Raw genomic sequence first — 144,179 nt, forward strand, 5'->3', positions numbered from 1 at the left:
AATTACAGCACAAACAGAGGTATTTAATCAATCATCCTTCTTGCACTTCATAAGTGACTGGAATATGAACTCTTAACTCCCTACCAAGAATTTCCCAGTGGTTTACACATATGTTTTAAACTAATTAATAAGAACAGAAATGTGCTTGCAGAATTTGCAAACCTACGTTTATTGTTAGGACATTTTATTGCAGTTATTAATACTTTCATTAACAACAAATTGGAATACCTGTGGAAAATAGTAATAGGATATGAAGTACTGTTCACAACTAAAATTCTAGCTAAATTACAAAGACAGAATCATCTACTTCAGATACTCCATGTGAAGACCATTTGAGGCCGATTCACACTGGAAATGAATGAAACAGACCAAGACAGAAGGCAATCTCACTTTCGGATGGTGGTGTATTCACACTAGATGGAACACCAACACGTTGTAGCTACACTTAGCACAATATGGAAAAGCTAAAGAGAGACCATTTGTGATGCAAAAAGTAAGAATGTAGTGTCTGAATTAAGGAACTAGCTATGATGAAATTTATTAATTGCAGAAACAAAATTCACACTGTATGTTGTTGACTTAGTTTGTATGGGAAACTCATGAGAAGTGAAACAAAGGGAAAGCGTCATACAAACATTTCCTAAGAACGACATTTATTCGCTCAATAAAATATATACATACAAAGAAACTTATAATTCAATAGATATAATAGCTCTTTTACATTATCCATTACATATTTTTCATTCTAAGTACCAAATAATGACCAAAACTATTGTAATTTTTTTCTTCATTGTAGCTAACTGATTCATTGATAATTTTTTTTCAATGAAATCTGTCACATCGATTTATGTTATTATCTAGAGACAGGTGCAGGTATTATAAAAGCTAAAATCTGATTCACAGTTGATGAAATGGAATGTGATGGGACAGAATCTTAAAACATTACACACTACGTTTCAAATGGTAGATTCTTACAGGCCACCAACAGAATGGAACAAGGACAAATGAAACGTGATGTCACAGTCAAGGTTTCTCAGGATGAAAGATGTGATGTTGGTGAGAGAGTGGTGTCATACTCTGCAAACACCTGATGTTTGTTTTCGCTATGTGAACGAATATTTCGTATTTCTGTGTCTTCGTAGTATGCATCATTTTACTTTAGTTCAATGACACACTGCAATTATTTCATGATTATATGGAGACATTGATTGTTATTCCACGAGAGAGCGAGAGATATCTGAAAGCTAAAAGTGATTTATATGTTACAAGAGCTGGGCGGAGATTAAGAATGGAGTATGTATAAATAAGAACATAGATTGATGTAGTACTTGCCTTACTATATCTCCTTTCATCCTCAAAAGCTTTTCAACTAGATAAACCTCATCATTTTTTGTTTTTTAGTTCTCGTACATAACAATTTCCGTCAATGTCTTTCAATTTATATGTGATTGGATTGGAGAGAATAACATCTACAATTTCTAAAATTTCTGTTGACAAATTGGTGGTATATGGTTTCCAAAAAGTCTTTTCAGTTTGCTTATCTCTCTTTGTAGCTAATTTTTAAATTTGGGCTCAGCATCTAGCAAATTTGTTACATAAACAGTTCTCAATAAGATCCTTTCAGCGTCTTTTGGAGCCATTTTTATAGTTGTATGTCTCGTTTTATTGTATTCATCAACGAATCTGGAGACTAAGTCAACCCATTTGTAATTTTCTTGAAGAGCAAATTCCTTTGACATTTTTTCTTTAAGTGTTCTGTTAAATTGTTCTTCAACAGATGCTTTTAATTTAGTAAGAGTTGAATAATGATTGATGTTAGATTTTTTAATGAGCACAAGAAACTCTTTATTGTAAAATTCTTTACCATTATCTGTCTGCAAATTTTCTAGATTTATCTCTCTAAAATTTTTTTTCAAAAGCCCCTGTTAAATTCTTAACTGTTTTATCTTTAACTGGAATAGCCCAAGCAAATTTTGAGAAGGCATCTATAACAGTTAATAAATATTTATATCCTTTATTTATTCTTGAAATTCCTTTCAAATTACCTAAGCCCATTTCAACTAGATAATCTATATCAAGAGATATAACATTTCTTCTTTTAAAACATTTTTACATTTGTTTATGTAATTCATTAATGATTTGTTCACAAATATTTATACCACCACAAACAAAATTTTTTAACGAATTTACTCTTTTTGCTTTTACATACTGTACAAAGACCTTCAATTCTTTGTCTTCCATTTTTAGTTGTTAATTTATGAGGATTGTGTGTTGCAGTAAACTTTTACACTTCAAACAGTAGATGTGATTATGAGTATCCATTTATACACAATAACAATTTAATATGATTTAAATTATCTCACCAAATATAATTAACTTTACATCAACTAGAACAGTTTTAACAGAATCTTTCAATCTTACCGTCAGAAAATTTGATTTGTGTAGAATTATTGAGGATTAATAGTAGTTATTTTATAAAGATTATCAAATACTCTTACTGTGATATCAAAATAATCAAATTTCAAATTTTTGTTTATATTCTTACCAACAACAATCACTGTTTTAAGTCCAAAATTGTATTCGAAAGTGTGCATTTTTCGTTCCCCTCCGGTCATAAATGTAAATTCAATAATTTATTTATCATATCCTTTAAGATTACTTAACTTACTTAAGTATGGAGTTAAATGTGTTTTTGACAAATAATCTGTAATGCTTTATCTATTACCTTTTTTGTAAAGTAGTTAGTTAGATTAGTTTTACTGATATAATTATTCAACTGTGTTAGAATACTTGTATATTCAGGTTTTGCAACAACATTTGATAACTCTTTCTGTGAATAATGTTCGTTCACTACATCTTTTGCATCACCTGAGTCATTTACATTCGCAATTCGTCTACCTTTAAACCCAATATAACCTGTAGTTACTTTAAAAATAACATTAAACTCTTCCTAAAATTGTTTAATTACATTATTCGTTTTTGTATCTTTCATTTTTGAGTAAAATTTGGAAATTAATTAACTATCAGTTTAAGGCTCTGATGACTGAAAATCCTTAACGAGTTTGTTTCAAAAAAATGTCCATTTATTAAAGTCAAAGTATCATTAAACTCGTAGTTATTTGACAGCAAATAGACATGTGACCACAAATTAGTTCATTAAAATCTTGTATTGTCACAGCATTGTAGTATAAATCATTTTTTCCTGATAGTTAACTAGTTTAATTGGTATATTACCACCAAATGAATCAAAAAGAAATTTTATATCTTTATTCTTATAATAACAAATCCAGTGAGAACCAAGATGATCGGATGTATCTAAATTAACTATACCAGATTCGTATTCTCTAGGATGACTTGGTAATTCATCAATCATATAAACGCCAAGAAATTTTTTAATTTTTATTGTTTAACTAAATTTTCAAAAGCGAAATGACATAATGCAGTAGAATAGAAATCGATTGCTTTTTGAAATTTTTTCTAGGTCCTGCACCTTTCTTTTCCATTGATTATGTCTACTGTGTTTCCAATTGTACATCAGCTTTTTTCTTGTTTATTACTGCATTTGTAATTGCTGCAGATCCACCAGCAAGTGAACCAATAGTTGCTAGATATGTTAACGCAGCTAGTAGTAATGGAAGATATCCACCTTAATGTTTTGTCAGTCCTTTTCCTTGTATCATTTTTGTTAAATATTCAATAATCTTTTTCACAACAGGAATACCTAGAGCAATGAGTAAATTACCACCAGTTTTTTCTCTTTCTTTCTTTTCTGAGCATCAGATAAAAACCGTTCAATACTATTTAATGGATCATTATTTAGTTTAAATGTAATTGAGTTTGGTTTAGTCTTGCCACTTGGTAGCAAAGTATAATCGTTAGATAAGTTATTCATTTATATAGATTTAAAAAATTATAGGTATTAATATTTTTTACACTCTCCAACCATTGTCATCCATGCCTAATCCCACTCCTCAAACTGCAGTTCCTGCTAATTTTTCTCCTAATGAAGCATCGCTTCCTTTCATTCTTTCTTTTATGGCTAATTTTTTTATCAGCTTCATGTTGTTTTTCTAAATCTTTATTATCACGATAGGCAATGTCATGTTGTTTGCAAAGCTTCATCTAATTTATTTATTCAGCATGTGCTACTCTTTCTTCTAGTTTAGTAAAATGCCTGCAGTACGAATAGCGTGGTAGGTGCGTTTCTGGCATTGGTACAATATTGAAATCCCGATTGACTAATCCTTTACCATGTTTTTCACTTTCCCAAAATGTGTGATGAAGATTATTCAAAAATCTAATCAAATATTGAATTCTTTTTGCATTTTTGACGACGAAATCGCTAAATTTATTTGTCAACATTTGGATTATTCCCACTTTTTCATTGTGATAATTTTTATTTCCAGCTAATTCTTGCACATGTATTACAGCTAATCTAACAATTAATTGATGAACATCATTCATTCAGACATATTAGATTGGTTTTTCTGAATACTATTTTACTAAGCCTTCACCAACGTTTTCTCCATCACTTTGCAACGAATCACCTAAGTTATTTGTCTCAATGCTGTAAAAAGTCATCAACAATTTTCTTTATGAAATATTTGTATGTATACTTATTTCCTTTGCTCGATTTTATTTTATTTGGATTATTGTCAGAATATAATGCTCCTGAATGGTATAATATATATGCATAACTTGATGAGTCAGTACCTATAAATAGTTTATTCATGTCTTCCATAGTTACCAGAAGATTTATTAATCCATCTGCACCTTCATATGTCCTATCACGAATAGTTAATTTATCTCCATCAAAATTTACTGGTAATTTACCAAAGAATTTCAATGAACCAACATGTCTTAATTCAAAAGTAGTATCTTCACTGAAATTAATATCTTCTAACATTTCTTCACTTACATTTATTTTTTAACATTTTTGTCCTTTTTTCTCTGTTCTTCATATTTCGTTAATAAATCTTGTATTTCTTATCCACTTAAAGTGTGGTCACACCATGGACTTTCATATTACTTAATTGGTGGTATATCATTAAATTCTTGTAACTGATAATGGGAATAAGGATTCATTTGCTTCTCAACTTCTCTATTTTCTTCAATAGCTTTCAAAACATTAATACCTAATCCTTTGATACCTTGTCTAACTTTTTCAATTGCATTGATACTGGGTTGATATTCTTTCTTAAATTTTTCATATTCTGTTTCTGATTGTTCCTTCCATTTTTTAAAATTCTTCTTTGTATTGTTCTTTTACTCTTCTCTTTCGCCTAGCTTTTTTAACAACTTGTGGATCACATTTTGCAAACATTTGTTAGAGATGAAAAAAACATTAATTAAACGTTTTTTAACGTTTGTGTTGAACGTTTTATGTTTGTGTTATATATTGTATGTTTATGTTGACTGGTTTATGTTCATATTGAATGCTTTATGTTTATCTTGAATGTGTTAAGTGTTTATGTTGAGGAATGATTCGTTACCCTTATGTTGTAAAGAAATCTTTTACTTTGGCTCTATATTTTCCTTCATTCGCTTTTCTTGTCATGTCTATCATACAAAGTCCAAACTCATCATTCCAACATTTACTATACATTTCTTTAAAATCATCGAACTTCAAATTGCCACCAACAAACGCATGATAAATATGACTGAAATTTGTGTCATCTTGTATAAAAGTGTCTGACAACATACAAATAAATTCTATGATCTAATCAATCAGATTCTAGCCACAGTACTTTTTTCACTACAAGTAGCAGCCATGTAGCATTCTCTTTCATTATAATGTATAAAAATCTACTTTGTAAATGTAGTAGATGACCAATAATTTAATGCACATATGTCATAGAATTCAGACTGCTGCCTCACTGCTTCAATTAATCTTTAATCATTATTATAAAATTATAAATTCTTACAAAAGAAATAAAAAATAATGAACAACTGATGTCTACCACAAAAAGCATGTGAATCGAAATATGTATGGCTGTGTATTGGGAGGAAATGAGCTTGGGTGTCACATGATCAACAATGGATGGATGACATCAGCCATCGAAACCTTCTTCCCAAGAAACCTTGACAGTGCTGTGATGTGATGTTACGGGATGGGATGGCCAGTTTGGATGCTGCCATGTGAAATGCATTGCAGAATGTTTTGGTGTGATGGGACTTGAAGTGACAGTTAGTGTGAATTGACCTTTAGATAATATCATGATTTGGGTGATACTATGTTTGAAGGTAATGTTATCTGAATGATACTGTACCTATTTATGGATTATATATGGAGAATGTCCGCAGCTCGTGGTCTCGCGGTAGCATTCTCGCTTCCGAAGTACGAGGTCCTGCATTCAGTTCCCGGCAGGGTCAGGGATTTTCACCTGCCTCGAGATGACTGGGTGTTGTTGTGTACTCTTCATCATCACCATTCATCCCCATTATGATTGGAGGAAGACAATGGTAAACCACCTCTACTAGGACCTTGTGTAGTATGGCAGTACGGGTCTCCCGCATCGTCCCCCTATCCACTCTGTCAAGGAGCATGGGATTTTATCATCATCATATGGAGAATATATAAGAAAAGTGTCCACATAAAGGCTAATTCACACTGTCTGTCACAGCATCATTATGTCACGTCATATCAAGGTGTATTCACACGGCATATCAAGTCAATTCGAGTCGTGATCTCAGTTAGCATTGCTATCCTCAATCGTTCTTTTTTACGGAATTGGATCTTCACAAAATGTTTTTCAACTGTTTTTACACATGATGTGCACATATGCACTGTGGTAGCTTAGGTTGGAATATACATTTGTATGAAAATGATGTTTGTTGGACTCAAATTGTTTGCAGCTTGCAGTGATAGCTTTTATATTACAGAAGGAAGACAGAAGTGCAAAACAGTAAAAGTGTGTGGGCCTGAAAAAATTTCATTACATGGTACAGAAGGAGAATGTCACACACTATACAAGGCGCTTGAGCAAGAGAAAATCTGCTTTTTATATTTTGGAAAGACAAAGCAACGTTTTTTTTAAAAAATTTGTTATGCGCCCAGAAATACTGTAAGAAACTCAGTGTTAGTGGCTACCATTACATGCTGTGAGAATGTGGTTTGTTTTGAGGTTATCTTTAGTTTTAGTTCAGCGCAAAATTTTTGTGAAATAGATCTCCCTCAATACCTTTCCCTTCAAGATAGATTTCGTTTAAATGTTTTATTTGGTTTTGATAGTTAAATTGCCTTATTTGTATTGGGGTTAGCTAATGAAACCACATAAGTATTGGCCACAGATGCTTGCAGACCTGTTTCACACACAATTCAGAGAGCTACTTAATAATAAATGCTCCTGCCACAAATACACATTAAAACAAACAACTTGCAGAGTCTAAAGGTTTCAGTGCGTTTCTTTATGTAACACTATAAATGCTTGACAACATAAAAATAAATTCCACCTACTAATCAGTCTGATTCTATTTTTTTCAGTTCAAGTTGCACCAATGTTGCAATCCATTTCATTGTAAAATGTTAAATACTGTTCCAATATCTATAAAAATCACTCCATATTTCTAGTAAGGAACAAATAATTTAGTACGCTTATGTTGTACAATTCAGACTGCTGTCTCACAGCTTTAGTTAATCTTTCGTCATTTATTATAAATTTTAACGAAAGAAATAACGAAACTAAACAATTTATAGTTGATAATGAGCGACAAATAACTGATATCAACTACTAACACCACGATGGAACGAAATATAGAGATCTTCGATGGCCATGTATTGCGAGGAAATGAGCTAGTGTGTCACGTGATCAGCAACGGACGGATGTCGTCAGCCGTCAAAACTTTCCACCAGAGAAACTTTGACCGTGCCGTGACGTGACCTGACTTGACGGGCCGGTCAGTGTGAATTGACTTGAATTGTCACAGAAAATTTCTAGTTATATTACATTTACTTCCAACAACAATGAATCAGTCAAGAGATGATGCTTTGTATTGGAGCATTCAAGGCAACGGTCCACTAAGAAAACGAAGGAAAAAAAGAGAATAATATTAATTCTCTTCTGAATCTACTAAATAAAAAGTCCAACATGATATACTAACCAAACAGATGTATTCTGGCCGTAAACTGCATTTTAATTACGAGTATTTTCTACTACGATACTTTTGATAATGCGTTACGTAACGAAGTGAGATGGGATAATTCAGGACCAACAATAGAACACGTGAATTCCTGAAAAAGAAAAAGACAAAACGCTTTAATGCACCAAGGATGCCTCAATCCACCATGGAGGTTCTAGCCTCCTCGGTAAACAGGAAGATGATTTCAACATTCCAAGTGGAGCTTCTTTGAAACGAGAGTGTTTGGCAAGAGCAATCGTGATGTACGGAGAAATGACTTTAAGCGGAAATGGATTTAGATAACAAAGTGCAAGTGAGATGTTTTATTATCAGTTGTGTAAACAAGTAGTAGGGATGTGAGACACGTAGCGGTATTTTCAGGTAGGTTTGACTTGCCGAGATGCGCGGAAGCAGGAATACATTTTATAAGTGCTCTGCTTCAATCCATTCCTAGGCTGTAATACTACATGTGGAATTTATTATTTTAGCACATATTTACTTGCACGTACCTTAAAAGTTCCCATCACTTTTTGTAAAATTTAATTTTAAATCGTATGACGTTATGGTGGATTTGAATTTTTAAATCGTCGTTGTATCAGAATAGTCACAAGAAATACAATTATTGCCCATGTTTTCAACTTCGGCGGTGTTTATAACCTACTCGTAACTGTACGTAAGTATGTTAGCGAATGATTTGTGAGATTTCATTGGAGCTGAAAAAATCATTGCCCCTTCGTGATTGTACTGTGTGTGGTGTTTTTAAAATACACCACGAATTGAGCAAGGCATCTCATGTGATCCTCTTATAATAGTTAATAGAGATAACAATGAAGAACGGAATGTGTGATTAATAAGGAAAGCGATTAGGTAATGTTGAACAGGTTGCAACAGTCTAGGGTGTGTAATTATGTTCAGATGATGGATGCAGAAACTTTTCGAAATATGCAGACAGCATACAGGAATATTGATAATTTTTTTTTACTTATGGACCGTCTGACAGCAACTGAATAAAACACAATTTTAGTGCCATACGCGTTTCGCCTTTATTTTCTGCAAGGCATCGTCAGTGGCCTGGAATATGTACATATGTTAGCTATTTTATTTACATTTTTGTTATTGTGCCTATAGGTTATAAACAGTTCTGGTGGTTGTTATTTCCTATTAAGTAGTAATGTTTTGAACTGTACTTACAGGTTGCGTGGACAATTTCTTACATATTACGCTCCTGTTGCATTTTTGGTGTTCTTCTTCTTATGAACGCCAGTTTGCGTTTTTTTCCCACATTCCACAGCGGTATGCACTGAAAGCTTGTTTTAATGCAATGTTTTGGTTTCTGTTGCCGACTGTCAAATGTTTTTGCCAAAGATCGAATGTTACTGCCAAACTATTGAAGTATCTGTGGTCTGTTTGTTTATGAATTTGTGTGTGTGTGTGTGTGTGTGTGTGTGTGTGTGTGTGTGTCCAGATGGTGTGGGGAAGAGTTTTGTTATCATTTCCTTTACTAAGTGTAGTAGGGAGCCTGTGCTGATATGTGTTTGTTTTCTGCTATGGCTTTCTGGATGTGGAAGTTTTCTTGCATTTGTATAAGATGTTTGTCATGGTTGCTTATTCTCATTATTTTCATTTCTTGTTCCATGTTCGTAGGATGATGGTTGTAGTGTTTTAAATGCTCTGCAAATGTGGAATGGTTTGTTTCATACTTCCAACGTCTGATATGTTCTTTGGGGTCAACAGAAACATCCAATCTCACGCGTCGGCTTTGACCGGTGACGTAAGCGTGTTGTGGTGTGTGACGTCATTACGGCGCGGAGTTTGGTGTGTGATTGAAGGGTTTGCCCAGGCTTATATGCTATTTTTGAAGCCCTGTCTCTTTAGGACATTTGCAACTCTGTGTGTTAGTTTATGTGTGTAGGTCATGGTGTACCATCTGATTCTTTTCTGTGTGGTGTTGTCATTGTGAGTGTGTGTTGAGTGTGTTTGTAAGTTTTCAGCTTGTGAGTTCTTTTGTATTGTGGAACTGTTGTGTTTGTTTTTTATTTGTGTTTTTATTTTTTGATTGAGCTTGTGTACCACGCGTGTGTTATACCCGTTGTTCCTAGCTATTTGTATGATTGTACTCATTTCTTGTTCATAGTTTCTCTTGCTGAGTGGAATTCTGTTTAATCTATGTAACCTGTGTCTTAGTGCTGCAAGTTTCTGGCTGTGGGGGTGGTTGGATGTGGAATGTATTATTGTGTGTGTGGCTGTTGGTTTTCTAAAGATGTTAAATGTATGTTTACCATTTTCTTTTTTAATTGTATCTACCAGACAAATAATGAGCCAAGTGAAAAAATAGATGAGCTCCATTCAGAAATAAACAAAGCTCATCAGAACATAAAATTCACACTTGAAAAAGAAAAAGAAAATCAAATAAATTTGCTTGACATTACAATTACAAGAGGGACAAATTCCAACAATCAGGAATATAGAAACCTGAATGTCAAAGTTGTGATGCAGTATACATAGGCATGACATGCAGGGATTTTCAAACAAGATACAAAGAACATATCAGATGTTGGAAGTATGAAACAAACCATTCCACATTTGCAGAGAATTTAAAACACTACAACCATCATCCTACAAACATGGAACAAGAAATGAAAATAATGAGAATAAGCAACCATGACAAACATCTTATACAACTGCAAGAAAACTTCCACATGCAGAAAGCCATAGCAGAAAACAAACATGTGATAAATGAATAAACACACATCAGCACAGGCTCCCTACTACACTTAATAAAGGAAATGATAACATAAAACAACAAAAAAAACTCTTCCCCACACCATCTGGAGACACACACACACACACACACACACACACACACACACACACACAGCACAGAGCACAGAGCACAAAAAATATATATCACACCAAAAACACACACACACAAATGCATACACGAACAGATCACAGATACTTCAGTAGTTACACTCGTAAGTTTGGCAATAACATTCGATCTTTGGCAGAAACATTTGACAGTCGGCAACAGAAACCAAAACATTGCATTAAAACTAACGTTCAGTGCATAGTGCTGTGGAATGTGGAAAAAACCGCAAATTGTCGTTCATAAGAAGAATAAGAACACCAAAAATGCAACAGAAGCGTAATATGTAAGAAATTGTCCACGCAACCTGTAAGTGCAGTTCAAAACATTACTACTTAATAGAAAATACCAACCGCCAGAACTGTTTATAACCTATAGGCACAATGACAAAAATGTAAATAAAATAGCTAACATATGTACATATTCCAGGCCACTGATGATGCCTTGCAGAAAATAAAGGCGAAACGTGTATGGCACTAAAATTGTGTTTTATTCAGTTGCTGTCAGACGGTCCATAAGTAAAAATTATCAATATACCGTAATATTACACGCAACTGAGGAAGACAGAACTATAAAAGTTGAGCATACAGGAAGCTGGCGAAAAACAAAAGAAAAAGAATCGAGGAGCGTTTAGATGGACTGGGGGGGGGGGGGGGGGGTGTAACTATTGAATGTATTGGTGAACTGGTAGTGGGTGAAGGATCCTCCTCACCTCTCCCAATCAGTAGTAGATGAGTCACTACTGATAACTTGCATGTGAAATCCGATTAGGATGTAGTTGGAATTATTAGATTACTTTGATGCCAATGGTGGAGGGGAGAACACATTGTTTAAAGCACAATTTTAATCGGGAGTTTTTGTTATTTTACATTGGAATTACTACAATAAGGAATTGTTGGTTATAGATAATTGTAGTAAAGATTTATGAAAATCTGTGTGACATTTGATTGCGTGAGGATAGGGTAGACAACTTCGACTCTTGAGATAGCCGAGAGCCATATATCTGTGGCTGTGTGTGCGTGTGTGTGTTTCAATCTCTGTGCATTAGGTTTTAACAAACTTTATATAGGCTATGTGTTTTTCTGCCAATCCTGTATAGGAATGATAGTCCAATTCTTGTTTTTTACACTGGATTACCAGTGATGTGAGCCTGTTTCACTATTGAAGATGACAGTTTAAACTCTCAAAACCAGTTCAATGAACCAAATACAGTACTTCTTATGCAGCTGACAACTGACTTCCTATCATTGGTGAAATTTCCTGTAACTGTTGAACTACAGCTATGAATAAAATCGTACAGCGAATATTGATATATACTAGTGGAGAACGAGGTTGAGAGATTGCAATTCTACATTGGATGTAGTCACCCATTGGCAGCTGAAAGAACCTTGTTGGCTTGGATGGTTTGTGGATACCCTGTAATTTAAAAATGGAAAGGTTAGGGTTAATGTCATGTTATCCTGTAATTTAATCCCAGCCAGTATCCCAAGGAGATACAGCAGTCACAGAATGGTGTGTTCCTGTCCGGAGGCATGTGTTAATGCACACAGTACACCACAATCTCTATACAAGCAATTTGGAGTTGATGCATCCATTATGAGCAACAGTACAAATCTCCCCCTACTTCCCCCCCCCCCCACCCCACCCCACCCCCTCCCTCCTCCAATACTACACCTGGACTGGAACACAGGTAATGGTATCGGGTTCTCTTCACTGGCGAATTCTCTCTCTCTCTCTCTCTCTCTCTCTCTCTCTCTCTCCCCCTCCCCCCCCCTCCCCCTCCTCTTCCCCCCTCCCCTCAGATGGCAGTAAACACCGGTTTCCAGATTGATGTCATGTTTCTTGACTTCCAGTAGGCAGTGATACAATTCCACTTCATTGCTTGATGAACAAAATATGAGGGTACAGAGATCAGACCAGCTTTGCAATTGGACTGAAAAGTTCCTGACAAACAGAATACAGCCTGTCATTGTCAGGTGTAAAAGTAACTTTGTATGTACCCCAAGGGAGTGTTACAGGGCCTTCACTTTGAACTGATAGATAACATCAGAAGTTCGATGAGGCTTTTCGTTGATGATACTTGTACATACAGAGCAGTCACAGTGCTAGAATTTTTAGTGAAATACAAGATGACCTGCAGAGGGTTGACACCACATGCTTTGATTGACAGTTGACACTCATTGTAGGCAGTTGTAATGTGTTGTGCATAAATAGGCGGAAAGACTTATTACTATGTGATTACATGTTTGCAGAACAATCACTGGAAGCAGTCACAATAATTGAATTTCTGGGAATCTGCATTAATGTGTAACAAATATACAAAACTACTTTCAAGTAAGGCTGTGAGTCATTGGAAGAATCCTCACAAAATTTAGTCCACCCACAAAGGAGGTAGCTTACAGTACCCTTACGGACCAATACTTGAACATAGCTTTGCAGTCTGGAATTCGTACCACAAGGGGCTGATCAGTGAAATAGTGAAGATCGAAAGAAGACCAGTACATTATGTCATAGGCTTATATACAAAACTTGAAAGAGTCTCAGAGATTCCTAGAAGAGTCAGCTGATAGCCCACTGACCATTTGCAGTGTAAACAGGAAAGGAGGTTGGTGACAGTGGTACACAGTCCTCTGTGCCACACACATCATAAGGTGGTTTATGATACAGATACTTTTCGTTCGAGTATTAAACATATGTTCCGAACAAAGTGATGACAGCTTTTGAATTGTTAGGTGTACGTTTGCATTGCTAGTTTTGGAATGGTTATTATGATAAAGCTTTGAGATATTTCCCCTGTTCAAAGATTGCATCAGCCTTTTGTTACCAAAATCTGCAGGAAGGGTTGCCCAGTCCTAGCACAGAATGTGTTAAAGTGTATTTAATTTAAATGATGCCAGTAGGCACTGCTGAAAATAGGCTTAGGTGTCTAACGCATTACTGGCAGAATATTCCATTTTATCTTTAATGAGCAAATAAAGTACTAGAAGAGAATAGATGCTTTTGGAAGCAGATTCACTGGCATTAGGCCTGTTACATCCTTCCCTGGCAAAAGAGAAGGGAATTTTTTTTAGAGAAAATGGGACTCTTGAGGTATTAGACATGCAAATCATCCACAGCCCCTTCTCAAGGAAGATTGATCAGAATTGGATGACAGGGAAGTCACAGTGTTAGAACATAGGACCTATCTTGGTTTTTAGGGTGGGAACTGTGGTGCTTGATTCTGAGTGATGTCTGCATAATCTGACCATTGTGCTCAAGCCTCTTTTGACGGAACAAATTAGTCACTATCTCTCGTTTTTCTTTGCATGTTTACTTAACGCTGTTTGATGACTGTGCGGTCCTTTAATCTCTTTATAAAGCTATTGTTATTATTGACTTCTTTTGTTTAGGATTGTATTCGTATAATACATATAACTGATAACTGAAGAATATTGTCTAGCACATCTCTTCTTGAGCGTTATGTGACATTACTAATTTTTTATTCACATTACCATAGAGCTATCAATGTGAGAAACATGTAATTTTGTTGATGTTCCAATCACTGCAGTGTTTTTTATTATAATTTTTGTAACTAACAATTTAATTTTTTTTTCTTTTCTAGAATCATATTTCCAATATGCCTTGAGATTTTTTAAAAAAAGAGGAGGAGCAGAAAAAGAAAAAAAGCTATGGATACGGTTGTTGATGAATTATCTCTCTCTCTGTCAAATGTAGTTAAATGGATTGCTATAGGAGCAATAGTGTTTGGTGGCATAGTGCCATATATTCCACAGTACAAGGAAATAAAACGAACAGAAGATACAGAAGGGTTTTCATTATTTGTATGTCTCACATTGCTAATTGCTAATACACTGAGGATATTTTTCTGGTAAGTAATGAACTTTTTTAAGACAACCTGCAATTTATTACTGTACATAAGATACATACCTGTGAATGATTTGTAATCAATTTTGTTCCCAATTGGTTGTTGTATTGTTTCATAAAAGTAGCTTCAGGTAGATAAGCAAGAGACATTGCATGAATAACTTTTCTGTACCTGTAAACGTCATTGGAATGTTGGGTATTGCATCTCCCTATGGGAGGAAAATTAGGTCTAGGTTATGACTCAGTGCATTAGAGGACTTAAAATAGAATTAAATTCTGGAGAAAATAAAATGATTTGTAACTGATATAAATTATTGTTGGATTATTATAGAGAGATACAAAAACTTCTGTTTCTTATTTTTATTGCAGTGTTGAGCAAAATCCGATTTAAAGAGCTCTCAGGAAACGTACTGAAATCCTGGTTATATGTGTGCATTGTCAGTGACACTAAAGATAATGCACAGACAGTCACGGCTGCCAAAGCATCCAAATTGGAGGGTAGGGAATCAGAACCAGAAATGAACTTACTTTCCAATTATTCCTTTGTGAAGCAAGATGCTGGAGTATAACTTCAGTTTAATTCTCACACCACCTCAAAGATGAGTGATTAGTATCGGTGGCATTGAGAAATAACTTTTATTGATAAAAGTTCCAAAGCCTGATGGAACCCTATCAGGTTCTATATAAAATTTTGCAGCTGATTTAGCCCCTCTTTTAATCGCAATGTACTGTAGAAAACAATGTGCACAGCAGTTGGAAGAAAGCAACAGGTTACAAGGAGGATAGCAGAAGTGACCCTGAACTATTGTTCAGTATCTGTTGCATAATCTTAGAAAATATTGTGAGTTCCGATATAAATATGTATCTCAAAAGATTATCATCTCCATGCAAACTACCAGATATTTCAAAGACATCAGTTGTGTGAAACCCAACTCATGCATTGCTCAGGTTTCCTGTAAGCAGGGCTTCGAGGCAGTCAGGTAGACACAGTATTTCTTGACTTCTTAAAAGCTTTTGATTCAATAACGCACCCACACTTGTTATCCAGTGTACTTTTGTATGGGGGTATCAAATGAAATTTATGGTCAAATTGATATTTCAATGGGAGGATTCAACATATTATGTTGTATGGAGAGTCATAGAACTTCATGTATGTTATAGGTACCATTCATGTTCTTGTATATTAATGATCTGCAGGCAATATTAATAGTAACCTTAGATATTTTGCAGAAGATGCATATATTTATAATGAAGTGCTATCTGAAAATAACTGTATGTTGTCAGACCTTGACAACATTTCAAAGTATTGTGGAGCCCAGCAATTTGCTTTAAATGATCAGAAATGTAAAACAGGCTGTGCACAAAATGCAAAAGCATTGCATCCAATGACTGAAAATCAATGAATTACAGTTGGACAACTCTTACAAATATGCAAATGTTTTGTTGATATTAAATAGAATGATCATGTAGGCTGTCATAAGTAAACCAGGGGGCAGACTTTAGTTCATTGGTGGGATACTGGGAAAATGGAATCAACTTTCAGATGAGATTGCCTATGAAATACTAGAATGAGCCTTGTGAGAATATTGGTGGTGTTGTGGGACCTGTACTAAATGGGTCGAACAGACATTAATTTCTTAACTCAATGTTTACCTTCCATCACTAATGTGACAAAGGAAATTGTGACTGAAAGTATGCCACACTACATTGGGATAACAAACATACACAGAGAGGGGCAGCGCAAATAGTGACAGGTTTCTTGACTGATAGGAGAGTTTTTGAAGGGCTGAAAAATCTGAATTTGTAGATAATTGAAGGTAGATGACAATCCTGCAAAAGCCTGCTTAGAAGTTTACAGAAACTGTATTCAACGAGGAATCTACATATATACCACTGCCAGCTATGTTCCCTCTTGGGGCACACTGAGGAGATTAGACTAATTAACATGCGTGCAGATGCATTTAAGCAGTCATTCTGCGTGCACCCCTTTTGCGAATGAAACGGGAAGAAACCCTAATAGAAGTGGCCGAGCAATTCTAGACGCTTCAGTCTGGAACCACGCGACCGCTACGGTCGCAGGTTTGAATCCTGCCTTGGGCATGGATGTGTGTTATGTCCTTAGGTTAGTTAGGTTTAAGTGGTTCTAAGTTCTAGGGGACTGATGACCTCAGATGTTAAGTCCCATAGTGCTCAAAGCCATTTGCACCATTTGAAACCCTAATACACATTATTACTTGGCTGTCAGGAGAGCATTGTGTGATAGCTTCTGTGACTACCGTAGCAGACTATTATCAAATGACATTTCACAAAATCCAAAGAAATTTGGTCATACACTATGTGATCAAAAGAGTCCGGACACCCCCAAAAACATATGTTTTTCATATTAGGTGCGTTGTGCTGCCACCTACTGCCAGGTACTCCATATCAGTGATCTCAGTAGTCATTAGACATTGTGAGAGAGTAGAATGGGGCACTCTGCGGAACTCAGACTTCAGATGTGGTCAGGTGATTGGGTGTCACTTGTCATACATCTGTATGCAAGATTTCCACACTCGTAAACATTCCTAGGTCCACTGTGTCCAATGTGATAGTGAAGTGGAAATGTGAAGGGACACACAAAGCACAAAAGCATACAGGCTGACCTCGTCTGTTGACGGACAGAGACTGCTGACAATTGAAGAGGGTCGTAATGCGTAATAGGCAGACATCTATCTAGACCATCACACCGGAATTCTAAACTGCATCAGGATTCACTGCAAGTACTATGACAGTTAGGAGGGAGGTGAGAAAACTTGGATTTTATATTTGAGAGGCTGCTCATAAGCCACACATCACACTGGTAAATGCCAAACGATGCCTCGCTTGCTGTAAGGAGCGTAAACATTGGATGATTGCACAGTGGAAAAATGTTGTGCGGAGTGACGAATCATGGTACACAATGTGGTGATCTGATGGCAGGGTATGGGTATGGCGAATGCCCTGTGAACATCATCTGCCAGCGTATGTAGTGCCAGCAGTAAAATTCGGAGGTGGTGGTGTTACGGTGTGGTCTGTTTCTCATGGAGGGGGCATGCACTCCTTGTTGTTTAGCTTGGCACTATCACAACACAGGCCTACATTGATGTTTTAAGCACCTTCTTGCTTCCCGCTTTTGGAGAGCAATTCGGAGATGGCGATTGCATCTTCCCACTCAATCAAGCACCTGTTCATAATGCCCGGCCTGTGGCGGACTGGTTACATGACAACAATCTCTCTGTAATGGACTGGCCTGCACAGATTCCTGACCTGTGTCCTATAGAACACCTTTATGATGTTTTGGAACGCCAACTCTATGCCAGGCCTCACCAACCAACATCGATACCTCTCCTCAGTGCAGCACTCTGTGAAAAATGGGCTGCCATTCTCCAAGAGACCTTCAGCATCTGATTGAACGTATGCCTGCCAAAATGGGAGCTGTCATCAAGGTTAAGGGTAGGCCAACACCGTATTGAATTCCAGCATTACCGATGGAGGGCGCCACAAACGTGTAAGTCATTTTCAGCCAGGTGTCCGGATACTTTTAATCATATATTGTATGTAAAGGCTGTTTGTGGCACCAAAGTTAGTGTTCAGTCTCTACCGAATGAGACAGGAACTTGAGGGTAGCAAAGTGAAAAGTGAAATACTTAACGCCATTTTCAAATGTCACGCTACAAAGGAAATCCCAATAGAATTGTCTCAGTTTAATCCTGGTACCTTTGAAAAGATGAATGAAATAAATATTAGTATCAGAGGTGTTCAGAAACAGCTGAAATCGTTAAAATTGAACCAAGCTCAAGGCCCTGATGAAATCCCTGTCAGATTCTATACTAAATTTGTAGCAGAGTTAGCCCCTCTTCTAATTGTAATCTAAACAAAAAAATGGTGCCCAGTTCTTGGAAAAAGGCAAAGGTCACATCTGTCTATAAGAAGGGTAGTGGAAGCAATCCACAAAACTACCGTCCAATATCCTTGACATCAATTTGTTGTAGAACATATTCTGAGTTCTAACATATGAGATATCTTAAAACAGAATGACCTTCTCAGTGCCAACCAGCACGGATATCGAAAACATTGATCGTGGGAAACCCCCAGCTCGCTCTCTTGTCACATGATATACTGAAAGCTTTGGATCCAGGCAGTCAGGTAGATGCAGTGTTTCTTGATTTCGGAAGACAGGGTGTATACAATCCCGGAAAAACCCGGGAATTTTTTGTTGTTTCAGTTTTCAGTTAAATTTTTGTAATTTTGACTGGTAAGTATCGATACTCTAACAAAGGATATTACTGTATCTCGCTACTGCAGAATAATACTGCAGCAATAAAACATGAATGAGAGAGAGAGAGAGAGAGAGAGAAACGAAAATGAAACTTCAATTGAAAAGGAAATGCGCGACATACAACAACAAAATGCAGTGCTCATACAAGTGTTTGCCAACAGCAAAATGTGTCAAAGGCTTTAGAAAGACTATGCAATGCTTCATAACAACAAATTGCCTCCGATGAGTGTGACGTCACAACTGTTTGGATTCATTTTAGCAGATACGAGCGGGCTCTGTGCAAGCGTAGTTCAGTGGCGTATGAGTGGTACCTTCTCCCATTTCTGGCTACATAAATATGGCTGTTGGCTGTGTAAGCAGTCACAGCAAGCAGCTAGATGCAACCGGGAAAAATTTTGCTACCGCGCCCAAGCTGCCAGATTCATGCATGCGCAATGAACCCAGATCGATGAGTGGGGGGGGGGGGGGGGGAGGGTGCCAAATTCATATTCCTGAGGAGAAAAAAAAAACCTTGTTTCACAAAGTGCGTAGCATCCAGCACACGTTGGTCTAGCGATTACTCATATAATTTTGATGCGCATCCCTGTTGGTTTTTGAACACACTCCGTAAGTTGATTTCTGAATGAATCATAAGCCTTGCGGGATAGCCGTGCTGTCCGAGTCGACTTGTCACGGTTCCCACAGCTCCCCCCGTCGGATGTTCGAATCCTCCCTTGGGCATGGGTGTATGTGTTGTCCTTAGCGTAAGTTAGTTTATGTTAGATTAAGTAGTGTGTAATCCTAGGGACCGATGACATCAGCAGTTTGGTCCCACAGTAAAAAAAGATTCATAAGTTGATTTTTGAATGCGTGCATAGTGTACGTGATGTCTGTGTCAGGGGAGTCCTTGTTGCATCTAGAAATAAACTTTCCTGCAGGTGAAAGGGGACAGGGCTATACAAGCTGAACAGAGTAAAGCCGTACGAGTAAATGCCAATTACTCTCCGATTATGTTATTGTTTGGGTTTGCGAATGATCAGCGTTGTTATAATTACTAGGGAAATCCATAGATTCAGACTACCAGAGTGGAAATAAATGACTAACAGGAATAACAGGTAAGAAAGATTACCTGTTTTGTCAATTTTTTGGCCAGATCACTACACTAGTAAGGGCCAGTTGTACAGTCCCCGTCTAGCAGCTGCTTAAGTTTTATTATGGAAGTAGTGCGGAATATTGTTTGTAAGAACATACCAACGCGTAACCAGATAATAATAAGGGATAACTAAACCGGTGATTCTGGCAGGGTAGTGAAGTTGACCGGCGGATAAGTTTTAACAAAGGCAGGAATAGTTCCAGAATTAGTCATGACAAGACTGTTTGTTAGAACGAGGAAGGAGAAGATACGGGGACATCACACAAATTAGGGAAGAATATGACAATTCCAAATTTATGTAAATATCTCCTACTACTACTATTCGATCTCATGCTTGCGAAACTGGAGCATATAAATGAAATATGGAACTATTTTCTAACATAAACCTTTTTGCTTGTAGTAGGCCTAATAGGCATTTTATGTTGGTCGTCGTGAATTATATTCTGTCGTGTTATAAAAATGACCATTTCTGCCAAAACAGTCTCGTTTATTTGGTGTGTGTTGCAATTTCTGCTGTGTTGGAAAGACCTATTTGTTTTATCTAGAAGACAGTGACAAAATAGACGTAATCAGATCGAGAAACTACACCATCCTTGGGTGCTATTTGTATTAACAGCTTACGCAGTATTAGACAATAATATTTCGATTTTTCATGTAGCAAAACATTCAACGAGGTAATAGATTCTTTCGCAGAAAGGAAAGCATGCCATGTAAAGCTGTAGCAAGATTAGAGAGAAAACAATGCTAGGAGCTAAGGATTGAAGAAATGTGTACTGTATTGCTTGTCTCTTGCCTTTACTGGTTTTATGTATCCTATATTTCATTTTATGTCACCCAAAACAAAGTTATTAGCTAACAGGCAATAAAGAGTGCAAATTTTCTGAAGAGTTCTTGTTCTCCCGATTACAAATAATCCCATCCAGTATTAATTGCGAGGTGGTGGTTTTTTTTTTTTTTTTTTTAAAAAAAGAGGGGCAGGATGTCAAACCGGACAGCTGAGAGCAAGCAGGAGAGGCACCGCAGGACATTTTAATTTCCACTGTCCTGAATATAGTTTGATGGCATAGAAGGATGCTGTGTGAAGAGGGGTGGCACTGCACTCTGGCACACTGGAGACCAAATAATATTTCTTACATTTCCTCGAACGTATATGTTTTATGTAGCAGACTCTTCAGAAAGCTGTGCACTACAAATGAACATATTGAAAATTTGACGTTTATAAATTTTTGGCGTTGTATCTCAAATGCTCGAAGGAGGGGCTGGGGGGGGGGGGGGGGGGGCACTATCTTAGTATTGAGGCTGAGCAGTCTGAGTTATAGTGGGGAAGTGTGTAGTCTCCACGTGACCTGTGTTTACATTTAGTGATTTTGCTGTTTCCTCTTCATTTACTGCTCTCACATTAAATGAAAACAAAATGGATTTACGGGTCTGGGAGCTATCAAATGAATTAAAATACATTCACATAGTTACGGAAGGCTAATATACGTTATTAGTTTCAGTTTTTAGTTCATTTCCATTTTTCTGACAACCATGCATTAATTGCCTTGTAGAACAATGAAGTTATTTTTGTCGGTTTATGAAAGCAATTTGGTTTTTATTAATCTTTTACGCTGAGGCAGTCAATGTGTTTGAAACAAAGTGCTTAGTTCCACACTATTGGTTAATTTCAACTGCTCGCTGCATTTTAAGTGCACATTTCCATCATGTACCATGTATGGCATTATGCCATAATAAAGAATCAAAAATGAGTTAATACAGTACTGGTACTCCAAGAAAATTTACATCCCGAAACCCACACTTAAAAGCTTAATATCAGGTCAAGGCGTACTTCATTGGGAATCTGGACATACGAATGTGCTCATTAAGTGTGAACTTTAAATGTGCTATTTTAGTATGGTTCACAAAATTCCGATGTTCTTGGAGTATCCTCTGATGCCTTTTTTCTTTTATGACATAATGTAAGATATTTTAATGTTTTACACGTACGAACATACGGGCTTCCTGTGTCATAGCAGCTGCCAAAGGGCGGTGGCACCTGTCATCTGGCACTCTCTGACGACTACTGAAACAAACCTGTTTCTAACAGGTCATGGGAAAATATTGCGAATGATGGTTTGAAAAGTGTTAATTTCAGAGTGAATTTCCTATTATGCAAGTTGAACTATGTGCGACAATGTACAATGAATTTCGTAAATCAGAGCGTTTGACGATGAGCCATTTAGAAGTATTTAGAGCGCTGATCATCAGACATTCATGTCGTTATTATGAGCAAATGGATGTAGTGCTCCGGGAAGCTCTCTCTCTCCTCTGCGGTAGCTAATTTATTTGTGGAAAACTTTGAGGACAAGTCACTGGACTCTGCTAAAAATTTTACTGGCACATTTGTGTGATATATCCTAAAGTGTAACACACGCAAAAAATATCAACATTGTGTGTGAAAGCTTAGCTTCTCTTGCAGCTTATTAACCTTAGAGACCAGTATTATATGTGAAACCTTTGCTTTTCTTGTAGCAACACTATGTATATTAATTTAAAACATTAACTTTTCCTGTTTGTGTATCTGCGCTACTTAACAGTGATGTTGCTATTAGCTGATTACATCACGTGTCATGTCGCCTGAATATCCTCTGTCATCGGCGTGTAGGATCGCGTGACATGAGCTGTAACTGACTTACAAAAGAGCATTGCAATCTCGATTACAATGGTTCAGAAAGTAACATGCGGTATTTGGTGGAATTCGAATTTATACTTTCGCAATATGAAAATATACAGCGTGTATGTTGCTACACATCAAAAATTTTTCCAAAAGGAGTTTTCTTCCCTGAGTTTAGTTTTCTAAAGTGCCGGGAAATTCTACGCCCGTTTATGAAAACATAACCATTCAGAGGATTGATAAGTTTTACAGTTCTGATGGAAAATATACTGCCACTTAATAACACGGAAAAAGTGTATTTTCATCTTGGAGAAGATATATTTTTAACTGGAAAATCTGTGAGAAACCCGGGAATTTTTTTCCTTGTCCGTGTATACGCCCTGGAAGAGCATTTGACTCAGTACTGCTCCTATGCTTGTTGACAAAAGTACAATAATATGAGTATCAAGTGAAATTTGTGACTGGATTGAGGGCTTTTTATTAGGGAGGACACAGCATGTTATCTTGGATGGAGAATCATCGTCAGATGTAGAAGTAACTTTGGGTGTGCCCCAGGGAAGTGTGTTGGGACGGTTTTTGTTCATGTTGCATATTAATGATGTTACAGACAATATTAATAGTGAAGTCAGGCTTTTTGCAGATGATACAGTTTTCTGTAATGAAGTACTGTCTGAGAAAAGCTGCATATTCAGTCAGATCTGATTAGATTTCAACGTGATGCAGAGATTGGAAACTTGCTGTAAATGTTCAGAAATGTAAAATTTTTCACTTCACAAAATTAGAAAACGTAGTAAAATATTGCTATATTATCAGCGACTCACTGTTGGAATTGGCTAATTCATACAAATACCTAGGTGTAACACAATGTAGGGATATGAAATGGAATGATCACATAGGTTCAGTCATGGATAAAGGAGGCGGTAGACTACTTTATTGTTAGAATAGTGAGGAACTGCAATCAGTCTAAAATAAAGATTGCTTACAAATTAGTGTGACCGTTTCTAGAACATTGCTAAAGTGTGTGGGACCTGTACCAGAGAGCCGCACGGTCTGAGGTGCTTTGTCACGGTCCGTACAGCTTCCCCCATCAAGTTCAAGTCCTCCCTCGGGCATGGGTGTGTGTGTTATCCATAGCAGAAGTTAGTTTAAGTTAGATTAAGTAGTGTGTAGGCTTAGGGACTGATGACCTCAGCAGTTTGGTCCCATAAAACCTTACCACCACCTGTACCAGATATGACAAGCAGGGGATATTGAACATATTCAGAGGAGGGCAGCATGAATGATAACAGGTTTATTTAATCCATGGAAGAGCGTCACAGAAGTACTGAAGGAACTGAACTGGCAGACTTTTGAAGACAGACGTAAACTATCCCAAGAAGATCAACTAACAAGTTTCAAGAACCGGCTTTAAATGATTACTCTAGGGGTATACTACAGCCCCCTACGTATCACTCATATAGAGATCATGAGGATAAGATTAGAATAATTACTGAATACACAGAGGCATTCAATCAATCATGCTTCCTGTGCTCCATATGTGAATAGAACAAGGAGAAACCCTAATATTTGATACAGTGGGACGTACCCTCTGCCGTGCACCTCATGATGGTTTGCAGAGTATAGATGTAGATACATGCAGCTGTCTGGTGTGCAAATTATGGCTGTAGATCTAGATATTCTCCAAACACTACTTGCTTACTGCATTTTATTTGTTTCTGATATGTCGTTCTTTAATGTGTCTCAATGTACCAAACCATTTTGAACTGCTGACAGATGCTGTGTGACAAATGTTAGTTTCATTCAGTGGTGACATGGGAAGAACTGTATAGACAGTGATTACTGTTTCTCCGTAAATAGTTATTAGGACAGTGAATACTGTGATTATCTGGAATGATTACAGCATATGTTATAAGGAGTCCTTTGAGAATGTATAGGCAATTTGTTTTTGTATATATCCAGTATTACACTGTAATTGTTTACATTTTTTAAAATACTAGTGTATGTTACTTTATGTGCTAGGTAATTAATGTATTTTATACTTTGTAGATATCATGGATTTTATGTAAATTGCTTATTACAAAAAGTGAGTGAGAATGTAGAGAAAAATCTGATTGGACAACTGCTCTTTCAGGTTTGGAAAGCAATATGAACTACCACTACTTATTCAAAGTATAATAATGAACATAACCATGCTCGCAATGGTTCATCTTTGTGTCAATATCAGGAACAAGAATCAGATAATCCGCAGTAAGGACAAGGTGTTTTCAGGTATGGTCATACAATTTTACTCTTGACACAGTTCTTTCTGCCTGTGCAATATGCATTTTTTTAAAGACTAATAATATTGATGTATGTAAAAGGTATTGCAGGTTCTTTGGAATTTCAGTCGGTAATATTTTTTCCTGGAACACACTGCTGTTACTGAGGAAAAATGTTCTGTGATCAGTTTTTCCCCCTGCAGTAGACTTCTCTTCATATTGAATATAATACTTGTACAGAATTTCATCGATAAAACGTAGGTTGGTTCTAAAAGGTGGACACAATGTCGTGTGACTATACTTTAAGGTGTAAATTGTTCATTGAGATTTATGAATGAGATGCATCTAAATGTGAAAGAAGGTAACTTTTTGCCACTTTTAGTGAATGGGTGATGTTCCACAGAAATAGATGCAATGAATGTATTTGGGGAGTGCAAAATTCTGTATTATGAAAGACACTCCCCAGAAGTGAATGTGTTTTCTGTCATATCACCAACAGTTCCCTGAATCTTTTTTGCGAGAAAATGATAGCTACAAAATGTATTTTGCGATGCTACAGATTATGCTCCTTTCTTAAAATGATGATGATGATTCGCGATATTTCATTTGTCAACAGGATGTGTATCCAGCCATTTGGCACAGAGATATTTGACAGTTCCTGATAAACCTGTCTGTCAACATTAAACCGGTCACATCTGGGAAACAGGCTTGCAGTTATTCTTCTTGGGTTTGCTGCTGGATCATATTGTGTAAATACAATATTTCATTGGTGCAACTGCTAGTCATCTTCAGGTGGTGGTAGTTGCTGCTGTCACTACTCCAAGACGTGACTGATAATATCGCGCAGTGGCATCGAAATTTAGTGCCCTTTGCTGGGAGCTGCAGAAAGGTCTTCTATATGTTTGCTGTGGATACTGACTGTGCCGCTAGATGCTTTTGTGGTTAAAAGCTGAACTAAATCTCAGCAGTGCATTGCATTGACTCATGAATTGGAAGTTCTTGTTTTGATTTAATGGCTGCCAGTGCTGGATTCCAGGGAGCGCTTAATTGAAAACCTGCATCCTTGTTGATAAGATTGTCCACCATATAGATATGAATGGCTCCCTTAGTAACAAAATCCCAGAAAGATGTTGCTGGGAAATAAAATTTCAGTATTTTCGTAAAATGTGTGAATCCACAGGTCCAGGCAATGCTCCGCTGATGTTCGATGCAATGGTCTTGTACAGTTGGGAGTGTCTGCTCAATATAAGATTTTCCATATCAGTATGGGATCATATACATGCCACATTTCCTAAAGCCAAAGTTGTCTTTGACTGAGCACAATAAATTCCTCAGTTTTGTTGGTGGCCAAAAAACACACTTGATGTCATGCCTTTTGAGGATTCTTTCTATTCTTGAAGACATGCCACCAAAGTAGGATAAGAACAGCATTGCAGTGGGTACCTGTGCATCTGACTTTACATCCCTGCTTTGAAATTGCTTGGAACAGAATGTGTGGCATATCTATCGGAATAGCTGTTCTGTTGGAATGCCATTCTTAAGTGTTGTAGCTCACCAGGTAGACTATCGACATCTGAGACCATGTGTGCTCAATGCATCAAAGAACGTAAGATACTACTGCATTTTGCAGGGTGATGACAACTTGTGGTCTGCAACCAAAACTCTGTGTGAGTTGGTTTGCAATAGACACTATTTCCCAGTGTACCATTGGCTTATTTTCTGATCATGACATCCAGGTATCGTAGAATGCTATGTTTTTCCACTTACGTTGTGAACTGTGTATTCAAATTGAATGAGTTCAGATGCTGGAGAAACACAGGTAATGTTTCTATTCAATGGGGCCACCCTACAAATGTATCATCTACATATCACGAGTATCAGGAAGGTTTGAGACTTTATTCAAGGTATTTGAATGTGAGTTACATCATTTGCACACTGTTTATAGTTCATGAAATCTTAAAGTATGACATTACCATGAATTTCCCTGTGTAATATAATTTCAGTCCTAAGTGCAGAATAAGTCGTTGAGTCCACTTGTGCAACTACCCAACTAAAGTTGTAAGTTAAGAGTATCAGTTGTTGTCTCCACCAAGACTGCCTTATTTTTGTACTCTAAAGACAGTTTCTCAGTTGTTGAACAGTGGAGGAATTATGTTATTGTCAGAAAGTACAGCAGATGGCTTTATAACACATTTCGTTTTAGTTATTCTTTCATGAAAGATCTTTGGATGATTTTGCACTGTCATTGTTGGGTAAAGTTCATTAGTTAGAACAAAGAATTGACATCTACAATGACTAATGAGAGCAGACAATGGTTTTGGTGTTCGTGGTAGAAAGCAACTTGATCTTACAATTTCTACATCGAATATTTCAGCAAGGATACCTGGAAAAAAGTGAGTTTTACACAGTGGGATCTTTTTAACTTTTTGATTAGTGACTTTCCTTATTCATTTGACCTTAAATACATTTCAGTAGCAAAGTTAATATATAAGATCCATATTGTTGTGTTTATATTTTGCACAGTAGTTTGGCAGCAGTCAAGGTGAAATACCGTTTGCATTAAACTGACTACATGGCAACTGGTTCTGAGTGGAGATAAGCAGACAGACATATAGTCTTTTATGTTGCAGCACAATATTGGGGTGTGCTTTGTTTAAGAAAAATTTGAGTTGGAAATCTTTCACAGCTACTGCAGAACTGAAACTCCATAGCTCGTAACTTAGTCACAAAAAATTCTTCTGGTTTCTTACCTCTCATTGCCTGCCCAAATCCAGTCTTAAAAAGTGCTGCCAAGAAGCACTGCTGACCCATATGAAATATGAAACAACAGACCGTGCTTTTAAGGGAAGTTTAACCCACAAAAATCTGAAGACAACCTGCCTTGGAACCTAGTGGTAGCATAAGTAAAACTTCATGGCCTAAGAAATAACATACGTCATTGTTACTGAATAATGGTTCACCATTAGCAGAATATTTTTCATCTTAACTTGACATTGTTTCAAGCAGTTGAAATATCAGCATGCACAAATGGTTTTATGAGTAAGAAATTAAGACCAAGATTCTACAGAATAACAAGACACTTGGGTTCTTATGATACTTTGTTTCTTAAGATTTAATGACGCTGTCCTCCAAAATACTATTCCAACTCCTATGGCCCAAAATAATTACTTTCTTGCGTATGTCGAATCGTAGAACACTTAGATATTTGAGTAACTTATTGATTATTGTCATGATTTGTAACAAGTAAAGATTAAAGATATTCGTTGATAGTGGGTAAGCCATTAAAATTTGTTTCTAATTTTCTTAGATGGCTGAAGTTAACAATTTTGAAAGTGGACATCAAAAAATGTTACGGCTCTAAATCATCTTTGCTTCTAGGTAAAGTAAGAGGGAATGGTTGTTGATTAAAAATGATTATTCAGTAGATCCTTCGATTAATGATGGATATGGTTGGGATCTGCACTAAATAGCTTTTTGTTCGGGGTTGTGGTCTATACATACCTTTACTGCATTTAACATATTACAGGACAATGTTTTTTTCCCAAATCTGTCATTCGGAAAATACAGGCTTGTCTTATATTCGCAGGTTAAACTGTTGCTGCCGAGATTAATATTTTTATGTTGTTTAATAGTGTTAGAGTGTACAGGGATTGTCCCGATGAAACTTTGGATATTGAGGTCACATGCAGATTTCTTTTGAAGAATTCAGAAAGGCAGCCCTGGGCAAGCTATAATCGAACAGGTTTGAAATTTCCCTATAGGCTGAAGCGCATGATACAGTGTTGACATTTCTTGAACAATCACGTGACATTTGACTCATTTCATGCTGGTGAAAGGGATACATGAGAAACTATGAATTAGCCACTACAACAGTCTATTGCTCTGCTTAAAATTTGACAATTTTGTGAAACACAGGAGCAAAAAGTACTAAATTCTATCATCTTAGGAATTGTTCTTGTATTTGATCAGGTTTGCAATAAAAGTTCTCGTACATGTGTGGATACTGTGTACAAACATTAATGTTGCTTTTTAGGTAAAGGTAACATACAAAATTGGAAATGTCGTCCTTCAAAAACATTACTTGATTCTGAACCCAGAGTAATATCCTACTTGATTATGAGAGACTGTAATGATTTACTAAGTGGTTTGCAAATGAGAAATTTGGTTGATATTCGAATATAAGAGTACCGGGTAAAAACATTACCAGCTTTTAATCAGCTTTTGAACATGATGGTGACATTCAGATAAAACAGGAAGAAAAATTTATCAACAATGAAATGCCAACAAATGAAACCACTAAAATTAAACTGACTGTAATTGTTTTGAGAATAAGTTAAAGCAGCAATATCCAGTTGTGGAGATAGTACCAACAGTTGTCGTCGTCACATATGACTTCCACCCTAGAAGGTATTGCAGTCCGTTTCACAGTTGTTCAAACACAGCACTATGGAAGGGTTGGAGGGGAACAGTGATACCAACTTCGCAGAGAACTAGATAAGCGCGGGGAGGGGTGTAGTGAGCAGGCAGCAAAGTACGTCATGTTGTCAACTATAGGACCACATTTAAACTGCAGTTTGTAGTCAGAATTGAATTGACTTTAAAACTGGACAAAAACAGTACTCATTTCCCCCCATGAACCATAAACCATGGACCTGGTGGGGAGGCTTGGGTGCCTCAGTGATACAGATAGCCATACTGTAGGTGCAACCACAATGGAGGGATATCTGTTGAGAGGCCAGACAAACATGTGGCTCCTGAAGAGGGGCAGCAACCTCTTCAGTAGTTGCAGGGCAACAGTCTGGATGACTTACCGACCTGGCCTTGTAACATTAACCAAAATGGTCTTGCTGTGCTGGTACTGCGAAAGGTTTAAAGCAAGGGGAAACTACAGCCGTAATTTTTCCCCAGAGCATGCAGCTTCACTGTGTGATTAAATGATGATGGCGCCATCTTGGGTAAAACATTCTGGAGGTAAAATAGTCCCCCATTCGAGCAGGGACTCCTCAGGAGGGCATTGTTACCAGGAGAAATAAAACTGGTGTTCTATGGATCGAAGTGTGGAATGTCAGATCCCTTAATCAGGTAGGTAGGTAGGTTACAAAATTTAAAAAGGGAAATGGATAGGTTAAAGTTAGATATAGTGGGAATTAGTAAAGTTGGCTGGCAGGAGGAACAAGACTTTTGATCAGGTGAATACAGGGTTATAAATACGAAATCAAATAGGGGTAATGCAGGAGTAGGTTTAGTAATGAATAATAAACTAGGGGCATGGGTAAGCTACTGTGAACAGCATAGCGAATCCATTATTGTAGCCAAGATAGACACAAAACCCACTCCTACCACAGTAGTACAAATTTATATGCCAACTAGCTCTGCAGACAATGACGAGATTGAAGAAATGTATGATGAGATAAAAGAAATTATTCATATAGTGAAGGGAGACGAAAATTTAATAGTCATGGGGGACTGGAATTCAATAGTAGGAAAAGGAAGAGAAGGAAAAGTTGTAGGTGAATATGGAAAGGGGTAAGGTATGAAAGAGGAAGCTGCGTGGTAGAATTTTGCACAGAGCATAACTTAATCATAGCTAACACTTGGTTTAAGAATCGTGAGAGAAGGTTGTATACGTTAAAGAGGCCTGGAGACACTGGAATGTTTCAGATGATGGTAAGACAGAGATTTAGGAACTGGGTTTTAAATTGTAAGACATGTCCAGTGGTAGATGTGGACTCGGACCACAATCTATTGGTTATGAACTGTCGATTAAAACTGAAGAAACTGCAAAAAGGCAGGAATTTAAGGAGATGGGACCTGGATAAACCGAAAGAACTAGAGGCTGTAGAGAGTTTCAGAGGGAGCATTAGGGAATGATTGGCAAGAACAGGGGAAAGGATTACAGAAGATGAAGAATGGATAGATTGAAGGCAGCAGAGGATCAAGTAGGTAAAAAGACAAAGGCTAGTAGAAACCATTGGGTAACACAAGACATCTAAAGTTTAATTGATGAAAGGAGAAAATATAAAAATGCAGTAAATGAAGCAGTTGAAAGTGAATACAAACGTCTAAAATTGAGACTGACAGGAAATGAAAAATGACTAAGCAGGAATGGCCAGAGGACAGATGTAAGGATTTAGAAGCATATATCATTAGGGGAAAGATAGATGCCACCTACAGGAAAATTAAACAGACCTTTCGAGAAAAGAGAAGCAGTAGTGTGAATATCAAGAGCTCAGATGGAAAACCAGTCATAAACAAAGATAGAAAAGCAGAAAGGGGAAGGAGTAAAAGGAAGATGTACTAAACAGCAATATTATGGAAATGGAATGGAACTTAGATGAAGGTGACATGAGAGAGATGATACTGCATGAAGAATTTGACAGAGCAGTGAAAGACCTAACTTGAAACAAGGGTCTAGGAGTAGACATTCCGTTAGAACTACCAATAGCCTTGGCAGAGCCAGCCATGACAGGAAGATGTATGAGACAGGTGAAATGTGAAATACCCTCAAAATTCAAGAAGAGTGTAATAATTCCTATCCCATAGAAAACAGGTGTGAAAATTAACGAACTGTCAGTTTACTAAGTCATGACTTGTAATTTGTACAGAAACCAGATGACAGTTATACGAATTGAGGGTCATGAAAGAGTGGTGGTGGTGGTTTTGTAGGGTGTTCAACTGCCTGGTCATCAGCGCCCGTACAAAGTCCCAATTTTTACAAAGTCCCAATTTTTACAAAGTCCCAATTTTTACACAGTCCCAATTTTTACACAGTCCCATCAAGCCACTGTCACAAATGACGACAACGACGATGACGACCTCGCTGATGTTATTCAATCTGTATATTGAGCAAACAGTGAAGGAAACAAAAGGAAAATTCGGAGTATGAATTAAAATCCATGGAGAAGAAATAAAAAGTTTGAGGTTTGCCGATGATAGTGTAATGTCAGAGACAGCGAAGGACCTGGAAGAGCAGTTGAACAGAATGGACAGAGTATTGAAAGGAGGATATAAGATGAACATCAACCAAAGTAAAATTAGGACAATGGAATGTAGTTGAATTAAATCAGGTGCTGAGGGAATTAGATTAGAAAGTGAGACACTTAAAGTATTAGGTGAGTTTTGCTATTTGAGGAGCAAAATAACTGATGATGGTCGAAGTAGAGAGGATAGAAAATATAGACTGGCTCAGTCAAAGAAAGCATTTCTGAAGAAGAGAAATTTGTTTACGTTGAGTATGGATTTAAGTGTCAGAAAGTCTTTTGTGAAGGTAATTGCATGGATTGTAGCCATGTATGAAAGTGGAACATGGATGATAAATAGTTAAAACTAGAAGAGAGTAGAAGCTTTCAAAATGTGGTGCTGCAGAAGAATACTGAAGTTAAGATTGGTCAATCACGTAACTATTAAGGAGGTACTGAATAGAATTGGGGAGAAGAGGAATCTGTGGCACAACTTGACTAGAAGAAGGGATCAGTTGGTAGGACACATTCCGAGGCATCAAGGGATCACCAATTTAGTACTGGAGGGCAATGTGGAGGGTCAAAATCGTAGAGGAAGACCAAGAGATGAATACGCTAAGCAGATTCAGAAGGATGTGGGTTGCAGTAGTTACTTGGAGATGAAGAATCTTGCACAGGATAGAGTAGTATAAAGGGCTGCATTAAACCAGTCTCCAGACTGAAGACCACAACAACAACACTATTCATTTCTGCATGGGACGGTAAAAATCAAGGTAGGACTCAGTGACATGTTTCGTGCTGCAGCGTTTTGACCCTCACCGTGACTATGATGGGAAAGAAAGAGGGTGCGTTAGCTGCTAATTCTGCGCTGCCAATGAGAGAGCGTCGGGCAGAAGATATGTTTTCGAAGCAAGTGATGACATTGTAACATTCTCACATCAGTATTGAAGCGAAAACCGTTATGTATTCAGATAAAAACAGCTGTGTTCTGTGGTCCCATGGTAACCACAATCTCAGAAATCACAACATATTTGTAAGAAACAGCCAAATATTTGTTCTGATGGAGATAAGAATTTCCCAGCTGTACCATTAAGATGACGATGACGATGACAAACAGGAGAAGAATTAAAAATAGTGACAAGATAGACAAGAGGGTCAGTAAGCAAAAAATGTAAAAAAGAAAAAGTCTGCTAATTAATGTAAACCATTTATCAAAATGAAGGCAACCAATAAATGGCATAGATTTAGTATAGTTATAATGCTAACTTGTAGGTGGATACTTTGTGAGTAAAACAGTTTGTAATTTTTTTAGTTTGAATATGTTAAAAATTTTTTTTTCTAAAGGAGCCTCATGAAAAAAATGGGGGTCATCTTACAATGAGGGTCGTCTCATACTCGCATAAATGTGGTGCACTGAAACATTAAAAACCAGAAAGAGGGGGGGAGAGAGGGTGGCAAGGGGGTTCTAGTGAGAGAGAGAGTCTTTGCGACAGAACTTTCTCAATTTGACAAAGGGGTAAGGAATTGTTCATTGTTTTTTGGAGGAACTACCTTCAAGTTCACGTTTTGTGATTATTTAGGAGACCTGTATCATGATGAACGTGATTATCTTGTTAATAACAAATCATATATCAGTTGCAGCGTGGAAATGTATTGGAGGAAAAGATGAAATTTTGAGCTTTTGGTTTATGATTGTTCAAACAGAGAGAAAAGTTTTGTTACAAAATATGCTTTCTGTCTTAAAAGTGTACTATGACTAAATTAAGTTAAGATGTGTGGGTATCTGCTGGTGGGTTGGAAAAGGAAGTTTAATGCATCACGACAACATTCCCTTTGAAGGTATTACAGTGGTGAGGGAAAGCATATTGAAGTTACATTGGATTGTGAAGGAGATCGTATGCAGTGGTGGTCCAATATTTTTTTGCAATATGTTGCTGTCTAACATCTGGATGTCTCTTATGAAGCGTTGCCACCAGTTGGATGCGATCTCAAAAATAGAACAAAGCCTTATAATCTTCAAGGACAATGTAGTTCCCCTTGAATTATTGCAGTGATAGTGATCGATGTGTGGTTATTATTACATATTAAAATCAGTTTCTTTCTGTAGGATATGGTATGGAAAAAAGGATATTTTTAGTTTTTTTGTTGTTAAGCAGTTCTAAGATTGAAATCCATGGTATAGGAACATGTATGGAGGAGACCAACAAGTACAGGTGTTGTTCATAACCTAAACTGTCTCCAACAATGACAAGTTAGTGATTGAACTATTCCTGTTTGCATTCATTTGAAGTATTTTTAATACGATCAGTGTGAGTGTAACCTTTCCATTGCTAAGCAAGTCACTTACTTTTCACATTGCTCTTATTGATGCGCACATTTCTAAACACACTGCAAAGTTTTGTAGTTTAGGACAAAAGTTAATGGGTAAGGCTGAAAAGAAACCGTCAAGTATATACATTATTCAACTACTTGTGAATTCTTAGACTTACCCTTCATTGTTCATTTATTTCTTATTAAGGCATAAAAGTTTACTAATATTAGAAGACATCTCAGTTTGTATTTAGTGTGACTGCATGTGTGATGCAGAGAAGCTATTCTGTCTCTGAAAGTGTATGAACATGTAATTATCCTTGATTTGTGAATCTGTAGTATTCCATCAAATGCTTAGCCATCCCTCCCTCATAGGGAGTACAGGATGGACCACAGTAACTTAAAATGCATTGCTGGCAGTGCTGTAAAAGGCACATGTGAAGATATTGGGAAACTGCACTTGCCAACATGACTAAAATACTTTGTGTGAGTGTGTGACATTCCCGGAATGTATCTACCTCTGTTAAGGCTGCAGCATGTGGAAGCAATATAAATGGTCGAATCAAAACACCTTCAGCTGTCTAAATTTCCAGTATTTTATTTGTGCAACTGGTTTCAGCACTACAGTACGCCATCTTCAGACCCCATGACCAACATGTAGGAAGGATCACAACTCTGGTCCAGTCAAAATACGGTCCAGCATTCATTGACTGGTTTCCGCAGATTTCTTCTTAACACCGTGATCCCTTTGGTCATCGGCAAGTGATGATTAAAGGGATCACTTTGTGAGGAACAAACCGCGGGCACCAGGCTTTGAACGCTGTTCCCTATCATGACTGGTCCAGAGGTGGATTCCTTCCTACACGTCGGTCAGGGGGCCTGAAGATGGCGTAATGTAGCACTGAAACTGGTTGCACAAATAAAATAACTGGAAATTTAGACAGCTGAAGGTGTTTTGATTTGACACTTTGTATTGAACAACCAAGGTCCCTCAACCATATGTATAGAAATGGACTTAGGGACAGGAAGCAATTTGTCAGAATTTATTGGACCATTATAGAATAGCAAATGTGGAGTAATCAGATAGTAGTTTCGGGTTTATGGGAAATGTGCATTTATTGGATGATAGTTTTGAACTTATCAAACATTGGAAAATCTAGGATGGAATGTAGGCAGTGTGGTTTCAGTTGCCTGAGACTGCAATCGCGCGCGTGTGTTTTGAACTTATCAAAAATTGGAAAATCTAGGATGGAATGTAGGCAGTGTGGTTTCAGTTGCCTGAGACTGCAATTGCGCGCGCGCGCGCGCGCGCGTGTGTGTGTGTGTGTGTGTGTGTGTGTGTGTGTGTGTGTGTGTGTTGTTGACTAAGGCCTTAATGGCTGAAAGCTTTTAACTTGTTGTGCCTATCTGCGATTCAGCATCTCTGCTATATGGTGAGTTTTGAACTTGTCAGCAGAACATTATGTCCACCGATCTGTATAGACCCATCCAGGCGACAGCAGTGTCACCTGGTAAGGAATGACTACTAGTCAGATACACGCATGGTGCATGTAGTATGAGTGAGTGTGCTATCCATGTGTGGAATGGGGAAGGCATATTTGACCGAGAGCCGATTGTGAGGGCCCAGAGGCTCGCCATGAGCATTTCGGAAACTGCACGATTTGTCAGGTGTTAGAGGAGTGCTGTGCTGAGCATCTTAAAAACATAGTGAAACCACGTCCAGACATCATGGGATTAGGTGGTAAAACAGGACAGGCAGCGAACTGTGGCGGAACTAACATCAGACTTTTATGCCGGACAGAGAAAAAGTGTGCGTGAACACACATTGCACCGAACACTCCAAACGATGGCCGTCCACTGCCTACGAACCTTGCAAGTGCCAACGTTAACACCACGACATCGGCAAGTACAACTGAAATGGGTATGTGACCATCAGCATTGGACATTGGCACAGTGGCAGAATGTTGCAGGGTCTGATGAATCCTGTTACCGTCTTCATCATGCTGGCAGGGTGCAAAACCATTGTCTTCTAGGGGAACAGCTCCTTGACACCTGTACTGTGGAACAGAGACAAGCTGATGGTGGCTCCATTATGCACTGGGGAACATTCACGTGGGCATCCATGGGTCCAGTGGAGCTCATGGAAGGAATCATGATGGCCAAGGGGTATTGTAAACTGGTTGCAGACTACATGTATCCCCTCTTGATGATTGTTTTCCGATGGGAGTGGCATTTTTTAACAAGATAATGCACCATGTTCCAATGCCAGGAGCGTAATGGATGGGTTCGAATAACTAAGTGGCAAGTTCAATTCAGCTGCTGGTCCCCCAGCTGACCAGATCTGAATCTGATCGAACACATGTGGGGCGTTATTGGATGTGGTGTCAGAGCTCATCAGCCCCCTCCCCAGAATTTATGGGAGTTGGTGACTTGTGAGTGCAGATGCAGTGTCAGCTCCCTCCAGTGATCTACCAAGGCTCATTGCTTCCGTGCCATGATGTCTCACCACAGTTATCTGTGCCAAAGGTGGACGTATTGGCTGTGAGGTAGGTGGTCATAATGTTCTGGCTGCAGTGTGTGTGTGTGTGTGTGTGTGTGTGTGTGTGTGTGTGTGTGTGAAGAATTACAGGGAACATGAAGTCTGGTATTTGCAGTAGGAATTATAATGCTTTCTATTAAAGTTAAACAAAGGACCCAAAGAATTATAAACTGAGTTAGTGGCAGCATGTAGATGGCACAGTAGTTCTTTACTAAGATTTTTTCACTTCTTTCTTGTTTTATCCTGTTAAGTATTGAAGAAATTTATACTTCCGAATGATTACAGATCAGAACCTTCATGTTAACAATTGTTTTTTTTTTTACCATGCAGTATTATCACATTGCACAACTGTTTTTGCTACTTCTTACTGATACAATGTGTTAGTGATGTATGTTTTTCTCCCCTTTTGTCTGGTTTTGTGTGTGTGTGTGTGTGTGTGTGTGTGTGTGTGTGTGTGTGTGTGTGTGTGTGTGTGTGTGTGTGTGAGAGAGAGAGAGAGAGAGAGATTATTTCCTCTGACCTCCTATACTTCACTCTTATTTCTTTGAGATTACAATTTACATATGATACTTTTCTTATGCTCGTGCATGAATGTTTGTGTGCAAAGCAAATTGTTATGTGCAGTTGTAAAGAAAATTGTTACACATGTCAGTGTTAAGGAATGCACAGAATATTTTTATTTCTGTCTCCAGTCTTCTGGTATTATCTTCAGCTAAATGATACACTAAACTGTCACAGTTTCTAGGTTCCTTTGATCCTGCTGTCCACTGGAACTTCTGTGTGAACAGTCCCAAGCTTACATTCTGTAAAAATACTATGAGAACTAATCCCATGCTCTGTTTCATGACAGAAGTGAGCAGCAAGGATGACACAAGTGGAAGGTCTCACAAGAGTAATAAGCAGCGGTTTCCAGTGCACACCTTCCGTGGTATGTGGTGGATAAGCCTCAGCCACCTTTTCTTCTTGTGCTCTATGCTTATAGATTGGTGAAATTGTGTTTCTGGGTTTCTCAGTCTGCACCTTATTTTCCTTCTCTTTGTGATTAGCTTGGACTGGTGAATGACCTGGCTTGTTTCCAGTTTCTTATCTGCAATTGCTTGCCTGTCCCCTTTGCCATGTGCCTTGTAAAATTGCTAACGTCTTAATGCAACGTAAGTATAATGTGTATTTCTAACTTAAATATCAGTTACAGTAATTTAGTACATCTCAGGTTTTAGAATGCTGAAAGTAGCAGGGAATAAATAGTTTTTTGCTCAACTCGCCCTATCCCAGAAAAGGGATTATATACTCCTAGCTGCATGTGAAAAGCAAGGAGGGCAGATCTGTCTATTGTAAATTTTTTCATGTTTCTGAGCACTTCCCATTAACAATAATCACCTTTTTATTACTATCAACCATATAATATATACCCTAAATTATCTCTGAAAGGCGATTTGGGAACTTTCTGACAAGACAGATAATGTAAAATATCTAATTATCACTTTTTGAAACAGGAATTACTGAACAAAATGACATAATAGAAGAAAATAGGAGTTTGTTCCAACTTTTGGAATTTTTAAATGTGTTCACTCACTAATAGAATAGGAAAGGTACCAGATATATTTCAAAATGCAGTGTTGACAAAGCTAGCAAAAAACAAATTCTGCAGAACCAAAACTTAAGGTACAGAGAGTTTGAATTAATAGAGACATCAAAAGTAAGCATTTTTTAAATATTTCTAGACTTCTCTTACCTCCGGCCTTAAACTTCTGATGGCTAGAAATTCAGCAGTGGATTCAGTTTTGTTTTGTGTCGAGCCATCCCTGTTGTAATTGTTTTATGTCTAGTCTGGTATTCAAAGTCTCCTCGTGTATCCTAAGTATTACTAATATTAAATTTTGTACCTCCATTTTCCCAAAAAACCCTTATTTAACATATCACACATCAATGTGGAGCATATTTCATTACTTGCATATTTGCAAATTGCAGAAATTAGTGATAAATACAGTACATCAGTATGAAATAACATTCATTAGCAGCAAAGTTTGAGGTGTTACTTAAAGTTGTTTACAAATATACTGCAAGATAGAATGGGAAATAGTCTGAAGTGGAAAGAAAAGCTGTGAGATTAAACACAAACTGAAAATTAAAAACAAAGCATTACAAAAGCATCAAGCTTTACATAGGATGGAATAACCAGAAACAGTATGAATGGCAGAATGATTTGTTTTTTTCCACATTTGAATGCTAAATGTATTTTTGTAAGTTCTTGTCTCCTCAGATAAATTACTCACTTTGTGACCTGCATTTGGGTCTCTAAATATGTGGATAGAAGGATTTTATCATGACTTATTTAGTTAATTTTTCAGTGTTGACAAGGGCAAATACATACATAAGTATTTTGTATGGTATTTGCACGTGTGTTGGTATGCATTTCTTGCACTGTAGTAATTGTTTTGAGATTACCAGGTACTGTGTGTTCTCAGTTATGTAGAAAATTACACAAACAAGCTAACACATTGTTAGTTTGTGTAACATCATAAAAAATATATTCGTAAATACTGCACTTGACAATGAGAATAAAATCTTGAAACACTGTTGCTCAGTAAAAAAAAAAAAGTAACTGGCACTGTATTTAAACTACAAACATTTGCATAACCAGGGTTGCCATAAGGTGTGGAAATCGGGGAATTTCAGACTTGTCAGGGGAATCAGGGAAATTAAAAAAAAAAATGCTGGAAAAATCTCATTTATGTCTCAGTAGATGAAATGATTTATTTACGGAGATGTCATGCATCGTTGCTATCTGGGCGCAGCTGAGTACTTGCACTGCTTCCCAACTCCTTCATTCTTACTGCTTCTCCATTTCCTACCATTCCCCTCAGCTAGCAGTCAGTGCTGCCATCACTTCTTGCCACTAGCCTAATATCAGGCAATGAGAGGCAGGGAGGCATGAAGAGTGGTTTGTTTGGATCTGATTCTCAGAGACTGTTGACGCAGCGGCCGGAGACAGCCGTCGTGTGTGCATGAGTTGTCTGAGTGAGTGTGTGAATATGTGGGTGCTCTCATTTTCTGACAAAGACTATGGCCAAAAATTTAGTTGTGAGAGTGCGAATGTCTTTCCTATGTTGCCTGTCTGCAGCTCAGTGATCATCTTTATGGTGAATCGGTACCTATATTCATTAGTATTGATTCTGAGTATTCGTGGTGCAAGTTACTTGTTGCATGGATTGATCACTGCAGTCTCATTTCATCAACATGGTGTCTGTGACACGTGAATAACTGGCCACATGAGTGGACTTCAACGATGGACCAAAGCCGCGGGCCATTTCTGCATGTATCTCGAAAGGATCGGGCCTGCCGATCTGAAGCCCTTTTGTTTCCCACTAATGTGCAGGTCCTGCCAGTTGGATCCAGTCTCACCAATCTGCCTGCAAGCTGGGTCTATTTGTGTATGGTGTAATGCACCAGATTTTTGTGGTTTATCCATGAACCCAGGACTGTGGAGTTCCTTGGAAGCCCAGAGGCCACGAGCATGGACGTAAGGAATTGTGACTTGTCACCACAAGCACATTGTACAATGCAGCATTTTATTTATGGACATTGTATTTATTCTAGAACATTGTGGCTATTTGAAAGCAGTTCCTGTATTAGAAAGTATAGATGATACAAAGAAAATTGTTGCAGTCACTGGTGGTTTATATGCTATGTACTCATAAAATGATATTTGTTCAGGTGATGCCACACTGGGGTACTTGCATGTCTGAGATCATGAAATGATGATGATGATGATGATGATGATGATGATGATGATGATGACGATAACACTTGGTCCATAAGTGGAGAAAATCTCCAACCTAGCCAAGAATTGATCACCTGCCCATTGCTCTGTAGGCAAACACATTACCACTCAGCTAAGCAGGCGGACACACGATACCTGTAAAATAATAGATATGACAATGTGGGTAATAACTGGAAATAACATTATGGGCATAGGAAATCGAACAGGAGCGATAAAGAAGTCATGAACAGCAGGAAAACTGTAATTCTGGGAACGTGAAAGTGGGGTTATACTGTACTACTGAAAACTGCAATTAGGTTGGGATTTTATAGTATAAAAACTTAGTCTGCCTCCATATCCAAGAGGTAGCACATCTGAGTTGCATGTCAAGGACCCAGATTCAATTCCTTTGCTGTTGTGGACTTTCCTTCCTTGGTGGGAGTACTGGAACAGGGTGAATTCAACTTCATGATGCAAATTGAAGAGTTACTTGGATAAGAAGTAATGGCTCCAAGATCTGAAAAGCCAATAACGGCCGGGAGAGTGGTGTGCTAATCCCATGCCCCTACATACTGCATCTACAGTGCCACTTGGTGGAGGTTGACATGGTGGCAGTTCAAGGTTGCATGGCATTCAGGGCCTGATCTTGTAGTTTAGTTTAGTTTTTCTATGACAAACTCTCACAGAGCAGTGGACTTCCTGACACATCATGAAAGATTGAGTAATGGAAGAGAAACACAAAATTCTAACTTGACTTTAAAACATACAATAATATTTGAGAAAAGATCTATTTTGGCAATTGTGTCCACCTGAAGAAGCTTGTGTGTATCATCAGGGACCATTTCTTGCAGAAAACAGTAAGTTTGTACCAGCAAGTTCTACACCATTTTGTTGCTGTCTTCTCTCTGTGCACTTTCACTGCTATCTTCTGTGCACTTTTGCTGCTGTCTTCATACATTTCCTGCCACCATTATCTTCTTTTGTTGTTTTTCTTCATATTTATGCCACACAAATTTTGATAATATTTCACGAACTAGGCAGGTATTACACCGTTATCACTGCCACAACAACCACCTCCACCTCCTTCACTTGCTATTACCATCATATACCCATGTGTAATAGAGCTGCTGTGAATTCTGATCATGTTTACATTCTTTTGTGTGAGATGCACAGCGAAAGGGTAAAATTATAAATTTAAAAGAAATTTCTTAAGTCCTGATATTTTAACTCTGTTCATTCTCAACAATTGTTTTGTGCTACTGGAAGAATTTACATATTTCATGCTAAATATCTCAGGAGCTGCTGGAGACTGGTTGGGAGCTGTCCCACTTCTGTGATCGAGTTTCATAATGTTAAGATCAACTCCTTAGCTATAATTTTGCTGGTATTGAAACTACCTTAGTACGCATGCAATAGCCTTAAACTAGAAACAGTGCCAGAAATTTCCCCAAAATGCACCTAAATGTTGAATGTACAAATTTTCAATCCATCTTGTATTTACTGACATTACGGAAAGATGTAAAACTGAAGTGTTTAAATTATGCCAGTGATAAATAATCCATGTAAGGTAGCAACCTTATCAAATAAGTTTGTGTAGTTCTCCAAATGTATTTTCTTTCCTTGCAGTTGTTAATTTTTGTGTGTTAAAACTTCATTTCAGGATAATAGAAAAAGGTTTGTGCAGTCACTGAGAAGGAAATGACTGACTTTTTTTTTTTTTTTTTATAGTTCATTCACCGAGTAGAAAATGATTGATTTTTCTTCAATCGTGTTATAGTTTCTTCTTCAGTTCACAGCATAGGCAAAATTCCTACTCCGGTTTCACTCTTGAGTGCTGTTTCCACCTTTCAGAGGTTTTCCAACATCTCTTTATTCTCTAGGTCTGTACTCCTGTAGTAGTTAGGTTTTATTCTCATATCAGTTTTGGTTCTTTCAATTTCTTCCTATGTTATCATATTTTTGTAACAGTTTCAATAAGTATAATTCTGTTTGTACCTCAAGGGTACTGATCATTTGACTTTTTCCAGGAGTCTGCTTTCTGGCCTTTGGATTTTATTTAAATCCTTCTTATAAGGGACACACATCACTTTCCCATATGTCAGTGTTAGTACCACCGTTATTTTATAAATTTTTGTTCTTGTTCCTTTTTTTCATCTTAGTCACCATTCTGCTGGTGGTGCCACCTATATGATCGGAATGTTCTTTTGTTTTTACATCTGTTTCATTGTCATAAATTATGTCAACTTGCTGAACAAAATAAATATGACATTTGTGCAATTGGTGTGTCTTCGATCACTTTAATATTTACCTTAAGAAACCATCATTTCGAGTTTTGAATTTGATATTGCTAGTATTGCTAGGATGTACTCTTTTTTCAGTTTAATCTAATTTGTCCATAGTGAGTTGGGAGTGATGATTAAATAATGATAATTATATACATAGTTGCTTTACGTTATAGTTGATTTTCACATTTTGTAAAATATTTTTTTTATAGATATTAGTGCTGTAGATCTGAAGTTAGTTTCACATCATGTGTTAAACTGGTGTCCTTTCTAGGAAATTGTTTCTCAAGTCTGTGTAGTGGGTAGGTGGAACTATTTATCTTTATAAACTTTGATGACAGTATTTTTATGTATCTTCAAAGTGTCTGCAGTTCTTTTGACTACCTTTGTTAGGGGTAATAGTGTTACACGATTCTCTCTCTCTCTCTCTCTCTCTCTCTCTCCTTTTCGAAATACTCCCTCATGGAGTACATAAGCTCACTGTCTGACAACGTAAAACATGAGCAGATTGTTGAACTTTCTGAAACATTCTGTTGTGCAAAATAAGCTGGCTGCACAGCAAAACAAAGCCCACAACAAGACGGACCACAGCTGTTTGCTTTACTGGTTGTGAGCATTGTCTGCAATTGGCTGCAGTAGCCACTACCTGCAATAGCAGAGAAATTTTACAATGGTGAACAGAACAGGAGGAGTGGCAATTACATTCTGTGATTCGGCGTTGCTATAGTAGCAGCACTGTGAACAGTTAGACATCAATCGCTTCATTATTCTGATTTGGGTGTAGAACGTGAACTTTCACAAGTAGCCAACAAGTGAAAGTATAGGATTTTCACATATTACTGTCCTGCTGTATGTTACCATTACTGCACATTCTCCATTATTGGCATCCTATGTGAAAAATTTATTTTACTGTGGGTCATCTGTATTGATTAGAAACCCAATTTGAAAGTGCTGCTGGATAGTGTTGATCTCATAGTCTGTGTATGCTACCTTCATACATTGTCACTATTTTGTCACACGTTTGTTTCACAAATGTATCCAGTAAGCCAAAAAAAGTCACCATGTCTCATTTATGTTTTTTCATCAGTTGTGTTATCAAGAATTAAATATCCTTGATTAGCTGTGACATGAAGACCTTTGGGAGATTTGTGACTATTTTAATCACCCAAAGTAATCTTGTATTTGTATTGTAATATATATTATTACCACCTTATAATGCATTTTGATGTGCACTATCTTCAGATCACTGACACATAACTAAGAGTATCTTGTCTACATGCACTTGCTACAAAACATAAATTCTGACACCTATAGACAACATTGTGCATGTTAAATGGGTTATGCTACAATGATTGTAGAATAAAAACGATTTCGGAAGTTTTGTGGGTTGTACCTCTGAGAACAATTGCATAATTTATTTATACCTCATTATGTTTCATGTTACAACTAGTTAGCAATGAAAACTGTAAGGAAAGTGATACTTTTATTGTATAATAGTAGTGCACATTACTTTTGCTAAGCATAAAATGGCTGAGTTTGTTATTAATTATTCCTGAAGTTTTTTTGGTGAGTAAGAATGCTTTGCCCTTGTATAAAGAGGTGCACTGTGTGGTACTCTACCCTCCACCTTACACATTTTTCAGGGGGAGGATACCTGTCTGTTTTCAAGTGTTTGAGATATCAGGGAGAAGATGTCTACATTCTAGCACATGTTTTACACACCAGGAAGAAAATAGATGACTTATATGTAACATAATAATGAAATGGCATGTTTGCTCAGGTACAGATCAGATATATATTATTTGGTTTTATGTTTAAATGGCAGTAAATTTTATTTTTATGTTTTTGTAGTTAACTTTTTTAATACCAAAAGGTAAGTTGTACTATCGTTTTTTTGTTTTAAGAAGTTCGATGTTAAAAGATGCTACACGTATTCTGTTCTTGTTCTGAAATGCTTGGTCTTTCTTTGCCATTGTAATACATGTAATAAAATGTTCCCCTTATCATTTTTGTTGGGCTCGTGTAACAGGATGTGATGTCCGTATTTGTTTAGTAACTGAAGAATTTGTTTTTATTTCTTTTTTAAATATTTGTGCTTGCTTTTATGTTGTGGTATGTGTGTTATAGCTTAATGTTGGTGCAGTATAGAAGTAAGATATTTTCTTGGATATCTTTACAGCGAATTCCTTATGATGGATATAAAAGCTGAGTCGGAGATACATTGTTTTCGGGCATTTTTATAAACATGGTGGAGATAATAGCTGATCTGATGATGGGGTAGCCTTTATTTCATGTATAATGCTCAGTCTGTACTCATATTCTTAATTGCCTAGACTAATACTCATATTCTTAATTGCCTAGACTAAAATGTCAAATATGGACATCATATAATGAATGCAAATCATCTTATCACTATAAGATGCTTTATGAGAGGTCATTTAAAAACTGATTGCGCTTACAAGAGGTCTATTTGATCTGCTGTTTCCAGTGTGTGTTATGTTGGTAATATTCAGGTGTCATGCCAGGTTATTATAGATCTATAGAGAATTTCTGTGGCATAATATGGCCACTTTCATGTGATGTGTCATAACTGACAAGAAGAGTTTCCGAGCAACGGGATCGACTTTTTGAAATGAAGTGTATGGTGATGTATGTTAAGGTCCCAGGTATGACACCATGCAACCATTCACCCTGCTGGGCCACTGCTTGTGTGTAATTTACGAGAAAATTTTGAAATTTTGCATGATATCTCCGTAGCATTAAAAAAGTGGTGTTTTAGATTGATTATGTGGTGTAGTGAAGAGGATAATTATTTCATATGCAGGGGTGGTTAGGGGTTTGATTCCCGTCAGGTGCAGTACGTATTTTTATTTTTAAATAACTATTGAAATGCTTTTCATCATTATTTTTATTCAATTAATTGGTTTAAATGTGATTTTTTGTTTCAATTTCTTTGTCACATCATTTTAATCACCATATGAACTTTTTAATTTGTTTCATTTTTCCTTTACATAATTCTTTTCCAATGGGAATTTTTGTGAATATGAATTTGATTACATTTATCTATTATTATATTCAATTGTTTGAAAATTCCAATCTATCAGTTAAAAAACAAAAGATGAAATAATCTATTTACATTGACTGGAGTGATGTGAAAAATGTAGTTTTTGTTACCTGATGGGCAATTTTTTTCTGCGCGGTAATCGTCAGACGTTTTAAGCATAACCTAAATACCTACTGCACTTTGGACAAAATATCTGTGAACTGTGGACAGAATAACGCAAATAGAAAGATTTAAATGAAAGAAGGGTTTATGAGTAAAATTAAATACAAGCAAAATGAGGAATAATATTATGAACACAACAATGTGGATGAAAAAACAGGATGACCAAAGAAATTAAATCAAAATAAATACATAATCTTAAATAAAAACAGTGTACAAAGACGTGAATTGGAAAAAGACTGATACAAATAAAATAAAGAGCAAATGAAGTTGATATTATGATTAAAATTATGTGACAAGGAAATGGAAATAAAAAAATACGTTTAAATTAATTAATTGAATAAAAATGATGATCAGAGTAATTCTGGTTGAAGGGAAAAAAAAAAAAAAAGAACACACCTGTGACTGGCGAGATTTGAACCCACGACCTCTTACATGTGAATCTAGTATCCTCCATTACACCATACAATCAGACTATGTTTAAAAACTGTTTTAACACACAAAATTCCAATTTTTTTTTTCATCAGTTAGTCGTAAACTAGGGTCCACCAGGGTGAATGGCTGCAGTGAGCGATACCTGGGATTTTAACCTACATAACCTTAAAGCTGGTTTCAAAAAGTTGGTCCCACTGCGGGGTGCCTCACTTTGTGAAATACACAGCTTTAAAGATTTGTTAGAGACTTTTCATGCTGCTCTTGCCCTGTCATCTTTGTTCTGCATTCTGCCACAGCTAGCTGAGATGCACAGTGCTGATAGCGACACTGAGATGCACAGTGCTGATAGCGACACTAAGGCAAATAAGAATTCTGGAGTGAAATTTCACTCTACAACAGAGTTTGTGTAGTTTTCAGACTTCCTACCCTGTTTAAAAACATCTTTACTCATTGTTCAGAAATTATTTTCTTCAGTGAGTGCTTCCTATAATGAAATTGCATGAAGAGAAGCTGAAAGATTCTCTGTGTAACCTGTGGTGGTTTTGTTTTATCAGAGAGCATAAATTCGTGTGCACATGTATGTATTATTTTCTCAAATTGTTTGAGAGATGATTAGAGCCTTTCTATAGCTGAAATTTGCCACATCCTTTCAGATACAGTATAGTGTACATAGATTAGGCAATACACAGATACTGATGTAAAACCATTACTGTAACTTCGTTACAGTGTAGGTAATTATTTATGTGAGGACAATGAGGAACAGTGGATATCATTTGAGGAAAGCATACCTGTTTAGGCCATTTTAAAGACTAATATTAGCGAAATTAGTGATAAAGAAATAAATGGTAGTAGTAGCTATTGATACCAGAAAGTGACACTGGTGGTTTCATTATAGCATAAAAATGGTTCTCACTAAGTGTCACTTGGTTATGTAATGAGGGAATCTGACCTACTCGAACAGTTGCCACGCTTTTGTTCCAAGTAAGCTGACATTTGCAACTTAGGAGTTTCAGGAATGGTGGAAGTATGAGATAAAAAGTCATATAAAAAGTTGCCATTATCTGCAGGAAATGCACGTTACCTGACTAAGCAGTACACCTAACATGTAGTGTTGCAAATAGTTCTGCACATTCAGTGGAATCTTTAGCCCAGTCAACACCAGTCATGTTAATTAACTGCTTAATGTGACAGACGATGAAGAGATTGAAGAAACATACGATCGATAAAAGAAATTACTCAGATAGTGAAGGAAGACGAAAATTTAATAGTCATGGGGGAATTAGGTTGTAGGGAAAGGAAGAGAAGGAAAAGTTGTAAGTGAATATGGAATATGGGTAAGATATGAAAGAGGAAGCTGCCTGGCAGAATTTTGCATAGAGCAAAACCTAATCATAGCTAACACTTGGTTTAAGAATCACGAAAGAAGGTTGCATACGTGGAAGAGGCCTGGAGACACTGGAAGGTTTCAGATATTTAATGGTAAGACATAGGATTAGGAACCAAGTTTTAAATTGTAAGACATTTCCAGTGGCAGATGTGGACTCCGACCACAATCTATTGGTTATGAACTGTAGATTAAAACTGAAGAAACTGCAAAAAGGTAGGAATTTAAGGAGATGGGACCTGGATAAACTGAAAGAACCAGAGGTTGTAGAGAGTTTCAGAGGAGCATTAGGGAACGATTGGCAACAACAGGGGAAAGGAATACAGTTGAAGAAGAATGGGTAGCTTGGAGAGATGAAATAGTGAAGGCAGCAGAGGATCAAGTAGGTAAAAAGACAAAGGCTAGTAGAAACCATTGGGTAACACAAGACATCTAAAATTTAGTTGTTGAAAGGAGAAAATATAAAAAATGCAGTAAATGAAGCATTCGAAAGTGAATACAAACGTCTAAAAATGAGACTGACAGGAAATGAAAAATGACTTAGCAGGAATGGCCAGAGGACAGATGTAAGGATTTAGAAGCATATATCATTAGGGGAAAGATACATGCACCTACAAGAAAATCAGACATACATTTGAAGAAAAGAGAAGCAGTAGTGTGAATATCAAGAGCTCAGATGGAAAACCAGCATATAAAAAAAGAAGGAAAAGGAGAAAGGTGGAAGGAGTAAAAGGGAGCATGTACTTGACAGTATTATGGAAATGGAAGAGGACTTAGATGAAGGTGACATGGGAGATATGATACTACATGAAGAATTTGACAGAGCATTAAAAGACCTAACTCGAAACAAGGGTCCGGGAGTAGACAACATTTCATTAGAACTACTAATAACCTTGGCAGAGCCAGCCATGACAGAACTCCACCATCTGGTGAGCAAGATGTATGAGACAGGTGAAATACCCTCAAACTTCAAGAAGAGTATAATAATTCTAATCCCAAAGAAAGCAGGTGTCAGCAGGTGTGAAAATTATTGAACTATCAGTTTAATAAGTCATGACTGCAAAATACTAACATGAATTCTTTGCAGATGAATAGAAAAACTAGTAGAAGCTGACCTCAGGGAAGATCAGTTTGGATTCCATAGAAATGTACAGAAACCAGATTGCAGTTATGAGAGTCGAGGAACACAAAAGGGAAGCAGTGCTTGAAAAGGGAATGAGACAGGGTTATAGCCTATTCTCAATGTTATTCAGTTTGTGTTTTGAGCAAGCAGTAAAGGAAACAAAGAAAAATTTGGAGTAGAAATTAAAACACATGTAGAAGAAATAAAAAATTAGAGTTTTGCCAACGACATTGTTATTCTATCAGAGACAGCAAAGGACTTGGAAGAGCAGTTGAACAGAATGGACAGTGTATTGAAAGGAGCATATAAGATGATCATCAACAAAAGCAAAATGAGGATAATGGAATGTAGTTGAATTAATTCAGGTGATGCTGAGGGAATTAATTAGGAAATGAGACACTTAAAGTAGTAGATGAGTTTTACTATTTGTGGAGCAAAATAACTGATGATGGTCAAAGTAGGGAGCATATAAAATGCAGACTGGCAATGGCAGGAAAAGTGTTTCTGAGGAAGAGAAATTTAACATAGAGTATGGATTTAAGTGTCAGAAAGTCTTTCGTGAAAGTATTTGTATGGAGTGTAGCCATGTATAGGAGTGAAACATGGACAGTAAATAGTTTAGACAAGAAGAGAATAGAAGCTTTTGAAATGTGGTGCTACAAAAAAAATGCTGAACATTAGATGGGTATGTCACATAACTAATGAGAAGCTACTGAGTAGAATCGGGGAGAAGAGGAATTTGTGGCACAGCCTGACTAAAAGAAGGGATCAGTTGATAGGACACATTTTGAGGCATCAAGGGATCACCAATTTAGTATCGGAGTGAAGTGTGGAGGGTAAAAGTCATACATGGAGACCAAGAAATGAAGACCCTAAGTAGATTCAGTAGGATGCAGGTAGCAGTAGTTACTCAGAGATGAAGAAGCTTGCCCAGGATAGAGTAGCATGGAGAGCTACATCAAACCAGTTTCTGGACTCAAGACCGCAACAATGTCTCTGGGGGGAAATAGTAACATATATGCCCTGAATTCATTAAGAGTATAGTGTATTTTACTGCATTTGCAAATCTCTGATGGATAGACATTAAACAATTGAAACTCCAGGTAGAAAGCTCAACAGTATATGAAAATATGTATTGCTACGTACCACAAAGACAGGCACAATTAAGACACTTCCATAAAGGTTTCGCCCACAGTCTTCCTCAGCAAAAGAGAAACGCATGCATCATTGATACACACAAGCAAGCACACCTTGTGCACATGTGTCTGCCATCTCTGGCAGCTTGGACTGGAATTCTGGAACAAAAAGTTATGTAATTAACTTTTTTTCGATGTGATAAATAAAGCTTTATGGTGTGGTCATGAAACACTTGACGAGCAGTATTTGTTTGGGTTGACTTCATCAATTTCCAACACAAGGAGAAGACAGCTTTAAAAATATTAAGTGTGTATGTATGTTTAATAATCTTTTAAAGGCAACAAAATAAATGACAAACAGTTGAGTAGTTTTAAGACATTAAATTAAACAAATGCAGTGTGGTCTTTCTTAAAGTCTGAATTCTAAAATTAAACCTGAACAATTATAATTTTTGGACAAACATGAGTGCTTCAGTGAATTCTATCATTTGCATTACGTGATCATTATACTTTAGATCATTCCATATGATAACATGCAGGAATTTGATGATAATTTTTGTTTCCAGTGATTTGTTGCCAGTGGCGTAATTATAAAGTAGTTGATCTATTCCCTATTTGTGCTTATTACATTACATTTATTTCTTCCAGTCCATGCTCTGCTTATCAATCCTCTGTAGATATTTGTGCATTTTCCTACAGTCGTCTAGTACTGCCATTTCAACCTTCCGACAACAGTATCATTTGTGAACATCATCACAGAGCCTCCAACTTTTTCACTACATCATTAATATAACTTGCTACAGTGCGTACCTGCAGTGTCAATAAAGACCTTGGTGTCTATGATCAAAGTCTTGAACAATAGGTGTAAACTGACACCCAGGAATTGTGCAAAACATGTGCACTACACAGATTTCCAGATTACACTGCATATTTCTTCATCGATCATCACTGAAAACACTAGGATGACAGGATTCGGTTTCTCATCAAGTAGCTGTTCACAGTTAAACACTCACATTCCCCTATGACACAGCATCACAATGGCAAATACAATCGCAGTGCACTTTCACTAAGGTTTATACAGGTGGACATTCTTATGTTGGTAATGAATTACTCAGTTGTGGGCACATTAAGTTGCACGATAACGGATAATAAAGCATGGAAATGTATTTAGTACATGAAGACATTAACACAGTAAACAAATCATAACCGTGTTGTTTAGGCATGAACTCGAGTGTCTACATAACACAACCCATACTAGCCTCAGTTTCTCTGGATCTTGAATAGCTGTTGCACAAGTGGTAACTGGGCCTCTACTGAGAATTTGGGGTGGCGGTTTAGGAAATTAAAAACAAGTTTATGAAACCATTTTATGCATTTGGTAATTACTGTAAATTATGCAAAAATTTTAATTAATGGTTTAATCAGTTAGTGAAGTATGTCACCTTGTGCATAATATCCAGGTCAAAGGTCAGAATATAACAAACACAGAGGCAAAATCTGCATTGGAAAATGTAGCTCCTCACAAACTTTAATATTAATGAACTTGTAAATTAATGAGTTTCAAAGAAATTGAAAAAGTTACAGAAAAGTCTTGATTGCCAATCTCTATAATGATGGTGTTACTATGTACATAAATACACATTAACTCACGTGAAAATTACAATAATATTGTAGTAAAAAGTTCAGTAATTCATATCTTTTGATTAATAATGTTTTCTGTAAGTCTAGATGCACTATTGAAATTGACACATTGAAAATAATGTTGAGTAATGAATATATGTCGTGAACAGGTTAAGGTTTCAAAATTTTTGAGCACCTGCAAGTATATTATCTAGGAAATGTATATAAACTGAAAATTTCATAAATGAAAAAATAATTATTACTAACAGGAATACAACAAGAGCAGATGGGAGATTCCAGCTTGCTCTGTTTCAAACTGTGAACATTAACAGCCCTATAACACTACTTTTGATACTCCTGCATTTATCATTACATCTACCGAAAGCGTTCTGTTGATAATAGAGTGTTGAGTTCTATCTGTAAGGAAGTCCTGAATTCAGTTACAAATGTGATCTGATGCTTAGTGTGCTCATATGAGGGGTAAGTTTTATAAAGTTTTGATTGTGACTTTGGGGAAAAAAATATAAAGCAGTGACCGTGAAAGTTGGTGAAAGTGTTTGTCCTTCTTTTACATATTCACCATTCAGTGTTACATACTTTTTTCAATGATGAATTACTTGAAGGAAACTGATAGTAGAAAACTGCACTTTGTCTGTTCAGGATACATTCCACCACAAAAAAACATTTTGTTGCCATTCTGGAAATACCTGCCATGGGGTGGTTTACTCATCTGAGGCAAGAGAAGGAAGTCACCAGGTGCCATGTCAGGGGAATACGGGAAGTAAAGCAAAATTTGGTAGCCCAAAGAAGCAGCTTGTTGGCTGGTCCTGTACTGTATGAGCTGGGGCCGTGTTGTGGGACAAAAACATCCTGCTGGGCAGCTAGCATCCCGCAGTGCTTTGCCTTGGCAGCCTCCCACAAACACGTTGAGATTTTGGTTGTATTCTCCTGTAAAGATTCTCTCCTTATGAGCGTAATCTGTTTGCACCACACCACAGCGGTCCCTTAGCATCACCTTATTCGATCATGGTAGGCTCTTCACCATTTTGGTGGAGATCAATGGACATTTTTTTCACTGTTTACTTTGCTCCTGTGTCTCAGGGTCACAGTGATAAACCCATTACTCACCCATGGTAATTAGGCACTAAAAGAAGTCACCTGGATTGGTCTGACACATGCAAAATTTCCATTGCTACCTCAGTTTAGTGAGCTTTCTGAATGGACGCCAACAATCACAGAATCCAGTGGGCAACAACCTACATCATGTTCAAAAGCCTTACGTGGCAGTGAAAACCAATCTGTGAGTGATTTATTTTTATTTTTTCCATTAATGTTCCATTTGTGATATACACAGGTCCTAGAACATCAAGGTCTCCACTTCTTATGTTTATTTACGTATTTTTGTGTTTATGGATTGCTGTTTATTAGTGTTACTATACTTTACTTTGCAATACGGCAGCCGTACTTCCCCGCATGGGGCCCTCCCGGCCTACAGTGCCATACGATCATTTCATCATTCGTACCCCGTCTTTTTCTTTGAAAGTCTTTTATGTTCTCTTTAGGTTCTCTCCCAACTCCGTTCTGCAAAAAGAAAAGTGCTCTCTCCCTCTCTCCCAAAAAAACACACACACACACACACACACACACACACACACACACACACACACACACACACAGAGAGAGAGAGAGAGAGAGAGAGAGAGAGAGAGAGAGAGAGAGAGAGAATTGGGGGGGGGGGGGTGTTAAATTATGCAAACCCCTTCAGTAAAAAAAAGGGGGGGGGCACTGCTGTTATAACAGTTCTTCATTGTGCTTTATTGTTTGATCTTCATGACTGCTTATCAGCAGCTCACAACTTATGGAAATGAAGTACTCATGACTTTTTTTCTAGTTTTTACCCTTGTAAGGGGCAGCTCTTCTGATATGATATGACATAGTTCAGAATTCTGTAGTTCCTGCGGACATTATTACTGCTGAATTTTGCAGAACAAATGTTCTAAGTTCTACTGTATTACCTGCTGAGTTATCTAGCAAGTATTTGCAAAGTATGATTGCTTTTGTTGTCCACATTAGCAAACTGGGCTGTACATGAGTATTTCTTGAGTTTTGAAATATTAAGGTTTGAAATATCATCCAGTGGGTCCCCTTGTTTCATATGAACCAAATGTTGTCCCTGGCTGGTTATTACCAGAATTCTTGCATCATTAGTGAATGTTACATTTTTTCTGGCCCACTTTAAAAATATAACAGTGAATGAAATTGCAATCATATAGAAGACATGTAAGGGGCTTTTGAGATATACCAATAAAATTTTGTAATTTTTTACATAGATCACTCAAAGGTCATATAAGACAGCACCAGTTTCATTTATGTGCTTTACCCATGAAAGTGTGTAAAGATGTCATGGTAAGAAGTCTTTATGAAAGATTTAAGTTTTGAAGTAATGAAGCAGCATTAAGATTCTTTTACAGAAATGTATTTTCTTATCCATTTCTCTTGCAAGAAGACATTTTTCAGTCCCATAGCTAATACATGTTATTTATGATTTTTAGTTATGGTGACAAAATGCCGAAGGAAAGGGAAATCATTATGCACTGTGTGAGGTAGTTCTGTCAGACTGCTAAAACATCTATATTCACATACGAGGGGCGTTTGAAAAGTCCGTGCAAAGTCGGAGAGATGGCACCAACGGCACGTATCGAGGTCATCTTTGGAAAGAACGCACACCAATTTTCAGCCATATTGGTCGATTTCTTTGTGTTGTGATTAAACATTACTTTATGAAAGGCAAGATGCCTCAGGACACTAAAGAGAGGCTTGATAAACATTACGGTGACTCTGCAACTTTGATTAGAACAGTGTATAAGTGGTTTCAAAATTTTCGGCCTGGTCATATGGGCACAACTGATGCTGAACATTTTGGACTCCTGTGTGGAGGTTACGACTTTAGAAATCAATGATAAAATCCGTGATATGGTGATGGATGACAGAACAGTTAAGGTGCGTGAGATTGCTAGTGCTGTGGGTATCTCGAATGGGTACATAATATTTTGCATAAACATTTGAACGCGATTGTTTGCGCTTAACCAAAAATGGAATCGTGTGAAGTGTAGGAAGGATTGTTTGCAGCTGTTCAGGAAGAATCCGCATGACTTTTAAGTGTCATTTTGTCACTGTGGGTGAAACGTGGATACATTACTATACTCCTGAGACCAAACAACAATCTAAACAATGGGTTACCAAGGGAGAATCTGCACCAAAAAAGGCGAAGACCATTCCTTCGGCTGGAAAGGTCATGGCGACTGTCTTTTGGGATTTGCAAGGGATAATCCTCATCGACTATCTGGAAAAGGGTAAAATTATTACAGGTGCATATTATGCATCATTATTGGATCTTTTGAAAACTGAGCTGCTAGAAAAACGTCGGCAATTGGACCACAAAAAAGTCCTTTTTGTTACAGTTCATATCCCTTCATACTGTTACACTGAGGTATGTAAACAATAAAACAGCCTCCATATTTAGCAGTTATAAATGAGATGCTATGAGATTCTCTCACCGATAATAAAACCTGCCTTGCAGTGCTCTAAGTGAAAACACTGTCCAAGCTTTTCTACGTTTCGTTATGATCATCAAGCAACGTACTTTCCTACAAACAGCAACATTGTGTTGAATAGTATGGCAGTTCAGCATAACACACTGGATTGTTCTGTCATAAAATCTTCAGGCCAGTTGCATACTTGCAAACATGGTCAATATGATTTTATCTTCGTTATCAGTTGTAAGTATGGTAGTTGTCAGATGCTCTTTGGAAATAAAAGATAATAAAATCCACCTGTTCACTCGAACATGCTGTTTGCAAGATATTGTTTGTGAAAAAAAGCAACATGTTGCACAAAAGTGGTTTTGTTGAACTTAAGCTGATTCGTAGAGTGAAAATTTTTGACAAGGAAGTTAAAGGTGCGAAGGCTGTTCTGTTGTATGGTTGCAAAACTTGGAAGGTGACTAACCACATCAAATACCAGTTCCAAGTTTTCATCAACCACTGTCTCCTATGTATTTTAAATGTGAGATGGCCAGATATAACGACAAATGAAGATCTTTGGAGGGAGACAAATCAGAAACCAATCAATATACAAATCAAAGAAAGAAAATAGAGCTGGATTGGGCATATATTGAGGAAACCAGATGGAGCTATTGAAAGGATGGCATTGGAGTGGAACCCCTAATGAGTTAGAAAACATGGTTGTCCCAAACAGATGTGGAAAAGGACGATCGAGAGAAAAGCTGCAGAGGATGGGAAAACCTGGAGTGAAGTGAAGAGACTTGTTGGAAATTGTACCAGATAGAGGAATTTCATCATAGCCCTATGTTCCAGAGGGAATGACAGGAACTAAGCAAGCATTTTCCTTTAGAATAGGCTGCAGGATGCTGCAACAAATGGATGTTAAGATTATCATGGATTAGATATTCACTGTTGGATAAAGCATACATACTTTTTCATGCATTTGGAGACTTTCAATAAGAATACAGAAACATTGCTGAACTTAATTTAATAAACTCCAAAATGCATTCCTTGTATTTCAGTCTGTTATCTGTACATAACACTGAAAAAATTCTGTGATTTTCCCCAGCTTATTAACTGTTGCTCATTACTACCATGATGTTCTTTATTTGTGGACATTGCCAGTAGAATTAGATGGTCATTCTTTTCTTAAAACTCTGCCTTCCTACTAGTTCTGGGTAAGTAGGTTGACTCTGCGTGTTGATGAACATTGATTTATCAGCCTTGTACGAGTAGTTTGAAGTTCAGTGATAGTGTAGTTTCACATCTCAGCTGCCTTGATCTCAAACAAGGAGACAAAGAATTACATGGATGGATTTAAAAGTCTGAAATTTTAGCAGGAAATTTTGTTTAGCAGTAGGGCTAGTATCATAGTTATAGATCTATTGTTGCTTTCACAGTTGAATGGTAACATTGAAACAGATAATTGTAGTGTCATGTCTTAATTGATTGGTTTCACATGTTTAGTCAAAATGAGTAAAGACATGGGTCGGGAAGAGGGTAAAAAAAAAACTTTTTATTAATGAAAACTTAATTGGAGCCCAGGTGCAATGTGAGTGCACAAAACTGTTCATGATTAGATAAATAAATTTAAGCGTTGTTGTACTATAACATGTGATGGTTCTAAATTGACTCTGCAACTTAAAAAGTGTACAAATCTAGTTACAATTGTGGTACTGGTGTAAATAGGTTTTGTTATGCAACAAGTTCACTTTTTGTAAAATTTTATTTTACCGGTCTGTCTTGATCACACAAACTTTTACACATCACTGTAATCGGTTTCGGCTACTGTCATCGTTAGATCATAAAATATTCTGCTGTAGTATCAGTGTCAAACTAAACAGGTAGGTACATAGTACATGCTGGTGATAATCAGAATGCATTTGGTATTTATACAAAAAAAATTTGGTATAAAAATCAGTCGCACTCTGATCATCACCAGCACTTACCATGTACCTCCATGTTTAGTTTGAGGTTGACACTACATCAGAATATTTTATGATATGAAGATGGCTGTAGCCAAAACTGGTAATAAGGAAGTGTAAAAGTTTGTGTGATCAAGACGGACCTGTAAAATAAAGTGCCAAAATATGATCACGGACTCACTTTCACACTTTTGTCTTCAATTTTATAAAATTGCCATCCATTCGGCATGCACTACAGGATAAACTATTCCTCCAGACATGCGTTACGAACTTCGGCTATTTATATCCATGATGTACTTGCATGTTTTCTAATTTTCATCTGTCCACTGTCCATTAGGTCATCATCATTGCCATTGATTACCACTTATAATCCAGCAGAAAAATTATTTGATCCATCTACCATCAGTTTGCTTGGCTACATGTTCCAGTAACCCCATTTCCCATCTTTCACTCCAGTCTGTTGCCTGATTCATTTGTTTACTTTGAAGATATTAGTTTATAATTCCTTGCATTCTCATACCCTTTATCATTGAAAATCACCTGTTCCTTGTCCTGAGGGAATGTTCACTGTGCAAGAGCAGTAGTGTTTCAGTACTGATTGCTAATTTTAATTATCAGCCATTTGTATGTCTGTGCTGACATTGAAACTTTGATAAAGTTGTAGGATTCTTGTGCATTTTTAAATATAGAATTTAACAATTTGTTTTCAGTTTGTTGTCTTCAGTTATGGTGGCTGACATAGTTTTGGGAGACTGGATGTGAGAGGCAGTGTCCTTTCATTCTCTTCTCTAAACAGAATGTAACAAACACTGTTTCCACAATATTCTGTGAGTGCTGCATATAACAGTGTTCATTGACTTAACATAGGCCCAAACAATCTCCCTTCATTCTCTTTTCTAAACAGATTGTAACACTGTTTCACATCATTCTGTGACTGCTGCATATAACCTAGCTGGTTTTTTTTTACCTTACTTCTATGCAGAATGAATCTAGTTTTTTATTTGATATATTTGAACTTTGGTGACAACTCTTTTTCCTTTTGTTTGATTTGAAACAAAGTCTAATTTTGTATATTGAGTGTGACATTAGTGATTGTATAACAGATCCACTAAATACAAATACTCTGCTAGCAGTTGCAGTAAACTTATTGCCTTTTTTATATCCTGCTGTCATAGGTAGACTGTTCGTCACTTGCTTCGTTAGGTACATCAAATCACAGGGAAACGAACACACATTTCTGTAAGTCTGGAATAGATTGAGTTCACAAAGCGAATGAAGCCCTAACAGGTCCTGGCCATAGCAAAGTTAGTGTAGAAATACAACAGTTCCAGAAACAGTAACCACTTGAGACCGAAAAACAGTCAAGTCGTTTGTGCAATGCACAATACAGCTACGAAGTACAGAAAGCACTGAATCTATGCCACAAGCCCAGTAGTAAACAGTTGCCATGGGGTCTACCATGTGACATGCATGTCTCGGCCATGGCTCCCATTAAGATGGCAGCTCACAGCCTTAGTACCTCTGATAGTCCACATCCGCAATGGACAGGGGACCTGAATCACTATTGGATACAAAACCCTTTGGGATTATATTGACTATAACAGCATTGTGGCCAATATTTTGATGATGCTGGCAAAAAGACCAGGATTAAAATCAGTGGGAAGTCCAGGATGGAATGACAGCAATATGGAAAGGGTAGGTTGCTACTTACCACTTAGAGGAGCCACTGAGTTGCAGCCGGCTGCAATGGAAAAGAGCACTAGAAACATTTTCTTGTTTGGGACAGTCCTTCAGAAGTAGAACTGTCACACAACAACTTGCACACACACATGACCGCTGTTATGGGGCCTTAAGAGGTTTAATACACATGTTTCGCATATGGGCTCTAAGACAAGTTGTTTTAGGCAGTTGTCTGCATTTAGACTGTCTTTGCTGACTCTTCTACAGTTTTATGAACATGACAGCCAGTAGAAAAATATGATTATTAAACTAATTCCACCCTCATCGGTTACTCTTGTTTCCACACCAACTTCGACACGTGAGTGGTTGCGCATAGTTTACAGTATATAAGTACTCAGCCAAATTGTGGTTCAACTGTACATTTCACTGCCAAGGTATGTTTGTGGATATAATACTTGAACAAATATAAATGTGACAAATATAAATCAGAATGAGAAGTTAGCTCCAGATCTTAAGAATTTCTTATTCATAAAATGCCTCCATTCCCTTTGTTCTACCTGTTAAATACCTATTTTACTGTGAATTATTCTTATATTCTGAAAGGGAACAAGTTTTTTTGGCTCTGTGACCATTATAATAGTACGCTTACAATTGCAATCAAAATTGTATTGCTGAAATTATTGCGTTAGTGCAAGAATTTAGTATGTGTTTCATTCCGCATGTTCAGAAAGATTTGTTGTCAGAATAAAAAGTACTTAACAAATATTAACTTTTATATCTTTCTTAGAAGCTGTAACCCATCAAAATTTTCTCACTGGTACATGGGGGTGTGGGTATTATTATTATTATTATTATTATTATTATTATTATTATTAATGTTGCTAGTCATGGTTGGGGAGTAGGGAGTGGGTGCTTTCAATGCTTGCATCAGTGTCCCTGTAATCTGTACCCTCCTTTTTTAACATTGCTTAGGATGCATTTTGCTTTACTTTCAATGTTTTTTATGTCTGTCATTTTTTCGTTTTGGTATTAAGGAATTTACTGTGTTCTTTAAAGCAATAGTTCAGCTCCAGAGCAAGTAATTTACCTTATGTAGACCTAGCACATTATTCATCCCTGTTATTAACTAATTCTTTTCTCAGTTTTCATTTTATGAGCACCCTTGAATAAGATAGAAAAACTGGACAGAAAGTGCTACAGTGTTACATTAAAAAATAGCTGGATATCATTTGTTTGGTAATATCTCTTATGATTGTTCTTAATGCAAGACATTTTTAAAGTATTAACTACTGTTGTTTGTGTGTGTCATATTTTTGACAAATCAACTAAATAAGATTTGACTATTGTTCCTCAGTGGCAGATATAATAAATTGCCTTTCGTTTTGTACCAATAAAAATATTTGTATTTATTTTGGTTAAACTGATTCTCATTAAAGAAATTAATTGGTGAGTGATGGCACACATCTTTTTTGCATTGTCATTCCTTAGTATAGCAGTTTATCACTTTAATTTGGGGTGTATAAGTTGTAAATGACATAGCACTTGCATGCTAGTTATATGCATTTTACAAGTATTTATTCTGTGGTTGTACTAGTTTCTATTTCTTACATCATTATTACTGCTACAGTAATTGAAATTAGAACTTCACTTCAGTAGCAATTTGTGCCATAGAATAGTCATATGTATTGCAAAGTGCATATCAGGAAACATTATTATGTACATTGTTATGTTATGAGTGATGTTGGTATTTATTTCCTATTGGGGAGTTACTAATTTTATTATAGTCATGTCACAATCAATGCAGATATTACAACTTTGAAAAATTATTTATACAGCAAATATATTGTAAATCTTAACGATTAATGTCAAATCACAGTGCTCTGCTGATTCCCTAGACACTGTGGAATTCGCTCATTTATACAGAGTGTTTATAAAGTTCTGGAAACACTTAAAAAAAATTGGTACAGATAAATGGCAGAGGACAACATAAGAAATGACACAGTATGTGAAAGAGATACTCTCATTTTTGTTTACAGTATTTATAAATATTCTGTGTGTCCATCCTTCATCACATGACGCATATAATCAGTACTACTACTCTGCCCATACTCAACCCAGCATATCAGGAGTGACAGTAAGAACAGCTGCTGCAATGTAAGTCTTTTGAGTTTTTGTGGTAGAGATGGAACATAGACTCCATTTTTCATGTAATCCCACAAGAAAAGATTGCAAGGCATCAAGTTGGCAACTGTGATGGTCACTTGAGTAGCGCCAAGTCAGTAGCTGCAACATGGCCTGTCCAGCAGTGTGGCCATGTCTCATTCAGGTAGTATCGTACACATTTGTGGAAATGTGGAAGTATGCCATCTTATTGCAAGATGAAATCCTTTCTGTCAGTTTAAAGTTCTGGCATGAGCCATAGTTACAGTGTGTCAAGATAGACAATACCATTAATAATTTTCTCAACGAAGAAGAGAGGTCCTAGACTGTCTTGTTCACAAAATGTGTTAACTTTCTCAAAATCCTGAACATGTTCAACAGACAATTGTATGTGGATTTTGTGTCACATTCACTACCGACTGGCAGAAGGCAAATTGTAGCAGATAAAATTGCCTCTGCCTCATTCTCATTCATTTTCACCAATTATAGTCTGTGGCAACCCTGTCACTGGTTGTCTATGCAGTAACATGTGAACAGACTTGACACTCACTTGAAGAAACTTAACCTTCTTAGAAAAAAAAAAAAGCTGTGTGCTAGTGTATGTGGAGACACAGTTGAAGTGTCAACAAACACCCATAGGTGAAATGATCAGAAGTGTACCTTATCAGTGTAAGCATTGAAATGGATAAACAGAGCAGTGGAGTTCCAACAACAAGATAGGACTCTGTAGCATTGAAAATTTGAAAATAATTGCCTTGAAATTTTAGGTTACACTGGCCTGAAGCACTGTACCAGTTCCAAACCTGGTGGAAATTCTTTGTGGTGCAGTGTATGCATCAGATGCAATATGTGTTCAGGTGCCATTACTCTGCCAACAGGACAACAAATCTTTCTACATCACTAAAGAATGAAAAGCCACTCAGGACAAAAGTGAAGTAGCAACATCCTAACCTAACCTAATCTGACCTGGTAGACTAGAAAGTATAACATAGGTTTACGTAAAATAACTCCAACTATTGTGAATTTAATGAAATACAAGAAATAATACATGCAGATTTTATTTTCAGATAGTTTTTATGTAATTGTTTGTATATGAGCACCATAGCTTTATAGTACTTTACTCTGATAGGTCTCAAGGAAAAGACATTGTTGAATGTTAATGAAATTACTCTCTTTATGTGTATAGAATTTGCCTTTCAGAAGACTGTATGAACTGCCCTTTAAGATCATGTTATATGACAAACCTGAACGATTGAATAATAATATAGACTACATCACAAACTGGCCAGTAGGCATACAGTATCTTTTAAGACTCTGTGCGCCTATTTTCCTAATTTGAAGCCAGATATATTTCGCTAATGCAGTCCGTACTGTTATCAGTCAGCTGTTTTGATATGAAACATGGGCATCATGCAAAGTTCTGTAATGCAAAAACTTCTGAAGCAGCAGAAGATTTTTTTTATCTGTTGTGATTTCCTAAGTGCCATTCATGCTGTTGAACAGAAATGTGCAGGACATTCACTTCACTCACTACAGTGCTCATAGAAGGAACACCAGGAGCATTGGAAACCCAGAGAAATACACAAGCTGACAAGGCTGTAAGGAATGAGTGCAATTCATTTATTACCATATCATGGACGAGAAAGGCAAAAGGCAAAATTTGTATGCAGGAATAGATTGTTGAGGATACTAAATAGTAAATGGTAGGAGGTTAGCACATTGTATTGGCTCCAGTCTTTCAGATGGAAAGGAATATCCTTCAGGGGGTTGACCAAGGTCACACTGGATTTTGGCTCTGATATTCATGATTTTTTTTAACAAAATAACAAATTACAAAATTGATCTCTAACCTTTATACTGCACCCTCAAGATTGTATTGTGTGTGTGGTTGTTTTTTATGTAAACTTGCACACAGAGGACACTACACAACATTAAAGAAGCCCTTTGCGGAGTATGAGGGTGGTTGATGGAAGCTCTGAACGCTACAATTTCCAACCGAGAACAAAATTTCAAAAGGTGCTTTGAAACTGATGATATTGTCCAACATAGTACACAGGAGTGTTTTAAAAATGGTTTTTAACAAAATGGCAGCACTCTGAAATAAGTCAATGTTTTTGACAGAAAAGTCATGTAATAAACATGCACCAAAAGTTGAAATTAAAATATATCACAAAATTCTATGAACTGCAGTAAAACAAGGCCAACTCATTAGTTGCAAAAAGATGTAACGTCATTGCTTGTATATTTTATGAGTTATAGCTCCTCCCAGCTTGAAAAATGTTTAGGGGGAAAAAAGCAGGCATTTAAAATTTCAACTTCTGTTTTTTAATATTGAAATTGAATAAACCTTTAATCAGCGATGACTGCACTGTACAATTGCCCACCCCCACCAATGTCAAGACTCTCATTTTGATGAAATGGACCCTCTCTTACAGAATTAAGGGATGTTTTTTATTTATTTATTTGTTTTTCCAGGTTATTGAAATTGCTTGAGGGTTCTACTATGCCTTTGTTTAGTGTACTTACCCTCTTTAGAAGTCAGTTTAGTTTTAGCATATTATTCGTTCTTTTGACATTTTCTAAACTTTTCATTTGCAAATTGGTGCTATTGACCATATCATTCTGTACTTAATTTAACAACAGCAGCAGGTACACTGATCAAGCCAAAACGTTAAGAACATTGCCCACCGCAACATTGGATGCCACCTGGTGGTGTTGCAGGCAAGTGATACAGTGAGAAAAGTATGTAAGTGAACCTGTCATCAACGGGGGATCACCCTGGCAATGATATGGGCTACAGATGGGGAAATCCGTTGCTTATCTCAACTTCGACTAAGGGCAGATTATTATTACACACAGCCTGTGAACGACTATCTCGCAAATGGCGAAGCTGGTTGTTTGGTCATGTGTTACTGTCTTGAGCATCTACAGAAAGAAGTGAAGGACAATGAAACTACCGCTAGATGCTAAATGATTGGATGTCCATAACTTTGGAGGCTTGTTTGCTCTGTAAAGTAGGACAGATGGTGATCTGTGGCATCTCTGCTGAAAGAGCACAATGATGGTGCATGCCCAAGTGTTTCGGAGCTCAGCGTTCATCATACATTGTTGAACTTGGAGCTCCGCAGCAGGCCGCCCCTTTCACGTGTTGCCACAATGACATCGTGAATTGTGATTGCAGTGAGCACGGGACCATTGGGACTTGATCGTCGATCAATAGAAAAGTGCCGGCTCTTCGGGTGAATCACACTTTTGCTACATTAGGTTGATGGTAATTTCCACAAACGCTGTCAAGGCGAATGCTGGCATGAAACGTGTAGCACGCCACAGTTGCGGGCTGGTGGGAGCGGTATTTTGCTATGGAGACTTTCTCCTGTGCTTGAGGACCTGTGGTAGTAATTGAAGACAAATTGACAGCTGCAAATCACCTGCCTGTCTTCATGTGTGATGTCTTCCCCGATGGTAATGTCACCTTTCAGCAGTATAATAGTCCTTGTCTTGGAGGCAGAACTGTGCCACAGTGGTTTGAGGAACATTAAAGTGAACTCGCATTGATGTCGCGGCGATCAAAAACACCTGATGTAGAGCCCTTGGAACCCATATGGGTCACTATTGGGTGCCATCACCACATGCAAAAATTGGTGGCCAGTTACTTGCATGAATTACATGACCTGTGCATAGACATCTAATGCCACATACTTCCACAAACCTGCCAAGAAACTGTTCAATACCTGATATGTAGATTCAGTGATGTATTTCATTCCAAAGATGGACAAACAACCTATTAAGCAGGTGTTCTTAATTTTTTGTGTCATCAGTGTATATTTCTGTTGCTAATATTCCTTCTCAGCTTTTAGATCAATGATTTTTATCTTTTAGAAACAGCAAGTAATATTTTCAAGATAAACAGCAGTAGATATATTTGTTGGGAGTTAAATATAGCTTGTCACAATTTATTTTTTCGAGTAAAACAAATATGTTAAGTTTGGACTAGACATTATACTCTCCATCTGTGTCATTGAAAAACTTTTGCTGCTTCAGAGCTCAGTATGAATAAATGCAAGAGCATGTGTATTTTCTTTATGTACTAACATACATACAAAAATTGGCATTATCTTGTATCAGAGTTGATTTGCATAATATGGCTTACCCCCCCCCCCCCCCCTCCCATCTTATATCTGTCACCATTTTCTGCAAGTTATTTGGTTCATTTTGCCTACAAGTGTAATATGATTTCTGTTCTGTTTAGGTATTGTGGCTTGATGAAATTACAAGATTATCCATGCTTCTTTTTCAGACTTTGATTTACAATACTTCTGGGCTTGGACAGACTTCATTTCGTATATAGATTTTCTCATAGTTTTTCACATAGCCTGTGGCATAGTTATGTACCTTTTTATCGACGTGCCATTATTTGTGGAATTGGTTGGATTCCTAGCAGTACTTTTTGAAGCAATGCTTGGTGTCCCACAATTAAAAAAAAATTACCAGAACAAGTCTACGCTGGGCATGAGGTGAGTAAACTAAATGTATCACTAGATGCATCTTCTCTAGTTGAGCATAATCTTGAAATGCAAAATGATGATGTAAGCTTATGTTTATGTACTGCAAGTGATGAAAATGATATCCTGCTATGGCAAGAGCGGCCTGACACTTTGTTATGACCACATTGTCAACGGCTCACCAAATTTCCACTGCTGAAACTCTTGTAATCATATGTTGAATATTGTCTCCCATGTTTGCGTGCATGTTGGCTTTTAACACTTCCAAAGATGAATATCACTTTGATTTAGATCTGAGGAGAGGAGACAAGTCAGCTATCGTATCATCAAAACACCTTGTGATAGTGTCACAGACACATTCGAGGAGTGTGTTTTTGCCTTATCCTGCATGAAATAACTACAGGTACTCTTCATTTGGTGTTACTTTGCCGATCACAGGTTGCAGTATATTGTTCATATTCCCGTAGGAAGCAGCAGTTAGGTGGAAAAATATTTATCCAATAATCCTTATAATAATGAGTTGTGCACCACACTCCTGTTTAGACATCAAACAGAAACTCATAACTGATGATTTTCAGAACGTCATTGTTGATTGTTCTGTAAGTTCACATACCTTGAAAAATGCAGCCTTTTTTCTTTTGAAAAACAGAGCATTTTAGGGTCATGCACATAATTGCAATAACCATTTGCAATGTTGACATTAAATATCATCTGAATTGATCAGTCGGTGCACTGACATTATTTTCAAAGGTCTCGGTTGGAGTTTGTGCACAGCTTTGTGGGTAGATGTGCGGTCACACAGGTCTGAAGTGCTGAATGGTGGACTTCTTGCCAAGGCTCACCCTAACTCATGTAGTTTATTCTTGGTTGGAGCACTTTGTTTGCTAGACATTTTTCTTTTGCAGAATATGGATTCAGTCACTTGAAATTAATTTACTAGTCTATGTATCATCCAGTCATTCAGAACACATACAGTGACAAATTCTTTATGAAGGCAAGCTGACATTCTGCTTGCAGCTCAGTTCATGAGCATTCAACATAAGAAACAGGTAATACCTTAATGATCAGAACCTATACACAACAATAAAGGAAAAATAGTAGACTCATTATCACACATTAAACAAGGCACGTAGACTCATCATCACACATTTTTTAAACAGGGCACGATACACACTTTTAACCGATATGTCCAACAGAGGGCTGGAGCATCATGAAACCTGCTTGCTGGTGTATTGGTTCTGGCACAGTGCCCGAAGGTCTTGCTCGATGGCCTTTGTGCCAAGAGTCATAATAAATAAATAAATAAAGGTAGCACTTGCATTGTGAGTGAGTTTTAAGAAATAAGGTGTGTTGATAAGTTCTGTCTGATATCTACTTGTATCTCTGTGTAGATTTATGGTAGTGGTTTACAGGATACCAGGTGTTGTGTATGCGAGAGGGAATGTTAAATCAGTCACTCAAAATATATCGCAAGTACCATGACATAAATCCCACAAAATGATATGAAACTTCTCTTTTTGCCAGAATAGTGACATTTTCCTTGGGGCTGTGCTGTAGTCTTGGTGCTGAAGTCCTGTCGTCATGAATATTTTAAAAGATTTAATGGTTGTTGTTATTTGTGCTGTAAATACTTAGGAATGTGAATTGATTACATCTTACTGTAAGAATGTAAATTTGTGTTTAATATGGAAATTAATTTCGTTAACCCTTAACTACTATTGACTGTCTCTCAGACCGCTACGAATTTTTGTTTCAAGATATTTTGCACATCCCTGCAAAGCCAAATGGTCTCTTCCGTGTACTTTCCTATTGGCTGACAAACTACACGTGCCAGCATTCTTGCTGCTTTTTGTTTCGTAATTATTAGCCTTGAGACGTTGCACAGACGTATCATAGTGTTTGCACGCTGTGTTTTTGATGCATGCTACTGTTTCTCCATGGTGGGGAAAGCTGGACCTTCTATGCAATGCCTATAATGTGAAACAGATGTGGATGTGACAGCTGATGATGATGGAGCTTACTTCTTCGGTAAGAATAGATGTTTTCGATGGAAAAAAAAAACAGCCACCAGCTAATGTAAGAACAAAGCAACACATAATAGTCTTGCAGCTTCCTGGACTGGACAGATGGTGAAAAGTCTTGGAGAAAATGCTGCTGTTTTGGAGGTGTGGAAACTGTTCTTTACAACAGACATTCTAGATGTAATCATTCAATGGACAAATCTGAAAGTATCTAAGCTTAGAGCACAGTATGCTAACAATTGCTTACCCTATCTACAAGATGTTGATGTCATTGAATTGAAGGCTCTAATGGGTCTATTAGTGTATTCACCCATTTTCAAGTCGGGGAATGAGTCTGTTTTCAGCATGTTTGCAACCGATGGAACAGGCAGAGATGTTTTCGGATGCACTGTTACCAAAGAAAGATTTCTGTTTTCATTGTCTGCAATACGATTTGACAATCCAGATGATCGGGTGGAAAGAAAGAAAATAGACAAATCAGCAGCAATTTCACAAATCTTTCTGCATTTCATCGAAAACAGTCAAACTTTGCTACTCTGTAGGGTGTGTGTGTTGATGAAATGCTTGTTCCTTGTCGTGGAAGGTGGGGTTTAGAATGTCATGCCAAACAAACCAGCGAAGTATGGCCTGAAAGTTTAGTGTTTGACTGACGCTCTTACAAATTACTTGTACAATGCGTACATTTATTCTGGAAAAGGCAGCGAGGGTCACACCCTTCCCAGCCATGAGAAAGATCACAGTGTTCCCGCTGAAAAAGAACAAAAAGGAGATAACACAGAACTTCTTACCCAATAAGAAATGTGGTGTGCCCTGTTTTACAGAAGACATGACTCTGGTTTCCTTCATGCCCAACAAGTCCAAAGCTGCAATACTGATCTCTTCTATGCACCATTCAGTAAACAATGATCCTGAATAAGGAAAACTTGAGATCATCCTATTTTATAATACAATAAAAGGTGGTGTGGGCTGTCTCGACCAAAGGTGTGCAGCGTATTTGTCAAGTCACCAGGCAAGAAGATGGCCTTTGGCCATTTTCTTCACATTAGCGGATGTTGCTTGCAGTGTAAATGGTAATGTGGTACATCAAGCTTATCCAAAGGCAGAAGTAATGACGAGATTGAGCTTCATGAAGACTCTAGCAAGAGACCTAGTTGAACCTCATATGAATCGTAGAATTTCTATTGGGCACTTGCCACAAGAGTTGAGTGACACCATCAGAAGAATATTTCACTTACAAGAAGAGCCTCAGATAATGAAAGAAGACTTCGAAAAACGTGTGCCTTTTGCCCTCGTCGTCTGAAGAGGAAAACAAGATACCCTTGTCACCAGTGTGGTGTTCCGATTTGTTTGGGGTGTTCCAGGAAGTCCTGTGTGAAGTATTTGCAGGTGGAAATTGACTAAAGTATGATTCAGTGGCACATAAGAACACACATTTACTTTTACTTGTAATTTTAGAAGCAAAATGTGGCAAAGTTTCTCCATTCGTAGACTTATGGACTGAAATATTCGCTCTACATTGCAAAGATGAGTCATAAACTGAAAGTGGACTTCGCACACAATTTATCGTAAGTCAAGTTGGATTTTTCCACTTAGTTATATTACCAATTCGTAATATAATCCCTCTGATGATGATCTGTGTGTGAGTAGAGAGCTAACTATTTGCTCTTATTTTCGTAACTCATAAAATAAAAATATACTCCAAATTTTTCCTTGTTGTAATTGTCAAAGTGTTGAAAATACTGCATTGTTTTAAAAAATCAAATTTCTACAAAGTCCATGTCTAAGAAGCGTAATGAACGACAGGAAATTAAGAAACTATATATATTCAGCAAAATTCTGGTTTGATGTATAAAATAAAAAAATGCAGTCCGAGAGACCCCTCCATAGCGATTGTGTTCCTGTGAAACTAACATAGTAGTTAAGGGTTAAGTCGCATTTTTGAATGAATGGTGCATGCTCTTTTCATGATATAAAGCTCTTGTAAGTGGAGGTGTGTACCCCGAAGTACAAATGCAAGTGCAGTTTGTATGCCTGTCATTTGGTGAGAGCTGTTTCAAGTGGAAATGAAAGTGAAAAGATTTGAAGCACATCTCTTAAAATTGTATAGAATACCACACATTACCTAACCCAACATACAATCAAAAGTGAATACGTTTGAAACTTTCAGCAACCTCTGAAGCAGAACATTATTATTATTATTATTATTATTATTATTATTATTATTATTTCTTTACTTTCTCAGACGTTAAGTCTGGTTAAAAATGGGAAGTGACGCGGACCTTGATCAAGCGTCACTTCCTTTTAACTGTACGGTATACGTTATATTGCATTTAGGAACTTTTGGGTAATTGAACATGTATCAATAATTACGGATTCCTGTAATTGTATATATAAGTTTGGATGTAGCTGTATTGTATTGATGTACTGGTGGATATTGTGTGGTATGACTCCTGTAGTTGATAGTATAATTGGTATAATGTCAACTTTATCCTGATGCCACATGTCCTTGACTTCCTCAGCCAGTTGGATGTATTTTTCAATTTTTTCTCCTGTTTTCTTTTGTATATTTGTTGTATTGGGTATGGATATTTCGATTAGTTAATTTCTTCTTTTTATTGGTGAGTATGATGTCAGGTTTGTTATGTGGTGTTGTTTTATCTGTTATAATGGTTCTGTTCCAGTATAATTTGTATTCATCATTCTCCAGTACATTTTGTGGTGCATACTTGTATGTGGGAACGTGTTGTTTTATAAGTTTATGTTGTAAGGCAAGCTGTTGATGTATTATTTTTGCTACATTGTCATGTCTTCTGGGGTATTCTGTATTTGCTAGTATTGTACATCCACTTGTGATGTGATCCACTGTTTCTATTTGTTGCTTGCAAAGTCTGCATTTATCTGTTGTGGTATTGGGATCTTTAATAATATGCTTGCTGTAATCTCTGGTGTTTATTGTTTGATCCTGTATTGCAATCATGAATCCTTCCGTCTCAGTGTATATATTGCCTTTTCTTAGCCATGTGTTGGATGCGTCTTGATCAATGTGTGACTGTGTTAGATGATACGGGTGCTTGCCATGTAGTGTTTTCTTTTTCCAATTTACTTTCTTCGTATCTGTTGATGTTACGTGATCTAAAGGGTTGTAGAGGTGGTTATGAAATTGCAGTGGTGTAGCCGATGTATTTATATGAGTGATTGCTTTGTGTATTTTGCTAGTTCTGCTCGTTCTAGAAAGAATTTTGTTAAATTGTCTACCTGTCCATAATGTAGGTTTTTTATGTCGATGAATCCCCTTCCTCCTTCCTTTCTGCTTAATGTGAATCTTTCTGTTGCTGAATGTATGTGATGTATTCTATATTTGTGGCATTGTGAATGTGTAAGTGTATTGAGTGCTTCTAGGTCTGTGTTACTCCATTTCACTACTCCAAATGAGTAGGTCAATATTGGTATAGCATAAGTATTTATAGCTTTTGTCTTGTTTCTTGCTGTCAATTCTGTTTTCAGTCTTTTTGTTAGACTTTGTCTATATTTTTCTTTTAGTTCTTCTTTAATATTTGTATTATCTATTCCTATTTTTTGTCTGTATGCTAGATATTTATAGGCATCTGTTTTTTCCATCGCTTCTATGGAGTCACTGTGGTTATTCAATATGTAATCTCCTTGTTTAGTGTGTTTTCCCTTGACTATGCTATTTTTCTTACATTTGTCCGTTCCAAAAGCCATATTTATATCATTGCTGAATACTTCTGTTATCTTTAGTAATTGGTTGAGTTGTTGATTGGTTGCTGCCAGTAGTTTTAGATCATCCATGTATAGCAAATGTGTGATTTTGTGTGGGTATGTTCCAGTAATATTATATCCATAATTTGTATTATTTAGCATGTTGGATAGCGGGTTCAGAGCAAGACAGAACCAGAAAGGACTTAATGAGTCTCCTTGGTATATTCCACACTTAATCTGTATTGGCTGTGATGTGATGTTATCTGAATTTGTTTGGATATTAAGTGTGGTTTTCCAGTTTTTCATTACTATGTTTAGAAACTGTATCAATTTAGGATCTACTTTGTATATTTCCAATATCTGTAGTAACCATGAGTGGGGTACACTATCAAAGGCTTTTTGGTAATCAATGTATGCGTAGTGTAGCGACCTTTGTTTAGTTTTAGCTTGATATGTCACCTCTGTATCTATTATCAGTTGCTCTTTACATCCTCGTGCTCCTTTGCAGCAGCCTTTTTGTTCTTCATTTATAATTTTGTTCTGTGTTGTATGTGTCATTAATTTCTGTGTAATGACTGAAGTTAATATTTTGTAGATTGTTGGTAGGCATGTTATGGGGCGATATTTAGCTGGGTTTGCTGTGTCTGCTTGATCTTTAGGTTCCAGATATGTTATTCCATGTGCAAGTGTATCAGGGAATGTGTATGGGTCTGCAGTGTAACTGTTAAATAATTTAGTTAGATGTGAATGTGTTGAGGTGAACTTCTTTAGCCAGTAATTTGCTATTTTATCATTTTCAGGGGCTTTCCAATTGTGTGTAGAATTAATTGCTCGGGTGACTTCATGTTGTAAAATTATCGCTTCAGGCGTTTGTGTATTCATCTTGTATGTGTCTGTTTCTGCTTGTATCCATCGTGCATGCCTGTTATGTTGTACCGGGTTTGACCATATGTTGCTCCAGAAGTGTTCCATGTCTGTTATGTTTGGTGGATTGTCTATTTTAATGTGTGTGTTATCTATTGTTTGGTAACATCTCTTTTGGTTTGTGTTGAATGTTTGGTTTTGTTTCCTTCTATTTTCACTTTTTTTTGTATCTTCTAAGTCGTTTGGCCATTGCTTGTAATTTTTGCTTCTTTTCATCTAATTGCTCTATCGCTTCTTGTTGTGAGATTTTACCTAACCTTTGTCGTTTTTTTTCTGACATTTCATTTCTTATAAATTGTGTTAGCTGTCCTATGTCTTTTCTCAGTTTTTCTATTCTGACCTGTAGCCTGTGTTGCCATGCTGGTTTTGTGGGTTTCCTCTGTGTGTTGGTTTGTTCTGATCTCTGCCTAGTGTGTATATTTAGTGTAGTGAGTGCTCCTATATAAACCAGTAGTTGTAACTCTTCCATAGTTGTATTTTCATTTATTTTGTTGTGTATGATTGTGTTGATAGTTTTTATTGTTGTTTCGACTTGTGGGTTATTTGGCGGTCTATGCAAGAATGGTCTAATGTCTGTATTTGTGTCTTTGTATTCTATATATGTCAGCTGAAATTTCTCTTCTATATCTAACACGTGTGTCTCTTCGTGTTCTATTTGTGCTTGTTCTGGTGGCTGTCTTAAGATTTCGTTTTCCTCTGATTGTTTAATTGATGTGTGTTGGTGTTTGTTTGTTTGCTCTGGGATGTTTGAGTCCATTACTGTATTTTCTTCTTCTTCTGATTGCACATTATTTTGTTCCAGTATTTGTTGTACTTGTTGTTTGATGTTTTCTAATTCTGACTGGGGTATCCTGTTATTTTTTATTATTACACGGATCTGATCAGCTAGTCGTTGTTCTGTTAAAAATTTTAATTCCGGGTATCTGGTAATAAATGTTGTGTATACTTGTGATCTGTATCCAGTTGTGTTGGTTCCTAGGTTTGTTGCTTGGTAATAACAGAACATGAGGTGTCGATTAACTTCATCTGACCATCTCATCCTCTGTCTTTGTTTTCCTTCTAGGGTGGTTGCAGGAAGCATATCCTGCAAAACACCTCTATTTGGATTTAAATCATTTTCCAGTTGGCTAGCAGTGTCGTTACCATTGTGGGCGGGCATAGGGTTCAAGCGTCGTCCCCGACCATGACAGTGCTTGTCCGAGGCTTCTTTAGTTCTGTCGTGAACCAAGTAATCACACTAAAAGGGGGCTTAGCCCTATTAGTGGTTTGTTCTTTTCGTCGCCTTTTACGACTGGCAGAACATACCGGAGGCCTATTCTTTTCCCGGGCCTCCACAGGAATTATTATTATTATTATTATTGTTGTTGGTAAAATAGATAAGGTAAACTAGACAATCATCCTTAATGATCATTTCACAGCAGTGTCCTTTCATGTAGGACATAGTCTCTCCTGCTGTGCGTTGGTATTGTAAAAATGTTCCCATTTGTTTGGGTCTGGCTTATGTAAGTGTATAAAATACGAATAAGCTCCTAAAATTTGTTTTGTTTCGTTTTCAGCGTGCAAATGGTTCTAATGTGGACAACAGGAGATATCTTCAAAACAATATATTTTTTGGTAAGGCAAGCGCCTCCACAATTCTGGATTTGTGGAGTTTTACAGATTCTCATTGACATTGGGATACTGACACAGGTTTATTGGTACCGCAATAGCTCTGGTGTTAGAGCTAAAAAGCAGGATATGCCAGACTAATAAAATAGCATTTATATGATCAACTGTGTTGTGATTTTGCATTACTGATGTAAATACAGAATGTTTTGTAGTTTGTGCATTTAATTGTTGGTCTTTTATGAAAAAAATATTGTTTCAGTATTTTGTATTAATGAGAACTGTAACAACTATTATATAGTGATTATGTGTGTGCCTGTGTGTGTGTGTGTGTGTGTGTGTGTGTGTGTGTGTGTGTGTGTGGACAGCATAAAATTAATTAGTGGTTTTAATGTTATAAATACAGATTCAAAGTAATTAGAAAGTATAAAAATCTGTACTTAAACTGAAGTAATTTTCCACTTACTTAAGACTAATCAGATCTAAATTGAGTTATAATGCTGAAATAGTCTCTTTATGATATACTTTAAATCTAATGAATGAGAATATTTTAGTATTCAGGTAGATGTTTATTCTGGGTGTGGGGGGGAAGCTCACATTTGAGCGTGCATATCTTTATCTACAGATTAACTAGCATTGTTGAGTAATACTAAGTACCCTCAACAAGAAGCGCTTTGTGTGTGTGTGATGGAAAATATTTGTGGTAAATATTTGTGGTTCATGACAACTATTTATAAATAGCCCCAATGATTAGTGGTTTTAATAGGTGGTAATTAGTACCACTAGGTTCTGTTTGTTCAGTATAAAACAAGTATTAATAGTGCTAGGAATAGGGAATAAAGTATGATGTTAATTTAAGAAATTGAAAAGTGAAGTGAAATGTAGTTGTGCATTAGAACATCTCTAATATCTCATTTACATGTGAGTTTTGTAGTATTCAGTTAATATTGCCTTGTCACTCAGCTCTCTAATCCATTATTGGTAGCTGTGCAAATAACACGAAACATCTTATATGTCATTCTTAAATCTACCCATTTTTGATTGTGTGTAACTACAGGCATCAATCATTACCATTTGTTTTAAACTTCATTGATGATCTGCAGTAAATGTGGAGGGAGGGGTTTCTTCCCCCTCTCCTGAGATGTGATACAAAAAGAACCACCTCTCGTATGTGGCCAGTAACTTGCAGCTTTCTCTAAAAGTGGATATAGACTTGCAAAATTAACTTCTTATATTGACTTCTCTAGCTTGCTTTCCGAAATATGTGGTATAAGAACTTTATTTTGATTCACTTGACTAAAGTTCTTTGTTAAAAACTTAATTGTAGAGCCCAGAGTTGATGTAGGTAGCTTTCAGAGAAGCTAGTGACATTTAAGTGAGTGTGTTGGCCTTGAAGTATTAAAAATCTTAGGCTTGAATTTTATGTAACAATTAAGAGTATATGTGCCTAACACAACATACTAGAGTTTATCCCTATTTGATGCATATTATACTCCAATTCCAGGATTAGTGTACAGTTCAATAACAATTAATGATCCTGCACATCTGTTTGTAGTCATTATAACAGTGAGCATAATTGAAATATTTGTAAACAAATAGGTTAAGGAAATGGCTGCCATTAACTTTGAAGGCAGAGATATTTGTTTTGTAAATAATGTTTGTACCCTCTTTTATCATTCCCACTGTGTGTGGTGGGCATACCAATAAATTTTAAATGTTTGTACATATCACTAGTATTTTAAGAAAATTAATTGTTAGGGAAGATACAGAGCCCCTGATACATTTGTCAGTACAACTTTAAATGTCTTATAATTTTATACTTAAGGGACTGTGTAAAGAATGTTAGTAATGTAAATTGATATGTGTGAAATAAGTTGATCCATACTGCAGAGTTTATTGTAACATAATATTCCATGTTGTTGCTTGAGAATAATCATAAACTCATTCATATAAATTTAAAGAAATAGCCTAAAATAGTATCTACAGCTTCTGTTACAATTTAGTTTTTAAGGTTTCGTGTAAGTGCAAATATTTTTGAATAAAATTCTTTTGGCCAACAAACAGATTTGTTGGTTTACTGAGCACCTCATAAGTATGTTTAATATTACAAAATTGATGTCAGTTGCTAAAGATCTGTGTGTGTGTGTGTGTGTGTGTGTGTGTGTGTGTTTGGGGAGGGGGGAGTTTATTCTTGACTTGTATTGCCATACTTTTTACCTGGTGTACCCCACACAGTCTAGTTGAAGGTAAGAAACCAGTCTGGCATTTGTTGAAACAGGAGTGGAAAATATAGGGAGAGCCGCACCCAGGTTGACTTATTACTTAACTATCTGTTTTGTGATGTACATTGGGATGTTCAGATTTATTTTTAAAGACAATATTAGCACAGATCTGTTGGTGATGAGCACCATCTGTATGACAGTGAATTGATTTTTATTTTTATGCTTTTGGAATGTGTTGGGTGAAACCATTAGTCACGGCAGATTGATCAGAGTCCCTTAAGTCTCTCATGGTATCAATTCATATAATGTGCTGATGAACTGCAACTGATTTGATCACTGCACCCCTGCTCTTCAAACCTATGTTGTACAATTATTTCCTTGCTTTATTTTGGAAGAGAACACTTAGTTTTATAATGAGTACAGTACCTTGTTTGGACTTATCCTGTATTCTGAGCAACAATGATATTTAAAGTGTCGAGAGCCTTCTAATTTTTGTTTAATATCCAGTTATTACCCAAAGAGAATAAACATTAATTTAGTCATAGGAATAGTTCAACATATAACTTGGAAAATGTTCAGTTTTTTGCACCAATTTTTGTTTCTAAACATTTGTTTTTTTCTGAGGACTTAACTTTTTTATTAGTTTTAGTTTGCTATGAGTTCCTTTTCGGCTTCAAATATTAGTATTTGGACAACACAGACCTTGAAAAAAACTGTTTGCTGGAGTGGGATTCAAACCCAGAACCTTTGCCTTTCACAGGCGGATGTTCTACCAACTGAGCTACTGAGCACCACACACGACCTGTCCTCACAGCTTTACTTCCACCAGTACCTCATCTGCCATCTTCCAAATTTCACAGAAGTTCTCCTGCATAACACCCAGGACTAGCACTCCTGTTCTTCCACGAGTGCTGGTCCTAAGTTAACAGGAGAACATCTGTAGGTAGGCGATGAGATACTGGTGGAAGTAAAACTGTGAGGATGGGTTGTGAATCTTTCTTGGCTAGCTCGGTGGAGCACTTTCTTGCGAAAGGCAGAGATCCTGGGTTTGAATCCCGGTCCAGCACACAGTTTTAATATGCCAGGAAGTTCCATATAATAGACATTCTGCTGCAGAGTGAAAGATTCATTCCGGAAATAATGACCTTGCTGGTGCTTGCATTTAGAACAGCAACTGACGGTTTTTATCCATGTGAAAACTGGTCGTATTGTCTGTCGGTCACCTTCAAGGGATCCTGAAGTGTGCTTATGTGACAGTATCTACAGACTATACTACAGTAGTGAACATAATAATACATATTCTGAGACTCACCTCATTCCTTATGTCTTGACTGATCCTCTAAATTCAGCAGGATGGACTACATTTTGGAAAAAAAACCTAATTAAAATATTGAAACAAATACACTGACTATAGCCTTCCTTTTAGAAATACCATATTTACTCGATTGTAAGACGAGGTTTTCCCCCAAGTTCGTCATTCGAAAAAATACAATGTCATCTTATATTTGCAAATTAAATTATTGTTCCCAAAATGAACATCTTTACTTTGTTTAATAGTTTAATATAGGGGTCATCTTACATTTACTGGTGGAATTTTGGCATACTGCCAGTGCTATATGCCAGGCTTCTTTAGGAGACTGAAGCAGGGAAGGTTTCATGAAAATGTACAGCTAGTTGTTCAGAGTGTGTGAGAAAAACACAATGAAGAGTTCCTGATTACTCAAGCAATTTTCGGAATAAAGGTACAGGACATAAAGAGGAATTTTCTGAATACAGAGCAACTACTGGCTGGTGGTTGAGGATGATCAAAGCAGGACTTACATTATGAAGAACAATGCCAACTCAGCAGCATTTGACAAAAAACTACTTACGTGTCAGTGTGATACAATTAAGCTAAGAAAAGTCCACAACAATTTGCTGGGCCACGTAGATAACACTTTAGATGCCTGTTTCTTTTGATGTACTGTCAGATATTACTATCGATGTGAATGATGTTAAAAGCATTCCTATAAGAAGTTCTATCAACAAAAAGTCGAAAATAACAGCAATTCATGGTGCACTAGAAGTTGGAATTAAGTTCCTCCCATATGAAGGAAAGCCACATCAACAGAACAGAAATGTCTGCAGTGCTTGATTTTAGGAGCCAAGAAAATGGATGGATGACAGGTGACCCAATGCTAGATTAATTAATGGCCATTCAGAGCATGCCAAGCTCTTTAACAGAAGGAAAAGTTTGGTACTGGATACTTTAAAGGGACATGTGGAAACCCTCGGTATCTATTCTAGGCCAGTGGATTCTTACTGTCTGGAGCAGAATCTCACCTGATTATACAGGGTTGTCAAACAGCCTGAAAAGCTTGTAAAGGTTTTGCAGGGTAGGTTGTGCTGAGAAATAATTACAAAGGAAAAAAAAATTGATATGTTGCACTGTTTCTGAGTTAATTAGCATTGAAGTTAGCCAATCAGGCTATTTGATGCGCAGATTCAAGTGTCCCACCAGATACAATTAGTGTCAGTTGTTCTCATAGCGTAGATGATAGTTCATGAGACTGCTCAGCCTTTGGCTTGGGTTTGATACTTGCTACCATCCTAAGTCAAATTTTTGTATCGCTCTCTTGTCCAGTTTTCTAAAACCGAACAAAGAATATGTTACGTTTCGCAGTGCCATCTGTGGCAGACTGCTTGAAGTTGCACATGTAACTGCCTGATGGGCTAACTTCAATGCTAATTAACATGGAAATGGTGCAGTGTATCAGATTTTTTTCTTAACAAGTGTTTCTCAGCACAACCTACCCTGCAACAGCCATACAAGCTTTCCAGACTGTTTCTGATCACCCTATGTAATAGAAGGATTAAAAAATTGTTGCATATCCAATGCTATTTGGGTGGCTTAAAAGATGACATTATGGAAGGAGTGCTAGGAAGGAAGAATTGGCAGTAGGCTCACAAATGAAGATTATTGTTGTTGTTATGATCATTATCATTAAAAATAATAGTAGGGCCTACCACACACTGTTCACTTCGTAAGCGAAACAGGATGTGAAGATAAAAATTGATGTAAACAATCAATACATAAGATTAGAATAGCAATAACATTAATTTTTTAGGCACATACCTATATCAGTAGAACAGTTTGTAATTTTGATTAGAACATGTTAAAAATAAAAAGAAAGTTCTCAATGGCTAAACTGAATTCAGATCAATGTAAAGAAAGGATAAATTTAATATGATGACAAAAAGGAGTTCATAATAAAAGATACTTAGGTCTGTTACAGAGCGGAGGCAAACCCTGTTGTCAGATCAGTCTTTCCCTTAATACTATTTTGTAGTCCAACTGAAGCATCACTGCAATTGTAATCTAGTATTTCATTATAAACTGTAGTCTCAAAGGAAGGTTGTTGCAAAGACGAACAGCAAAATTAGCTTCTATTGCAGTTGACCGATCATATACAGCGTGTTTCAAAACGAGTGTCAGGTTTTTAAGGCTATGAACATTTATTACTGTCAGCTTACAATCATAAATTATACATAAAATGAAAGAGCAACTCAGTTTTTCTTACAAGTGTTTGTCATACAGCACACATTGAATCGATTGGCGAATTCCTCCCAAACCTTCAACAGTGTGTCTGAAGTAACTGTTACAACAACTGCTTCAGTTCTGTTTCTTAAGTTGGGTATATCAGGTGGTAGCGGAGGCACTTAAGCGTGATCCTTTATGAACCCCAAAAGTAAAAATCACATGGCGTCAGATGCGTGAATGTGGAGGCTATGCAAAATGAGCTGTCATCTATTCCCTTGCGGCCAATCCCATGGTCGGTTACTGTCATTTAACCAATAACGTACTGACATTCCTACCTGGAGTTTCCATTGTTTGATTTTGTTCAGTCATGAATTGAGTTATGCCAGTGAGTTCATGCACTACCTTGCTGCAAATAAAGTTCCGTGATTCAGATTCTTCCAATTGAGGAAAGAGTCATGGTTCTAGTGCATCAAGATAAGAAACACCAGTTACAGTTACTTCACCAAAAAATATAGGCCCATAAACTTTCTGCTGAGCTATGGCTCGAAAGACATTCTATCTAGGGAGTTCTGGTTGTAACTATACCATCTCATGCGGATTTTCTGGCCGTGGGATGGGAGCATTGTGTGTGTTCAGATTTCCACTTAGGTGAAATGTCAATTTATCAGTGAAGATGACACGATCCAGAAAATCTTCATTGCCATGCAGCAACATATTGTTTGTAAAGTTGGCGCGTAAACTGTAGTCAGTAGTGCATGTGCATAAGTATACAAACAAAACTGAATTTCTCTTCCGTTTGATGTATTATAACTAATTGTAAGCAGAATATAATAAATGCTGGAAAGCCTTAAAACTGTGATATTCATTTGGCAGCACCCAGTATTCTTATGAGTAAATCGAATTAAGAGATACCAAGACCCCTCGTGCAAAACCATGGTGTGACACTGACTTCGCAAGGCAATGAACTTTAAGTAGAGCCATTGTGACCCATAAAAAAATTACTTATTAAAGTTAGTCAGATCTGGATCAAAGGTATGAACATCTTGTTTGATGTTTTAGAATTGCTCATTATGGTACCAAAAAAATGCCTTACGTCCGTGAATGTTCTTCAGACTGCACAAGCCACCTGCAGGACAAATGCAACTGGACAAGTTTCCTATGAAATTCACCAGTGTGTGGTGATGGCAGACATACCAAAGACTGTTTCATCCTGTGTAGACATCTCCCACATCAGAATATCATTGTCACTTGGCTGAACAATTTCCTTTTGGCAAATGAGACGTAGCGCCTTTTTCAATTTACTTGTACACTGAGAGTGAAGTCTTTCATGATGGCACTGTTGTATAAAACATTATCAGTCTTCTTGCCATGTCAGTTAGGCTAAAACCTCAAGCTACGTCCATTGTCTTTGTTAGGAGCAACTGGCTGTTAGAACTACTGCTGTGGTAGCCTTATATAGCCCATAGAGGCTTTTTATTGGTCAGTAATTATGTAAAGCTGTTGCAGATGGTGTCAACGGCTGCACTGGTGGCGTCACTACTCCCACTGTAGCACAAACACTGTGTTAAATATCCGTGGCTCTTCTCTGCAATGAGAGCTTGCTTTCATGTAATGCTACGATTATCTCTGCTGTCATGGTTGAATATGCATTCTTATTTCTACAGCCTTTTTTAATTACAGAATGCCAATATGTAGGAGCCTAGGACAAAACTTTTGTTTCATCAGTATTTTGTGTTTGTTTGTGAGGCTGCAACTGCAGATTTCTCCAGTTCTTGACCTGCACAGCAGCCGAAAACTGTGCAGATGGATTTGACCGATGTAATTGTCCCCCCCCCCCCCCCCCCCCCCCCCCCCCACACACACACACACACACACAGGGTATGTTATAAATACCAGGGAGACTGAGACCCTTCTAAACAGGGCATAGCATCTCCTTTATCTTCTTAGGTCAGAAAATAGATCTTATACGTCATCTCCCCACGCCTCTATTCTGTGTCGACGGGACGTTAAACACTAATCTCCTCCTCCTCCCTCCTCTATTTTGTGGGATGTAGTGCCACAGAAAGGAAGGAATGCAGCCAATGGTTCATCACATGAATGTTCAACATTTTAACGTTTCCTTTTCTTGGAGAAAGCTGATTTCATGTCACATGACCCATAGCTCTTCTTTCGGGCACATACTTTAGATGATCAATTTCAGAATCTAAGTGGTCCCCATCTGAAACAGTTTCCCTCTGTGTACCAGTATATTTAATGCTGCTCTCTTCTGGACTGGATGGAGAAAACTGTGTGTGTTGACTTGCAGCACACTGAGTGGCATCCATCCAACTTTCATTTTACCAAAACATCTAAAAATGGCAGTCTTCTCTCTTTCTCTGTCTCAATGGTGAACTGTATGTTTGGGTGCATGTAGCTCATATGTTCATGGAAGTGCTCAAGAGCTGCAATGCCGTGTGGCCAAACCATAAACTTGTCATCAACATAACGATAAAATAAAGATGGATGAAGGGGAGCTAAGTTTAATGCATGTTTTTCAAAATACTTCACTAAAAAGATGGCCCATGGCCACTCTGTCTGTCATTTAATAAAATTTACAGCCATACAAGAAATAGGTGGTTGTCGTAACTTATCAGAGCAACTGTTTTGCAAACAGTTTCAGTGTGTCCTCCACAGGAACTATGGTGAATAGTGAGACCACATCCAGGCTGACTAAAATATTGTTTGGGCCGACTCTGATCTGTTTAATTTTCCCAATGAACTTCAGAGTGTCCTTGATGTGATGTTCACAGCAGCCAACTATTGGAATCATCAACTTAGTTAAATATTTGGCCAACATGTAGGTAAGAAAACCAACAGCATTAACAATTGGCCTCAATGGAATACCTTCCTTGTGGACTTGAGGTAATCCATACAGCCTGTGAGGTCTAAGAGCTCGTGCTCCAAGATTTTTGATGACATCCTCTGATACTCCAGAATTCTTCAGGAGCTCCACCACTTTTCTGCTGCATGACAGTTGGGTTCTGTTTTAGGCATTTGTACAGGCTACCTTCCAACAAGGATGCCATTTTGCTGTGATATTCAGTGGTAGTAAGAACAACCATGGAATTTCCCTTGTCAGCCAAGATCTTCATTTTCCGCAATGCACGGAGTTCCTCTCTCTTTGATGTGCTGATGTTAGATTTGGGCAGCTTGGTCGAGGCTAAAATGCAACTGGTGGTTAAGTGTGAGAGATACTGCACGCTTGTTCCACTTCGCGAATGAACTCCATGATACGAAAAGTGCCTGGTGTAGCCATGAAATTAAATCCTTTATTAAGGGCAGAGATGGATTCATTGTCTTCCTGATGAAGGTAATCTTTGAAAGCTTGAGGTTTTATCCTGAACTGATGTGGTAAGAAGTCTAAGAATGTTTTATGCTTGTACCCTGCCACTGGCATGTATTAGTGTGTACTGACTCAACAGCTGAGGTGAGCTTCTATGGTTTCATTATGCAATGGTTGTGTCTCATGTCTGTTCAGCGAGCAGAGGTACCTGTGTGTCTGATGATAGCTTCTGTACCCCACAGTGACGAGAATAGCTTCTGTACCCCACAGTGACGAGATGTTGCGGATGGTATGTCTATTCACCTTTGGGTGGGGTGTAGCGTTGAATTAATACTTTTGCTGCTACAGACATGTTCGTTGCATTCCATACTGATACGGCTTTAGTTATTTCTGTATGGCTCACAAAATGCTGGTGCATGTGCTGAGAGACAGTTTTCTGACCTGTAAGAAATACTTGTCATCCAATTTTTATTTTTGCACATGGTACAGTCTGGTAACTTCACTTGATAAAGAACTGAATTTCTTTTCATTATCCATAATACTTAATGCACTGCATCAAATTAAGTAAAACATTGCAGGAAATTTTAAAGAGTGCGGACGTAAAAACACATGGTGTAAACTTTGCGTATGGTTGATTTTAGCTGAGACATTGCAGTGACTCAAATGTAGCTATCAAAATTTTATTTGAAATTGAGAGCAGAACAATATCTCACTTCATTCTCGAGTTATTGTGTTTCATATCTGAAGGGCAGTCTCTTGTGACACGCTCATTCATTCTTTGCACATCGTGAACCATGTGGTCTCAAAAATCTTTGTATCTCATAAATGATGCAAGATAACAAAATGAGATGTTTTGCAAATGATAGCATGCAATGGGGCATGTATGTTGTATGTTAATACTCGAAACTTTTTTATGCACTGAGGTAAGGATGTAACTTGTCCATAGCAGTGAGATGGCGGCAGCCCTGGATGCAGTTCTTAGCACTGCAGGAAAATCAAGCAGTGCACTTATACCTGTCTACAGCACCTGGGGAATGGCATAGCAGAATGTGTATACACACCTACAGCAGCAAAAGGTTTAATGAGTGAACTGTTGTTGTCTTGTGGCTGTAGTCTGTTCAATTTTAATGTGAAACTGTTGACTAGACCTATGTCATCGTTGTTTCCACAGTGGCATGACTGGCAGTGGCTGTTATATTTAAATTAAAGCACTTGCAGCACACTCATGAGACAGCATGTGAAAAGCCCAGTATCTGAATGACAATGAAGATGGAGTGCCTTGTGCACAAGGTACTGAGCATTGGCTGTGAACAAATGCACTGTTGTCATCCATCATACCCATCCTGCATAAGACTGTCATAATAGCAGCCAGTACTACCTCTGATGAGCTCATAGTCATATGACAAGCTGCACTTGGTGACAGAAAAGTTCCCTCCAAGTTAGCAGCTACCAGTTGCTTGTGAGTGTTATTATCTCTCTCTCTTTCTCAGCTCATACAAATTGTGTTTTCGTGTTGCATGTGTGTAGGGTCCTCAAATGACCTACGCATATAAACAAACATTTGCATCATCCCTGTGCAATAGATATTATTGGGAGGTATGATTATATTTATGCTGACAGAAAATTAAAAAACAAAACTATCATTTTTTTTACCTCATTTGTCTTTTTTCACCAATCTCGGTGTCTGTCAATCTTTTGAGCTGGTGTGATAAAGACATATATAATTGCGCTCTCTCACTATTGTGTTAAGTTACAATATGCGGAAGTCACAAGTTTTCATTCTACTACCGAGTTATGTCCTAATTTCCTTCTCCTGATGAGACAAGGACTTGCACTTTTTAAATGGACCTTTTCAGAGTTGAAGTCAACACGAAGGGATAATAACCACTTCAGTCACACTGGCATTGTTGTACTTGGGGAGAAAAGGTAAATACCAAGCCACACACCAAAACTAAATAGAATTAACATTCAATAAATATTCCAGAACTGCCACAACTTACTTAACACGCATGCATCTGTACCTGCATGCTTTTCTGTGGCTAAGCAATAATTATTCACATTATCTCTCTCCCCAACCACTACATCTGGCGACCATGACAGGAGAAATTGTCAGTTATGACAGTTGTATAAAACAATACTGTACTGCCAGAATGTGTCAGTAGACAGTAAACACAAAGTAAGTGGATTAGACAAGCAAATAACTATGAAATGATATACTCAATGGACTGCAGTGGTAGAGTAAAAAGAATTCTTGTTCATGTCCATAACGTTTCCTGGAGAGCAGGACACACTACGTAAACTTGTCACATGTGTAGCTAAGTGTAGTTACGTAGGCTTATCGCGAATTCATGTTATGAAGCTTTCTCTCCTTGGCATCTGTAATGATGGATACTCGTGTTATTTGCACTGTATGAACACAGACATATGTGATAATGTTGTACGCAAATATTTTGTCAATGGTGGGAAATGAGACTACTAATACAGAATGTTGACAAATGAATGCCTGAGAGCAAAAGTGATATAAAAAGTGAAGGATGTTACGTGACATAAAATCACAATAAATGTATGTAATATTAACTGTCGTGTGTGTTTATGTACATTTTTGAACGATATTGATGTAAAGAATTTAAATGTCATGTTGAAATGTATCTGTACGGAGTAAGAAATATGCACACTCGTGTGTCAATATATTTCAAAATGTATATGCTTATGTTATCGTAACAATGATGAAATGTAAAAAAACATGACACAATGTGAAGTTGAATATGTTTTCCAGGACTGCTTATGTGAACTAATAACTGTGAATTTGCTACAAACATTTTGTGAAGGTTTGAAACCCATAATTCCATGTGTGTTCCCATAAAAAAGACTTGCCAGTGCTGGTATCAACAAGACATTTTACCACAGAGAGTGTATGGAAAAGAATAAAGGCATTGAAGACCTACCTTGAACCCATTCAGCTATCTCTAGGATGCTAATAGAATGAGCCTGGTTCAACCACTGAAACATGCGGATTACGACAGGAACAAATGCCTGGGCCGTAAACGATGAACCTCTTCGTCACAGCATTGACAGTTCCACTATGCACAAGCCTCAGCACACCACGTTGCAGCAACGAGATGAACACTTTTATAGGCTTAGGTAAACAAGTGAAATTGTAGCAGGCTCATAGACAGCTCTGCTTGACTGCAGCGTTAACAAACTCAGGTTTGTGCACAGCATATGTCATGTGAGTTGCACATGCTGGACAGTGTTACAATAGCAGTGGTTAGATTACAATAATCAAATGACAGACTCTGAATTCAAATGTGCCTGTCGACGCAATCTTTAATTTTTTTTTTTTAAATAGTAGTAATAATTTGTAAAGTGTACATTAAACAAAATGAGATATACATAATGACATATTCCGGGAGTAAACAATGTAAGCTTGGCTACAAATAAAGGTCTCAGTACCCTGCCTGACAGGCCAAGAGTTTAAAGTTCAGAAAAGGGACATATACTGTGATGCACCACCACTGTATACTGACGTTGAGTGATATGGATCACGCCAGAGAGAGAGAGAGAGAGAGAGAGAGAGAGAGAGAGAGAGAGAGAGAGAGTGTGTGTGTGAGTGGGGGGGGGGGGGGGGGGGGAGAGCGTTGTGGAGGTTCTTTACATGACCTACATATATAGATAAATATTTGTGCCATCCCCATGTAGCAAAGATATTGTAGGGAGTATGGTTATATCTACGCTGACAGAAAAGTGAAAAAAATAACTTTTTTTTTTAAATATATGTCTCATTTGTTTTCTTTTCTCACCGATCTTGGTGTCTACGAGTCTTTTGAGCTGGTGTAATAAGGATGTATGTAATTGTGTTCTCTCAGTATTCTGTTAATTAAAAGTTATAATATGTGGAAGTCACAAGTTTTCATTCTGTTACCGAGCTACATCTTTCTCCCAATGTGACAGGGACTTGCATTTTCAAATGAACCTTTTCGAAGACGAAGTCAACGTGAAGAGAGGATAGCCGCCGCAGCCACGCAAGCATTGTTCTACAGCGTTGGGGAGAAAAGGTAAGTACCAAGCTGTATACCAAAACTAAAAGGAATTAACACTGAATAAATGCATCAGAACTGCCACAACGTTCTTCACACACACACACACACACACACACACACACACACACACACACACACACACACCTATCTTTACCTGACTTTCTGGGTAGATAATTTTTGGTGCGGCTAAACGATAATTACTTGAGCTCTGGACAATTCACATTATCTCTCTCCCCGACCACTATATACGAAAATGCTGGAACACTTGTAATATGGTTAAAATGCAGCATTTTTTTTTTTTTTTTTTTTAATTACAATAGCTGAACGTTATGACCACCCAAATAAGTGTTGTTTCATTTTCAGCATACAACATAGATGTAGTTTTTGCTGTCACATGCTCTGCCAAGCATTTTGTTGAAGGCTGCTGGTATCAGATAATGCACATCATCATGGTATTCCTCCATATCAGTGATCTAAAGGCCTTCGGCTGAATGCAGCCTGAATCAATGTCATTGTAACATATGGCTGAGAACCACAGGCCACATTCGGACTCCGGGCTGCGGTTTGATGACCACTGCTCTAACTGAGATGCTGGTTTGTGAATTGTCCTTGCTTGTACTCATCAAACTATGATAGTACATTTCTGTTTTTTACACATGGATATTTGTCATGATAAAAAAAAGGTCTGAAGGAGAAGACATGGACCACTAAGGTAACTGAAGTCCATTTTATTGTGCGCTTTCTGTAAAAACCACAAGTACCATCCCCTCCCCCACACCATCCAGTATATGATTTTTCTCCTGAAATATTTTACTATTTCCTTTATTGAAATGTCAATCACCATGTTCCTGGGCCCATTGGGGTTTTAATGGATTCTGTAGTCTGATCCATGAACGATGGCAGTTTGCACAGCTCAAGATACGGACAGGAATTGCCTTGTTGCCTGGTCCAAGCCACAGCTGCAGGAAGTGCACACACATGTTCTGTACTTGAAGAAAGCATTTATACTGAAAATTAAGTCTTGCTTGCTTGTGTAGAATTTGTCACTTACCGCCACCATTAGTCTTGATAACTCATGACAAAAAGAATAAAAATTCACTAAATAACTTGCTATGACCACATTTAAGCTTGCATTGGCTACGACATTCGCAGCAGAGTGCTGAGAACACTACTGAATGCTTCCTGGTTGTAAGAAATGTGTGACATAGATGTGCAGAACAAGCCTAAACTTGACCACCATCATCCGTGACTCCAACAATAGTAAGAGATCTACACCACCGTGCATGCAAGGCTGTGTGATGTGGAACCTTATTTGCAACAACCAGTGAACTGTGTATTCCCTGAAACACTTTCTCCCACCAACGTACCAGTTGAACAACACACTGCCACAAATTCTAGTTTTCATAACGGACAGGCCTATAACATCTACATTATTGGAGACAACAAACATCTTGTCTACAAAATGTGTCAGTCATTCTTCCACTTTTGAAATATAATCATGGCATCACATTAACATCAAATAAGCTTTGTCATTTCCATTATCTCCTTTCCCAGTAATCAGCAATACGATCTACCCTTTGTCGAAGTCATTTAAATAAGCGTGTACTCTTGGCAGCATTAAGATTATAGGACAAAAAAGACATGTACCTTTAGGAGCCTGCTGCAGCAGCAGTTTGCAGTGACATGAAAAGGTTGGCCACAGTGAATTCATGCTATCTCAGACATCTGGCACATTGTTCTATATGCATACACAAATTTTCAGTTTTAGCTGATGTTCTTGGGATGAGCCAGAGTAAACTTGTGGCTCATCCCAAATGCAGAACATCAGCTTACATGCAGTAGTCCTAACAGGCAACCTGAAGCCTTAGATAAATGTAGAATGAAATTTTCACTCTACAGCGGAGTGTGCACTGATATGAAACTTCCTGGCAGATTAAAACGGTGTGCCGGACCGAGACATGAACTCGGGACCTTTGCCTTTCGCGAGCAAGTGCTCTACCACCTGAGCTACCCAACACGACTCACGCCCCGTCCTCACAGCTTTAATTCCACCAGTACCTCGTCTCCTACCTTCCAAAGTTCACAGAAGCTCTCCTTGCAGAACTAGCACTCCTGGAAGAAAGGATATTGCGGAGACATGGCTTAGCCACAGCCTGGGGGGTGTTTCTAGAATGAAATTTTCACTCTACAGCGGAGTGTGCGCTGATATGAAACTTTCTAGCAGATTACAATGGTGTGCCGCACCGAGACTCGAACTCGGGACCTTTGCCTTTCGCGGGCAAGTGCTCTACCAACTGAGCTACCCAAGCACGACTCACGCCCCACCCGCACAGCTTTAATTCCGCCAGTACCTCGTCTCCTACCTTCCAAACTTCACAGAAGCTCTCCTGCGAACCTTGCAGAACTAGTATTTCTGGAAGAAAGGATATTGCGGAGACATGGCTTAGATAAATGTATCAGTTTGCATCATTTACATTCAGCCTTAAATGTGTTCATCCGACAAGTTACCACTTTTTGTCCATAGAATATGATTGGTTTCTCTTCAACCACTGTAAATGGCGCTCTCTCTCTCTTTTTTTTGAGGTGACAATGTTTGCAAAGGTCTTACAGGTGGTATTCCCTGAGGATGAGGAGTGTGATTGTATCCTACCCATTTCTCTAAAGTGTGAGATGGCCTTTATCAATAATAATGAACAAATTTTAAGCTGTTAGTCAAGGTACACATCAGCAGACAATCCATTATGAACATTTTCGGTCCTGTTAAGATATGAACCAGTTGCTAGCCATTACAATGTAAGTTCAGAGACTGATTTTATAACCACTTGATTGCTTTGGAGTCAGCCTGTCTGATGGGATTCTTCCTAGGATCCAATGAAAGCAAACTAGGGATAGTTCTGTACTGTGTGTATCACAGCTTGGGGAGTCTTGCAATCATTCCTGTGCATAGCAACAGTAATTCTTGCTGCTCCTTGTCTGATGGGATTCAGTATGTGCAAGGTGGAATGCAGATCTTTGAAACCCATCAGTTTGAGAAGAAAGAAACCTTTCTGAGGTGGACACAAACACTTCGATTTCCAGGCAGCTGTTGGGGGAGGGGGTTTGAAAACAAAGGCTAACGACAGTTCTCCAGACTGGTTGATAACATCTGAGCTGGATTGTAGAACTATCCTGGATCATACTATTTAAGGCAAGAGACTGGTTGTTATGCATTCTTACCTATAACTGAGAGAACTTGCTGTCTTGTTATATGAGGTGGACTAACATTGTTTAGCAGTGTGGGTCCAGTGAACAGTTGTAGGCAGAAGTGCATCACATACAATGTGCATGGTTTCTCCAAGCAGTCTAATAGGGAAATGTGGGAACTATTGTGCCATTTGGGTACCCAATACTCAGCTAATGTGTAAACTAAGTCCAATGCTGCTGCTGTCAGTGTTTTTGTTGGTGCCCACGAAGTAGCAGTTGACATCTGCAATAAATGATTACTTTTCACTTTTGCAGCTGTTTCCTGAATTTGATGTCAGTAGGTAAGTGACTTGCCAAAGGTAATCACCAGGTTCCACTAAAACTATGGAAAATCCAAATTTTTAAGCTGAAATTGCAAGGCTCCCTTTTGGAACACTCTCCTTATTCCATACAACAGTTACTCGCTCTAGTTGACAGCCTTTTGTTGTAACTATTACTTAAATGTAAGAACTGCCATTAACCTCACATCCATTATTTAATAAGCAGCCTGTAAGTAATTCATTATTGTAGAAAATGTATGTATATTGAATCAGAATAATGAAGTGATTGACAGTTGGGCAGGGAAGGGAGGGGTTTTGGAGCACTGTTATGCACAAGTGCAGTATGTCTTCAGTAGCAGTGCAGTTGTGGAGTTCCATACTTAGTACGTTCATACACTCCCTGTTAACCTGCAATATTGAGTTCTCATTGCTGTCTCACAGTAGTCTTATCACTTTCCTAAACAATTTCAGAATATAAGAACTGTTCGCTACAATAATGGTGAAGACCACAATTGCCTTCTGCAGTTTGTGACTTATTTCATAACTGAGTAGTTACAATACAAGTGGTCCCTTGGAACTTGGAAAAAAAAGTAAAACCTGTTTAATAGGACTCCAATCACAATGGTCCTACTGGCACTAACAAGGCCTTGTTTTCCCCAGGCAAGGTATAAGGGAATACAACAGAGAATCGGAGCAAGATGGAATCTGTCTTGGATCTTCTAAAAGGCTCACAAATAGCAAAAATGCACATTTAAGTATAAAAGAACCAAAAACCAAACCTTTGGACTCCTAATGTGAAACCTACAGAGCAAAATCACTTTTTATAGGATATCAGGAATAAGATAGATTGCAACTCACCATAAAAGATGACCCACTAAGTTGCAGACAGCCACAACGAAAAACCTGATACAGATGCAGCTGTTGGCCAAGGCCTTCCTTAGAAAATAAACACACACATTCACACAACCATGAACACTTCATGCAGACTTAGCCACCATCACTGGCAGCACACAACCAAGAACACCTCACGCACACTTGGCCGCCACCACCAGCAGCTCCGACCAGATTCCAGTCAGAGTTGCCAGTGATGGTGGCTGAGTGTGCATGAGGTATTCTTGCTTGTACATATGTTTACTTTGCTGAGGAAAGGTTTGGGTGATAGAAGCATGTGTAATAGCCTTTTTGTTTTGCTTGTCTGCAACTTAGTGGGTCGTCTTTACAGTGAGTAGCAATCTACCTTATTCCTTATACTGTTGTTATTCGAATCTGGAGTTTCCATAGTTTATTTTAAGTGTTTAATTTAGCATCACACTGCTTCTTAAAAACCTATAAAATGTGCTCAGTTATCAACTGAAGCATATTAATATTAATCGTTGTAAATACAGACTTTTCTCTGACAATCTCCCCCATTCAAATGTCAGCAAAAACATGAAAAGACAATTTGGTCTTCTGTACCTTTAGCAGCTTTGTTTGTCAAGTACAGAAATGGAGAAACTGAATCCATGTTTAACACATATTTGTACATGAAACTGTGACTTTATGCTCTACATAAAATGATTACAACAATTTAAGGTGTTTTGTCACTTTATCTACTAACGGACTAGGTCCTGGGCCTATTCCTAAAACAGTTGCACATCCAGGTTCTAATTGAGTTCTTCCTGCATCTCGTATGAGACATGAAACAAGATTTAGCTCTTCTGCTTTTCTCTTGAGTTCTAATAAACACTCTTCTCCATCCTTATCTCCTTTGACAATTATTTTAGGCTGGCCTATACACTCCCATAAATTTAAAATATCTGGAGCTCTCGTCTGGCACCTTTTGTAACAAGACAAAGCTGCATGGGCACACTGAGAAGCCACTTTCCCTTTGCCCATTTGTAAATCAGGTCTGACAATTAACACCATTTTCACATTATGTCCTGTCTGTGCTGCTTCTATTGCAACCTTCCAAATACTGCTTTTTTTAAGGATGCCCCTGCTCAAAAGAAGCTGACAAGTACAGGCTATTCCTGCCCCTGCAAAGAAGGCCGTGTAGACGTCCATGTCATTAACTTTTAGCTTTCTCAATTTCCTTCAGCACTAATCTGTTTCTTCCTGTACACTTCCATACAATTGCGAAATTCATTCACAACATCTTGACACTTTCTCCAGTCTTGTGTTTCAGCAATACATTCCTAGAATACAGAAAAAGTATTATTACTTTTATTATTACTATTGTTATTATTTACTATGCAACACGATTATTTTCTACATTTAAAGAAATCTTTTACGACAGTTTCATATGTGTAGATGCAGTCAGATACAAACGAAGACTAGTGAAGGTGAAATGGTGACTTAAGAGTACGATTATAATTCAAATGACAACCACCAGGCAAGTGAGTGCCTGGCTATGTATTATATACTGATACGGGATGTTCACATAAGCTCTCATAAAAAAAGAGTATTAAAGGCTGTGCTATTTCGGTGAAAAGAGCTACCAGTGAAGCTGAACACAAATATGCATGACGTTAACACACAACTCAAAAGTGAATTATTGGAGAGTAACATTGGATATACTTCAGTAATATGCCTTACTGAAAATCATATGGGCAAAACAAGAGTTTCGTCAGCAAGCAGCAGGTTGCGAATAAATATAATGCAATACTGTCAAGACAAGCTGTTATAATACTGTAGTTCTTAAATGCTATAAAAAAATAAATAAGAGAGACAGTTTAGCAGAGACAGATAGCGTATAAAATTGACTGTTTGCGCTAATTCGAAATCCCACAGCCGAATCAAATTCTCTTAATAGTCTTCAATAATATAGTCAGAAGAGTTTCTGTTACTCTTCGGCTGCAAGTTCTAATAGTGATAATATACACCAGTAGAAATAAAAGCATCATGAAAAGGTAATAGTATCACCATACCTGAACCTTGTAATGTAACGCTAGGCATCCTGTCTTCTTTAACATTTTTTCTACGTGGTCTTCAGCATCGTCATTTTCTAGGGGTCTCATGTTACGATCAGTTTGACTTTTCTCGCTACAAAAGTATTGTATGAAAATCATTAACTGGGCGTTTACTGATCTGTAATGAGAAATAAACCACACAACACAAGTCTACATTACATAATACTTACACACGACATGTAATATAACAACTTCAGTGCTGATGAAGGTGATTTTAAATATCCCTGTGTAACAGAAACATGGAAAGCAAAATTATAATTCTGGAAGGATCAGGGCATGCACGATACTACTGCTACAACAACCCGACAAAACTGCGAGGTGTACCACACTCAACAGGCATAAACAAACAACGATGTAATTATTTTCACTGATTAAAACGTTCAAAGCACTCGATAAAAGAGGTGCACATGCATTGAAAACTTGCACAATATGTAATATATTCGCCATCTGTATGTACAACAGATTTCTTGTTTCGTGATACCATGCTTGCGTGTGTAATTCCGTTACACAGTGACAAATAACAAACTAGGTATTCAAAAACGAAGTAAAACAATATATCTCTTTATTCACTCGTTCTACGATTTATTTGAAATGAGGTGTAATTTCCACTAAACTCCAGTGTTTATGTTACAGAAATCTTAACTTGTAGATAACTGATAATGGATTGTGTAAAGCTGCGTACACACTAGGGCAACGAAGGCCAACGAACGACAGACTGTATTCAGCCGTAAGTTGGTCGCCAATGCACTGACGTTCGGCCTCTCATCCACACCTGACAAAAAGAGTGAAACCGAGGGACTGGACCATTTGGAATCATAGTTGACTCTTGCAACTAGCCATTGTTGCTCCTGTTTTTTGTTGTTGTAAAATAGTGTGTTAATTCTAATTTTATCGGCCGATATTGTGAGGGAAGAAGAGGCTTTAGCAGTCGTCGCATGAGCAGCGTTTGTTTTGCTGCAAGAAGACGATCATCAGAAAAAGAAGGAGGAGGAAAGACGCTGGTGAACGACCTCTCTTAAAACTAATGAACAGCATGATGTGACTAAATTTATGTCTACCTTAAAGCTGAATTGGAATATCGGCTATTTCATAATTTTTACTTCATGAAACCTACAGATTACGAATTATTATTGAATTGTGTAGGCCCTAGTACTAACACTACTACTACTACTACTAAAATTTCCAACGATAGCACGTTTTTTAGAAGAGCAGCAGAAAGTTAATAGTCACTTCCAGTTTTGTTTCTCTTTGTCGTTCATGGGGAAAAGATGTCAATAACGACACCGTATTCTTTATCACGCTGTGCATTCACTACTTTCTAATAGCTGAGTTATTTTCCTCCAAGCGTCTAATCTCTTCAGTTTGTTTTTATAATCACAGTTCATAGGAGCCCATAAATATTTCCATTCACAATAAACTCTATCAGCTTTAGTGCTGTCTCCATATTTCACTCTGTACTCCAGTATTTTTAAACACAATAAAAAACACACCCTAAGCGAGAGCTGGCATTGCCTGTAGGTGGAAACAGTGACTGTTTAAATTAATTTTATGAGTAGAGCCACAAATCGCATTTAGTATGTTTTATTGACTAGTTTCGCTCTTTAATTTCACAGCCAACTGCTGTAATTTAAACTGTAAATTCCGGAGTTTCGTGTAAAATTAAAGATCAAAACTAATCAATAAAACATGCTAAGTGTGACTTGTGGCGGTACTGAAACACTTAAATACCGACCCATTCTAGAGACACAACAAATCGCTATATTGTTGCCAACAGTTAAAGTGAGCTCCCCACCAGTTTCAAGTGGAAAAAGCACCAGAAAACTACTAACAAAAATACCCCTACTTTCATAATCGATAAAATTTCCACTAACAATTTTTTAAAATTATTATGAAAGAAAACAATAAGTATATTAGTAATTAGTTTCCTTTATTATTATATACCATAATAAAATATCCACAGTGATTAAATGTGTTGTGTCGGCAGATTAGCCAACACAACGCACACTAATTGAGAGAGGAGGCCGAAATGCACGCGTCAACTCACGCAGGCTGGCGTTAGGTCTGAAACAGGATACGTAATGAATGCTATAAAGAAAAGTACGTAGCTGCTGGAATACTTAACTTTAATCCATCAATTGTATACAGCGTTCTTGATGATACAAGTGAGACTTTCTCTAGAAATGGTTAATGGCGCCTTGCTAGGTCGTAGCCATGGACTTAGCTGAAGGCTATTCTAACTATCTCTCGGCAAATGAGAGAAAGGCTTCGTCAGTGTAGTCGCTAGCAAAGTCGTCCGTACAACTGGGTCGAGTGCTAGTAAGTCTCTCAAGACCTACCGTGTGGTGGCGCTCGGTCTGCGATCACTGACAGTGGCGACACGCGGCTCCGACATGTACTAATGGACTGCGGCCGATTTAAAGCTACCACCTAGCAAGTGTGGTGTCTGGCGGTGACACCACAAAATGAACTTACAGTAAATAAATCAGCAAGTCAAGGTTAGGAACGTACAAAAAGTTCTATAACAAAAGCTAATTATTTAATGAATTCATCTTCTTCAGATGAATCATTTTTATCTGCATCATCATCATTGTCATTTTCAGATTGATATGATTCTTTGGTACTGATTTGTTTTACAACGTTTATTGGAATTTCATTTTCGTTGCAGCATATTCCTTCAAACCTGAAACCAGCAGTTAAAAGATTTAACTTCATTCTATTCCTCTGCTTTTTTTTATTACATTCATACCACTTATAGTCACTCAAAATCGGCATTGGAATGAGGCACTATTAGGAGAGTAATCGTAGAAGTCGCTAATTCCTCAAATCTGGATTTCCCATGAGCATCATTGAAATGCAATACTTCATTCCAAATGTTTATGTATCTTTGGTCTCGTTCTAGTTCAGCAAAAGAATTTGTCATCATTGATCATCCACTCTTGCTATAAATTGTACACTTTGATTGAATGGAGCTATTATATCAATTAGATTTTCTTTTTTGTGGTTAAGTGCTTGTTCAATATTTATTCTGGAATGTTTTTCATGAACATCAAATTTTCTGGTAACCTGTTTTTTATTTCTTCAATCAGACTTACTGTAAATATTATGCACCAATTACACATTTCCTCATCTTCCAGTGGTAATCTTTTTTTCCCTCATTTCAAACAGCTGCTTTTCAAAGTGGAGTTCCAGATAACATCTTCGATGGAAGGAATGATGAATATTTTGAGTAAAAATGTCAACTTTATTTGCAGGTTACGTAACTTTGCTGATAAGCATGTCTATGAGGTTGGTCAACTCAAAGAGTTTGGTGTGATCTATATCTTTCGACTCGAACATTTTATTGACTCTGTGTATTTCAATTAATATTGGATGTAAAAATGAAACATATGCCTATTAATCTCATTCACAAACATAGTGTCCAATAACTCTGTCATGTGCCACCTTTTGCGCACTTAAGCTACAGAAAAATGTGTTTTTAGCTCTGAACATTGTGTGTATGTTCTTGATACAGTGGATTCTATTGACAACCATCTTGCCTGGCATGCTTGAACTATTTTCAACGGTTTCTGTCCATCGTTGACGGTTTTGTATAGCTCCTTATAAAGAGATTGTCTGTCTCTTTAGTTAAAAATTCCAAATTTCTCAGTAAAAATATTTTTGGAGCAACTGAAACAGCCAGTTGCAAGGAATGGTACAAGCAACATACTCAAATCAGGTGTGGTATCTCTTCTTTCAATTTCGTGAATACTCTGTTATTTACTCCAACAATAACAGAGGCATTCTCTGTACCAATGCTGATTAAATTTTCAGGCCACAAATCGAATCATTGAAGTGTCTTCTTTATAGCAGACACAATAGCTTCTGCATTACACTCATGCAGTTCAGCAAAGTCAAGGTATGTAGATACTATTTTATGGTGTAATTTACTGTAATAAACTATAGCCAATCACAAATATTTGTGTATAGCAGTATCAGTAGATTCATCAGTTAATAAGCTAAATGGTTGATCTTTGTAATCTTCTTTTAGAACACCAGTGAAATGCGTTGCTAACACGTTTTTCATACCTGAGGTGGACTTAATTCCGCGCAGCTGAACTTTTTCGATATCTTATTCATAACTGTGACCATTTGGGAGAAAACGGTCGACTATGTGTCCCGAGTTCGAGTCTCGGTTCGGCACACAGTTTTAATCTGCCAGGAAGTTTCATATCAGCGCACACTATGCTGGAGAGTGAAAATCTCGTTCTGGAAACATTTCCCAGACTGTGGCTAAGCCATGTCTCCGCAATATCCTTTCTCTCAGGAGTGCTAGTTCTGCAGGGTACCTAGGAGAGCTTCTGTAAAGTTTGGAAGGTAGGAGACGAGGTAATGGCAGAAGTAAATCTGTGAGGACGGGGAGTGAGTCGTGCTTGGGTAGCTCAGATGGTAGAGCACTTGCCTGCGAAAGGCAAAGGTCCCGAGTTCGAGTCTCGGTCCGACACACAGTTTTAATCTGCCAGGGAGTTTCAATGCAAGTCTTGCTTCTTCCTTTTTTTTGTTGCCAATGGGCTCTGACTTAAAAGCAATTTTAGGATGCATCGTTACAACCTGCAACAATTTACTTAGTCAAAGACTGGTCAATGATATAAAACTGATCAATGAATGACTAATCAATTTAATAAAAAGGGTTGCTTACTTTTTATTTTGTAGAAGTTTCTTTGACATCCCATGAGACTTCAAATTTCCATAGTGACTCCTTAAAACTATACCACAAAATTTTCACTTCACTGTCTGACACATAGTACTTTCAATAACTGAAAGCCAATCTTTGAAATGTTGGTCTTGAAGCCAAGAATCTCGAAACTACTGTGTATATTGTGGTTTCGGCATAGTCGTGAAAGAATACCATACACCGAGAGTCACGATTGTATAGTGCACACACCGAACGACGACAGTCGAGTTACCTTTTGTGCACATTTGAAGTGACGCACCCTCCGTGAGCCAACAAGTGCTCAGTGGGTATTCAAAGCGACAATGAAATACGTGAGCACACATTTTTTGAAACTGGTTGCTGCACTACCTGTACCTGTGCAAGCCACGTTTGCTCGTGAAATGAACTATAACTAGGTGCTACTAAATACTGTTCATTCTATAGGGAATCCCTGCATGTAGTGTATTGAGTGTGAAGGATCGTTTGATGTCACATTGTAATGCATCAGTGTTGTCTTTGCAGCAAAAGTTCCTGAAACCAAATGAAGTAGAAGTAACATATTTCGAAACATATAAATAGCTCAATGGTTGAGAGATTGCATTTTCAGTAAATGAAACTGAATTCTGCTACACCACAATAAAACCCACCAGCCACTAGAAGCAATATTTCACCATTAAAAGAAGAGTAGAAACCACCAGTTTAATGGAAAATCCACTAAGTTGCCAATACTAATCGTTATTGAACCAAAGGACATTCGACGTGTTGTTCTCACTAGGGGAGAGGTCCCAGTGGCAACCGACCATCACACTTTAAAGTTACCTTCAGCACAACCAAGGCCAAACGCTTCATTGGCTCTGATTTGCTGCACATATACACTAAGCAAATCTAGGCTAACGAAATGGTTTGCTGTCATTCGTTGGCCTTCTTTGGTCTAGTATGTATATGCCTTAATGTAATTGCTTTGTTTTAAGTAAAGGCTGCTCAGCACCCAATAATCTGCGCAAATGTCTGTCTATGTTGTGAAAAGTCGCAAATCTCGTGTGCTTATGCGACACAATTTCAATACAGACTGTCTACTGCAGGTGCACCTTCTGTTGGCCTAGGAAAGAACATTCAATGGAAGCAGCTACTCTCTCATGAAGAGTATTTAAGTTCATGACGCTATACTGACAGTGCAGGAAATTATGCTGTGGCCTGTGCTCCTCACCCTTAAAAATGTTAATAAAGTGACAGAAGTAGCAAGAACTATCTAAATAGTCAAGATAGTGGTTGTTAAGACATCAGCTGATTTCAAATATCAATGTACTTTGAGAGTTACATGGTGAACCTGACGACTGGTGAAATTGTTTGTGAGTGGACACATAAATACCTACTGGCATGCACTAAAATATTTTGGACTAAGTCTCAGCTGGCAATAGATGTGGAGGCCTCATCTACTAACCATCCAACAGAAAGCCCATAATATACTAAAACTACTAATAGGCCAAACTTGAGGATTACATTCCTACACTATTCTCCATCCCTGATATAACCCATTCTCTGCTGTGTGAATGTTGCATGGATCTGCACCTCACCCAAGTTCTACAAGTCTGTCCAAATTCTTGAACGCCATGCACTCCATCTCACTTTCCACATCCGTTTACCTTTCCCCACTTGGATCCTCTGCCATGCTTTCAAATACCCACCCCTCCGACCCACACTGAACAACACCACATCTCCTGTACTATTTGCAAACTATATTCCAATAACCCCATTGTCTGTCCTCTGATCACTAACCCTCATATACTGTTACTCCTTCACAAAAACGTCCCTCTATCCCTACTCCTACACACACTCCTTATTCTATCTCAATGCAACTTCAAGCACCTCCCTGTCCTTGACAATGCGATCTGCCTCAATATTTATCCCTTCCTACCAACTTTAGCTCTTCCACACCTATCCCACTAACCATCAAGCCCCCCTCTCCTTTTCCCTCTCCATCCATACCTATTCCTTTCCTCATGTAACCATTACCCTTCTCATACATTACTCTCTGTGTTTCCACTATCAACCTCTCCTCCTCCTATTATCTCCATCGTTTCCCTACCTGACAGCTCCTATCTCTCTACCCACACTCCTCAACCATGTGGAACATAGTCTTTTCTCCAACAGCACTTCTCACCGACTGCAACTCCTTCAGATTTTAAGTGAGAGTGTAGCACTTCAGCGTTTATCTTTTCATAAAAATTTCACATTTCTGCAGTGTTTTTTAAAAAGGTATATATACAGGCGGTCCGTCTGAAGGTTCGGATGAGATTATCTTGAAAACTATACATCAGTTAAAAATAGTAGGTAAGACAAGTCCGTAAGCTCAAAGATGGACATCAAATGATACTACACATACCCTCCAGCCCCTACACCCTTGGGTGGGGTGGGGGGAAACTTTTAAATCTTAAATGGAAACACCAATTTTTTATTGCAGATTCCGGTTCTCCATAAAAAATTAATCAAGTTTTGTCTGAAACATTTTTTTAAGCCATTGACAGACGGCGCTGAAATCGAGAAAAAAGTAAAATTGGGGAAAAACTCTGATTAATTTGGAACTATCTGAGCAAGACGCATCAAATTGAAAAAAAAACGTGCACCAATTCTTACATTAAGCCAAATTAAGCTATTTTTTTACAAAACATATCTTATCCACCACAGTTTTTGATAGCAGAAGGCGGAATGGTATTAAAATCTCGTTGAGGAACTCTTCACAATTGCATTACTCCCCGTGGCCAAACTGTGAACTATGGGTCAGTATAAAGGTTGGTGCAGTGCGATCAGATGTCTCTTCACTTTCAGATTGTGAACTGTAAACGTCAACTGACGAAAGTAAATTATTCCTTAGCCAAACATGGCTCACTAGCCTCTTACAGAGATTGTTCATATGATGTTAATTTTAGGTGAATGTCATAACAATTATGGTGCAGCTGCACAATTGTAGCAGATCGATTCCCAAACACCCGACATCCAAGCGAAAATATTATTCGAAATTGCACTCAATGAGCTCGAAACGGATACATGCACCGTCCACCTTGTCATCGTGAATACAATGAAAATGACGCTCGTACTCTTACTGTTCTCACCTGTGTTCAACTGGATCCCGAAATTAGTTGTTTTTAGCAGTCCATTTTTGATTTTTAATTTAAAATAAAACAACCACAAATTTTGTTTCTCATTTTGTATTTTTTTATGTTCACTTGGCTGAAAAGCAAAATATTGTACCCTTGACAGCCCATCTGCCCCCACATGCATATGGGGTGATGGGAATAAACTAACAATAAAGGAAAAAAAATACCTCTTGGTCCTTGTAACTCCTCATATAACATGGAAAAATGCTTTTATGATGAGACTAATTTTACCATATGAATGGCTGGTAGCGAAATTGCGATTTCTGACAACAGAAATAAGTTACAAAAATATAAAATTTCTATAGCAGTGTCTAAACAAGCATGGAACGAAACAATAACTGAGACATTCAAGGCTATATAATTGCTCTGAAGAGGGATTCCTTGAAGACATGGTACACTACTGGCCATTAAAATTGTTACACCAAGAAGAAATGCAGATGATAAACGGGTATTCATTGGACAAACATATTATACTGGAACTGACATGTGATTACATTTTCACGCCATTTTGGTGCATAGATCCTGAGAAATCAGTACCGAGAACAACCACCTCTGGCTGTAATAACGGCCTTGATATGCCTGGGCATTGAGTCAAACAGAGCTTGTATGGCGTGTACAGGTACAGCTGCCCATGCAGCTTCAACACGATACCACCGTTCATCAAGAGTAGTGACTGGCGTATTGTGATGTGCCAGTTGCTCGGCCACCATTGACCAGACGTTTCCAATTGGTAAGAGATCTGGAGAATGTGCTGGCCAGGGCAGCAGTCGCACATTTTCTGTATCCAGAAAGGCCCATATAGGACCTGCAACATTCGGTTGTGCATTATCCTGCTGAAATGTGGGGTTTCGCAGGGATTGAATGAAGGGTAGAGCCACGGGTCGTAACACATCAGAAATGCAACGTCCACTGTTCGAAGTGCCGCCAATGCGAACAAGAGGTGACCGAGATGTGTAACCAATGGCACCCCATACCATCACGCCGGGTGATAAGCCAGTATGGTGATGATGAGTAGATGCTTCCAATGTGCATTCACTGCAATGTCACAAACACGGATGCGACCATTATGATGCTGTAAACAGAGCCTAGATTCATCCGAAAAAAAATGACGTTTTGCCATTCGTGCACCCAGGTTCGTCGTTGAGTACACCATCGCAGGCTTTCCTGTCTGTGATGCAGTGTCAAAGGTAACCGCAGCCATGGTCTCCAAACAGATAGTCCATGCTGCTGCAAACGTCGTCGAACTGTTCGTGCAGATGGTTGTTGTCTTGCAAACGTCCCCATCTGTTGACTCAGGGATCGAGACATGGCTGCACGATCTGTTGCAGCCATGCGGATAAAATGCCTGTCATCTCGACTGCTAGTGATACGAGGCCATTGGGATCCAGCACGGCGTTCCGTATTACCCTCCTGAACCCACCGATTCCATATTCTGCTAACAGTCATTGGATCTTGACCAATGCGAGCAGCAATGGCGTGATACGATAAACCGCAATCGTGATAGGCTACAATCCGACCTTTATCAAAGACGGAAACGTGTTGGTACGCATTTGTCCTCCTTACACGAGGCATCACAACAAAGTTTCACCAGGCAACACCTGTCAACTCCTGTTTGTGTATGAGAAATCGGTTGGAAACTTTCCTCATGTCAGTACGTTGTAGGTGTCGCCACTGGCGCCAACCTTGTGTCAATGCTCTGAAAAGCTAATCATTTGCATATCACGGCATCTTCTTCCTTTAGGTTAAATTTCGCGTCTGTAGCACGTCATCTTCGTGTTGTAGCGATTTTAATGGCCAGTAGTGTAAGTATCTCAGTCATGGTATGTAATTCAGATGTGTTTTGAACTCCACATATTATAATAAAATCATGGGAGTGGAAAATGAGATATTTTTCACTTTGTTTATGAAAATACGGGAATTTTCTTTTCCCTGTCTGAAGTCATATCAGTAAGCACCAGAACATAAAACTTCATTCTGAACTCTAGATAAAGATTCACAGTCTCTATGGAAAGTTTTCTTTTGGTAGTGTGGTGGTGAGCTGCACAGTTTACCAAAAATTCACTCTTTTTATTAACTACATGTTCCCTAGAGGGTAAACGTATGGAAACATAAATATCCCTATGTTTCTGAAGACACTGCTGCAAGATGTTCTTTTGTTAGTTTAGTATGATGTGCTGACATTAATATACTGTACAATAAATAATTTTATTTTTTACTACATAGTCACAAAAGATTATGGCATAGGATAGTACTGAGAGGAAGTATGCTAGCAACCCCTTATTTAAGTCAAAAGAACATGTATTTCTAAATGGAAAAAAGGGAAAACTAATTATTTTGGTTGTCTGGAATGATTATTTTGGAATTAAAGTTTCCCAGTTTGCCATTAGGTCAACTGTTCTTGTTTTTTCTATTAAAGAATTATAAGCAGCTGCCTTCTTATCTAGCTCATTGGAATCCTTAGCCTGAACTTCCCAAAAAACATGTGGAACTACTATATATTTCAGTAAACTCAGCAATGAACTGCTTAACACACTGACACATATCAACCATTTTGTAATTCACTGCCTCAGCAAAGACGAGAAACTCTAGATTGGACAAACAGCTATCTCAAACACGTTTTGCCACTTTTTGCACACCAGTCTCCTGTCTACATGGTTACTTAACAGGGTGTTTTAATACGTCACTGTGCTGCTGTTGTGCTGAAATTAAAAACTGTTTAAATGTCTTTGACCTGAATTCAATTTTCAGACAAGATGTATAATTTTGAAGTATTCGTTTAAAATTGTAGCGACTGTCCAAATTGATGAAAATGGAGAATAGTCAAGAAAGTAAGGTATCTGGTAAGACAGACAGTAGGAAAGCGAAAGCCAGTGGAAGGGAAGCAGTAATAGGACAGAAAAGACATAGTGAGGTATCATTAAGATTTGAGTATGTGGTTCAGTGCAGCAGTTGTTACATACTGAAAACATTGAAGAAAGGAATCTATCAGATAGGGAATGTACTGCAGGTTTGAAGAATTTTTGGAGGAAAAAAATAAAAATGACAAACAGAAAATGATTAGGGACATGACATAAAAACACCAGAGTGTAAGCAAGGGATTGAAGTTTCTATGTATCAGGGGCACAATTGACAGTCTGAAAATTTTATTAGAATAAATGTTAAAAGCAAAAGAGTATAATACTAAGGAAATTAAAGGAGGGATGGGAAAACTAAAGGAAAATTGGACACAGTGCACTATGGACCAAAGGAAGAGTTTAGAAGTATGAGGAACAAGACACAAAGTCAATTTAAGAATATGAGGATAAAATTCTCTAGGGAATTATACACAAGAGTGAATAGTTGGGTACTGAAACCAAAAAAAATGTAAGGCATTTAGACTATTAAGCATTTATGCAAAAAGCATAAGGAGATATAGCGAACTGATGGGAAACCTTAAGAGCCCAGTGAATGGAATGATACAAAACTTGCAAAAACAAGCTACTGATCTTCAGAGAAAGTTAGAAGAAGGGATAGATAACAGAAAAGTAATAGAGGATCTCAGATAAAAGACAGAAGAAATGCAACAGCTGCTTACTCAGATAGATAATAAAGTAGAAAATGTTAAAAGATATTTGGAAGATAGATGTGTGTGAGGAATAAGCCTCTTAGAAATAGTTTCAGTATTGCCCGATTGATCAGAAATTTAAGCTAGAAGGGAGTTTACATCCTGTAATTTTCGTTAGGGCTATTAAGGGAGATTTACCAAATAAATGGTATGAAAAATAAAAAACTGATTTTGTTAGGAGTTTGTCGGAGGGTGATAGTGTTTCATGCCCTCACAAGTCCATTCTCGAACAACCACTCGAATTATTTTTCAGGAAAAAACTTTCAGAATGTATACCCTGTCTGTGGTACTAGTTTCAAGCACATTACATTTCTCTGGCTGTCAAACCAAAATCTTCCTGAATTAAAATAGTATGATAAAGTATCTTACAATTTCCTAAAAATTTTCTCTGAAGTACTCTACCACCACAGTTTTTGAGGTGATGGTCTATTAATGCACCCAATTACCTTGTTTGAGCCACTTCTGATACTTATCTTCACCCAGATTATTTCACATTTGGAGTCTGTAACAATATTACCAAGTACTATTGACTCCTTTATGGCAAAAAATACACTGACACCATTAATGTTTAGCATATGCCTGTGATATAAATTGTAATATGAACTTAGGAGTTTACAGCTATTCACTTCCAGTTTCGACCAAGCTACAATTCTTAATACTATGTGGGCATTATTATGTGAAATAAGTGTGCCTAATTCTGACATCTCACAATGGATGCACATGGAATTTATTAATACCACATTAACATTTCATCTTACTAATCAGCTAGGGTGAATGTTCTATTTTGAGGATAGTCTTTCTATGACTGTAACAGGTATATCATCATTAACTATATGGAGAGATTACTCCAATAAAAAAAAACACAGGCATGCCATACATGCTCTGCTATCTGAATAGCATTTTTAGTCGTTTAGTGCGCTCCTGACACACTGAGAGGGACCCTGCAAATCTCCAGCTGATATTAGAGGCCAAAACATCAGCATTTGACATCATCAAAAAACTGTCTGAACCCCTGGTTTGGCTCTTTCACATGGCTTCAAACCAGAGAACTGCAGTGGATTCCGGACATGATGCTGCAAATAGTGAGCCATACCCAACCCTTGTGTAAAATTAGTTCTTTTCAGTAATTCATCAGACTCTCTAAAGAAATTGTGGATTGTCTCAAAACACAGCTAACATAATTGGTGCCTACAAGAGTTGCGATTTGCAAACATTTGCATCCATTGTGTACAATAGCTGCTGGCAGGGCCCTCTCCAGATCTCAGTTGATTATTTCTGGAAAACACGCTGAACGCATGCTGCACTTCATTCCTGGCCTATTTTAGGGGTTCCATTACCCACCCAATGTCAGATCTCCCAATGACCAACATTTCCAGCTTGTCCAGACATGACAGAAATACTGGCCACAGACTCAACAGAAGAGATGTACTGTGGTGTCCTGTGGTGGCTCAAACTTATTATCACTACTTGGCAACACCTCTTACCCATTGATAAGTTATAAGAGGACAGATGCATGATTAATTCCCACATTTGTCTCTCAACATTGTCAACCGCTAACCTTCAAATGGCGATAATCTTCCCAGATTTTAAACATTAGAAGTCTTCAAGATTTCCAATAACGCCAGAACTGTTAGAGCTTTCATCATACTTACCCCAACACGATGCTTTCACCATACTTGCCCCAACAATGCTGCTTCTTAGGGCCACAGCTGAAGCCTGTCAGATGTGGCCAAAGAGTTTTGTAGTTGTTTCTGTACAGCTGAAAACTCACTTTGAATCTAAATAGAACAAACACATTCCTTATCCTTTTCTCACAAGGAACTCATGTAAATATACTGGTCAGAGTAGCCACACTGACTAAGAAACTATTAGCAGACCACAGTGAGAGACAGAGATCAAACTACCATCTGTGGTGCTGGAGACAGCATAAATGTATGCTAATAAAATTACAACACACAAAAACAAGAAAAAATCTAGAGGTAATTCTCATAATTATTGGTGTAAGTACATTAGCATTGGTCATTGTTGTTAGTATACTTACCAGAAATAGCCAGTAGTGGCTGGTTCTACATTTTAATACAAAGCTTGAAATCATTTCACATCCCTAAACACTCTCTTACCTGATGAGATTTATGGAACATCATCTTTGAATAAATGAATGACTCAATGAATGGAACATATGTGCATTGACTTGGAGATTTTTAGTAACTTTTAACTTGAATGGAATTTCTCATGTGCAAAAAAAAGTGGTGGGTATGTATCCATTTTTAACATTACACTGTGAAGCAATGGAACAGGACAAAACTAAAGAACTGTCTCCTTCAAAAATAAGTTTTTGAAATATAATACCAAAATTAATAAAATATAAAACAGATTTGGTAACAAATCGCACAAAAATTGGTCAAAAATGATGCCAAAATTGTCAAGAATGATATCAAAATTGTCAAAAGTCAATGATGACATTGGCCATAACATAAAAAGATTCTTACCTATCTCTGGCAACAAGGTGTGCTCTGGCTTGCAAACTGAAATGAACAGGACAGCTATTGTGCATACAATATGTCCTTGTCTATTTCCAGTAATATGTCATTTGTGCAATCAGGTATGACTTCCAAAAAACAATAAAATTACCTCAAATTATGCATAAGCCTTAATTGACTGTCTCATAACTCAGAAACCAATCATTTTATTTGAAATTTTCTTATTATTCTCATATATAAATCTTGATCTTTTGCTATTGACTAATGTTTTCAATACCCTGTATCACTCTTGAAACATTTCAGTATTATATATAGATGGTCTTAAGATCCTTATTGCACCTTTGTAATACATTGTTTATTACCAATGTATGTAAATATTGTAAAGCTATGGAATTTAATTTGATAAGATGACCCTACAGACTGGTCCCCTTCGATTTTATTCATATTTTTCTTATCTTGTGGTTACTATCTGAACATCAATTTCTTAAAGTAGTACTACACAAGTCTCAAAAAAACTTGAAAATATCACATCTGAAGATTTGAAGGTTTTGGAGCACTCTTCAGACACAATACATTTCGAGTATATTAGCAGAACGTAGTCATTTGCACTGCATAGAAGGCTAATAACTGTGAAGTTGTTGGCTCAGTTCTCAGTAGCAGCAATATATCTTTTTACTTTTATTTGAATTCTACATTTATATCCAAATGCAAATGTTAATTGACAAAAACGAAATCATAATTTTTTATAAAACGTCTTCTTCTTTCTAATTACTAATCAAGTGAAAATAAATTGAAATTTGACACAGAAATCCTAGATAATTAATTAGTAAGTCAAAATTAGTGTATCAGGAATAATTTTTTGTCTGTTGCACCAGAAAAGTATTTTATTTTGTGTTTGATGTTTTGTGTTTATGTACAAAATTTTGATTTATCGTGAACTGTCACATTTTTATGCGAATAATGTCTAAAAACAAAAAAATGTTATTTTTGTTTAAAATATATCCCAATATTTGTGAATTAATATTTCCATTTGCTTATAAGTATGGATTTCAGATGAGAGTAAAAGAATATTGGTACTACTGAGAAACAAACTAATAAATTCGTGACTATATCTACTGGGGTAATGAAACCCTGTTGAAATGCTCAAAATGCTTTGTACTTAGCAGCTCTCGAAAATTTTCGACCCTTGAAAGGTAATTTTTTGTTTTGTTTGGAAATTGCATCATATTGCTTTAGGAAACTAATGCTCAGACACTGATCTCTAGACCTTGTAAGCATGAAGAAAATTGATTAGGGACATTTTGTAAAATTGTAACATCTGAAGTAGAGGTAGTCTTTTGTGATATATTTGCAACAAATCGACAGAGAGAGAGAGGCATATAAGGTGAGCACTTCAATAAAGCTGGTGGAAGTGACTATACATAGTTTTGTAATAGAAGCAGCAATAGTAGGCCATAAACATTACTGCACATGGAAATGGTGGTGAATTCATGGTTGCAGTGTGAGCTTAGTATGTACAATGGGTTGCGGTTGACAGTTAATGATAACTGTGTGTTATGCATTATGTGTGGAGATGTACTTACATATATTCAGCGTTAAAAAGTAGTAACAAATGTACATGAGTCACGTGGACACTCTTGCTGACAATGACATTATAGTTAAATCGCATTGGAGCAGAAGAAACGTTATGTAGATTAATATTAATGTATATTTTATAGACCCAGGCCCTACTGAACAATTTGATTAGAATGCAGTCATTATTATATTCATATCTACACACTGATTTCCCAAATCATTATCATTTGTATTAGGGTCAACACCATTTCTGAACTGCTATTCAGATAGTCACTGAACAGCGAAATACCATTATTATAATCAATAATTTAAAAGAAAGTGCAATGAAATTTGTGGCATAAAATAGTGATGTGAATTTGAAGTCAGTTTTCTTTAAACAGTTGCAGTAATAAAGTTAATTTATTGCACTAGTAGCTCCATTTAATTTATCACTGTAACTGCTGAAATGAATGAAACTATGAGTTCTTTATTTGAGTTTAAAATTGTCTTGTTGTGCATTGTACTTATGTTGCAATTTTTTGGCATGCAGGATTCCAGTGTTGTCATAGCGTTTCAAGTGATCAAAAGTTGTTAAGTATTTTTATAGCAAATAAATGTGATGCTGAGCAGTGTCAGTAACTTCAGTTTCCATATTAGCTCTACTGTGTCATAATAAGACTTGCACAGTTGCACAAGGAGGGACTGAATTTTACAGAAAAAAACAGTACCATCTTTTGTACAAAATTTAGGTACATAGTATGTGCAGGTGAGTGTGATGTGCCTTTATTTGGGAGAATAAAGGCATTTTAGCTTTTGAACTATGTGTTAGTATTCTAACATTCTGCGTGGTGTCTGTTTGTTCTAAGTCATGTCTCCATACCACTTTCCGCAACGACGCTCTGAGCGTGTTTTTTAGGCAATTGACTAGTTTGAACCTGGGACGTGTTGCTGGTAAGGAAACGCCAGACTACACATGACATGTAGAGTTCAGAAGAGTTCAGTGAGACTAGCGATGATATAATCAAATACTTAATGATTTCAGCGTAAGCTCCACTGCACTATCTGTAAAAGATTCTTAATACTAACTAAATTTAGTGTAAGGGATTCAAGGCTTTCCTATTTTTAATTAGCTGGTAAAATAATGTCGAAAAAGCAGTTAAGTTTACCATTGGAAATTTTATTCTATTCACAAAACATTGTTTATAAATTGCACTATTGATAAAGGAAAATTTTAATACAGGATGATAAAAACCAACAGCATTCAACAAAAATGTGAACGAATATTTCCTGAATGGGTTTCCAAGTTCTACAATGGATCGAAGGATGACCTATGCCATATCATATCTATAATCTAGATTTAAGTTAAGTTTCATAAAAGAGAAAACTATCAAAATGGTCTACAGTGACCCTCAATTATCTTTAATTACTTATCTAACTTGTCGTAAATTACAGTGGCTGATGTGGTTTCTCAATAATTATGTAACAGAAAAACCACCATGTTTCAGATTTTTACTTCAAGTAGCAAATGCAAACACCATGAGATTTAATTGGCGATCGACACTAGTATTACGTAAAAAGGGGATGTAACAGATGAGACTTCTGCAGTTCTGAGTCAAGCCTTATGCGCTCCAAAATGCGGCATCATGTGCGTTCATTACCTTGTCGGTGTTTAGGCAGCGTCAGGGGGCGGCGGGTGGCGCAACTCCACACAGCTCGCCGTCTCGGAAGCAACTCTCTCCTAACTTCTCCTTACTACAATTTACCAAAGTTGGTTTAAGGAAAGCTATCTGGCTGTATTTTCAACTGACCAATCAGGGTCTCAATGTTAACCTTAAGCTCCGCCTACAAAACTTCTGTCTATCCAATGAGAAACGTTATGCTTTTCGTGGTGGGGCAATGTTTTTAATGTTTGCTACGTCACAGAGACGTGAAAAAGTCTCACGCTAAAACTTGCAGCTGGTGTGGGCCTTTTACTGTTATAGTAAGATCTAGCCTGTTCTTCTGGAGGGCTTTATCTTTTAACATGGGCTGGGGGGTGGTTTTGGCGGTTGGCTGGTGACGTGGGTGTCCGTCCCTTATCGTAGGGTCTCCTAGCCTACACGATTCTGCTCTCGGCTTCTGTTCTCGTTTCTCCCCTCAGAACTGCGTCTGTTTCATGGTGGGAAGGTATGACATGCATTTAGGCATTCTTCTGTTAGTCTGTGGTATTCCATTTGCTCACATGTTGATTGTATTACTTTGGTTAATTTAATGTCATGATTTATTCGGAGCTATGTGACATACTTCCGGATTTGCTATCATCTCAGGGTTTCCATGGAAGGTGTTGGATTTGCCTGACACCTTACAGTATTGCTGCATCAAGAGACACATGTAATTACAGCGGCTGCATAGTACTGATGGTAGCTACTTGGCTACAGAGCATAGTGTTCTCCATTGTTGGACTGGCAACTGTTCTTATTTTTGTGAATAAATTCAATTCAAATTTTAAATGATATGGTAGCTTTGAACCTTTTCAGGTCCTTTATGATAGATCTGTAAAAAGAATGTGGAACAGAGAATACAGCAAGATGAAGCCAAGAAATGTTTAGAAAAGAAAGTGCAGCAAATTTTAGCAGATTCTAATGCAAAGTATCCAGATGACGGTGAAGGTGTCAGTGTGGGAGTACACAAAGGATACGGAGCAAAAAGTGATGCCTGCTCGATTTCATAAACTTGGTACTAAAACAAATATTTTAAAACAACTGCATGAGTGTGAAATCTGAATTGAGTGTTTGCAAAGAGAAGTTTTAACGAAAGAAGATGACCCTGGTGGAGAAATATCTTTATGTGAAACAGCAATAAAACAAACCCCTTTGGTACTGAGCAGGGTTTTAGAAAATGTGACTGCAAAACTAAATACACCACAAATAAGTGTCCTTGTTGCAAAAACTAGTTTCCATATGATCCAAAGTGTCACCAATCTTTAGACTGCACTAATAAGTAAGCACAATTTTATCATAAACTTCATAAATTCATTTCATTAATTGTAATGATATTTTGAATCATTTGATTGTTTGTATTAATTGGTGACAGGTACTAAGGGATTGGTGACTCACTCTGTCAACTAATTTATTGATTGTTTGATTGTATTGACTTGATTCTTTAGAGACCAAAAAATAAACAATAAATAAATAAATAACATTATTTTAATTAAAGTATACAGAAGTGTTCCTGTTGTTCCAGGAAAGAACTTAGGTAATGTGCAGATTATTAGATAATTTGCAGATTATTTGCAAATTGTTAGATAATTTGTGGATTACCTAGGCAGTTTGAGAAAAGAGAAAAAGTACAGGACTTCAGTGCATTAGTATGACACTAGCTAATCTGCATATTACCTAGATAAACTGCAGACTAGCTGATTACTGCACTTTAGCAGTAACATATACACTACTTACAAGGGAATGGTCCAATCTGACATGTCAAAATATACCCTGAATTTTTTTACAGGGAAAGAATACGCTGAAAGCAAGAGCCAGTCAAACTTTTAGCTGCTAAGATACACTGTAAGTATTTAAAAAAAATACCGAAAATTGCCAAATTCGTAGCTCACCAGGCAGCTGGATAAATGTGTACTCCTACTGAAGCCCTAGCGAACTATACATTCACAACATGGCAGGTGCAAATCACTGGTTGATGGCGCATTGGTAATTAGGTAACACGACTCTGTGAGACTGTAATTTGTAAAACAAATTTCAGTTTTCGTTGACAGTTTCTGTGAAAGAATTCTCTGACTGTGAACTGTGTAAATGTAAGAAAGATGTACATGGAGTAATAAATATATGCCGAAATGAAACTCACAAAACTGTGAAAGAAGAATTATATGAAAGATTTACAATGCAGGGTGGCCACAAAGTCCCATTACCAGCATCCCCCAATTAATAACCAACAAAAAACCCAAAAAGTTGGATAAATAACATAAACAAAAATTTTTTAGAGGAGTTTTCCTGAGGTATGAATCATGGGCAGCTGCTTGTGAGAGGCAATGCATAGTTAATGATGGAAATGTATAAGACTGGGCTCCCCAAATCACAATTGACATAAACACTGCTGATCTGAAGTCTTTTTCGACTTTATTAAGCAGATTCAAGGAATCACACAGTATAGGAAGTCGCAAAACAATGAAATTTATACCAAAGGAAAGTACAGGGGAGATGCCACATCTGCCGTGTCGAATGCATATCAGTCAGGTGTCGTGAAAGAACTACTAGCAAACTGTACTTCATCATTTTGAGGTAAAAAAAGACAGAATCTATTGTACAATCGATTAATGTTATGACATGTTGATACACAGCAATGACGTAATAAGTATTAGTAGATTACTTTTTCTGCAGCTTTAGCTCTGTCTACAGATAATGCAAGGCATATTAGTAGTAAAAATAAGAAAGAGAGACTGTTTAGTGGCAGAATTCTTATAACCGACCAATCAAAATCTGGAAGAATGTGAAAGAATAATTTTTAACATTTTGTTCAAAACAGTTCTAAAAGCTGCAGAATTTACTTCACTGCTGTTGTTGACCTCTTGGCCAGGACAGAATGATACCTCTGTCTTTCAGGAAGATTGCAAAGAGACTGTTGAGATAATTCAGATTTCACCCAGAACAACCAATATAACTCTTGACAAAGAATGTTTTCAACTGTGGAAAGTATTTTTGAGGAAGTTATCGGACAATATTATTTCCCATAGCTCTGTATCATTTGAGGTTTATCAGAAAATTATTCTTAATTTTCAATATTTGTGCATTACAGTTTGTATTGGCACATTTTACAAATTGCTTTTAGTATGCCCTATATGCACCACAAAAGCAGAACAATGGCCAGGATCATTTCTTGCTCCATCGCATTTCTGTCTAAATAAAGCTAGTAATTACTGTGATATGCGTGCAAGTATTAATTTTTACTTTGTCAGTTGTGTCATGTAAGGGGAATGTGTGTTTTCGTCATTCAAATGACACTTTGCTTTATTGTGATGACTGTAGAGAATAAACAAGAAACTGTTTCATTGTTAGTAAAATATACATTTTCAAAAATTATAATAAGTATGTTTCAGGAATTGTTACACAATAAATGTGTATGAAATACTTCAGTGCAATACATTAAAGTCATGATTGATGGAAGCCTTCTGTAATGTAACATCAAACACTGACATGATACACTTGCATCACTCCAGATATTAGAACTACGTGGTCCTACACTATCATATCGAAGCTGATCACGCTCTCGGCAGGAAGGACTGTACAAACTGCTGTCATAAGCTGTTCTTCCTGGGACAAAAACGTTTAAATTCAACTATAAAAAATACTTGCAGTGCATATTAGTTGTGAAAACTGTGATAGTGCATTGCTTTTGTTGTATTCTTCCTGTATAAACAGTATTGGGGTAGGTTTCAACTTGCTTTAATGGAACATTCCCTTGTTAGTTGTAATTTTAGGTCCACAATGCCTAATAGTGACACCACTGAATAGTGACTATTTGTTTTTAGCAGCCACATAGGTTACGCTATTCTTAATGTAACACCTCAATAATACATGTCTCATAGGACTTTTTAACAACAGATTGTGTTTTGGAATTTTAAATAACTCATAATAGTTTTTTATGGGCTCTATATTTCGTTATCTGAGTGGATTATTATTTTCATTTTTTAGTTACTCTGAAAATGCGTACAGAACCTATATGTTTGGTTCAGATCCTCACGTTTTATGTAGTAAGACTACATTAAAAACTAACAAATATTCATGTAAATATTGCAATATATGGTTTAGGTACATAATTAGCATACTGTCATACCACCTTTGAAATTGTACGTAGAATTTGTCATGTTTCATTCAAATTTTCATATGGACTACATGAATTTAATGGACGTTCATGTAACACTGAGGTATATTAGCAAGTAAATATTATAGCTCACTGATCTCCCATCTTCTGTCAAACCCATCTTCCACCTCACTACATACCCACCTCCAGATCTGCTCCATCCCCCATCCACTCGAAACACCTCCCACTCCCCCTCAACTGTCCTCTCCACTCTCCCCACAACCCCCATCTCTGTTACCCATCCCACTTGCCACTCACTTCACCCACACCCTTAATTCTCCCTCTATTGAACAGCTGTATTCTACTATGAGCACTGTCAGAGTGTGCAGAGAATGTCATTGAGTAGGTTCAGGTCCAGGATCTTTCAGTTTCTGAGTTTTGTGACGTTTCGACCATCCAAAATGGGTTGTGCATGTTGTTGCATATGTGTGATTTCTTTTATGTAGGTCACTAGAAATCAGCAAATTACCATTTTATAGTAGTACATCTATGTGATAATTTCTGAAACTATAATTTTGTTGTTTGTTGGTGTTTTTTCTGCTCATACACTTTTTGCTGCATTTCTGTTTGGAATTTCGTGCATGGTGGGACATCACGAGACCATATGCAGCCCTGCAGCATGTTGTTGAGAGGGCATGGGGAGTTGTGCCTGGAGCAATTGTTTTATCATATCCTACCCAGTTATGGAACACAAATAAGGAAGCAGTTCTTGGCGTAATATTCATTTCAAAACTAGACTTTACAGCTCAAAGTATCCTAACATTTTGTTATGTGGTGACTTTAACATAGAGTTATTTTTATTCGTACTCTGCAATATTGTTATGTAACATTACCAATCAGGTTTATGTGTACACAGCACTGCAAAAAGCTAGTAAGAAGGAATACACATTTCTTGCAAAAATAAAAGAAACAGTTCTTTGTGTAGCTTACATCAGAATAAAGAACAATAAATAATTTTATGACTATTTCAAAATGTGTAAAAAATTATCAAGGCTATTTCTGAGGTACAGAAACTGTACAACTGACATTTTATACTTTAGGAATATATATAAATCCATAAAAAGTTAAAAGTTAAAATAATAAAACACAGTATACTGCCAGTCTACAGTTTAGCCTAGAATGGCATTCAATAAATTTAAAATGTAAGCAACATAAATTAAGCAAAAACAACTAGCTTAGATAAAGTACTAGACAAGTGTATTGTGGCGAAAAACATTGTTTCACAGAAGGCAATTTTTGTAAAATTCTGCTAAAGCTGTCAATATATTTGAAACAAAATATTTAATTCAAAACTGGTGACCAAATTTGCCTCCTTAATCAGCTTCAAGTAAATATTTACTGATGTTCATACATACATAGCATTAAGAGATCTTACAGTGCCATAAAAGAAACAGGAAATCAGAGACTGCTCCAAGAGCATTGGAATTTCGCCAACCACACTAAAATGGTTAATTCGACTTAAAGTGCACATTTGTGTTTCCAGATTCACATGGAAGTACCTGTTATTCAGCTTTTCTATGGTTTTCAGAATACCAATTTTCTTGTAATACTATAGTTCAATTCTTTTATCTTGGTGGCTCCTGCATGCCTGCCCAGACGGTGGAGACTGCTGTGTTGCCAGTTACAAACGACGCACACCCCAAGAGTAGCAGTGCCATTGTATAGTATAGTTCGCAAACTTACATTTAGGGGGGAGCGTGCAGTTTACGAAGTAAAGCCACGATGGCCGCATTAACCCTTTCTCTGCTACACAGATGTGCTCCCCGCATTCCGCGCTGTGCGCGATTTTGTCATCACTGCTCGCCTGTGCGGGCACATAGTCTTCTGACTGCTTTGACAAGCTTATCATTCGATTTCACAAAAACTATTTGGCAAAAAAATTTGATTTTTACACATCTTCTTGACTGATACCTTCCCCCATAAACGACTTAATTTTGTTTCGATGTTCAACGCAGTTATTGTGCAGTATTCAATGTAGTAAACCACTGCACGAAATTTTGAATAATTTGCAGAGGTAAAAGCCCATAGCATTTATTTTCCATATGGTCGATTTTAGTTGCCACAATGTTCAGAATGAAATGTGGACAAGATACCTAAATTGCATATAAAATGTACTGTATAACAATATCTCATTTAATTTAAGTACCAGATAAGTGTCGTATGTAATATTGAGAAATACTCTGTCTTTCGCGACTGTAATAAAGTTTTATTTATACCAGTCATTTCGTTTTTTTCTAAAAAGTTCTGATTAAAACAAAATTGGCGAAGTACACAAAACTGAATTGTGGACGTAATGAAACACAGAAACTAAAATATATTGTCAGTGAGGCGCAGTGCGCAACCAAATGTTTGTCACAACGGACAGCAAATACTTGCCAAAACATAGATCAGTCGACGAAAACATTGAATATGATGATGTTGCCAAAGCAGCGAAGCAAAGAATTGCGTCAGACAATCAAGTAGCTCGGCAATGCACGAGCCGAAATTCTGCTCTAAATAATAGTTTTAATACTGTCGCAAAAGAATATATCTCAATATGAATAGTAAAACAGGGACTGCAGAAGAGAAGATATACAAACAAAACAGATAACATGAATACTGTATGTGTGATTTTTCACTGTTTTTAATTGCTGTGAAAAGAAATATTGGAGGACAAAATTAGAAAAACCGAAAACTTATTATGATTATAATGAAGAGACAAAGCAATAGAAATTTCAAAAAATTACATTCAAACGAATAAAATTCATGAAGTCAGACACTTCGGTATTGTTTTTAAATAAAGAAAATATTACGCACCAAACAAGGTTTGAACCAAGAATCTTTTCACTTAGCAGCTAATCACCTTAACCATTACACTAATGCAGTTCGGCATTCAACAGTGTGCCTTGAGGACTGTAAAACATCAAGCAAAATACCGACAAACACTTGGTATGACTATGAATTACTCACGTTTTGTCGAAGTGCAATAGGAAATAAACAATTACTGCTGTTCTTTATTACGAAAAAGCGGTTCGTGAGAATGATACAAACACCTTTCCTTGCTATTGCCTGACTTAGGAGGCTTATTGCTTGTTTGGTTTAATTAATTAATAGAATATGAAGCAATTGGTATAAAGAACGCTTTTTCCAAACTTTCTATAAAGGAAGTCTGCTATCAAGACATTGTTTTTGTTCAATTACTTTATTTATGACTGAACATTTCTAAAACTGAAGACACTCGCCCGTGCTCTGCACTGCAGCCGTGCTCTGCATGATCGTTCTCTGTTCATTGGCTGACTGTGTTTTGTGACGTCAGATGCGCAGAACGAACCTAAACTCGTCCGCCGTCGTGAATGATGCGCACTATAGTTCTATATTATGTCATGTTAGGTTCTTTATTATGATATAATGCCATTCGTGCCAGAAAAGGAAAATGTACCCTTGAAACTGAAAAAAGTTGAAACCAGCCTATAGTGTGCAATGAGGCATTTTTTTTTTCATCTGGCTACTTGCTGCTACTGCTCATACGGCAAACAGCCACACTTCTAGTAACCAGAAGTGGGAGAAGGCACTGCTGACACGCGAATTCAGCTCTGCGCAGGCACACGAGCCTGCTGGCAACTTTTCAAACCAACCTAGGAGTGCCACTTTGTTGTGATCTCAGCCACTGATCTGTAAAATGTTAACATCAGTCGGTGCACAGATGTGATGGATGCAGGTCACAGTAATGTATTGGTTGTTAAAAGTGTCATACTGTGTGTTATTAGTTATTGGATATGCACAATGTAAACTATATTATGTATCTTCGCTATGTATTCATATCCTGTAGTATGATAACTCGTCCATAAGACCAGAAATATGATTTTTTGACAGTGACATGTCACATAGACAGGCCAGATAAGTTGTAACATGCAAATAGTGTTTTGAAATAAGTAATGATTCCTTGTTCCTATGACCTTCACTGTTTGGTATGTACATTACAGTCAAAACTCGTTTTTAGTTAGAACACATTCTTGCTAGTTGAAACTAGTTTGTACTGAGCCACTTTGTCAAAACGCGTTTTGCCTAGTTAAAACTAGTTTTAACTGACTTTCGCTTTTGATCAGCAGTAAATTCTGGTTGTAACTAAGGCAATCAGTATCAACTAGTTTCAGCTAGTAAGAACACATTCTAACTAAACTAGACGGAACTAGTTTTCACTAAATTTATTTAGGGGCAAATATTAAACTTAAGAGCAACTACGTGATGACTGAAATAAAAAACAGCATTTTTGTATTATGCAATGCAATATTTATTGAGAATATTGATCAAACATCTAAGTCATTAATATTAACTACAGCAATACAAAAATAACCATACACTGAAGAAACATTGTAAGGAACATTACAGAGCCATATTAACAATATTAGTTACGAAAGTGGAAAGAAAATAATCATACAGTAAAAGTATATTAATTACTCATACATTTGACAAAAGTTGCTGCTGTCTCAATAAAAGAGAAATATACTAAAAAAATTTAACAATTAAATTTTGACTATTTGTTATCGAAAGGCAAACTGTCATGACATTTTGAGTTACAGAGGTTTCCTTTTTTCCTAAAAGAGCACCTTTTTGAAATACATGCTTTCTTACACACACAGCGAACAAATCCTTGTCCTGATCCTAAGGCTGCTATCTTGGCAGCAGTTCTTAATGATACTTTTGTCTCTGGCACGTCTTCCAGCAGTAAGATGTTTTGTTTGGACACATTGAATTCGAATCTGGAAGAGAACTTTTAATTAGCTTGTTTGAAAGGTGATTAGGTACTTAATACGTATTAAAAATATATTACAATGTAAGTATTAAAACTTAAAATCTTAATTAATTACTTGAATAGTTAGCAACATTTTCAGAGCATTAAATCACCGAAGTAATGAATACATCTGACTTTTGTCCTCAATTATTGAAATCAGCTCAGAAATACATACCTGCGAGTATTCCATATTTCGTTCCAATCTTGTACAAGCCCTGTTCATCTTTCTGAAGAACAACTCCAATAATATTGGGGATATCTGCTTTTGCTCTGTCGATAACAGGAATCGGTATAATTATATTGTCACTGATTTCTACAGTGGCATGTATTGAATCTGAAGCCATCCTTATTCTTTTGGCCTGTTTCGTCAGGTTTTCATGAGTGTTTTCTCTAGCTGTTCGTATTTGAGATTGTCGTTTCGCAATAGCTTCAGCTTCTGGATCTTCGTGACAAGCTGGAGTTATTTGAGGCTCTGCACTCGTACTAGCTACAGCTTCTGGATCCTCGTGACTGGCTGCGGCTGTTGTTGGAGACTGTATACTTGTACTGGGCAAAGCTTCTGCATCTTCTTGTCTGGCTGCAGCTGTAATCTGTCCATTGCTACGAGCCATAACCGCTATCTCCTCTGAGTCATGTGATAGTTCCAGTTCATCAAGTGTCTCATTTACTGCATCTAACACATTAAATTTATTTAAAGCCCTTTTAAGATCATCTTCATCTTCTATCTCCTTAATAACATCTATGTATCTCCTTAATAACCTCTCTAGAGGTAAACTCGAAGTCATAAGCCCTGCTCTGATTCTGTGCCAAACATAGCTTTGTAAGGTGTTTCTTGATACCAGAATGATATGCCCGATTTTTCATGAACTGTACAAAGCGAAGACCTTTGACCAGTTGGTGGTAATGTTGTCTTGCATCCATGAAGCCAATATTTTTTCAACATCTTGGTTGGCGCCTTCAACAGAACCTTGGCTTTGGCTGTATCTCGGTTTTCCGTAAAGCAGTTTACACTCAGACCAAATTACAGCCAGCTCATACAATACAAGGAGCACCAAATGTCAAAATATATCTGCTAAATGATGTGCCACTTCCTCTGCCCTCTTGCTTTGCAGTGCATGTAACAAAACAAATTTTGTCAAGTGGTCCTGATACACCATTATATACTTAAATCCACCATCTTCTTGAGCTTACATGTCGATCAGATCAACTTGGCAACGACTGTTCATTTCTGAATGAAGTATAGGTTTCGAAACATGGTCGCTTTTCTTAATGCCTCTTTTGCGCTGACAAGTTTCACACATAGGCAGATAAATGTTTATTATCTCCACTGTTATGTTTGCATATTTTCTTGAAGTTTCAACCTTTAATCTGTCGCGACCTCCATGACCAACGGCCTGATGAGCTGCTTCAATAATTTCGAAAATTTCTTCGACAGTTAAGTAGTACTTCACAGGCTCTTTTCTTGTCACTAACCTCCTGGCCCCACAAATATTAATAACCTTGAATCGATTTAATCTTTTGTACTGCTTCTGTGTCTTTTTCTCAGCTGATTGTGCTTCTTCAGTTTCGTCCACTAATTTTTCGTAAGATTTTTTTGTTATAACATTGTAGTGGTTTTCTCTTTTGTCGTGTTCTTCAATCTGTAACATCCTTCTCACAAATTCTTCTTTCCATCGCCTTTCTTGATTTAGATGTGCCATGGTAAATACGTACGGGCTGATCTGCAGGTGCTTAACCCCTCAACCGTGTTGTTTGTTGTGAAGAAAAGCACCCAGTGGCGGGCTATTGTCGGCTGCTGCAGCGCTGCTCAGGTGGAGAGTTTTGGCGCCTAGAACTGTTCCCGCGCGTGTAATTCTTTCCGCGCCTCTAGCGCTTATTGTAGCGGCACGTATTTGACACGCTTATGTGCGATTGTTGTGGGGACAAGTGATTATCTAACAACTGAATACCTAACAATTCGAAGGTTTTCACAATAGTAACGCTGTTGCAGAATTAAAAATGATTTATTATTAATTTTTATATAACGAGTAAGGATTATAGCGGTAGATCTAAAGGAAATACAGTTTCTTGAAGAATATTTATTAGAAATGACTCTTTGTATGGTACAGCTCAAAGCATGGTATTGCACACAATCCACCATCGCACTCTTCACAATACACACGCGTTTCTCTTCTTATGTTTTTTCCCGTTGTCGTCCAGTTTGCAGCAACACTCGCCATTTTCGTATCGGCACCTTCTCGTTTTCACTATCTGGAATGTGTTTGGACGTATGATGAGTATTCCAATAAATATTGCATTGCACAATACAAAAATGCTGTTTTTTATTTCAATCAACAGGTAGTTTCTCTTCATTTTAATATCTGCCTCTAAATAAATTTAGTGAAAACAAGTCCTGTCTTGATTAGTTAGAACGCGTTCTTACTAGTTGAAACTAGTTGATACTGATTGCGTTAGTTACAACTAGAATTTACTGCTTATCAAAAGCGAAAGTCAATTAAAACTACACTCCTGGAAATGGAAAAAAGAACACATTGACACCGGTGTGTCAGACCCACCATACTTGCTCCGGACACTGCGAGAGGGCTGTACAAGCAATGATCACACGCACGGCACAGCGGACACACCAGGAACCGCGGTGTTGGCCGTCGAATGGCGCTAGCTGCGCAGCATTTGTGCACCGCCGCCGTCAGTGTCAGCCAGTTTGCCGTGGCATACGGAGCTCCATCGCAGTCTTTAACACTGGTAGCATGCCGCGACAGCGTGGACGTGAACCGTATGTGCAGTTGACGGACGTTGAGCGAGGGCGTATAGTGGGCATGCGGGAGGCCGGGTGGACGTACCGCCGAATTGCTCAACACGTGGGGCGTGAGGTCTCCACAGTACATCGATGTTGTCGCCAGTGGTCGGCGGAAGGTGCACGTGCCCGTCGACCTGGGACCGGACCGCAGCGACGCACGGATGCACGCCAAGACCGTAGGATCCTACGCAGTGCCGTAGGGGACCGCACCGCCACTTCCCAGCAAATTAGGGACACTGTTGCTCCTGGGGTATCGGCGAGGACCATTCGCAACCGTCTCCATGAAGCTGGGCTACGGTCCCGCACACCGTTAGGCCGTCTTCCGCACACGCCCCAACATCGTGCAGCCCGCCTCCAGTGGTGTCGCGACAGGCGTGAATGGAGGGACGAATGGAGACGTGTCGTCTTCAGCGATGAGAGTCGCTTCTCCCTTGGTGCCAATGATGGTCGTATGCGTGTTTGGCGCCGTGCAGGTGAGCGCCACAATCAGGACTGCATACGACCGAGGCACACAGGGCCAACACCCGGCATCATGGTGTGGGGAGCGATCTCCTACACTGGCCGTACACCACTGGTGATCGTCGAGGGGACATTGAAACCGTCATCGAACCCATCGTTCTACCATTCCTAGACCGGCAAGGGAACTTGCTGTTCCAACAGGACAATGCACGTCCGCATGTATCCCGTGCCACCCAACGTGCTCTAGAAGGTGTAAGTCAACTACCCTGGCCAGCAAGATCTCCGGATCTGTCCCCCATTGAGCATGTTTGGGACTGGATTAAGCGTCGTCTCACGCGGTCTGCACGTCCAGCACGAACGCTGGTCCAACTGAGGCGCCAGGTGGAAATGGCATGGCAAGCCGTTCCACAGGACTACATCCAGCATCTCTACGATCGTCTCCATGGGAGAATAGCAGCCTGCATTGCTGCGAAAGGTGGATATACACTGTACTAGTGCCGACATTGTGCATGCTCTGTTGCCTGTGTCTATGTGCCTGTGGTTCTGTCAGTGTGATCATGTGATGTATCTGACCCCAGGAATGTGTCAATAAAGTTTCCCCTTCCTGGGACGATGAATTCACGGTGTTCTTATTTCAATTTCCAGGAGTGTATTTTTAACTAGGCAAAACGCGTTTTCACGACGTGGCTAAGTAAAAACTAGTTTTAACTAGTAAGAACGCGTTCTAACTAAAAACGGGTTTTGACTGTAACATGTACACTTCATTAATTTTCATTTCAACATGCACTTGAAAATGGCTATAAAGCGGAAATCATGACTGCTTAAACCAAATGAACCGTTTACAGACATTAACTTACAGAGACAGTAATATTTTAAGACATGCTTAATTGAAATTGAAATTGGTGAATTTGTGTCTGAGGTAAGTCAAGTTGGACGATTACCTAAGAATGTTGTGCAGGGTTAAAGCATATGAAAACAGGGATTTTTCATTGCCTTCCAGTACTGACAAGTCACAGGTGTACGAGATTAGTACCAATCAGCTGCAATGACATAAATTTTGACACTGAGTGACATGGATTAATGAATGAGCATCATATACACTGTCATCTTCAAATGAAATAAATATTTGCAGCAAGGAATATGAAATGAAATTAAGGCTGTTGTAATACAATACAATGAGTAAAAGAAAAATGACATTCAAGACATTTAGTAAACATTTGTGTTTGTGTCATATATTGCATAATGCTTCTAAAAATAAGTACAATTACTGTTAATAAAATAATCATCCTCTCACATAGACAAAACAACAACACATTGTCAGGCAATTACAGAGAGACAACCTTGGTGTCGCTGACGGTGGCAGTAGTCTCAAACAGAAAACAGTCAGCACGAAGTGTTCCAAATGACTGACTTTCATCGTTCAGTATTTGCGGACTGGCGGCCACCTTGTCGTACCCTTCCTAGAGCTAGTCTATTGTGGGCTCATAAAACATTAATTTATGGACGCTACCAAATAATACACTACTGGTCATTAAAATTGCTACACCACGAAGATGACGTGCTATAGACGCGAAATTTAACCGACAGGAAGAAGATGCTGTGATATGCAAATGATTAGCTTTTCAGAGCATTCACAGAAGGTTGGCGCCGGTGGCGACACCTACAACGTGCTGATAATGCACGACCGCATGTTGCAGGTCCTGTACGGGCCTATCTGGATACAGAAAAAGGTTCTACTGCTGCCCTGGCCAGCACATTCTCCAGATCTCTCACCAACTGAAAACGTCTGGTCAATGGTGGCCGAGCAATTGGCTCGTCACAATACGCCAGTCACTACTCTTGATGATCTGTGGTATCGTGTTGAAGCTGCATGGGCAGCTGTACCTGGACACGCCATCCAAGCTCTGTTTGAGCCAATGCCCAGTCGTATCAGGGCCATTATTACAGCCAGAGGTGGTTGTTCTGGGTACTGATTTTTCACGATCTATGCACCAAAATTGGGTGAAAATGTAATCACATGTCAGTTCTAGTATAATATATTTGTCCAATGAATACCCGTTTATCATCTGCATTTCTTCTTGGTGTAGCAATTTTAATGGCCAGTAGTGCAATATAGTCGGCACATGTACGACCAGAAACGCCTCCCCAAATGTCAGTATTGGTCCATGGGCATAAAAGTTTGGACGAGTATTGAGTTAGTTATCTTAGGCCATCGCTTGCTTTGCGAGGATTTCAAATAATGTTGTTCATACACTCGTTTCTCAAGCTGTAGCTTCCGCCAAATTATGTCATGCACTAATGATCGTACTCGAAAACATTGAATAATTATTGAGTACTTACTAACCAGTAACGGCACTGGACAAAACATTAGTCACTCCCAGAAGACATCACGCCAGTGGTGTGTAACAAAGCCCCTAGCTTTGATAATGACCTCGATTCGCCGAGGAAGGAAGTCCACTAGTTTCTTCAGCTGTGCCACTTCTAACTGATGCCATTTATTGGCGATTAGATCCAGTAGAGCTACCAAATTGCGGTGATGCTAATTGTTATGTTTCACCCGCCGTTCCAAACAGTCCCATGACAAGACTCGCCTCTGGTTCCTGTCGGCTGGGTTCTTTTTACCGCCACTGTGCTTACGCCGTGTTACACGGCTGCAAGTAGTAGATCAGTTCTTTGTGGACACGTTGGACTATTTGCGTTGATATGGCGAATCGAAGAACTTCATTAACGGTTTGATAACGGACACGTCCAAACATGAAGGTTCCTTCCTTTGGGGATATGGAAGATGATATTTTAAAAATAATTTTTCCTTCTTGACTGAATACTAAACGAACCCGATAGGGTTTTCCTGCTCAGGAAATTTCATTTTTACACACACGGAATAATTACCACCTTTCGCCTCCTCTCACGGTGCCATTTCACAGGAACATTTGTATACTATTCAATGTAGAGTGCGTATTTAATGACAATAAACAGCATGATAAGTAACTGGATTTGTTAGTCTCTTTCTTTACTGCCAGTCTCACTGAGTATCTGCAGAAACACGTCATTCTGTTTTTGAAATCAACAGTACATTGAAGTGGAAGTCATCTGCTTGTTTGCAGAGTACGCAGTGTGTTAGCTATACGTGACGAGCTGTAATGGTGGGCGGACTGGGTCTCGAAACTAGACACTTGCGTTTTGAGGAAAGTGTGCTATCTACACTAAGTGATTAAAAGTATCCCTGGGCACTTGGCTGAAAATCACTTACAAGTTCGTGGCGCCCTCCATCGGTAATGGTGTAATTCAATATGGTGTTGGTTCACCCTTAGCTTTGATGATGGCTTCCACTCTAGCAGGCGTACGTTCAGCAACGCGGGGTAGCCGGAGGTCTCAGGCTCCTTGCACGGTCCGCGCCGCTTCCCCGTCGGAGGTTCGAATCCTCCCTCGGGTATGGGTGTGTGTGTTGTCCATAGAGTAAGTTAGTTTAAGTTTGGTTAAGTAGTGCGTAAGCTTAGGGACCGATGACCTCAGCAGTTTGGTCTCATAAGACCTTCAATCAAGTGCTGGAAGGTTTCTTGGGGAATGGCAGCCCATTCTTCACAGAGTGCTGCACTGAGGAGAGGTATCGATGTCGGTCGGTGAGACCTGGCACGAAGTCGGCGTTCCAAAGCACCCCAAAGGTGTTCTATACGATTCAGGTCAGGACTCTGTGCAGGTCAGTCGATTACAGGGATGTTATTGTCGTATAACCACTCTGCCACAGCCGTGCATTATGAACAGGTGCTCGATCGTGTTGAAAGATGCAATCACCATCCCCGAATTGCTCTTCAACAGTGAGAAGCAAGAAGGTGCTTAAATAACCAGTGTAGGCCTGTGTTGTGATAGTGCCACGCAAAACAACAAGGGGTGCAAGTCCCCACCATGAAAAAGACGACTACAGCAATACACCGCCGCCTCCGAATTTTACTGTTGGCACTACACACGCTGACGGATGACGTTCACCAGGCATTCGCCATATCCACACCCTGCCATCGGATCGCCACATTGTGTATTGTGATTCGTCACTGCACACAACGTTTTTCCACTGTTCAATCGTCCAATGTTTACGCTACTTACACCAAGCGAGGCATCGTGCAACATTTACTGGCGTGATGTGTGGCTTATGAGCAGCCGCTCGATCATGAAATCCAAGTTTTGTCACCACTCGCGCAACTGCCATAGTACTGGCAGTGGATCCTGATGCAATTTGGAATTCCTGTGAGATGGTGTGGATAGATGTCTGCCTATTACACATTACGACCCTCTTCAACTGTCGGCGGCCTCTGTCAGTCAACAGAGGAGGTCGGCGTGTACGCTGTTGTGCTGTACGTGTCCCTTGACGTTTTCACTTCACTATCACATCGTAAACAGTGGACCTCGGGGTGTTTAGGAGTGTGGAAATAACGCGTACAGACGTATGAGACAAATGACACTCAATCACCTGACCACGTTCGAAGTCCGTGAGTTCCGCGGAGCCCTCTATTCTGCTCTCCCACGATGTCTAATGTCTACTGAGGTCGCTGATATGGAGTACCTGGCAGTAGGTGGCAGCACAATGCACCTAATATGAAAAACGTATGTTTTTGGGGGTGTCCGGATACTTTTGATCACATTGTGTATCAATTTCTCTGTCCCAACAGTTCAGTGTTAAGTAAAAGTTTTGAATCGGGAAATGTGGTGTGTTTGGGTAAGTTGTAATACGACTGTCCTCGAAAAGACAGATATCCGGTTTTAAATTTTCGCATTCGAGGGTAGTGATGCGCCTCGAAAAGAATGAAGCTGCGACTGTGGAAATTGGTGTTAATAGTTCTTTGTACAATCACCTTCCGATATGACAAGTTTTCTCCATATTGGATTACTTTGAGGGGACCTTGGTTGGAGAAGTGGACATTTTGATTGTTCATGAAGTGTTCCACTTAAAAACTCACATCGTCTTCATTCCTGAAATACTTGCAAACCAATGGTTTCTTCGCCCAAGGAAAGAGGAAGAGGTCATTGAGTACCGTGTCGGAAGAATACTGGAGCGATGCAAAACTTCAAATATGCAGCATGTGTGGCTGCGTTCAGTCGTTCAGTGCAGTATGATCTGGGAACTGGAGGTTTGTCGTGGAAAAAAAAAATCCCGTTGGATAGCTTCCCGTATCGCTTCATCTTGATGGCCTTGCGAAACCTCGTCAAGAGATATGAGTAGTAGGCTCCTGCGATAGTTTGCCTCTCACGAGCGTAATCTGTAGCTCCACACCATGGTAGACCCAAAAAAATCAAGCATCACCTTGCCCGATGATGGGTGGGCCCTTGGGTCTTTCAGCTGTGATGTTTCCATTGACTTTTTTGCTCCTCAGTCGTGGGCTGATAGTGATATATCCATAACTCGTCCATGGTGAGTAGGTGGCTAAGGTAGTCATCTGGGTTGTTCTGACACAGCTGCATGCAACATTTCTGCTGCTGCCTCAGTTCGACGGGCTTTTTAATGGGTTTGAGCAGTCACGGAATCCAGAGAGCGTCGACCTATGTCGTATACAAAATGTTCAGGATGGCATGGACTGATTTTCACTTTTCCCGCTATCGCCTCGCTTGTGATGATGGTGCATTGTTGTCGTACACTTCCACTAACTCAGCACGGATTGTAGCAGAGTTGTTCCCATTCAAATCCAGAAAACTAATTACCGCATTATACTCTACTTTATTGCGGTATCTCTATAGGCGCACTACGGTATTACGGTGTGGGCATTACAATGTATAGGGTAAACCTATCTAATTTCGTGACATACTTTATTTCGCGATAGAAGACACATTTTTGTCCTCAAGTAAGGCAGGCCTTCTGCATACTGTTCCAATCGTCGTCAACAAATAGGAGGAATTGTTTTCACACTGGAGAAACATTCTGGGAGAGAATAAACGCTGTGTGCGGAACATGTAGTTCATTGTTTGTTGTGTGGAGGGAAATACGAAGTTTGCTGCACTGGTGCTGTAATAAAAGTGTATTACGGTAAGTTGTCCAAGTAATTAGTCAGACACTTAATATTCAGTTGTACGAGGGTTGACTGAAAAGTAATGCCTCCATTTTCGTAACTCTTCTACAATTGGCAGCATTTGTGTGCGGCAAGTGCTGGCTTGTCCCGTAGCCTCTTCTCTACAGCTCCAGTTGGCGGGAAGCCTTAACACTGAATGGCTGTGTTGTTACAGAGTAAAGTATGGAACCCTGCGCAGACGATCGGTAAATGCGATTTAAGCAACGTGCAGTCATTGAATTCTTGACAGCAGAAGGTGTCACCCCAAAGAAGATTCATCAGAGAATGAAAGCAATTCATCGTGAGTGTGTTGATGTGAGTACTGTGCGTCGTTGGGCGAGTACGTTTAAAGATGTTGAGGCGGGAACATCTGACCTGCGTGACAAAAAAAGAGTTGGACGTCCTGTGACAGCAACCACAGAGTTTCACAAGCAAAATGTTACAGATTGATTCAGGACGATAGTCGTATCACTCAGAGAGAAATTACAAGCACAATCGGCATTTCAAAGAACGTGTGGGTCACATTATTGCTTTTCTTGGCTATCGGAAGATCTGTGCACGATGGGTACCCCGGATGCTGACTCCTGAATTGAAAGCGCACAGACTTGAAATTTGCCAGGAACTCTAGAATGAAGGTGACGCCTTTCTCCATTCAATTGTGACAGGAGACGAAACGTGGGTACACCATTACGACCCGGAGACGAAACTTCAGTCTATGGAATATCACTACAAAGACTCGCGCCAGAAAAAGAAACTCAAGACGCAGCCCTCAGCTGGAAAAATCATGGCCACAGTGTTCTGGGACGCAGATGGTGTTATCCATGTTGATTTCCTTGATCGTGGAACAACAATAAATACAGAGCGTTACATCACAAGCCGCGAACTCTGAAATGGCGGGTAACAAGGGTCCGAAAGGAAAAGGAAAATGTTTTCCTGCAGCATGACCATGCCAAACCACACACTTCACGTGCCACCACAGCAGAACTTCAGAGACTGAATCTCACTATCACATGGCATCCTCCGTCCAGTCCATATTTATCACCGTCTGACTTCCATCTGTTCCCGATAATGAAAGACGATCTGCGGAGACATCATTATGCTTCTGATGAAGACGCTGAGAGAACTTTGAGACTGTTGTTGCGGAAACAGAATGTCGACTTATAAAGTGACGGCTTCAGAAAACTTGTTCATCGTTGGCAGAAATGTATCCAAATGGCTGGTGATTATGCGGAAAAGAGAATATTGGTAATTAAAGATCACATTCTAAGGATTATTCTTGCGTTTGATTTATAAAAATATTCCCATCCAAATCCAATTAACGAAGTTGGAGGCATTACTTTTCATTCAACCTTCGTATTAGCATTGGAACACACTAGTAATCTTAGCCGTCATTGTTGAATTTGAATGCCTGATTGCTGACTCATTCGCTTAGGAGAACGACACCAACTCTCACGTTTTGTGTTCATTTCAGAAACAATGGCTCCGTTTCTGAGCAAATGTGCGTAGAAGGACATGCCAAATATGAGTTATGTGGACAAGAGAAGACAATACTACTCAACTGATGACTTTCGTGTAGCACTTCAGAAGGCTTTCGAAGAAAAGTGGTCGACATACAAAGCTGCTAAACATTTCTCCATTCCCTGGAGTACTTTAGAAGACTACGCAGACCGCAGTAATGGAGACAAAGACAATGTGACAATTTGTAAAATGAGTAGACCATTTGCCCTTACGAGTCAATTGGAAATTAAGTTAGTTAATTTACTAATACAACTGCAGGAAATAGGGTTCGGCCTCAACATTAAGCGAATAATCTACTGACCATTGCAGTGCAGTGAAATCAGCATCTGAGGGAAAACCGAAGTCAAAGAACAAAAGAGATGATGACATCTGATCCACTTGTGGAGCTACAACTCTGGAAAGGATTAAAATTCTTGGATTCAGTGGTGTTTTTGTCTGCTGTGGTTTCCTGAAAATTATCAGCCCATAGATTTGCCTAATGCTATGGCATTGATGTGTAATATCTGTGCAAATGTTAATGACTCGATGTTGAAAATGAATGAAAACTGCTTTAAGTGAACTTTAACAGCGCAAAAGAAAATTATCACGGAATTAAACACATTTTTATGAAGTTAAGCGCAGTGTCACTGATTTAAGTAGCCTGTAACGAAATTAGGTAGCACGTCCTGTTCTTTTATTACAATCTATAAAATGTACAATTTCTAGACTGAATATTTGTTTGCTCGTATAATCATGTCATATGTTGTTTATTTGTAAGTGGCCAACGTTACTCTCTAGTATGTCTTGACAGGGACTCGCAGATAGTGGCAGCTGCCCAGTCACCCTGGTACCGACTGAAAGAAAACTGCTATCATGGGTGCGAATAAAGCGATTTAAAAACTACTGTTTCGCATTTTATTTGTATTGTAAATAGATATTCGTGGATTCAGTCATCGTGCAGTCTGTTGACGTTCCTGCCGAACAAATAATCCCGTATTTTGGGCATGAGTTTGTAGCAGACAAGTTGGACTCGGGTGTTGAGTGTGTTTTCAATGAGGATATTTCGTCGGTCGTTCGTCAGGACGACCCCACCCAGGATGTTTGGTCGCAGGAACTCTGATGACATCAGTTTGATCTGCACTTCCTGGCCCACTCTTTCCTTATACTCCTTATATAGCTGGGGCAGCATGTGCTCTACCATTCTTAAATCTTGACGCCTGACTTTCAAGCAAATCACTGGTTCGGTGAGCTGCACAGAAGAAGAAAAGGGGATGATACTTAATGGTATCATTTTGAGTGGTAACGGATCCCTTGATAATTTGATTATTGATCTGCTTTTGAATGTTAGATAAAGTACCTGGAGCATTCCTTGCATGATGAGGTTGAACAGAAAGGGCTCGTACACTGCAGAATTATTGACTATGCGTCCAGCAGCAATCCGAACTTCGTCTACCAAATTTTCGGTCATTCTTCTCTGGGCCTCCATTATCTTGAAGCGCACGTCGCAGCGTCTTCTCAGCGCCTGACTGTGAAAGATGAGTCATTCATTTGTCACTCCATGTTTGCGTTAGAATATTTGTGTACATACTGAAAGCAACTAAATGGAGAAGAAAGTACGCCAGTCGCAGAAACTGGGAGCAGAAGTTGAAGAGTACAAGAATACTGTGTATTTGGTACGCTCTTTATTCGGCTTCTAGCACGTTCCGGTGCAGACCCGAGGGAAATGCGTCGTCTCTGAATTCAAATACACTGATGGAAAAAAAGTACAGTAATGAAATTACGGGAATACATGTTACGGAAGAAAGTACAGTAATGAAATTTCGGAAATACATGTTTCTAGGTAACACATGTAAGTGATTAACACTGCAGAATCAAATGATAGTGTAAGCGCGAGATACGCCATAGTAATGTGAAATGCTGGTACATTGATAACCGGTGTAGCCACCAAAATGTTGAATGCAAGATTAGGTTAGATTAGATTTACTTTCATTCCAATTGATCCGTAGTGAGGAGGTCCTCCAGGATGTAGAACATGTCAGTAAAACAATAATACATGACAAACATTTACAACTCAAACAAATAAGCTAATGTTCCATTCCACAGGTCCCAAGTAGAATGATCGTCATTTTTTTAAATGAACACTATATTAAAGAATCATTTTACAAACACTAATGCACTGAATTTAAAATAAAAAGTTTTTTTTATTTATAAGGTAATAAACATGCAATAGAACTACTATAATACTTATTTACAATGAACACATTACTGCACTGAAATGGTGCAGAAGTTAGATTGTACTCACACACACACACACACACACACACACACTTATTTACAATGAACTCATGACTGCACTGAAATTGTGCAGAAGTTATATTGTACCTATACATATATGTACACACTCACACACAAATCAATTGGTTCTGCTGAGAAATTCGTCAATGGAGTAGAAGGAGTTGGCTACCAATAAATCCTTCACACTTCTTTTAAACTGAATTTCATTGGTTGTTAAGCTTTTTATGGCTGCTGACAAGTTATTGAAAATGTGTGTACCTGAATAATGCACACCTTTTTGTACAAGAGTAAGTAACTTTAAATCCTTGTGAAGATTATTCTTATTTCTGGTATTGATTCCATGAATTGGGCTGTTGGTTTGAAAAAGTGATATATTTTTAATGACAAATTTCATTAAGGAATAAATATATTGGGAAGCAGTACCTACTATCCCTAGTTCCCTAAGCAGGCTACTGCAGGATGTTCTTGAGTTCACACCACATATAACTCTTACTGTACATTTTTGTGCCCTTGAAAACTTTAGCTTGGCTTGATGAGTTACCTCAGAAAATAATCCCATATGACATTCTGGAATGAAAGTAAGCATAGTATGCCAGCTTTTTCATTTTTATATCCCCTATGTCTGACACAATTCGCATTGCAAATCGAGATTTGTTAAGACGCTTCAGCAGTTCTGTGGTGTGCTCCTCACAGTTGAATTTATTATAAAGCTGTAATCCCAAGAATTTAACACTGTCCACTTGTTCTATCTGCTTGTCATCGTATGTTAGGCATATACTCGTGGGACACCCCTTACAAGTTCTGAACTGCATGTAGTGTGTTTTTTCAAAATTCAGTGACAAAGAATTGGCTCGGATCCAGTGATTAATGTCCACAAATATTTTATTAGTCCATCTTTCTAAGACTACATTTGATTTGCTATTTATTGCAATGTTTGTATCATTGGCAAACAAAACGAACTTGGCATCTGGTAATGTTACTGATGAAAGGTCATTGATATACACAAGAAAAAGTAAGGGCCCTAAAATGGAACATTGTAGGACCCCACATGTAATTAGTTCCCAGTTGGATGATGCCTGATAGCTTAATACATGTCTCTTTCCTAATAACACCCTTTGTTTCCTGCCAGAGATATAAGATTTGAACCATTTTGCAGCATTGCCTGTTACACTATAATATTATAATTTATTTAAAAGGATATTGTGATTTACGCAGTCAAATGCCTTTGACAGACCACAAAATATACCAGTTGCCTGCAATTTTTTGTCTAATGAATTAAGCACATTTTCACTGTAAGTGTAGATAGCCTTCTCAATATCAGAACCCTTTAGAAATCCGAACTGTGACTTTGACAGTATGTTACTTGAGATGAGATGGTTATAAAGCCGATTGTACATTACTTTTTCTAAAATTTTTGAGAATGCTGGCGAAAGTGAAATTCGACGGAATTTTGATGCTATTTCTTTATCTCCCTTCTTAAACAGTGGCTTAACTTCTGCATATTTCAACCATTCAGGAAATATTCCATTGATAAACAACTGGTTACACAGATAGCTTAATATGTTACTTAACCATTCCCGGCGGGGTCAGGGAATTTCTCTGCCTCGTGATGGCTGGGTGTTGTGTGCTGTCCTTAGGTTAGTTAGGTTTAAGTAGTTCTAAGTTCTAGGTGACTGATGACCATAGATGTTAAGTCCCATAGTGCTCAGAGCCATTTTTTTATGTTACTTAACCCAGAATCACATTCTTTAATTATCTTGTAAACTTGCACGCATTTTGTTGCACAAGTGCCGTATGTCAGTTTGTGGGATGGAGTTCCATGCCTGTCGCACTCGGTCAGTCAATAAATGGACGGTCAATGCTGTTTGTGGATGATGCTAAAGTTGACATCTGACGATGTTCCATAAGTACTCGATTGGAGACAGTTCTGGTGATCGAGTAGGCCAAGGCAACATGCCAATGCTCTGTAGCATGTTGGGTTACAACAGTGATATGTGGGCGAGTGTTATCCTGTTGGAGAAAGACACCTGGAATGCTGATCATGAATGGCAGCATAATATGCTGAACCACCAGATTGGCACACAGATTTGCAGACAGGGTGCGTGGGATAGTTACGAGAATGATCCTGTTGTCATACGAAATCCCACCCAGGCCATAGCTCCAGGTGCAGATTCAGTGCGTCTAGCACGCACACAAATTGGTTGCAAGACGTCAACTGGCCTCCTTCTAACCAACACACGGCCATTACTGGCACAGAGGCAGAACCAGCTTTATCATAAAGCACAACAGACCTACATCCTGCCCTCCAATAAAGACACAAATGGTTTGGGGTCTGGGAAATGCACGCTACAGGGCGTCTAATTCGGAGCTGTACTTGAAGTAACCAATTTGTAACAATTCGTTGTGTCACTGTGGTGTCAACTACTGCTGCAGATGCAGTACGAAGCGCCAAAGCCATACGCCGAACACGATGGTCTTCCCTCTTGGTATTGCCACGTCGCCTTCCGGTGTCCAGTCTTCTTGCCATTGTATATTCTTGTGACAACCGCTAGCAGTAGTCTTTTACATTTTCGCCAACTCTTTCTGCGGTATCGCAGAAGGAACATTGAGCTTCTCATAGCCCTATTACACGACCTTGTTGAAACTCAGTGAGGTGCTGGTAGTTGTGTCTTTGTCGCTTCAAGGGCATTCTTGGCTAACATAAAGTCACAACGTTCTATCTCAGAGGTAACTAACGCAGAAGGTATTTATAGCGTGTATTTAAAGCAAACCTGACTGACATCCTCATAGCGGCCACTCTTATACGACTGGCGCGAAATTCGTGTCTTTGTCGCTTCAAGGGCATTCTTGGCTAACATAAAGTCACAACGTTCTATCTCAGAGGTAACTAACGCCGAAGGTATTTATAGCGTGTATTTAAAGCAAACCTGACTGACATCCTCATAGCGGCCACTCTTATACGACTGGCGCGAAATTTGAATAGACATCTTCTTTGAGATGTAGAAATACGCCTACCAACTTTCGTTTATGTTACACAACTCCTTCTGCGATTTTTTTGCTGTCAGTGTATATTCTAAAAATATAAATGGCTAACTATAAGGTACTATAGGCTTATACCGAAATAAAATACATCTTCTCTTAGAAGCTTGCTATGAAAAATATTGTTAATCTTCCAATTTCTGGCTATGTGCATTACTTAATGTTATTTATTCATCATATTATTTGACACTATGTAACATATTACATGAGCTGGGACTAACATTAACAAGTAAAAAACCGTGAAGTTAGCAAGATGTTTTGATTTAAACGTCTTTGAAACTGCCAAATAAGTCGAAAATCTAGTTCCCTTCTTTTACATCCTTAACTCATTGACTTTGGAACCCATAGGAAAGTAAAGTTGCCCTGTGGTCCGAAAGCCACGTTAAACTGTAGGTTCCCCTAATAACTGGCTAGGTAAGTCAACTCAAAGGTCGGAGGAAAGCAACGGCATACCACCTCCAACAGGACCGCGCCTAATAAAGCACTGTGGTGTTCAAACCAATCTTCCAACTGATGACTACTTTACTTTCCTATGGGTTCCAAAGTTAATGATCTTCGGGTTATTAACATTTCTGTGTTTTCATACTGTAGCTTTGATACCAGTAAACGTAATTAACCGGCCGAGCACTGTCACCGTACGAGTTGTCAAGGTGGTAGACGACGATGCTGTCGATCCCAGTTACAATCTTTGTCATGGCTATATTTCAGTGGAATACCTCAATGTGTATTTTATGCACTTGGTACCCATTCAAATTTATATCTCATAGAGCTGTATTAAGCAACATGAATCAGATATGTTTCCCGAGCAATATATCGGACAGCACGTCAGTGCAGTGAAATTTCGTTTGTGTGCTGCACTTGGTGCAAGAAATATTTGTGTTTTGCTTGTTTCTGTGATAGGTTTCACCCTACTGAATGCGAGCAAGCTCACGAATAGACTGTCAATAACTGGAATTACGCAATAATACACTTAAAAGGTGTATTTTTTGCATTATGTATCCCGATTAAAATAACTGTAAATAGATTACATGCCTACTTGCTTATTACTCGCACTTCTCGATGCTTTCCGCAAAAAATAAAAATAAAGAGAGAGAGAGAGAGAGAGACAGAGAGAGAGAGAGAGAGACAGAGAGAGAAAACAGAAATGTATTTCAAATATCTGCTCGGTGACGCCATGTTCGTCTCGTGATGCAAAGCAAGGATAATTGATAGGTAATAGCTCGTTGTACTAGAGATATGTACGGCTACAGGGTTCTTTCGTTTCTCTCTGCAAACAACCAGAACCGAATTCAGTAACAAAGTGGTAAGAGCACCTATGCAGTGCGCCAATTACTCAGCCTTTCTTGATTATTTTGTTAATCGTTAACAATTGTCTGCAATGCAGTAAACATCCTTGATTACTGATTTGTTATTGCTACCATTGTTGTTATTCGTCACCTCACAACAGCTTTCCTGTCACTCATAGCTGTCGATACAAATAACGAATGGATCAGGATGAATGGAATGTGGGATGTTTCGTCACGGAGAATATACACATTTATCTCAGCGTCTTGTGTTCAGGGTAATATGAAAATCTCAGCAAGAGAAGACGACCACGGGATGCTGGTGATGCACGCAATAATACCCAACTTTTTCTATCGACTTGACACCATGACGACAGACAAATTGGCGTCTCAGTGTATTTTGATTATAATTCGTTAGCCTTCTTGCGACCTCGTTCTAATATCTCGTGGGAACAGGTACAATATTTTGCTTTTTGAATGGGCAATAACACACGAAGATAGTAGATGGAAGGATACAAAGAAACAATCAGACTCATGGGTGTGGATCCAGTTCATCATTAGAAGACTAAATAAGAGGGAAACATTTCGAAAGCAATGAATACGCTGGTTAGTATACATTATTTGTATAGATCTGAAGATGAAAAAGCGCAGATCTGCACAGTGTCCGCATCTGCACTTTATTTTTTGTCTTAATGGGCACAATTTTTTATTTCTTCACTTTGAATTTTCAAATGAATTGATTATTACGTGGCACAGAATAATCAGTTAACTGTGTTTCTTATAACTTCCATTCGCACCAACATTTTTCTACATTCTCGTGCAATTCATGAAATTCTGCTTGTATGATCACAATACTGCACATAGATGTAATCGATTTCGAGGCGCAAAGTGTTTGTTATCTTACTTTTCATGTCAGGTGGCCAAAGCTGATTTCCAAAGACTTTTTATTGTACTGAAATAATCTTTTGTCACAAAGTAACAAGGTAAGTGTTTTATTCATATATATTTTGTGGGAAACTGTAATCGTGACGGAAGATTATACACCTGAATGTTTGACACAACTGGTAGGAGGAAACGCTGCATATTAACCAAACCCCACGACTCCTCTTCGTATCCTCCTATGACACGAGCACGGGATTCTCCTCGCATACCGCTACAGAGCTGTTCCTAGCACAGCTGAAAATTGGCAACATCGTCGCAAACATTTGGCAACACTGTGACAGTGGAATCACTTCTGCGCATGGTACTGAATTTACTCGCTAAATTCACTTGATATTCCCTTTCCATTTGAATGACTTGTGCTACATAATCCTCATGTAAGCTAAGACACTGAGACAAAAAATTAAATTTTTTGGCTATAGAAATGCTATTCTTCACATGAGTGACAAGCTTTATTATCGTTCACGATGCGTTATGAGGCTGAGCGACCAATACCATGATGAGAATGGCCTGCTGGCAACAGTGTGTCCGTAGCCCCGTGGTACCGCCATGTCGCAACGGCTCAATGAGTCATCAGTTCTAACCGTGGTAGGGGCCAGCATGTGTGAGCTTTATTTTATGATTTATTTTAAGGAGCTGTGGATCTGCAGAAATAATTCTTTAAGGAAATCGGAAGAAAACCTTTACACATCAAGTCCTCTTGGTAGCTCGACTCAGTAAGTTGTGTTAATGGTCATAGATCTCGGTTTTCTGACTGCCAAGCTGCTTAACAGTACAAGCGTCTCTGAAGAAATTCGAATTGACCATCAACGATACGAATTTCAATATTGTTCTTCACTTAAGACTCACATGCCAGAGTGATAAGTATGAGGAAATGAACCTCTTGATTACTATAGGGCCTCTATGCTAAATTTCCACAGTAGCAATTAGTAACTCTCTGCAGACATTTGCTAACAGCAGCTCTAGCAACTTACTTTTTCTCTGGATAGCTTCAAATATGGGCAACTTTGTCGCCTTAAATCCAATTGAATATTTTAAATATCACTTTTGAACAGCATTCACTTCTCCATTAATTAATGTATGGACCTCAAAACAAGCAATTTGGTTGAGTAGCTATAGAGCTATTTTAAATATCACTTTTGAACAGCATTCACTCCTCCATTAATTAATGTATGGACCTCAAAACAAGAAGATGATGATGATGTTTGGTTTGTGGGGCGCTCAACAGCGCGGTTATCAGCGCCCGTACAATTTCCCAACCTTTGCGCAGTCCAATTTCGCCACATTCCTGGATGATGATGAAATGATGAGGACAACACAAACACCCAGTCATCTCGAGGCAGGTGAAAATCCCTGACCCCGCCGGGAATCGAACCCGGGACCCCGTGCTCGGGAAGCGAGAACGCTACCGCGAGACCACAAGCGGCGGACTCAAAACAAGAAATTTGGTTGAGTAGCTATATAGCAGGTTCTGAAAGGTATTGACACAATGTTTTGCATCCATTTACCATAGGGAATCAAAGAAAGAAACCAAACACATTACATTGCATTTACTCTCTGTGCCTTGAATAACACATATGAATCCATGACAAAAATAAATTATTTGAAGAATCTTCTGTGAAAGGAAAAAGAACAGGATGTGAAGCTTCAATTATAGTGCACTGGGTCAGAAACAGTGAAATTAATTCTGTGTCATATTGATGTATTGCATACTAGTGTAATCAAAAACTCATCAAATAAAAACGGTTTCGTGCCTCTGTTGCTATCGAGTGTGAAACACAAATTGTAGACAGATTTTATGTGTCACCACTCAACAACATTAAAGCATTTTACACTGTCAAGAGTGAGGAGTGGAGCAGATGTCAGCAGAAGGCGAGGCAGTGCAGTGCCTCAGCCCCTGCTGGTAGGCAGCAAACCGGTCCCAGAGGACTCTGACGCATGCGGTGTTCAGAGCAGGTGGTCGGCCAAGAAATCTCTTGCTAAAATACTGTTGCACCAAACTGTTATTACCAATGTGACAGAAAGCGAAATGTATTGTAGATTCGCTTGAATGTCAGCACCGAGAGGAAAGTGGCGATAAAAGTTTTGTCGACGTATGCTTTTGGTTGCTAGACGTCGTATTAGCTAGTCTCACGTTTTACTTCAAGGCTATGGTCGTAGTCAAGAGTGATGTACTCAGCCTGCAGTCAAGACTTCCTCCGGGAAGTGCTGCAGTCTACAATGTTGCCAGATCGAGCATATTGCCTGACATAAAATTCTCAGGGGCGCACGACTGTATTGTCCACCTTACGTGAACGACTCGGCAGTCAATTTTTTTGTCTAACACATACTGCACGCTGAAGACCCAGAAGAATTGAAAAATGAAGTTTATGAGGGCAATGTTAACTAAAGCGTTCGAAGTATTCATAGTAATGTATACGTGTGTGTAGACACCTTCTAATGCCCACTCAAGGAAGACAAGGATACCCAGTCCAGCTTCAATATTACAAATACGCCACAGTTCGTAGATGAACTCAGACTTATTCATTTTGAATATTTAGCAACACTGTACCCATTGGTATTAAACTCGTTTTCAACCAACGATTCCCACAGCTACAGGAACACAACTTCTCGTACCCCTTAGACAAAATACTTACGCTGTGCTATCAAATGAAAAGATCAACCTGACACAAATTGTGGGAAGTTTGTTTTACAACCTTCGTTACTGGATAAAGAGTTTTTCCTATTTGAGAAATGTGTGGACGTTGCTGCATAAGACTATTTAAGAAGAAACTAAATTCTGTCAGCTATGACAATGTTTAAAGAAATCGTCTCTAAGGCACTAAATCGTGGTTTGTGAATCATTTACAGGACCGTACTCTGCAGCATTTCGCTGGTTGGAAGGCAAAAAGCTTACTGACAATTTCAGAGAAGAAAAAGGGGGACAAAATGTTTCTCACTGGAAGGTCATGTTGTTTTATTTAAAAATTACAAAATCAGGTAATACGAACAGTGAGGTTGTCAGTATAAGCACATTACTGTTGTCAGCATGATGTTGCACTGCCCAGGGCCTGTAATGATAAAGGGCCCATTTAGGTCAGGCATACTGTATACAGAAGTGGAAGAGAGGGCAGATCTAAATTCTACAATCTGTATGCATTGCACACACACAGAAATTACTGTTACAGAGACCAATGAGTGAATTGCGTATTTTCCGGTGAGAAAGAGCACTGGCAAACAGTCTTCGCTACATTAGGTTACTTAAACTGGTGTCACTCTGAGCTAGAATTTATGGTCAGCGACTAATGAGTTGGATGCGGGTTTTGCAACTGTGAAATACTTTCCTACATTATAGAAGCGAATACTAAATTTGAACTAATATTGCGAAAATTTTGAACTTGGATAGCTTAGAATGAAAATCTTTCTGTTTATTCCAAAGGAAAATAATTGATCTTCTAAAATATTCTCTGTCATACAAAACTTGAAACAGGTCACATCGACCAAATCATATGGAAGAACTGACAGCGACATATATCGGAAGGCAGTAAGGTCCCTTGGCTTTTGGTTTGACAGTATTCGACAGCCATTTCTAGGCGCAAGTAAATCTACATCTACATCTACATCTACGTGATTACTCTGCTATTCACAATAAAGTGCCTGGCAGAGGGTTCAATGAACCACCTTCATGCTGTCCCTCTACCGTTCCACTCTCAAACGGCACACGGGAAAAACGAGCACTTAAATTTTTCCGTGCAAGCCTTGATTTCTCTTATTTTATCGTGATGATCATTTCTCCCTATGTAGGTGGGTGCCAACAGAATGTTTTCGTAATCGGAGGAGAAAAATGGTGATTGAAATTTCATGAGAAGATCCCGTCGCAACCAAAAACGCCTTTGTTTTAATGATTGCGACTCCAATTCACATATCATGTCTGTGACACTATCTCCCCTATTTCGAAGTAATGCGAAAAGAACTGCCCTTCTTTGTACTTTTTGGACGTCAACCATCAATCCCACCAGATGCGTATCCCACACTGCACAGCAGTACTCCAGAATAGGGCGGACAAGCGTAGTGTAAGCAGTCTCTTTGGTACACCTGTTGCACCTTCGAAGTGTTCTGCCAATGAATCGCAGTCTTTGGTTTGCTCTACCCACAATATTATCTATGTGATCGTTCCAATTTAGGTTATTTGTTATTGTAATCCCAAAGTATTTAGTTGAATTTACAGCCCTCAGATTTGTGTGACTTATCGCGTAATCGAAATTTAGCTGATTTCTTTTAGTACTCATGTGAATAACTTCGCACTTTTTTTTATTCAGCGTCAGTTGCCACTTTTCGCACCATACAGATATCTTATCTAAATCATGACTTATGAATGAAAATGAAGAAAGGCAGTGCGTTTTTGTTATCAAGTAACGTCTTCATCAATTATTTTGGTTTTAATGTAATCTACGAGTAATTGCTGATGTTTGGTATTAAGACGGAAGGGATTCCATAGACAGGGAAAGAACCTGTTCTTGGGCAACTACTTCTATAGTGACCAAAAGGCATTAAATGATCTTCCAGCACATGTGTTTCAACAGCGGTATGAAGAAAATGATAGTAGTAATGACGGTAATAATCGAATTAACCGGTATTTTACACTTTTTTCTCGAACTAAGAAATTTGATGAATTAGTGACAATTTCAAAATGGCTTCACATCGAGGCTATGACGCCTAGAAGAGTCTTTACATCCTGCTAACATGAGAATAGCGTAATCTCCGGGTCAGAAGCTTGCTTCTACTTTATCATTTAATAGACTAGCATTTTTCCACCGTGACTAATTTTGTAAGCTAAGCACATCATCCGTTACAGCACACTACTGGGGCTGGGAAATGTGGCCACAATGGTCTGGTGGAACGAACTGTCACAGGTGCAATGCGTGGGTTCAGGCATTTACTTTTAAGAGGGCCAAACAGATTTACTTTACCTCTGGTAATCTCAAGAGAAAGACATTATAATCCAGAATCCTCATTAAACATCATTTTCCTTCATTGCCAACTGGGCAGAGCCTGTTTACATAGGGAAATGACATAAGCGGAAGTCATGGTAAACAGAAATACTGTCGCCAGTAAACTTACTTACATTAGAAAATTTTATTTTATTTGATGAACCGATAGCCATTTAATGGAACAGGGCTCTTATTTTACTTGTACTTGATTGAACTAGAGACGTTGAAATAATTTGGTGTTGGACTGTGATGCGAATTCGTATCTCCTCTTTCGAGGATCTGAATCTCTCGGAACAGTATAGTTCAATCATTTCTTCCTTTTCCCAAGACTGCAATCTTCTCTAGGTCTCCTCCAAAGGTAAGTATGTGGTTCGAATCCTGATCCAGTACAAAAATATCCATAATTCCATTTCAAGTCCTATCACGTGCATACCGGCCTGCTAGTGAAAATTAGCGTGCATTCTTAATGTCTGTTCATGTGTTGCCAACAATCGCAATAGGTGTCGTTGGTTAAATATGCACACATCTCACTGCTGGTGAGTAAGCAATTGATACTTAAGCTATATTCGTGGATGATAAAGAAGGACGGCATGTGTGCGGTTCGATTGTCGCTCAGGCACAAAAATTTGTATCCTTATTTTAGATTCAAACACCTAGTAGTTGGTAAGAAAAACCGATACGTAACATTTGATTTTACTTAGTTAACAATCCGATTACGTGTTGGTTTCGTATCTCCGTCACAGAACTTCACAACATGCACTTCATCTTTAAATGCATACACACTTTGTTTCTTCTGAATGGAGGGGTTGGGTTGTTTGGGGAAGAAGACCAGACAGCGAGGTCATCGGTCTCATCGGATTTGGGAGGGACGGGGAAGGCAGTCGGCCGTGCCCTTTCAAAGGAACCATCCCGGCATTTGCCTGGAGCGATTTAGGGAAATCACGGAAAACCTAAATCAGGATGGCCCGACGCGGGATTGAATCGTCGTCCTCCCGAATGTGAGTCCAGTGTGCTAGCCACTGCTCTGAATGGAGGTGTATCAGACATCTTTCGTGGTTAGTTAACAGGGACGAATGGGTCTTGATAGGAGTCCCGGTTTATTACAAAAACTGTCGTCTTTTATTTTCAAGTTTAGATTTGGTTACTGATA

The 144,179-nt window shown here is 38.1% G+C and overlaps 2 protein-coding genes across 4 annotated transcripts; one reads left to right on the top strand and one right to left on the bottom strand.

Annotated features, from left to right (window-relative positions):
• Positions 1-8,341: 8,341 nt before the first annotated feature.
• Positions 8,342-76,120, top strand: LOC126161762 (solute carrier family 66 member 2). 3 transcript variants are annotated; one of them, XM_049917818.1, is made up of 6 exons: positions 8,342-8,499; positions 14,586-14,852; positions 25,062-25,198; positions 37,850-37,924; positions 65,585-65,801; positions 74,011-76,120. In XM_049917818.1, exons 2-6 carry the CDS (start codon positions 14,653-14,655, stop codon positions 74,201-74,203), a joined length of 822 nt encoding a protein of 273 aa, XP_049773775.1. In that variant the 5' UTR covers positions 8,342-8,499; positions 14,586-14,652; the 3' UTR covers positions 74,204-76,120. The 3 variants fall into 3 exon arrangements, with proteins under 3 accessions (XP_049773775.1, XP_049773774.1, XP_049773776.1); XM_049917817.1 differs by having other exon boundaries at positions 8,343-8,499; positions 37,847-37,924; XM_049917819.1 differs by lacking the exon at positions 37,850-37,924 and having other exon boundaries at positions 8,343-8,499.
• Positions 76,121-92,106: 15,986 nt separating this feature from the next.
• Positions 92,107-92,836, bottom strand: LOC126161763 (peptidyl-tRNA hydrolase 2, mitochondrial-like). The gene has a single exon (XM_049917820.1). The coding sequence runs from the start codon at positions 92,707-92,709 to the stop codon at positions 92,224-92,226; it is 486 nt and encodes a 161-aa protein (XP_049773777.1). The 5' UTR covers positions 92,710-92,836; the 3' UTR covers positions 92,107-92,223.
• Between the last annotated feature and the right edge of the window lie 51,343 nt (positions 92,837-144,179).

The sequence above is a fragment of the Schistocerca cancellata genome, chromosome 2, assembly GCF_023864275.1.
Source record: "Schistocerca cancellata isolate TAMUIC-IGC-003103 chromosome 2, iqSchCanc2.1, whole genome shotgun sequence".
In the NCBI taxonomy this organism is placed as follows: Eukaryota; Metazoa; Arthropoda; class Insecta; order Orthoptera; family Acrididae; genus Schistocerca; species Schistocerca cancellata.

Excerpts from the sequence above, each read along its gene's own strand:
- LOC126161762 (XM_049917817.1), top strand. The coding sequence starts at position 14,653 with ATGGATACGGTTGTTGATGAATTATCTCTCTCTCTGTCAAATGTAGTT. Across the intron at positions 14,853-25,061 it reads ACACTGAGGATATTTTTCTG|GTTTGGAAAGCAATATGAAC; the intron begins GTAAGTAATGAA and ends CTGCTCTTTCAG. Across the intron at positions 25,199-37,846 it reads TAAGGACAAGGTGTTTTCAG|AAGTGAGCAGCAAGGATGAC; the intron begins GTATGGTCATAC and ends GTTTCATGACAG.
- LOC126161763 (XM_049917820.1), bottom strand. The coding sequence starts at position 92,709 with ATGGACGTCTACACGGCCTTCTTTGCAGGGGCAGGAATAGCCTGTACT.